Source organism: Coregonus clupeaformis, chromosome 12, assembly GCF_020615455.1.
Source record: "Coregonus clupeaformis isolate EN_2021a chromosome 12, ASM2061545v1, whole genome shotgun sequence".
NCBI classification, from domain to species: domain Eukaryota; kingdom Metazoa; phylum Chordata; class Actinopteri; order Salmoniformes; family Salmonidae; genus Coregonus; species Coregonus clupeaformis.
The window spans coordinates 47484523-47628701 of record NC_059203.1 but is presented as its reverse complement, the minus strand read 5'-3'; the positions used below and the strand labels follow the sequence as shown (position 1 = coordinate 47628701).

Below are 144179 nucleotides of genomic sequence, written 5' to 3'. Positions count from 1 at the left end.
GGGTAAACAGTGCCTCGGCAGTTTGCAGGGCCGTAGGGAAGACCCGGCATGGGGAGCAAACGACAGGCCCTTAGAGAACCGGTCCACAACGACCAGGATGGTAGTATTCCCCTTGGGAGAGAGGAAGGTCAGTTATAAAATCCACCGAGAGGTGGGACCATGGATCGTTGTGGAACGGGCAGGGGCAGTAACTTACCCCTAGGCAGATGTCTAGGCGCCTTACACTGGGCGCACACCGAGCAGGAGGAAACATAAACCCTCACATCCCTGGCCAACGTGGGCCACCAATATTTGGCACTAAGACAGTGCACTGTCCGGCCGATACCCGGGTGTCCAGAGGAGGGTGACGTGTGAGCCCAATAGATCAATCGATCCCGACACTCGAGCGGAACATACTTCCGACCCTCCGGGCATTGTGGTGGACTAGGGTCGGTGCGTAATGCCCGCCGAGCTCAGAATCGAGCTCCCACACCACCGGTGCCACTAGACACGACTCCGGCAGTATGGGAGTGGGCTCCACGAACCTCTCCTCCCCGTCATACAGCCGAGACAGCGCATCTGCCTTCCCGTTTTGTGACCCAGGGATGTAGGTGATCTTAAAAGAGAAACGGGTCAAAAACATACTCCATCTAGCCTGCCGAGGGTTCAGCCTCTCGCTGCCCGGATGTACTCCAGGTTACGGTGGTCCGTCAAAATGAGGAAAGGGTGTTGGAGCCCCCTCAAGCCAGTGCCTCCACACCTTAAGGGCCTGTACCACAGCTAACAGCTCCCTGTCCCCTATGTCATAATTTCGCTCCGCCGGGCTGAGCTTCTTGGAATAGAAGGCACAGGGGCGGAGTTTAGGTGGCGCGCCTGACCGTTGGAAAGCACGGCGCCACTACCGGCCTCAGACGCGTCCACCTCTACCTGAAATGGTAAAGAGGGATCCGGATGCGCCAGCACCGGGGCCGAGGTAAACAGGTCCTTCAGCCTCCCAAACGCCCTGTCCGCCTCGACTGACCACTGCAGACGCACCGACCCCCCTTCAAGAGAGACGTGATGGGAGCTGCCACTTGCCCAAAACCCCCGGATAAACCTCCGGTAGTAATTCGCAAACCCCAAAAACTGCTGCACCTCTTTCACAGTGGTTGGTGTTTGCCAATTACGCACTGGCCGACGCCTCGGTCTACCTCCATCTTCACCCCTGACGCTGACAACTGATACCCCAAAAGGAGATCGACTCCTGGAAAAACAGACACTTCTCTGCCTTCACATACAGGTCGTGCTCCACCAGCCTCCGCAACACTCTGCGCACCAGGGCCACATGCTCGACACGGGTAGGTGAGTACACGAGAATGTCATCTATGTACACAACGACTCCCAGTCCCTGCATGTCCCTGAAGATCTCATCCACAAATGATTGGAAAACCGATGGAGCATTCATCAACCCGTATGGCATGACTAGATACTCGTAATGGCCCGAGGTGGTACTAAAGGCTGTTTTCCATTCATCATCCTTCTTGATGCGCACCAAGTTGTACGCGCTCCTGAGATCTAATTTCGTGAAGAAACGCGCCCCATGCAACGACTCAGTCATGGTCGCAATCAGCGGGAGTGGATAACTCATACTTCACCGTAATCTGATTGAGACCACGGTAATCGATGCACGGACGCAAACCACCATCCTTCTTCTTCACGAAAAAGAAACTCGAGGACGCGGGGGAAGTGGACGGCCGTATGTATCCTTGTCTCAGCGATTCGTCTATGTAAATCTCCATAGCTTTCTTCTCCTCCTGAGACAGAGGATACACATGACTCCGTGGGACGCAGCTCCCTGCCTGAAGGTTTATCGCACAATCCCCCTGCCTATGGGGTGGCAACCGCGTCGCCCTCGCCTTACTAAACGCGATAGCCAAATCCCCATACTCAGGTGGAATGTGCAATGCGGGCACCTGGTTTGGACTCTCCACCGAGTAGCCCCTACGGAAACACCCAAACATCTACCCACACACTGAGCAGACCACTCCATCAGAGCCCTCTCCTGCCACGAAATCACTGGGTTATGGGTACTCAACCAGGGCATGCCCAGCACCACCGGATACGCAGGAGAGTCAATCAGGAACAGCTGAATCATCTCCTGATGATCCCCCCTGCGCACACATCCTAAGTGGCGCCGTGACCTCCCTGATCAAGCCCGTACCCAACGGACGACTATCTAGGGCGTGAACGGGAAAAGGAACATCAACAGGAATGAGGGGAATCCCTAACGCTAAACAAAACCTTTTATCAATAAAATTCCCAGCTGCGCCTGAATCTACCAGCGCCTTATGCTGGGCATGAGGTGCTACCTGTGGAAAACATACAGGCATACAGAAATGGGCAACAGAGAGCTCTGGGTGAGTGGGGCGCCTACTCACCTGGAAGGAATCCCCAGTGCGGGGCCTGTCGTCATCTCCCCTAGGAGGCCATCCCCAGCACCTAGCGCGGTGTGTCCTCCCCGACCACAGTTGGTGCAGTGGATGGACCCCCTAGCCTGCCGACCCCTCCTCTCTCTAGCGCCAGCGCCCCGAGCTCCATGGGACAAGGCTCGGAGGCGCTGGAGGGTGGAATGGACGGACCCTCCGCAAGACGTCCGCGGGTAGCCAGCAGGTTATCCAGCCTGATGGGCATATCCACCAGCTGGTCGAAAGTGAGACTGGTGTCCCTGCACGCCAGCTCCCGACGGACGTCCTCACGTAGGCTGCATCGGTATAGATCGATGAGGGCCCGATCATTCCACCCTGCATCTGCCGCAGAGTCACGGAATTCGAGCGCGAATTCCTGGGCACTTCTCTTCCCCTGTCGGAGGAAGACCAGACGCTCCCCGCGCTTTCCCCTCGGGGATGGTCAAACACCGCCCTAAAGCGGCGGGAGAACTTCGGTGTACGTGATGGTCGTGGCGTCGATCTTCCTCCACTCGCGTTGGCCCACTCCAACGCTTTTCCCGGCCAGGCAGGAGATCAGGCGGACACGCTCTCATGCCCTGAAGGTGCCGGGTGCACGGTGGCCAGGTATAGCTCTACCTGGAGCAGGAATCCTTGACACCCAGCCGCTGTCCCGTCGTAAGCCCTCGGGAGAGATAGTCGGACTCCTCGAGGTTCCGGCGCTGGAATGGCCGGGCTGGCCGATGGTGCTGGCAGGGCGGGCGGTGGTGGAGGCGAACCCCAGCCTCGGAGTGTGGTAATCACCTCCTGCAGGGCGTTCCCCATCTGCAGGAGTTGCTCTTGCTGGTCCCGAACCTGGGCTTCCAGTCTTGTCTGGGCTGCTTCGGCTCCTGCTGATTCCATGACTGGTGTATGATTCTGTCAGGGCGTGTGTAGGTGTAGTGTAGGAAATCAAATGCAGGACGCCGACTGTAGGTTCCAAAATGCTGTATTTCTGGCCCAACACAGGCAACAGGACAACTAAGCCCAACAGCTAAATTACGCACAAGGCGAAAAGGGCAAATGCGCACAAACAGGTGCGACAAACCGAAGTGGTGCACGAACAAGTGCAACTATGCTCCAGCGCAGTGGAGAAACTATGCTCAACCGAGCAAACACAACACTGACGAAAAACAATCATACACAACACATGACAAACACAACGAGAAACTTATAGGACACTAATTACGTAAAACAGAAACAGGTGTGACACAAACAGACAAAAGCAAACGAACATGAAACATCTATCGGTGGCAGCTAGAATTCGGAGACGACGAGCGCCGAAGCCTGCCCGAACAAGGAGGAGAGGCAGCCTCGGCCGAAACCGTGACACATACATCTCTGAATCCCTGAACCAGGGGTTTATACGTCCCTCCACTTCGCCCGCCTCCTCAAGTTTCTTTTTTGTAAAGAAGAAAGACGGAGGTCTGCGCCCTTGCAATGATTACCGATCACTGAACAAAGGGACGATACGATTTAGTTCTCCTCTACCCCTCATTCCATCTGTGATCGAGTCAATGCATGGGGCACGCTTCTTCACAAAATTAGATCTCCGGAGTGCGTACAACCTGGTGCGTGTCCGAGAGGGGGACGAGTGGAAGACAGCATTCAGCACAACAACGGGCATTACTGAATACCTGGTGATGCCTTACGGTTTGATGAATGCTCCATCCGTCTTCCAGTCCTTTGTGAACGAGGTGTTTCGGGACATGCTTGGTCGCGGTGTAGTGGTCTACATCGATGATATTCTGGTGTATTCTGCTACGCGCGCCAAGCATGTGTCCCTGGTTCGCAAAGTGCTGGCCCGTCACGCAGAAAAGTGTCTATTTTTCCAACAGTCCATCTCCTTCCTCGGATACCGCATTACCACCTCAGGTGTGGAGATGGAGGGAGATCGCATTTCAGCCGTGCGTAATTGGCCGACTCCTACCACGCTAAAGGAGGTTAAAGCGTAACTCTGTATTCCAGAATAAATCCTGTTATTCTGTGATTTACCCTCGTGCGCCTGACTACTTCAAATCACCCATCACACACACCCTGATCTTTCACCTGTTTTGTGCTTGTCTCCACCCCCCTCCAGGTGTCACTCATTTCCCCCATTATCCCCTGTGTATTTATACCTGTGTTTTCTGTTCTATCTGTTGCCAGTTCGTCTTGTCTCGTCAAGCCTACCAGCGTGTTTTTTCCCGTACTCCGTTTCTCTCTAGTCCCTGTTTTCTAGTTCTCCCAGTTCCGACCCATTCTGCCTGCCCTGACCCCGAGCCTGCCTGCCGTCCTGTACCTATCTGACTCTGACCTGGTTACAAACCTCTGCCTGTCCTCGACCTGCCCTTTGCCTGCCTCCTGTGGTTTCAATAAACTACTCTGTATATTGAAACTCCGTCTCCTGTGTCTGCATCTGGGTAATACCCTTTGTTGTGTTAAACATAAGGACAACTCAGAGTATGCTATTCTGTTCTTCTGAATTAGACTAAATTTTCTTCATATCATGTTTCTTTAGACCTGTCTAAAATAAATAATGAATTTATTGTGATGGTGTAGACTATATTAAATTGATTTATTCAACTTTTTCAAATGTAGATGTTCCAAAGGTCTGCATCAGTGGCTTGTAGGCTATGTGTGGACGCCAGGAGATGCTAAATGTGCTCATGTTAATTAACGGTCAATTACCGTGAGACCGGCAGTTATTTGCTTTACAATCACCGGCTGACAAAATGTCATGACCGCCACAGCCCTAGTCATGCGTGGTTTAGCACATTCTGCTTTTCACTGTACCCACACACACACACACAGAGACAGAAACAGAGAGAGAGAGAGAGAGAGAGAGAGAGCGAGAGAGATACTTGACGTCACTGTGTAATGTCACTGTGCACAGTACATAAAACCCTTGTGGGAGAAAGGAGAGGATACTTAACATTATGGACACTCAATACATCCAGATGACAGTCATATGTCTTCTGTGTTTTTGGACTATGGGTTTAGCAATGGATCTTCGATGCAATGATATGTATGAGAAAGATGGCAGATGTTGTGGACTTTGTCCACCAGGTTTGTTTTTAGCCTCTAACAACAACTCAGTAGACTAGTGACCATGGGATTAAACAACTGAACATATGATATAAAATAATTATACCAATTTAAATCATTTTTAAAATTATTATTATTATGAAAAAGTATGTATGTAAATGTTAGTTGGACCCTGCGTGACGATTACTTGATGTATAAGATGATATCTAAAGTAATATTGAATGAGTGTTTCTGTAAATGGTAGTGATTATGATATCCAATCCTGTCTTGGTTCATAGGCACGTTTTTGAAGAAGCACTGCACCGCTCAGGCTGAAACCGACTGTGGTGACTGCCCAGCGGGCTCCTACTCTAAGTTCAGTGACCGCCTAGAGAACTGTCAACCATGCCTCAAATGCCAACAGGGTAAGGGTTAAGATGAGAGGTGACATAAACAAAACATTATATTGTTCTAGCTCTGAAAAACATTTAGATTGTTGATGGACCCTCAATGGTCAAAACAAGTAATTATCCTATAGGAAAGAAAGAATGACAGGAAAGTGGTGGCTTCTGGGGCTCACACTGTTCATGTCATAGTTTGGAAATCCCTCTACTGATTTCTTGGACTCTCATCTATTTGTCTCCTTTCTCTCTTTGCTTTTCTGGGCAGTCTATACAAGAGCATGCAACTTAACCGCTAATGCAAACTGTTTGTGTGGCTCTGGTTTCCTGTGCTCAGACTATGTCTGTTCAAAATGTGAAAAAGAAAAGAAATGCCACAAGGGAGAGGAAATGAAGAGGACAGGTAAGACGGTCATATATTTTCCTTCCTCATTACTTGTCACTGACTATTTACAAATGCAGCGAAATGATCAACAGGCATGTCCATACCACTGCTAACCTGAAGTCTGTTTTCCAATGGCAGGTTCCAGGGAATACACTTGGAAATGTGTCCCATGTCCTAATAACACATACTCTGACACTGAACAGGGTCACTGCAAACCATTGACACAGTAAGAACACCGTTTTGAAAAATATCCAAATATCACTTCATCTATCGTGTGAATTTTTTTTAGAGGATCCTAAATAACTTATAATACCTTGTCACCAACAGGTGTGGTACACATGGACTTGTTGTGATCTTCGCTGGGAACAAGACCCATAACTCAAAATGTGGTATACATGGTATGTTGGTGATTACAGTCAAACAATCCATAGGTATTAGAAATGTATTTGGGTTATAATCATTTTTACTGTTTATCAGCGCTAGGAAACAAAGAGGACGGGGCTTCCATTTGGAACATTGGCTTCTTCTTCTTTGCTATCACCTTCCTGGTGTTCAACACTCTTGCCTGCATCAGGAAAATCAGGCACAAGCCTAAAGCTAGTGAGTACCACAGTTGGTTAAGTCATTGATACTGTGTGCCGGTCTATTTGGAATACTTTGGAACACATAGCATAGGATACAATTTATTCTCAAATGAATTACAGTATTCAGATGTAAAGTTCAAGTTCAAGTACTGATGTGTTAAAAAACAGCCTTCAGTGAACTGCCCTGCTACAAGAATTTCCATCACTTCTCCAGATATACATGGTTGCCCGCTGTCAAAGGAGGAGAGTGGAGGCCAACTCATCCAGCAGGCTGAAACCAAGGACAATGCCAGCAAGAATCTGCTGTCCATGGCGAGCATCTCCACTGTGTGATGTCTTACATCTGCTTGCAGGAGTGCTTTTATTTCAGGGTAGCATGGCAGCTAGTCCCGAGTGAACAAATGCTACTTCTACAATTGGTTTTGCAGTTGGCCTGCTATAATCTTTCATCAATACTAAATATTATGTTCTATAGCTTTTCCTACTTTTTTGCACAATTAATATGGTTTTTACTCTTTCTAAAGAATCCCAACATGAACTTAAAATCAATGTAAAATTGCAAGTTCCATTAAAGGGATAGTTCACCCAAATTACAAAATGACACATTGGTTAGAATTTTTCGCACAACATGTTCTAAACATCTATAAATTACTTTGTTGAGTTTCACAATCAATTTTTGATATTTTCAAATTATTTGGACATGATGTGCGAAAAATGCTAATATCGGTCCCATGACTTGAATGGGATTTGTGCCACAAATGCTAAAACGTTAGCATGTGAAAACAGTGCCAGGGAAACTAAAACCAAGCATGGATTGCTGTCATACCTTGTCCATAGACTGCTTACAGGGTAAGGAAACCAATTTGTAATTTTGTAATTTGGGTGAACTATCCCTTTAACAATGTGTAGGCTATTGTGTCAAATAACTGTATAAGTGACCTTTTAAAAAGGCTTATAGCCTACATGTCAAGATTATTAAAAGGCTTATACCTGTATTTTCTTTGGGTTTCAGAATTTAAAAAAACAATATTGTAAGACTATCTGACTCTTTCTGTGATTAGTTTTGTCAAGCAGTGAACTATAGACTGCTGAATATCCTGACAGTGTTGCAAATCTATAAAAAATTGGATGGGTAAAAAGAAACCATCAGAATTGAGCATAGGAAAGGGGGCAAAGGAAGGAAGGGTGGACAGAAGAAAGGAAGAGAGGATGCATTTATTGAAGTGTCCATGCGGGTCATGTGTAGAAGGGATACAGCTTCAAAAGTAGATTTGTTTTGCATTTAAGCTAACCCTAACTCTTTTCCTAACTTTAACCTAATTCTCCTAACCTGCTATGTTAATTATCCTAACCTGCTGCATAAAGTTATCTTAACCTGCTGCGAATAGTATATTTTTTATCCCATCTAGACAAAACCGTCACCCCCCAGTGAAGTGTGATTAGTCCTCTGTTGTTCTCCATTATGATTGATGACGTATTCTCTCAGATGAGATCAGATATTGGGAGGTCATTGTTTGCGGATGACAGGGTGCTGTGGAAGAGAGAGAGAAATATTCCTCATACAGCTGGGAGAGTTTAAGAAGCAATCAGAGAAGTTGAGCAGTGGTCCCTCAGGTGGGGCTTCAAGACAGTTTTTTATTTTGTACTTTTACCCCTTTTTTGTGATATCCAATTGGTAGTTACATTCTTGTCCCATCGCTGCAACTCCCCTACGGACTCAGAAGAGGCGAAGGTCGAGTGCCATGCGTCCTCTGAAACACGACCCTGCCAAGCCGTACTGCTTCTTGACACACTTAACCCGGAAGCCAGCCGACCGAAGTCAGCTTGCAGGCGCCCGGCACGCCACAAGGAGTCACTAGGGACAAGGAAATCCCGGCCGGCCAAACCCTCCCCTAACCCGGACGACGCTGGGCCAAATGGAAGTGTTTAGGTTCCTGGGGGTCTGGTTTGACGCTCGGATGACATGGGCGGAACATATTAACAGAGTAGTTATGAAAGTAAAGAAAATATTGAATGTTATGTGTTGCCTGTCAGGAATGGAGTGGGGGCGGATAGAAAGGTGTTGAAAATGTTATATATAGCGCTATCAAGGTCATCACTGGACTATGATAGTGTAGCATATGGATCAGCAGCTCCGACATAAAAAATATTTTGCTAGATATAGCAAGGCTCAAGCTCTAAGAATATGTTTTGGAGCAGTCAGGACCTCTTCAGTGGCAGCGCTGCAGGTCGATTTGGGAGAGATGCCGTTAAAGTTGACAAGACAACTAACCATGATATATTAGGTAAATCTTCAAGGACATAAGGTTAAACATCCTACAAAAAAATGTACTGCTAGAGTGCTGGGAGCATGAACGAGATCTGGATACAAGTTTTGGGTTTATAGGTAATGGCATGGCGAGAGATGGGACTGTTTGGGAAGGAGTTCATCCCCTCTGTGGTTCTTCCTGCTACCCCACCTTGGTTGCTCTGTCAGCCAATGATAGACCTAGGGTTGCTTGAGAGGGTAAGAGCTCGTGAGGAAGGAGTATTTTTAATTATTTTTTAAATGTATTTATTTAACCTTTATTTAACCAGGAAGGGCTCATTGAGATTTGAAATCTATTTTTCAAGGGCGTCCTGGCCAAGATAGGCAGCACCAAGTCATTACACAATTACAGACAGACAACATGAAAAACTACAAGTAATCTAGTAAACATCCATAGAAATCACAGGAGCATAACAAAATCATAAAACAGCTATTTAAAAACATTGACAGGTCAAGGAATCAGCCTCAAAATCCTTCACCAATGATTTAAAGACACCAATCGGGACAGGTTCTTCCAGTTTAAATGTATTTTGTAAGGCGTTCCAAGCCGATGGCGCAGAGTACATAAAAGCCCTTTTACCAAATTCAGTTTGGACATTTGGAATAGTTAGCAGGATAAAGTCCTGCGAACGAAGGGAGTACCCACCATATTTATGAAGAATAAAAATGACCAGATAAAATGGTAGTAAACCCAAAATGGCTTTGTAAAGCCTCTCGCCAAGCAGGCTCTCAAACATCCTAATGTTGACATGGAAATGAAGCCAATGGGTTAATATGAACAGTGGTTAAAAACAAATGGCAAGAGTTGTGGAACCGGGAGGGAAAGGGAAGTAAAACAAAAATCCAGAAAATCACATTGTATGATTTTTAAGTAATTATTTTGCATTTTATTGCATGACATAAGTATTTGATCACCTACCAACCAGTAAGAATTCCGGCTCTCACAGACCTGTTAGTTTTTCTTTGAGAAGCCCTCCTGTTCTCCACTCATTACCTGTATTAACTGCACCTGTTTGAACTCGTTACCTGTATAAAAGACACCTGTCCACACACTCAATCAAACAGTCTCCAACCTCTCCACAATGGCCAAGACCAGAGAGCTGTGTAAGGACATCAGGGATACAATTGTAGACCTGCACTGGGATGGGCTACAGGACAATAGGCAAGCAGCTTGGTGAGAAGCCAACAACTGTTGGCGCAATTATTAGAAAATGGAAGAAGTTCAAGATGATGGTCAATCACCCTCGGTCTGGGGCTCCATGCAAGATCTCACCTCATGGGGCATCAATGATCATGAGGAAGGTGAGGGATCAGCCCAGAACTACACAGCAGGACCTGGTCAATGACCTGAAGAGAGCTGGGACCAGAGTCTCAAAGAAAACCATTAGTAACACACTACACCGTCATGGATTAAAATCCTGCAGCGCACGCAAGGTCCCCCTGCTCAAGCCAGCGCATGTCCAGGCCCGTCTGAAGTTTGCCAATGACCATCTGGATGATCCAGAGGAGGAATGGGAGAAGGTCATGTGGTCTGATGAGACAAAAATAGAGCTTTTTGGTCTAAACTCCACTCGTCGTGTTTGGAGGAAGAAGAAGGATGAGAACAACCCCAAGAACACCATCCCAACCGTGAAGCATGGAGGTGGAAACATCATTCTTTGGGGATGCTTTTCTGCAAAGGGGACAGGACGACTGCACCGTATTGAGGGGAGGATGGATGGGGCCATGTATCGCGAGATCTTGGCCAACAACCTCCTTCCCTCAGTAAGAGCATTGAAGATGAGTCGTGGCTGGGTCTTCCAGCATGACAACGACCCGAAACACACAGCCAGTGCAACTAAGGAGTGGCTCCGTAAGAAGCATCTCAAGGTCCTGGAGTGGCCTAGCCAGTCTCCAGACCTGAACCCAATAGAAAATCTTTGGAGGGAGCTGAAAGTCCGTATTGCCCAGCGACAGCCCCAAAACCTGAAGGATCTGGAGAAGGTCTGTATGGAGGAGTGGGCCAAAATCCCTGCTGCAGTGTGTGCAAACCTGGTCAAGACCTACAGGAAATGTATGATCTCTGTAATTGCAAACAAAGGTTTCTGTACCAAATATTAAGTTCTGCTTTTCTGATGTATCAAATACTTATGTCATGCAATAAAATGCAAATTAATTACTTACAAATCATACAATGTGATTTTCCGGATTTTTGTTTTAGATTCCGTCTCTCACAGTTGAAGTGTACCTATGATAAAAATTACAGACCTCTACATGCTTTGTAAGTAGGAAAACCTGCAAAATTGTCAGTGTATCAAATACTTGTTCTCCCCACTGTACGTGTTCATTGACTACAGCTCAGTGTTCAACACCATAGTGCCCTCAAAGCTCATCAGTAAGCTAAGGACCCTGGGACTTAACACCTCCCTCTGCAACTGGATCTTGTACTTCCTGACGGTCTGCCCCCAGGTGGTAAGGATAGGCAACAATACATCTGCCATGCTGATCCTCAACACAGGGGCCCCTCAGGGGTGCATGCTTAGTCCCCTCCTGTACTCCATGTTCACCCACGACTGCGTGGCCAAGCACGACTCCAACACCATCATTCATTTTGCAGATGACCGAACGGTGGTAGGCCTGATCACCGACAACGATGAGGCAGCCTATAGGGTGGAAGTCAGTGACCTGGAAGTGTGGTGCCAGTACAACAACCCCTCCCTCAACATGATCAAGACAAAGGAGATGATTGTGGACTACGGGAAAAGGAAGGCCGAGCACGGCCCCATTCACATCGACGGGGCTGTAGTGGATCAAGTCGAGAGCTTCAAGTTCCTTGGTGTCCACATCACCAACAAACTATCATGGTCCAAACACACGAAGACAGTCGTGAAGAGGGCACGACAATGCCTATTCCCCCTCAGGAGACTGAAACGATTTGGCATGGGTCCTCAGATCCTCAAAAAGTTATACAGCTGCACAATCGAGAGCATCCTGACTGGTTGCATCACTGCCTGGTATGGCAACTGCTCGGCTTCCGACTGCAAGGTGCTACAGAGGGTAGTGCGTTCGTCCCAGTACATCACTGGGGCCAAGCTTCCTGCCATCCATGACCTCTATACCAGGTGGTGTCAGGAAGGACCTACAAATTGTCAAAGACTCCAGCCACCCTAGTCATAGACTGTTCTCTCTGTTACCGCATGGCAAGCGGTACCAGAGCGCCAAGTCTAGGTCCAAAAGGCTCCTTAACAGCTTCTACCGCCAAGTCATATGGTCCTCTGTAGCTCAGCTGGTAGAGCACGGTGCTTGTAACGCCAGGGTAGTGGGTTCGATCCCCGTGACCACCCATACACAAAAAAAAAAGTATGCACGCATGACTGTAAGTCGCTTTGGATAAAAGCGTCTGCTAAATGGCATATTATTATTATTATTATTATAAGACTGCTGAACAGTTAACCAAATGACTACCCGGACTATTTGCATTGACCCCACCTTTCTTTTACGCTGCTGCTACTCGCTGTTTATTATCTATGCATAGTCACTTTACGCCTACCTACATGTGCATATTACTTCAATTACCTCGACTAACCTGTACCCCCGCACATTGACTCGGTACCCCCTGTATATAGCCTCGTTATTGTTATTTTATTGTTTTACTTTTAGTTTTACTTTAATTTATTTAGTAAATATTTAGTAAACTCTTATTTTTCTTAAAACTGCATTGTTAGTTAAGGGCTTGTAAGTAAGCATTTCACGGTAAGGTCTACACCTGTTGTATTCGGTGCATGTGACAAATGCAATTTGTGACCAACCGGCTTGATTCGGTCTTACGTAGCAAAATTTGAAATTGTGTTTTTTACATTGGATAAAAGTATAGACTCAGAGCTAGAATATGGTATATCATACACTACAGTTGAGGAACAATGTGAAAGTAATTCTGCTTTGAAAGTTGATAAACTTTTGAGAAAATGGCCTTTGAATATTTTGGTACACCTACTGGAGAGCTCTTCTTTGTCTACACCCATTCAGCATCGTTCACACCCTCTTAAGCCCCACCCATCTCATTAAGGGTTGATCCTAGCGTTCTGTCCTAACAACAACAGTCAAGCACCCAAGCTAACTGGCTAACGTTGGCTAGCTACTTCCAGACACAAATGAGAGAACAGCTCACTGACCATTTCACTCGCCCTAGCAGGTTATCCAGAGCGTTGGTGACTGCAACTGTGCTGCTGGCAACAATTAACACTTTATTGCCAACGTTTACTGACACCGGCCATATTCAACGGGTGTTGAGCGTTAGTAAATTTGTCAGTTATTCTGCGCTCTGGCACACTCAGATGAGAGTGCTCTGAAATCGGAGTAGATAGCTAGAGCGAATTTACCAGCTACATCTATCAACAGTAGTCGCAGTGACATTATATTGAAATGGTTACTTGCATAGTGGCTAGTTAGCTAGGTAAACAATGAATCATAATCCCAACTCATGAATCTGCAGGTAGCTAACGAACCAGGTTCAATGTTAGCTAGCTAACATTAGGCTATAACTAGCAAAGCAAATGGCTCTGAGATACAAATAATATTACTACACAGATCATACACATTACATTAGCTAGCTGACCTAACAACAGCAGTCAAGCACCCAAGCTAACTGGCTAACGTTGGCTAGCTTGCTAGCTACTTCCAGACACAAATGAGAGAACAGCTCACTGACCATTTTGCTCGCCCTATTGAAATGGATACTTGCATAGTGGAGTCTTTTGTTAAGACATGTAGCTAGCTAGCTAAACAATTAACCATAATCCAAACTCATGACGTTACTACTCTGCATGAATCTGCAGGTAGCTAACCAACCTTGTTCAATGTTAGCTATCTAACATTAGGCTATAACTAGCAAAGCAACTGGTTCTGAGATACGAATAATATTTCTACACAGATCATACACGTAACGTAGCTAGCGAGCCAGCTAACGTTAGCTAGCTAGCTAACAGTACACTTTAACTTCAAATGAAAACGACTTTCTGTCAAAATATATCTGAAAATGTAGCTAGCTAGACTATCTTACCCCTATACATCATGGATGGAAGCTTCTCCCTGTCACCGATGCCATGGTTGCCCTTAGTTTGAAGATGTAATCCGGAGACAGGTATTTTCTCCATCTCCTTAGCTATCATACTCTAATTCAACTGATTTCAAAACTCGGTCCTCCAGAAAGTGGAGAGCAACACTTATGCAGTTCTACTATGCAATATATATATATATATATTTTAAAGCTGTGTTAGACAGGATTACCTACACATACTGACCAGCTCAAATAGACAGAAGTGTTGCTACATGGCAGACCAATCCGAACTCATCTCTCGGCATGTCCAGCCCACTCATTATCTCAGCCAATCATGGCTAGCGGGAAGGTTGCTGTCTTTTTCTGTGGCTAAACCAACTAGGCTCGTAATTTAACAATTTGATTCATATTTACAGATGGCATACAAGTTTGTTATTAAGGCACATGAAAGTTCACATGTTCCAGAAGGCATTTCTGCCAAAAAAACGAAATTTTGATTTAAAAAAAAAAGTTTATGTTCAAATGGCTCTCCTGTGAAGTAGTGACCCGCGACATATGCCTAGTTTCCTGAAACGAGTCACATTTTATTTGACTTCCTGCAATGACTGAAACAGACCAAAGTAGGAGAATAGTGTTCCAGGTTGAAACAGCTTATCTAGTTGAGAGGTAGTAAGACTCAGGCACACCCATTGATTTGGAATAGAGAAGGTACAAATAAGGTTTGCAATTTGGCATCAATAACATGACAGTAATTGTACCTCAAAAACAAACGTGTGAATACCAATTAATTTAAAACCCACCATAGCAGGTAAGACTAAATAACCTTGCCTACTAGCTATACTAATAATCTGCTGTCCAGAGGGTAACAGCAAACAGATCAATGTCTTCCTGCAGTAAAGTAAGCAAACTGTTGACTCAAGAGAGGATGCCATTCAGTCCACCTCTGACACCTCTCAAAAAGCCAGACCAAAATAATACAGCTAGCTAGGGTAGCTACAAGTCACCCCTCACCCCTCACCCACAGAGACAAACAAACATTATCAAGAATGCCTAGCTTCACTATCTAAGTTAGCTAGCTAGTTAATTGGAGGCTAAGCTGTTGTTTAATAAAAGCTAAACAAATTTTTATGATTTTCTCATGCTAGACAATGGTTAGACAAATAGACTGCTAATGTTGCTAACTAGTTAACCATGAGCTAGCTAGATAGATAACAGGTATTGTGTCAATTTAAAACTTGCCCAAGACAGTTCACAGAATTGTCAATATAAACAAATTTAGCCAATTTATTAATTACTAAATTTAGCTATCATAGTTCATCCAGAAATGTGTACCTTTGCCTTGATTCGGTGGTCTCATACAGATCATCATGGCCCTGGTGAGTGAAGTGAAGCTTGAGACAGGCATTTGTTGTTCTGTTTAGCAGCTAATTAGCATTTCATTTTGGGGGAAATACAGGCAAATATATTTATAAAAGTCACCTTGTCCGAGAAAAATTTACACAGTTATCAGATCGCCACGCCAGGGTAAGCCTACACGAAACACAGCTCTTATTTGAAGTGCTTCTAAAATAAATGGTAGGAAAATGATTGGAACCATTTCTGTGTTTGACCAGTAGGTTTTACCCGGTATTATGACTTTTACTGTGGTACTCTATTGGTAGGATTAAACCTTCCCTGTCTCTGGTCCACACTCCAGTCCAGTTGGTGGCAGAAATGCACCTTAAAGTTGGTTGCCAATTGCCATTAAAAAACCACAGAAAAAGAAGAAGAAGCAAAGGAATAATAAGAAGAAACCGTCCATGAGGGGCATCGTGAGCTATAGCATAGTGGTGGAAGCTACGAGACATTGTTGCATGGGGGAAGTGCGAAGGCGTAAGAATGGTGCGAAATTCAGACCTTCGTCTCCTGAGTACAAGCCTTGAGAACCTTGAGGATCCCTGTATATATAGCCTCCTTACTGTTATTTTATTTTACTTCTGCTCTTTTTTTCTCAACACTTTTTTGTTGTTGTTTTATTTTACTTTTTTATTTAAAATAAATGCACTGTTGGTTAAGGGCTGTAACTAAGCATTTCACTGTAATGTCTGCACCTGTTGTATTCGGCGCATGTGGCCAATAACATTTGATTTGATTTGATTTGATCAAAAAATTGAGTTGGTCGGCAGTAGTGAGCGCTCTGAAGTTGAGCCGGACCAGGGGGAAGTGGGCCTGCCTGCCACCCACTATTTGGGTGTGAGATTTTAGTGCAGAAGATCTACAGGAAGTTTTGAGAGAAGCGTTTCCGTCCTCCCAGGCCGACGACCTGGTGTAGGATCGTTTAGGGCCAAAGTAGTGGGATGGGGTGGTGTGTTTTTTGGGATAGTGTATAGGTGCAGGGTTAGATGTTGGTGCAATTTTCCCATTCCCCTTTTCCCTTAATTTTGTTGGGTGACTAAAATGTGTAATCCACACTCTGACCTGCGAAAGGCAGCAATATGCAACACAGGAAGAAAAAGGTCATTGGTCGTGAGCAGTCGCAAGTCATATGACAGGGCACACTTGTGCAAACCAGTGGTGCACGCCACAACCAATGATTTGCTGCTGGCCTGCTCTCCAGGCGCCATCGCATGAGCCTGAAGCCACAGACTCTGGCCAAACTGGTGTTTCTAAAAATGAATTCAAAGACACTGTGGACTGAGTCTAATAAGGCATTTTTTGTTTAATTTGTATTTAATTCTAAGTGACAGCCTATATACACAATTTATAGACTATAGTGATTTAATACAATGAAATGTTGTTTAAATGCTGAGCGCTTAACGTCCTTGACTCCCTACCAGCCTAGTGTGTCGCACTCGCAAATGCTTCACAATGTATTTCTTTGTAGGCTATAGTCTCGAAATAATATAAATAATATAGCCTAAATAATTTTGTTCCTTCTTAGGCTCCATGTCTGGCTCCTGACCTATTAAGAGTGTTTATATGCTGTTTAATATGACATTTAGCCTATAGATTTAGAGTCAGATAAACTTTGATTTTTTCGCAAGGACATATACAGGATTCTACGCTCCACAACATAACCTTCACTCCAAATCAGAACTCCAAATCTACAACCTGATTTTGGACATAATTACCTGGAAGGATTCCAAGGTCTATACACCAAATGCTCTGGCAAACCAACAACCAGCAAAAGAAGCACAAAAAACCTGAAAACACCATCCGATCTGGAACTGAGTGAGTAATGTTTAGTCTGGAGCTACTTTTAAAGCCAAGAAGAAAAATAAATTACAATGATATGTTTTACTTTATAAGGACTGAATGCTAAGTTAAGGCTACCAACCTTGGTAGCACGGAACAGGTCAGATCAATTAGCACTGAGGTGTGAAGTGAGTGGTGTCAAAGCCCTTGAGCCCAACAATGGTAGGAGAGTTTCACAGCCTCCCCCACCCAAATGCAGAGGCCTTTGAAGCCCCCTCCATCTGTGCAGAGGTCATTACAATACAGTATCCACTGGATTCATCTCTATTTTGAACTGATATGCAGCCAGGACACTTCAATTGTAAATGACCTCAAAAAGAAACAATATTGTTGCTTTGATCACATCAGAAGATATCCTCCTCGCAATCTCCAAAATACAACAGCCACAGGACAACTTTGTTTGGACGTCGTAAAGGACCATTCACCGAAACTGAAGAGATAAAGCTAGCTAACGACCTCCTTTTCCACGTGAAAAAAAAACAGTGGACAGAGACTTGCTAGCTACATTAGCTAGTGTAGTGTATTGGGATTATGTCTTTGTTAAATGTTTTTTAAGTGGAACTGAAAGAATGTTGATTTTAGTATCAAGAGGGAATGTTTTAGTGTAACGTCACATACAACAGACAGGAAGTGTGTTGTGGACAGGGGAGACTGGTGATTGGCCAGAAGAGGGAGCCCATCTTTTTGCATTGTTTATAAGTAGGGGTTAAACGATGAAAGGGCAGAGCAGCCATTAGAATTGGAGGACACTGCTCTCCAGACCTCGCGAGTCTGTAAACTTATGCTGTAAGCTTGTGATAATGAATAAACTTATGATCAAGGATTCAGTATGAGCGGACTCCTTTGTTTATCAGCAATGATTGCCACCACTCACTCGATACGACACTAGCTAGCTGGGATTTTCTACAAGCTTCTCCCAAGTGGGCGTGACACCTACTCCCGTTGCCTGCTGCGCTGCTGCTTGGATTCCACCTGGCGATCTGTTCACAGTCTGCCCTGCCTTGTCTCCCCGTCTGGTACAGGTACCCTCGCCACACTCCCCCCTCTCTCCCGAGCTTTCACTCGCCTCCAGCACACACACAATGTTGGGGCGAGTGACTCTGAACGTACAATGGCTAGCCCCAAGTCATTATATATTTTTCTTGTGCTTTATGCTATTTGCCTCATGACTCCTGCATGCTTTGTTGAATATGAACTTGCTTGTTTACCCAACCGTGGGACAGACTGAAAAAACCTGTGAAAGATGGCGCCGACAAAGAGGGCTGCCTCGCTTACTAGTCCTTTTATGTATTATTTCTTAAATTGCTAGCCCAGAAAATCTTATGTGTTATTACATACAGCCGGGAAGAACTACTGGATATCAGAGCGGCGTCAACTTACCAGCACTACGACCAGGAATACAACTTTCCAGAAGCGGATCCTTTGTTCGCACCACCCAGGGCATTTGAACTAATTCCAGAGGCCGACCCAAAACAATACCGCCGGTGCGGTCTCCCAGTCAGACTTAGGAGGCGCGCACACCACCCATCGCTTCTGAGTATATTACTTGCTAATGTCCAGTCCCTAGACAACAAAGTGGATGAGATCAGGGTAAGGGTTATGTCGTATCGAGTAAATGCTGGCAATTATTGCTGATAAACAAAGGAGTCTGCTCATACTGAACTTGGATCATAAGGTTTATTCATATCACAAGCTTCAGCATAAGTTACAGGAGTCAAGATCCCCCGGAGAGCAGTGTCCTCGAATTGTGATGGCTGCTCTAACCCCCTATCCCTCCAGCATATACTTATAAACAATGTGAAAATATGGGTTGCTCCCCCTGCTGTCCAATCACCAGTCTCCCCTGGGGCGTCACCCTACAACTGGCTACTTTTGACCTAACATAAACAACATTCTTTCAGTTCCACTTAAAACCATTAACAAAGACATAATCCTAATACACGACAGTTACTTTCCAGAGAGACATCAGGGATTGTAACATACTCTGTTTCACAGAAACATGGCTCTCTCGGGATATACTGTCCCCGTCCATACAGCCATCTGGGTTCTCAGTACATCGCACTGACAGGAATAAACATCTCTCCGGGAAGAAGGGTGGGGGGGTATGTTTCATGACTAACGACATACAGGAACTCAAGTCATTTTGTTCACCTGGCCTAGAATTCCTCACAATCAAATGCCGACCGTATTATCTCCCAAGAGAATTCTCTTCGGTTATTGTTACAGCCGTGTATATCCCCCCTCAAGCCGATACCACGACGGCCCTCAAGGAACTTCACTGGACTTTATGCAAACTGGAGACCATATATCCTGAGGCTGCATTTATTGTAGCTGGGGATTTTAACAAAGCAAATTTGAGAAAAAGGCTACCTAAATTCTATCAGCATATTGACTGTAGCACTTGCGCTGGAAAAACGCTGGACCATTGTTATACTAATTCCCGCTATGCATACAAGACCCTCCCCCGCCCTCCTTTCGGCAAATCTGACCACGACTCCATTTTGCTCCTCCCTTCCTATAGGCAGAAACTCAAATAGGAAGAACCCGTGCTTATGACTATTCAACGCTGGTCTGACCAATCGGAATCCACGCTTAAAGATTGTTTTGATCATGCAAACTGGGATATGTTCCGGGTAGCCTCTGAGAATAATATAGACGTATATGTTGATTCGGTGAGTGGGTTTACAAGGAAGTGTATAGGCGATGTCATTGGGGTTCACACTGAGAGATGACAGTGGGTCAGCTATCCACCAAGTTACCTGCACATGGCAACAGAACTGGCCAACTCTGTTTGATGGACTGGGCTGCCTCACAGCCTTTACTCACAGGCCCCTAGGGAACCCGAACGTGACTCAAGTCATGCAGCCCCTGCGGCGCATTCCTTTTGCAGTGCGTGATGACATCACAAAAGATCTCCAGTCACAGTTGGAGGCAGGCATCATTGAGCCAGTCAACGCTGCCCCCTAGATTTCAAACTTGGTCATTGCAACCAAAAAGTCAGGTGGAATCTGGACCTGTGTGGATCTCTGTGCTGTGAACAATGTTGTTGTCCCGGATAAGTACCCCTTGCCTACAACTGAGGAGCTGGCTCCACGATCTTCACGAAGCTCGACCTGCGTCAGGGTTATCTTCAGGTACCCTTACATGCAGCCAGCAGAGACCTCACGGCCTTTGTCACACATGCTGGCGTGTTCAGAAATACATGCATGCCTTTTGGACTTAGCTCCGCCCCCAGCTGCTTCCAGAAGGTGATGAGCACCATCCTCGCTGGAATACCTGGGGTGGCAGTCTATCTAGACGACAACGTGGTCCACGGCCCTGATCTCCACATCCATGATTATCGACTCCACAGAGTATTCAGCACTCATGCGGAACAACCTGACCCTGAACGGTGGAAAGTGCACCTTTGCAGCTCCAGCCGTCGAGTTTGTGGGGTTCCACCTGTCGGCCAAAGGCATTGCCCCACTCATGTCAAACATTGAAGCTGTCCACCGGATCCCGGAACCGACCTCAGCCTCTCAGGTGGCCTCATTCTTGGGCATGACAGCCTACTACCTCCGGTTTCTGCCCCACTACTCTCAGACCACAGCGCCCCTTCGCCAGCTCCTCAAGAAGGACGAGCAATGGGCCTGGACGGCAGCCTGCTCAGACGCGGTCCACTAACTGAAGAGCCAGCTCACCACAGCCCCAGTCTTGGCTCACTTTGACCCCGTCTGCCCCACCATTGTCACATGTGACGCCTCAGCTGGAACACTAGGAGCTGTCCTCTCACAGCTGCAGAATGGCGTTGAGAGGCCCGTTGAGAGGCCTGTACTCTGTGGGCGAAATGAGAAGCACTGGCCTGTGTCTGGGTGTGCGAAAGGTGGTACCTCTACCTATATGGCCGGCTGTTCACGCTCCGAACCGACCACCAGTCCCTCACGATTATACTGTCGGCATCAGGAACTGGCCACAAGCCACTTCGGCTGCACAGATGGGCCGACTGCCTCAGACAGTATGGCTATCAGCTGAAGTTCACTCCGGGGAGGGATAACGTGGTGGAAAACCTCCTCTTAATAATGTTTACATATCTTGCATTACCCATCTCATATGTATGTACTGTATTCTATACTATCTATTACATCTTAGCCTATGCCACTCTGATAATGACATTGCTCATCCATATATTTATATATTTTTATTCCATTCCTTTACTTAGATTTGTGTGTATTAGGTTTTTGTTGTGTAACGGTTAGATATTACTTTCTAGATATTGCTGCACTGTCTGAACTAGAAGCACAAGCATTTCGCTACACTCGCAATAACATCTGCTAACCATGTGTATGTGACCAATACATTTGATTTGATTTGATTTGACTGTTTGTTCCCACACTCAGTACTCTGACTCTCTATTGGTTACACGGACTCTTGGCCTCCCATCCTGTTCTAACCACCTCCTGCCGGCATTGTATTCATGTTACCTGATGAAATTGCAGTACAATATGATCTTGTTGCCATCTAATGCACATTCAAATGTCATAACTCAACACTGCAGAGCGCTCACTGTCCTCTGCTGTGCCCTGATTGTATTACTGCTGATGATATCTGGAAATGTGCATGTACACCCTGGCCCATCTACTGTTTCTAGCCCCAATTCTGACTTCTGCTCTGATATCTGCTTCACTGATTTCTGCTCTCGTAAAAGCCTGGGTTTTCTGCACGTTAACACTAGAAGCTTATTACCTCAAATTTATCAATTGAAAGTGTGGGTTCACAGCTCCAATCCAGATGTGTTGGTCATTACTGAGACGTGGTTAAGAAAGAGTGTTTTGAACACTGATGTTAGCCTTTCTGGTTCTAACCTTTTTCGGCAAGACAGATCTTCCGAAGGTGGTGGAGTGGCAATTTACCAAGGAACACCTTCAGTACTCGGTTGTCTCCACCAAGTCTGTCCCCAAACAATTTGATTTGCTGGTTTTAAGCATTACATTTTCAAATAACTCTTTGTTGACTGTTGCTGGGTGTTATCATCCACCATCAGCACCGGCCTGTACCCTACCTGCCCTAAGCTCTCTCCTGGCCCCTTACACTAAGTCTGAATTTGTCCTGCTAGGTGACCTAAACTGGGACAATGGGACTCCCTAAATCTTTCTCAGATTATTACCAATTGCACAAGGTATGACTCCAAACACCCAGAAAAGGCTACTCTCCTTGATGTTATCCTCACAAATAATCCTGACAGGTATCAGTCTGGTGTTTTCTGTAATGACCTTAGTGATCACTGTTTTACAGCCTGTGTTCGTAATGGCTGCTCAGTGAAACAACCTGTCCTGATTTGTCATAGACGCTTGCTAAAAAACTTGAATGAGCAAGCCTTCATTCATGACCTGTCCTCTGTAAATTGGTATAGAATCAGCTTGATCCCCTCTGTCGAAGACTCTTGGACCTTCTTTTTAGAAATGATCAGTGGTATTATTAACAAACACGCCCCCATGAAGAAAATTAGAATTAAAAACAGGTTCAGCCCCTGGTTCGACCGTGATCTGGCAGAGTTACTCCACCTCAAGAATTCCATTTGGTGAAAGGCTCGGCACACGCATACTCAGGCTGACTGGCTCTCGTTCAGGCAAATGAGAAACAAGTGCACTCAGGCTATCCAGAAGGCCAAAGTTAGTTACAGTGGGGGAAAAAAGTATTTAGTCAGCTACCAATTGTGCAAGTTCTCCCACTTAAAAAGATGAGAGAGGCCTGTAATTTTCATCATAGGAACACGTCAACTATGACAGACAAAATGAGAAGAAAAAAATCCAGAAAATCACATTGTAGGATTTTTTATGAATTTATTTGCAAATTATGGTGGAAAATAAGTATTTGGTCAACAACAAAAGTTTCTCAATACTTTGTTAAATACCCTTTGTTGGCAATGACACAGGTCAAACGTTTTCTGTAAGTCTTCACAAGGTTTTCATACACTGTTGCTGGTATTTTGGCCCTTTCCTCCATGCAGATCTCCTCTAGAGCAGTGATGTTTTGGGGCTGTCGCTGGGCAACACGGACTTTCAACTCCCTCCAAAGATTTTCTATGGGGTTGAGATCTGGAGACTGGCTAAGCCACTCCAGGACCTTGAAATGCTTCTTACGAAGCCACTCCTTCGTTGCTCGGGCGGTGTGTTTGGGATCATTGTCATGCTGAAAGACCCAGCCACGTTTCATCTTCAATGCCCTTGCTGATGGAAGGAGGTTTTCACTCAAAATCTCACGATATATGGCCCCATTCATTCTTTCCTTTACACGGATCAGTCGTCCTGATCCCTTTGCAGAAAAAACAGCCCCAAAAGCATGATGTTTCCACCCCCATGCTTCACAGTAGGTATGGCGTTCTTTGGATGCAACTCAGCATTCTTTGTCCTCCAAACACGACTGAGTTGAGTTTTTACCAAAAAGTTCTATTTTGGTTTCATCTGACCATATGACATTCTCCCAATCCTCTTCTGGATCATCCAAATGCACTCTAGCAAACTTCAGACGGGCCTGGACATGTACTGGCTTAAGCAGTGGGACACGTCTGGCACTGCAGGATTTGAGTCCCTGGCGGCGTAGTGTGTTACTGATGGTAGGCTTTGTTACTTTGGTCCCAGCTCTCTGCAGGTCATTCACTAGGTTCCCCGTGTGGTTCTGGGATTTTTGCTCACCGTTCTTGTGATCATTTTGACCCCACGGGGTGAGATCTTGCGTGGAGCCCCAGATCGAGGGAGATTATCAGTGGTCTTGTAAGTCTTCCATTTCCTAATAATTGCTCCCACAGTTGATTTCTTCAAACCAAGCTGCTTACCTATTGCAGATTCAGTCTTCCCAGCCTGGTGCAGGTCTACAATTTTGTTTCTGGTGTCCTTTGACAGCTCTTTGGTCTTGGCCATAGTGGAGTTTGGAGTGTGACTGTTTGAGGTTGTGGACAGGTGTCTTTTATACTGATAACAAGTTCAAACAGGTGCCATTAATACAGTTAACGAGTGGAGGACAGAGGAGCCTCTTAAAGAAGAAGTTACAGGTCTGTGAGAGCCAGAAATCTTGCTTGTTTGTAGGTGACCAAATACTTATTTTCCACCATAATTTGCAAATAAATTCATTAAAAATCCTACAATGTGATTTTCTGGATTTTTTTTCCTCAATTTGTCTGTCATAGTTGACGTGTACCTATGATTAAAATTACAGGCCTCTCTCATCTTTTTAAGTGGGAGAACTTGCACAATTGGTGGCTGACTAAATACTTTTTTCCCCACTGTACCCTGTGTGTTAAAAAGGTCTGTTTTATTTCTTTTTAACAGAAAAGTTGTTTTTGGTAGTTCCGTTTTTGGGGGGAATCCTGTTTCCATCCCACATAGCAGGTGGTGGGAGGCACATTAAATTGTGTGATCACCAATATACTGTAACGACCCTGGATTTATTAGCGCGGATATCGACCTTGCCACGGGACCATGCTTTTGGGGAACAGTCGATGGCGCGCTGGACTTCGGGCTAGAAGGTTGAGGGTTCAAGACCTGCTCCCTGCCTGTTTCATTACAATACCTTAGAAGAAGAAGTAATTAGTAGGATTCTGTGTTTTCCCACGAAAAGTGATTGCTTTCGATAAAAACGATTTAACTGCTTCCCAATTTAAAATAGTTAGAAAATTCTAACATTTACTTTCTGGAAAAGAGCTGTATGTTTCTGGACAGCGCACCATGCTGCCTTGTTGACAAAATGAAATTGGCGCTCCTCTCTCCCCGCAGCTCAGTATAATCGAATCCGCCCACTGCCAGCTTTCTGTCAAAGTTGAGGGGGAACATCAAATTCAAGATGCTGGCACTCATAAACCGGCTTTTGGACTGGTTTAAGTCCCTCTTTTGGAAAGAGGAGATGGAGTTGACCCTGGTTGGACTTCAATACTCGGGGAAAACCACATTTGTTAATGTGATAGCTGTAAGTTTTTATTGTGCTAGCGCGCTAACGTTAGCTTGCTAGCTACGTTAGCACTAGCTAGCGATATCAGCAATATCGATGTAGCTACTAGTATCTTAAAGTTAGCCACCGTTAACGTACAATTAAACATAGCTAGCTAATTAGCATACCTTACTTAAAGTGTACTAGTTTGTTAGGTCAGCTAGCTATAGCCGGTAACTAGCTAGTTAGCTAACGTTATATACATGTTATGTTGATATTTGTGTGGTTTGATGGCAATTAGAAGCAGAAGACTACGTTAGTCAGTTAACCATTATATTGGAATTTGGCTACAGTACAGATCATATTTTGCTCCCTAGACTAGGTTTCTTTCTAAAACATCTGGATTAGCTAGCTAGCCACGTTAGCTGTCAACTTTCATTTTTGCAACTTGGCTAGCTAGTTGGCTAGCCGGTATCTTCCCAGATAGTAGGCCCAATTATTGGTCATCAATCAACTCGCTGGCAATCACAGACTGTCAAGTGTTATGCCGCGTTCAAAACAACTGAGAACTTGGAAAAATAAGAGGTGAAATCATAACGTCAGTGATCTTCAGGTCGGAACTCCAGAAAGTGGCCCGAGTTTCCGAGATGAATGACCGTTCAAATTTATTTTCCCCAGTCGGAGCTCTTTTTTTCCTGAGTCCCAGTTGTTTTGAACTACAGTAGATTTCAGATTATTGATGGTTATAGTTGTGGCATCATTGAACAGAGCTCGATTTTACATTGATGTGATGTACATCGTGGAGTTGAGAAACTCGGCTACATTGAACATGTAGTGCACACCACAGGGCTCTGGCTATATTGGTTTGATGTCACACGCCTCTGAGGCTGTATCTTTTTAGTTTATCATCTGATGTAGCTATTAAAAATGTCACAGTCAGACCATTATTACTGTTCCAGCTGGCTGATATGCGTTATTAGGTAGGTTATCTTAAACGTAGCACAGATAATTTTTGTCCAACCATTACTTGGCGATAATTCCGACTTGGAATTCCACATTAGGCTTGGGCGGTATCCAGATTGTCATACCGACCTTGTGCCATCCTTGGATATATACCAGCACTGAGCCTCTGTAATCCGAAATTTAAAATCCCATAGTGAATGCTAGGTAACGAGCTCATTGCGAATTTTATAAAGTCTTTGACAAACTATTTGCAGGACAGACATGCCAGCTCATAAAGTTGTACAAGTAACAAAAAAATACTACTCCGTTTGCTGCACGCACAAAACAAACATTAGACAGCAAGGCTCTTGATCCAGGATGGGATTCTCTGCTGTTACCAAAATAAACTTGATTTTGCAAGAAGCTAACCAGTTAGCTAGATAATTAGCTACTAAATTAGCAAACCAACTTTTTAGACGGTTAACTTAATAGTTATGATATCTAGGTGGGAAATATTTAGTTGTGAATTCCATACTGTAACTAGATCACCTGGTGCGTGCTGTCTCTCGTCGTTGTGCTTGTAAACAAACACCATGTAACTGGGGATTACCGGTAAATTTAATAATAAAAAATGTGACTGGTGAAATAAAGAACGCAATCTGCTTTATATCCTAACGTATTGCACAAGTTCACTACAGGTATTTACTTAAAAAGTAGCTTCAAATGTATAATTTTTTTCTTCTCAAATAAATAGTTAACATTATTGAAAAAAACGGATGCTCTGTTATTAAATAAAACATGTTACTCTATGAAGTAGTCCAACTGTGTACGCTGCCATCTTGTCTATTTAAAATGTTCTCATTGATCGAGACAGTTGAGCGTCATCATGACATGCAGCACTTTGGGGTGGACACCAACCTGTCTCAATCAATGAGAATATTTGAAATAGAACATTCTCTGTGCTACGCTTAACATTACCTACCTATTTTATGTATTTATAAAAGCCTATTCCTTCAAGGTATTGTGTGTAGATTGATTAGGGGATTATTATTATTTTTAAATACATTTTAGAATAAGACTGTAATGTAACAACATTTTGAAAAAGTCAAGGGGTCTGAATGCACTGTATCTTATTTATCACATGCACACCGATACCGAGCCTTAGAGCAGAAAATCTGTCAGACAGCGCTTTTATAAGACCAATCATTGAGCAACAATTCTAAATGCAATCGTGTGTTAAAAATAGTTTTTTTGGCCACGATTAAAATAGCTGATATTTTTTTTCTAAACTTTACCTTAGTAAATATAATTAAATTGCCAAAATTATATAGCCTAATTAGCCTACTCCTGTCTATACATAAATAAATAAATAAATAAATTCAAAATAGGCATAATTTAGCTTCCCATAGCCTTAAAAAATATAAAAAAATAAAAAAAATAGATGTGGAATGTTTTAAATCGCATTGCCTACAGTCAGAAGGAAAGGCAGCGTGAGCAATTTGGGAAGCACATGTTGCAAATAACAAATAGATGATTTTTGAGTTGCAACTGTCAGTGAAAAGTAGAGGCCCAGCCAGGCATATCGTAATATTTCAAAATTAAATCGCGGGAAAACAGTTTGGAAAGCAAATGGCTATTGCTGTAAAAAGAAGACAAAAAGGCAGATTAGTCTTTTCATTATCAAAATTCTCAACTTAATTGAGCGAACAACAAGTAGGCTTGTAGCCTATCAATTTTGGCACTAGCGGAGAGCATTGGCCATATCCCTGGTGAATGCGCACTGCACATATTCACTCTTTATCATTGTTGGGCAGGGCCTAAAATGAACACCTGCCAAATGCGGGTAGATTTTGGCATTGACGGATAAAGGCATCCGCATACTTCCCAGCCGAAACAGTTCGGAAGAGGTTGTGCATATAGTATGACATCATTTTGAGACGTTTTTGTTCATTTTGGACTTCGGTAAGGGTTTTTCCGGCTGTTCCGGCACACCATTTTATTTTTCTGGAGGCAAGCTGAAGTCTACGCCCCTTCAACGGTGATTGGTCAACAGTAGGGATTCTTCAATAAGTCTTTGTCATTCAATGAGAGACAACTGGTTTTCATGCAATTTTTTTCATTGAGAAATACTGCACCAAACATCATTGTTAGATGTAAGACTATGGTCTCCTCAGCAAAAACAAATGAAAGACAGATTTGTTGAGTTATCTTATATTAATTCAGACTATTTTGAGGAAGCGTATACTGGCTACGGCGTCTCAAAATGGACAAACGGTACTATTGTTTTTTCTCATTTCAAGCGAAGGTCTTTTAAGGAAGTATGCGAGCACCAGCCGAACTGAAGCATGTTGACGCCTTAAGATGTCTATTTCACCAGCCACATTGGCAGGTGGTCAGAGCTCGAAAGTGCGAGCATTTCACTTGCATTTGTCAATTAAAATAGTCAAGTATGATCACATTTATAGTAAAGTAAATGCTGCAGTAGCTGTTTTCAAAGTATTTCTGCCGCTTTGTTTCATAGCTTGTAAATTAAATCGCACAATGTCAAAGAACTACGAATCCTATATAGCCTATTCCACCTCGCGCTGCAACACTGCCTGGCTGGAGGCTGTGCGCACGTGAAGTGCTGAGTGAAATATTCATTTTTAGAAGCGCTGTGCACAGGTATAAAAGTTGGTCTAATTTACTTGATACGAAAGTCTACTGAAGTGAGACTTTGTCCTTGTGTTTCTTGGCTGTTTACATTTTGTTCACAAGCTAGGTTTTTTGGGGGTATTTTATTAGGATCCACATTAGCTGTTGCAAAAGCAGCAGCTACTCTTCCTGGGGTCCACACAAGGTTGTTTTTCTATGTTTGAGTTTCAACTGCTAGGGAAGAGAAGACAATGCTTCTACTAGTCATACTCAATCTCACAGGCAGAAACATTACAAAGGATGCTGATCTGTTCTTTTGTGTGTTGGTGTAATTGTAGCAGAAAAAATATATTGGCTGGTAAGAAATCCGAGTGATTGGTAGATTTTTAAAATCTTCCTGCCACAGGGGCTGGTGGACCAAAAAGTAAATTGTGTGCCCTGTTGTTGGGTCCGTGCCACTTAAAAGTTTGTTTTTGGGCAACTTCTTACACTATACACACTCAGCCATGCATTGAACAGTCTTTTTTGCCAACAGTGATTGAGTTTTATATTAGCCAAACTGTACAATCTACTCATCACATTATGAATAGTAGGCTATCTTACATAAGTCTGCAAATGCATGATGGATGGAATGCTTTATTATAAAGGTGCATTTTTATGGTGAAAATGTGCTTCCCCAAACATGAAACTCACGCTCCGCCTATGCATAGGCTAGTGATTTTGCTGTTCATTACTCGTCTTGTTGGCTGAGGAAAAGTAAATGTGGACAGTTATTCTAACATCTTCAAAGTGCGCGTTAAGGACAGAAGTCATTGCATCCTCGATTTACATGTTCTGTTAAGATTAATGACCATAATCTATATGTGATTTCTGTCATTCTGAGCACCGTGGGTGGACGCCCTAATCAGGTTACGTACCCAATGCATATGGGTCCGGTACATTTCTCAAATGTCTGGTAAATTAAAATGCTGCCGGTCAAATGTCTGGCGCCACATTTTCATAACGGAAACCCTGCTACACACAATACCCCATAATGACAGTGAAAACATATTTTGACATTTTTGCAAATGTATTGAACATGAAGTACAGAAATCTCTATGACACTCCAAATTGAGCTCAGGTGTATCCAATTTCCTTTGACCCTTTGTAGAACGCTTGTGGAAAGCCAGCATCGTTTTCACCAACATGTTGACCATGCAGACTGCAGCGTAAATGGCAAGAAAGTGTTTGTGACTCCATCATCGAGCAACAGCTCTCTTCTTGAGTGACGGTGCAGGGCTTAGTGTGGGAAGCGGCATGCAGCAGGAGGAGAGGGAGAAAGACGACTGAAGTAGCAAACAAAGTGAACTATAAAAACGAACATTACACCCGCCTGAGTTGCGTATCACATTTAATAAACCAAACATTCAAATACCGTTATAGAAGGTAAAGTAACCGGTCCATGCATCAATACCGGTATATAGTAAAAAAACAGTATACCGCCCAGCCCTATGTGAAAGTCCTTGAGTGGCCCAGCCAAAGCCCAGACTTAAATCCCATTGAACATTTGTGGAAAGACTTGAAGATTGCTGTTCACCGCCACTCCCCATCTAACTTAACAGAGCTTGAGAAAATCTACAAGGAAGATTGGGAGAAAATCCCCAAATCCAGATGTGCAAAGCTGATACAGACATACCCAAGATGACTCAAAGCTGTAATCGCCGCCAAAGGTGCGTCTACAAAGTATTGGCACAGGGGTGTGAAGACTTACGTAAATGAGATTTCTGATTTCTATTTAATCCATTTTGAATTCAGGCTGTAACACAACAAATGTAGAATAAGTCAAGGGGTATGAATACTTTCTGAACATGGACAGGTATAACTGGGTTCAGGAAGCAAGGCTATGGTCCAGAGTTGGCGGGCTCCCCCTACTGCCACATTGTCATTGTCTTTGCTCCCTTTGACTCAACTGTCTTTTCACCAGTTGTGTTGGTAAAACAAGCAGGCCAGGGTCTCTTACGCAATCACTAGTGTTACAACTAGGATTTCTCAAAAGCAGAAAATTGTGATCCTTTGTCCTGATTCTTTGGAAATCGTGATCCTTTCTTCTTGTCAAAGCAGAAGTTTGGATGTGCAAGATCAAAGACCGAAAGAAGCTAGCTGATCAAAAGATTGTGAAAGGCAGTTGTAGGTCCAATAGAACAGTTCCAACAGAACAGAATGAACTTGATGACCTATGCCATGCTCTGACTCCCTTCAGCAGCATGCTTGCCTCAACACCAAGGCAGTCTGCTTTTTACTGTCATAGCTAACAATAAAGATGTATGAGAAATTGATCACGATTTGATACTTAAAGCTTCCATGTAGCCTATAATTCCAGGTATTTCTTTATAGGATGTAGAAAGAGTAGGGTAAGTGTACATATTAAGCACACCAACATCAAAGTTTAGACATTTCTAACATATGCAGCCCTAATTTTCATTTAAAAAAGTGGAGATACAATGAAAGATTAATATGACTTTACTTACACCATTTCTTTAGGTGAGATAAAAATAATTGAGTTAATGGGTACCGAATGTATCCTTTAAGCCCATGGGGGTTCCAAATAAGCCCACCTCTTAAATAAGCAATTTTAATGTATTTCCACATTTTAAATGAAAAACAGACAGTTCTTATGTAAGCTTAAATTATAATTATATCCCCTAAAGTTATTAAAATCAGTTGATCATTACTATTCATCATGGAAGTAGCATTTATAACAGGGGGTGTCCAATCGTATCCGCAGAGATCAATTTGGGGCCAGGATTTTGTTCTGGCCAACCAGTACATACCTTATTAAACTAATCATAGACTTCAATAAAGAGTTGATTAGTTGAATCAGGTTTGTTACTGCTTGGTTAGAACAAAAACCTACACCCGCAACGGCCCTCTGTGGATAAGACGCCATGCACAAAGACCATAACACAAACAACTTTTAATGAATTATCTGAAAGCTGGTTCACATTTGCTGTACTCCTATTCTTGTTAATTATACTGAACAAAAATATAAACGCAACAATTTACGATTTTACTGAGTTACAGTTCATATAAGGAAATCAGTCAATTGAAATAAATCATTAGGACCTAATCTATTGATTTCACATGACTGGCCAGGGGCGCAGCCATGAGTGGGCCTGGGAGGGCATAGGCCCACCCACTTGGGAGCAAGGCCCAGCCGATCAGAATTTTTCCCCAAAAAAGGGCTTTATTACAGACAGAAATAATCCTTAGTTTCATCAGCTGTCCAGGTGGCTGGTCTCAGATGATCCCGCAGGAGAAGAAGCCTGATGTGGAGGTCCTGGGCTGGTGTGGTTACACAGGGCCTGCGGTTGTGAGGCCGGTTGGACATAATACCAAATTCTCAAAAATTACGTTGGAGGTGGCATATGGTAGAGAAATGAACATTCAATTCTTTGGCAACAGCTCTGGTGGACATTCCTGCAGTCAGCATGCCAAATGCACGCTCCCTCAACTTGAGACATCTGTGGCATTGTCCTGTTTGACAAAACTGCACATTTTAGAGTGGCCTTTTATTGTCACCAGCATAAGGTGCACCTGTGTAATAACCATGCTGTTTAATCAGCTTCTTGAAATGCCACACCTGTCAGGTGGATGGATTACTTGGCAAAGGAGAAATTCTCACTAATAGGGACGTAAACAAATTTCGTGCGCAAAATTTGAGAGAAATAAGCTTGTGATCTTATTTCAGCTCATGAAACATGGGACCAACACTTTACATGTTGCGTTTATATTTTGGTTCAGTATAGTTCAACTTGTCTTCCTAAAGCCTGTCTGAAGACGGTTTTAAATGTCCCTTTCTACTGTTGTATTACAAAGGTACATGTGGTGGACCAAAAATGTGAAACACCTGGATGAATGAGGGACAACAATATGACAATGTCCTGGCCTTAACTGCATGATTAGTCATTTTCTTGTCTCTCATTTGTAAAAACAAAAATGGACCACTACTCGTAGGTCTTCTATCCCAGATATCCTTCAACCCTGATCATGTTCTTCTCTCTCTGCATCAACGACTACCTGTCCACTCCAAACATCTTGGAGAGAGTACAGAGGCTTTTCATTCTTAATTGTTTTTAATCTTTGTAAAGGAACCATGGATAGATGCATGATATGCATAACTGTAGTTTTTGAGTATTTTAATCAACTTAAATCTGAAGAAATGCTCAGATTTATTGAATATTACAGATATCAACACACAATCCCCATGTTTCAATGCATACTGGGCTTAATTGGAACAGCAATGATTTATGGTTAAAAAAAATAGAGTAAAAAAGTTTCCTCAATATTTGGAAACCAATGGTCTGGGGTGTAAATATACACTATATAGTAATTTACAATATTATGCAAAGTTACTGTTGATAATATTGAACAATATTAATTTATTTACATTCTGTATAGAGGGTGCTTTTTGTGCTACTGTTCCTTTTAAGCCCACCTGAGAGAAATGTAACATTTACAAAAAAGGCATCTATGTATAACAAAGCAAGGTTCATTTAACAGTAAAATAAGACAAATTGCATTAAATGTTAGCTGTGAGTGCTTGAGATCTATTATATTGTTGTGGTTCACCAAGTTATACTGCCACTGTATTGACTGACGTGGTGCAACTGTAGCATGAATAACCCATATTTTCAGATGGCAAGAAATAGCACACTACATGGGTATTAACTACTATCATGTGCATATCAACACATGAATCTCTTAATTTTACATTAAGTATGATCACTTATCTGAGAAGGTACTACAAATATCTGAAAAATTAGTTTCTGAGTCGCCCCCATACAAGTATTTTTTGCAGCTTTGAAATTGGCCACTAGTAGGAACTTACACAACTGTCAATAACTTAATAATAAAACATCTGATTGGCTTAGAATAAAAACTAGTATGGATACAACAACTACATGAACTGGTTAAAACATGAAATAGCAGAAAAGGTTTATTTTTGTCTTTTTTCTTTGAATCCCAAAATGGAAGTAGGTTTAATGGGTACATGGGCTTAATAGGTACACCTAACTCTTCTGTCAGTACTGTAGTGAAAGAGGTACTTGCCATTGATGGGGAAGTGCACATGTGGTTGGTTGTAATCTGTTTGAGTGAGTAAAAAGGAGTAGGATGTGGGTGGTGTTTCCAGCCAGGCTTCAGTCATGAGACTTTGCACTCACTTCCACTTAGCCCTGGTCTAGTGACTTAGTCATGTGCTGTTACATACTGTATATGCGCCAGACAAAGCAAAGGTCTTTGTCTTGCTAAAATACTGTTTGGATTACACAAAAGGGTAAGAGAGCAGACATCAGAATGACATTTTTTTTCTTCTGTCTGATCGCCAAGAGTGTAGCCTATTATTTAGGGTTGACTAAAAATACACTATTTTCAAAACATTTCAGTGATCTTAGAATATAGAAGATTGGGTCCTCTGAAACTTGTCTGCATGCCAAACATATTTCCTCTAGAGCCCTCAAAGTCAACTCTGGACCTTCGAAGCCAGTTCCACTGCTTTTTTTGGGTGCAATTAATTTTCAGGTAGAACAGCAGGCTCCGGACCTCGTAGGGTAGAGTTAAATACCCCTGCTGTAGAGCAGGGTTCCCCAAATTCAGTCCTGCCCCCCCAAAACGTGCACCCAGGGTGGGCCCCAGGACTGAGTTAGGGAAACCCTGATCTAGTCTGTGACCTTCACACGCCTTTAGGCTTAATGACACTTGTGAAACTACCATAAACCTTTTGCACATGAATATCTTTTTTAAACGGAAATAACAGGAAATGTGCAAAACTAGTAAACCACAATGAGGCCTAGGTTTATGTCTGACATTATTAGTTAGTATAGTGGCAATTCCAGATGACATCACAAACAATTTGACCTTCTATGTTTGTTTATGCCAGCTCAGCTTGTACAACTCAAAATTGATCAATGGCCTGCTGTCTTCTTTTTCAGTCTGGGCAATTTAGTGAAGACATGATCCCAACAGTCGGATTCAACATGAGGAAGGTCACAAAAGGCAACGTTACCATCAAGGTAGGTCTTCAGTCACTACAGTGTATAGGTTACTGTAATGTTCCACAGTGACAATCTATACCGACTGCATGAGAAAATGAAATGAAAATAGCTAGGCTAATTTTTGTTCCTCTGGTTTTCCAGATCTGGGATATAGGAGGACAGCCGAGGTTCAGGAGCATGTGGGAACGCTACTGTCGTGGAGTTAACGCAATTGTGTGAGTATCTGAGTTTGGCCATTCCTGTCAGTCTGCATTGGTACAATTGAAATGCAGGAAGAGGACAGAAATGCTGAAGATTGATTGTTCTGTTAGGGTTAGTTCAGTGGATACCGGTCAGTGTTCGAACATTGTGATGGGCATGTTTTGAACACTTCCATTCCTTTACAGTATGCACACCACTTGCTCTTTTAGATTTTTGATGCGATTTGTAAACTTGTTGTGACCTGTTAATTTTTTTTTTTTTTTTAGATATATGGTGGACGCAGCAGACCATGAGAAGGTGGAAGCTTCCAGAAATGAGCTGCACAATTTGTTAGACAAGCCTCCGTTGCAAGGAATTCCTGTAAGTAGGTCTACACTTACGGAACTGCTAGGAACACATGTAAATGAGGGAGTTTCTTTATATAATCCGTCAGCAGACATTTCTGCCACACAATATCTAAACTGTTGTGCTTTTTAGGTTTTGGTGCTTGGCAACAAAAGAGATCTCCCCAGTGCTCTAGACGAGAAGCAGCTCATTGAAAAACTGTGAGTATGAAGAGAAGTTATTAGGCAGTGTTATAGTACTCAAGTCGAGTCCCGATTTTCATGACTTGTGACTCGACTTAGACTCTACCATTGGTGACTCGGACTCGCCTTCTCGTGACTTGTATTTGCACTTGGACTGGATGGGCTACTATGTTACGCAGAATATTAGCAGCACTGGGTTACGCAGAGCAGCGAGTGTTCGGTTCTCTGGCAGTGGGAAGACGCCAAATCCGGCATACACAGCCTACATCAGCTGGTGAGTTGCTGGGGAAGCAAGGAATGATTGTGGGCAGGCAGGCTCCGCTCCACCTCCGATCAAAGGCTACACAAACGACTGTTTTGCTTCCCCGTCACCAGCCTACTGCTTTACGAAGTTGAAAACGGTAATCGTATTGAGTTTAACCATTTACATTTACATCATTTAGCAGACGCTCTTATCCAGAGCGACTTACAAATTGGTGCATTCAACTTATGATAGCCAGTGGGACAACCACTTTTTATTTAATTTTTTATGGTGGGGTGGGGGAGGGGGGGTAGAAGGATTACTTTATACTATCCCAGGTATTCCTTAAAGAGGTAGGGTTTCAAGTGTCTCCGGAAGGTGGTCAGTGACTCCGCTGCCCTGGCGTCATGGGGGAGCTTGTTCCACCATTGGGGTGCCAGAGCAGCAAATAGCTTTGACTGGGCTGAGCGGGAACTGTGCTTCCGTAGAGGTAGGGGAGCTAGCAGGCCAGAGGTGGATGAACGCAGTGCCCTTGTTTGGGTGTAGGGTCTGATCAGAGCCTGAAGGTAAGGAGGTGCCGTTCCCCTCACAGCTCCGTAGTTACATGTAACTAAATGTAATCGAAAATGTAATCTACGTCATCCCCAAAAGTTATTATTTATCATGAGAGAGCCATAAACAATAACTAGTAATGCTGCATACTCAAAGAACGGTTAAACTCTCACCTTTCTGGTAAAAATAGTTATAAATTGCTGAGGTGCAGTCACTTTTGAGGACACAGCTCAAGTATACAGTACAAATACGATAAAAATGAAATATTTCATGATGTATTTCCTATTCAACAAAGCTGTTTAAGGCTCGAAATGACTTTCTAAATATAGCATAATCAAATTATAAAATGACTATATATAGGATGTCACCTTCCTTATAACTGTAAAATATGTACATATTTGTATGTTTAGTGTTCGAGAGAATTTGCATATTTTCTAAAGGTCTCTCTTGATCAAACGTCTGTCCCCATCACTGTGAACATCTCACAGAGCTCTAGCTTGGCTTCCTGAACTCGTTAGGAACTCACCTTTCATCTCCTACTAATCTCACCCATCTATGACAGTGTTTTATGTTTCAAATGTATGAATTATTTTAGATTAATGGCTATACATTGATCTCAGAATGTGCTACCGTGATGAAAGAACTCTTTCCTGCTGCACTACGATGTAACGATTGCAGGCATGTGCTTTGTCCTTGGTTGTGATGTAGGGTTCAGCCAGGAGTTGATGGACAGTCGGAAGAGCGAATTAAATGGTAGGAGGGACATCCCAGCTTCAAGTGGTTTCAGATTTTACATCCTACGTCACACAGGTTCAGCAATAATACTGTGTCTGTGGGAACCAGGACTATTGCTCAATGCAAGCATTTTCGATCTACGGTATCCACAGATCGATTTATAATTGAAAATGGCAGTCGGAACTGGTACCAGAACCATGCAGGTCCCCTAAAAAGGGGACCATACATCTGAGGTTTTAATAGTAAAACAACAGTCTAGCTATTTCTCTCTCTCTCCCCTTGAGTATAGAAAAGTAGGCTGTCTTTGAATTTGTCGTCTCGCTCTACCCTCCCACACTTCCCCCTGCATCCCATAGCCAGGTTCGGACAAGTCTCCCTTTAGTTTTCACTCTACAATAAAAAAAACTACACAAATATCAGGGGGCGATTTTACAAAAAAGTAGCTGAGAGCCTGACTTACCATTAATTTATGTAATAAATAAGTAGTGAAACACAGGTATTGAGTGTAGAACTTGTGAGGTAGTGATGAATAGTAAATTAGTTGGGGTTTTTCATGAGGGAGTGGCGATATACTGCCAGCTAGTGGCGACTAGAAACGATTGCATAATAAGACCTATTATAAATTGATGGACTCGTGAGTCGCCCATTGGTGACTCGGACTTCAACCATAGTGACTTGACTTGGACTCGAGTACAGGTGACTTGGGACTCGACTACGACACTGGTATGAGGTGTTCCCTACCATCAAACCTACAGCAGTAATCACACAGCATTTGACGCATCTGAGCTGAAGTAGTTTAACAACTCTAAATCCCACTTTTAAAGTTCAATAAACTAATTCTAACTGAACAAGTCCCTCTATCATTGTGCCTTGCCATTGTGAGTTAGGGCCTGTAGTGGCTAGGTTCTAACATTTCAAAAGGCCACATTAGACGCTTTTACAAGGACTGGTTCCAACGCGTTTTCCCCATTGAGAGACTTGAGAGTTTTGTTCTTGTTGCAATTAAAATGTAATTTATTACTAACAAAAAAAGAAAGTCCAGGTTTGTCACACAGATTCCAGTTGATGAATGGTAAGACAAAGCAATATATTCTGGGTGTTCTAAACCAATTCCAAGTGATATTGATGAATTAAAATGAATATGAATGATAAAGTAAATGGTTAAAACGGCTGGAAACTGTTTCTTTCCACAAGAGATTATGGCAATAACTCGATTTAGGCATACATTGTGCCTCCTAACTTTTAAACAAAATAGCTTTTCAGTTTTCTTCCATGCTGTGATCTTGGATGTGCTTATTCACTTTAAGATGAATACCCTAATATGGTAGCAGGAGAAAGATGTTCATATCACACACAATTCCTTATTAAAGTCACATTTTCTATTGTTATTTTTTCTAATCTATATACTTATGACTTTAACGATCTTGGAAGATAACAGTTACCATTCTTGAACATTACATTTGCTTTTATAAAGGGCTACTTTGCTGGAGTTTGGCTATCTTAATCTCACATCAGAAAAGAGCTAATGGTTTTATTTTAGAGGAGGAGCAGTTATGATTTGATGTTTTAGGCCTTTTTTTTTATAAGCGTCATTCTTACTGAACCATTGCCCTCGTTTTCCATTGAGAAACACAGCATTCTCTTTTCTTGTTCACTAGTACTGTACTGCTATTAGAAATGATACAGGTTTTCAAAAGGAACCAGCTCCCTCTGCTAGCCAGTTCAACAGTTTCTAGCAGGTTATATCAGTTTTCTTTACTATAATAATAATAATAATAATGCCATTTAGCAGACACTTTTATCCAAAGCGATTTACGGTCATGTGTGCATACATTTTTACGTATGGGTGGTCCCGGGGATCGAACCCACTACCCTGGCATTACAAGCGCCGTGCTCTACCAATTGAGCTACAATTACTGCTTTCTTTCTGCAGGAACTTGGCAGCTATTCAAGACAGAGAGATTTGCTGCTACTCTGTTTCCTGCAAAGAGAAAGACAACATAGGTGAGTAAGATGGTGACAAAGGAGGATGGCAGGTTTTGTTTGTGTCAGAGTGGAAGGCTGGATGAGAGAGAACTATAACATAGTGCACTCAAAGTGGCTATATAAAAACCTTTGTGTCCCCTTTGTATCACCATCCATGCTGAGCCACTACTGTAGGTGTCCGTTGTTTCACCCATTCATCTACTGTCTCTCACACTGACCCCCCCATGCCTCTCCTGCCTTCCAGTTATCACACTGCAGTGGCTCATCCAACACTCAAAATCTCGGAGAAGCTGAAAGTACAGGAACTGTGCCCTCCCAGCTCCATCTGCCATGTTACCCTCATGCCACATCCTGCTCACTCTGATGTATAGTTGTCCTTCCAACTCAGTTGCTGCACTGTGCCGCTTGTGCCCCCCTGTTGTTATTATCTCCCACAACCCCTCGTACTACTGCACTACTAAAATATGGTACCCTCTGATCTATACCATATTCCACGTCCCATGAGTCACAGAATCGGCATTACACCTCCGCCACGGGGGGCTACTTCAGTCTCCTGAACAGAGAGAGATTCAGTCTGCCTTCTGCATTCTACGGGCTACATGACAGACGTTTCCCAGGTCTGTAAGCCCAATAGCCCAACCCTATAAAACTAGTGCAGGGTATGCTATTGGGTCATCCTAGACTCACAGGATGGGTTGTTCAGCAACTCACTGTGGCCTCTAATCATGATACATGTTCTCCAGACAGTCATGTATGAAGCTAGAAGAAAGTACATAGACATATGTTTATATACATCATTAGGACTTCCAGGTTCCCCTCATGTTTCTGTCATGTTCTACTGTAAGATTGTAACTGTTTTATGGCTATTGCCAAATCAAAATGTTTGTTTTGAGGACATTTCTAATATTATATATAAGATTTTTACTGACGTGAGCGTATATGATTATATTTGAAAAGTTTGAATGTACTGAAGGTAAAGCTATAGTGGGTTGGTTGTGTGGTTATCAGCCTTGTTTTGAATTTGCCTCAGTGGAACGATGTCCTCTGTGCTCTCAATGAGCTGAGAGAGAGTGGCGGAATTGAAAGTGCCTTGTGCAATATCTCTCATCTCTGAAGCAAAGCAGCATGCAAAGTGTGCCTATCTTAGCAATAAAAAAAAGGCATGCTTATTAATTTAGACATTGTACTGTTTTGTGTTCGCACTCAAATTGGGATATTTGCCGTGGCACACTTTTGAAAATGATAAATATTAATGGCGTCAATTATTATTATTTTGTAAATATGTTTAATCTGGGTGGATAAGAAGGGTGAGCTGTGCTTAAAGAGTAAGTTTGTAATAAAAATTAAGGAAAACATTTGATTTAGTCTACACTCATCATTGGACTAATAATTGTACCAAGAATCTCAATTTGAGACTACTGGTAGGCTATGATTGTAACTCAAACAGATGCACAAACAAATATCAGATAGTAAAAACTAAAAATATATTTTTATTTGATGTCATTTGTTCTGACTGTAAATAATGCAAAGTATGCTTTATGGGATTTTCTGGTCGAATGTTATTTTATGACACCTTCTCCTGTCTCTGCCCCCACTACTTTTTCATGCTTGTGGCTATTTTCTATTGGCTCTAAAGTTATATTTCTTGACACACAGCAAAACTGACATGCATGGTAGCCAATTGCTGAAACGCGTCTGCCCCCTCTTTCTTGATGACGATATGACTGGAGCTCCAATCACACCTTAGAACCGGGGAGGGGCTGGTTTTGTTGACAGGAAGAGTGTGGTGCGCTATCGACTTTGTCAGCCAGGCTGCCTTGTAAGCAATAAACAGAAGACAATTCAGCCATCTGTTCATCAAAGGATTGTCAAATTGAACTATGGTTTTTAAGACCGATCCAGGGCAAATATGCAATGGAGGTCAATAGTGGTTGCTCTCGTCGTGCTCAGACTCGCTGTAAGTTGTCTGCTATGGCTAGCGTTTGGACTGGGACCAAGCTGGGGATTCAACTTCCCCCTTAATTTCAATTTCCACAAAATAGAACTGTTTAAGCAAGATGATGGGGCATCCGCAAAGGCCAATTCCTGGTCACAACGAATACACGGCCATAGAGACGCACAAAGCAGGACATCTTGTGCCAGTAAAGAGGACTCACCTAAGAAGTCTTACCTTAGCCTCTTTGAGGGGGACAGGGACGAGTATGACAGGAGATATAGTTCCTTCCCGGACACACTCAAGTTAAAGATGAAAGGCATGGCCAAAGACATGTTCTACTTTGGATATGACAACTACATGAAATATGCCTTTCCTGAGGATGAGCTGAATCCCATTGACTGTCAAGGGAGAGGGCCTGACGTTCTCAACCCGTGAGTCATATATTGCCCGATATAGCTAGGCCTAGAACCAGTCTGGTAACACGCTCGTGCAATTGATTATTAGGCTGCGGGTATGTGTGTGCACGATAACTTGCTGGATTGAATGATTGATGTAAAAGGTTGGTAGACTACCCTGTTTTACTAGCTGAAAGGTGTGTCAACTGTCAATTCAACATTTCCATTCTGACTGATGTCTGGGTGTAATTTGCATCGATCTGTCATGCAGGACTTGTTAACAGATCTGGTTAAATATCTAAATAAATACAGTTACAGTAAGGCTTCTATTTGCCTGGAGACCAGGCAAGGGTTCTATTTGCCTTTATATACCGGGTAGTTTGGATACTGTGTGCTGATTTGGCTAAAACAGCATTCAGGTGTGTGTATGTGGGACCATATACCATTGACTTTTAGCCTTTTCACCTTGACATTCTTTCAAATCTGATAACAAAAGGCACAAAGAAAAGGCTCAACTGGGCGAAACTTCATCTCTCTCTAGCTGAAACGGTCAATCCATTTAACTTGTTCAACTTGTGATCAAGTTGAATGTGTCCCATTATTAATAACTTGGTGCTTGCAATATAGCCTACATATACATGCCCTCGGTTATTGTCAAGCCTGTTATCTTTTTCATTGCTGTTTTTTCAGGTCAAACATCAACATCAATGATGTTTTGGGAAACTATTCCCTGACACTCATTGACACCCTTGACACATTACTGGTAAGCAGTCTTATTCTGTATTCCTGTTTTATTTCTGTGGGCTTTTAGCGGAATGGTAGTGCTAAAACGGTTTACTGTCAAGGGTCTTTTCAATGATCCTGATAATGTTTCTCGTTCCAGGTACTGGGGAATGTGTCAGAGTTTCACAGAGCTGTGAAGTTGGTGATAGACACAGTGTCTTTCGACAAGGACTCCACTGTGCAAGTGTTTGAGGCTAACATCAGGTATACATGTAATTCCTTTCTAATATTGAGTTGCCGCTAGCGTTTCAGTAAACCACAAAGAACATTTTGTCGTCTTTCCAAGTGCCAAAAAAAAGCTATGCAAGTGTTGTGATTGTAGATTAGGTATTGGTTAAGTGTTGTATTGTTTAAAGTAGTACAAGGGTAGCTCTTACCTAGTGGTAGGAGCAGAGTTCAATGCATTTCTCTGAACCATATCTAAATGCATAACCAAGGACTACCTTCTAACATCGCTTGATGGTTGTCTCATTCATTCATTCTTTGTCCATCAAGGATCCTGGGTAGCTTGATCTCTGCTCACATCCTCCTGACTGACCCTAAGCATCCCTTCGGCAACGTGGGTCTGGAGGACTATGACAATGAGCTACTGCACCTGGCCCACGACCTGGCGGTACGCCTGCTGCCAGCCTTCGAGAACACCAGCACAGGCATTCCCTACCCCAGGGTAAGAGGAGAGGAGAGTTGCATAGTTAATGGCCTGGGTTCTAAGCGATTTGACAGTCCTGGTTTCGTAGACGGGGGAAATACTAAACAAGGGTGGAGGGAGATCTAAGACCATTAAACAACAACAGCGGTCCACTATGTCTCATTGACATTTACTTCACCTGTTGTTTACAATATATTACGAGTACAACTATGCCCTTTTGAAATGACTGTAATGTTCTTCAGTGACTGATCGCCCTGTCACTTAATTTCCTCAGGTGAATCTGAAGAGTGGTGTCCCTCCAGACAGCATCAATGAGACTTGCACAGCAGGCGCTGGCTCCCTGCTGGTGGAGTTTGGCATTCTCAGCCGTCTGATTGGAGACTCCACGTTTGAGTGGGTGGCCAGACGGGCTGTCCGAGCCCTGTGGAAACTGAGGAGCAATGAGACGGGCTTGCTAGGTGAGTAGATATATTTTTTGTAGTCTGTTTGTACGTAGATGTTTGCTCATGTGTAGCAGCATCCTTCCCTCTTGTTGTATATCAAATGGTTACCTCTTCTCTTTAACTCTCAGGGAACGTGGTGAACATCCAAACGGGACAGTGGGTTGGCAAGCAGAGTGGCCTGGGAGCAGGGATGGACTCCTTCTACGAGTACCTGCTCAAGTCTTACATCCTGTTTGGAGAGAAAGAGGACTACCGGATGTTCCAAGCTTCTTATGAGAGCATCCAGATCCACCTGAGAAGAGGGTTAGTCCTATGTTTGAATTGACTTGATAGTATGTATGTATGTATGTATGTATGTATGTGTGTGTGTGTGTGTGTGTGTGTGTGTGCACAATGTTCTAATGAGTGTGTGTTGGTATAATGGTAATGTGGTGGCATGTTGTTTACTGTTGATCTATGCTCTGTAAAAGTAATGTGTGTGTGATGATGTCGACTGAGAACCTTCTCCCCTGTTGACCTGCAGGAGGGAGTCATGTAACGAGGGAGAAGGGGACCCTCCACTCTACGTAAATGTGAACATGTTCAACGGCCAAATCATGAACACCTGGATCGACTCCCTGCAGGCCTTCTTCCCTGGCCTCCTGGTAGACTCCTCTCTCTCTGGGAATGGGGAGCCGCACAACCCTGCATATGTCCTCAGTCAACATTGTCCCAATAAATGTTGTATGTTCATCCTGACAGTGTTATTACTGTTTGTGATGATGATGTTTTCCCTGTTTTGATCTCTGACCTTGTGTTGTACACCTCAGGTATTGAATGGTGACGTGGAGGAGGCCATTTGCCTGCATGCATTCTACTACGCCATCTGGAAGCGCTTCGGGGCCCTGCCGGAGAGGTACAACTGGCAGCTACAGGCACCTGACGTGCTCTTCTACCCCCTGAGGCCAGAACTGGTGGAGTCCACCTATCTCCTGTACCAGGTACCAGTGCTTAACATTCATTTGAGACCGTATTTGAAACACAATGCTTGTCTGTTTTATGTTATGAGCTGCTTTGAGTGAGCTATTTCATTTCCCCCCACAGGCAACCAAGAATCCTTTCTATTTGCATGTTGGAATGGATATCCTAGAGAGCCTGGAAAAAAATGCCAAAGTCAGGTATGAGTCGGATCTTGGAAAAACACAACTTTAGGGTGTTTTTAGGATGTCTGGTTCTACTGATGTTACGCCACACCTGGGTTCCCTAAACTGATGTGTGTATTTGACAGGTGTGGGTATGCCACTCTCCACCACGTGGTGGAGAAGTCCAAAGAGGATCGCATGGAGAGCTTCTTCCTCAGCGAGACCTGCAAATACCTTTACCTGGTATGTACATGTACTGTCTGAAAGTACCTTTACCTGGTATGTTCATGTACTGTCTGAAAGTACCTTTACCTGGTATGTTCATGTACTGTCTGAAATTACCTTTACCTGGTATGTACCTGCACTGTCTGAAAATACCTTTACCTGGTATGTACATGTACTGTCTGAAAATACCTTTACCTGGTATGTACTGTCTGAAAATACCTTTACCTGGTATGTACTGTCTGAAAATACCTTTACCTGGTATGTACCTGTACTGTCTGAAAATACCTTTACCTGGTATGTACCTGTACTGTCTGAAAATACCTTTACCTGGTATGTACCTGTACTGTCTGAAAATACCTTTACCTGGTATGTACCTGTACTGTCTGAAAATACATTTACCTGGTATGTACATGTACTGTCTGAAAATACCTTTACCTGGTATGTACCTGTACTGTCTGAAAATACATTTACCTGGTATGTACATGTACTGTACTGCCTGGAAAATACCTTTACCTGGTACAGTGCCTTGCAAAAGTATTCATCCCCCTTGGCGTTTTTCCTATTTTGTTGCATTACAACCTGTAATTTAAATGGATTTTTATTTGGATTTCATGTAATGGACATGCACAAAATAGTCAAAATTGGTGAAGTGAAATGAAAAAAATAACTTTTTTCAAAAAATTATAAAAAATAAATAACAGAAAAGTGGTGCGTGCATATGTATTCACCCCCTTTGCTATGAAGTCCCTAAATAAGATCTGGTGCAACCAATTACCTTCAGAAGTCACATAATTAGTTAGATTGCACACAGGTGGACTTTATTTAAGTGTCACATGATCTCAGTATATATACACCTGTTCTGAAAGGCCCCAGAGTCTGCAACATCACTAAGCAAGCGGCACCATGAAGACCAAGGAGCTCTCCAAACAGGTCAGGGACAAAGTTGTGGAGAAGTACAGATCAGGGTTGGGTTATAAAAACATATCTGAAACTTTGAACATCCCACAGAGCACCATTTAAATCCGTTATTAAAAAATTGAATGAATATGGCACCACAACAAACCTGCCAAGAGAGGGCCGCCCACCAAAACTCACGGACCAGGCAAGGAGGGCATTAATCAGAGCGGCAACAAAGAGACTAATGATAACCCTGAAGGAGTTGCAAAGTTCCACAGCAGAGATTGGAGTATCTGTCTATAGGACCACTTTAAGCCATACACTCCACAGAGCTGGGCTTTATGGAAGAGTGGCCAGAAAAAAGCCATTGCATAACACCATCCCCACAGTGAAGCGTGGTGGCAGCATGATGCTGTGGGGATGTTTTTCATCGGCAGGGACTGGGAAACAGGTCAGAATTGAAGGAATGATGGATGGCGCTAAATACAGGGAAATTCTTGAGGGAAACCTGTTTGTCTTCCAGAGGACAATGACCCTAAGCATACTGCTAAAGCAACACTCGAGTGGTTTAAGGGGAAACATTTAAATGTCTTAGAATGGCCTAGTCTAAGCCCAGACCTCAATCAAATTGAGAATCTGTGGTATGACTTAAAGATTGCTGTACACCAGCGGAACCCATCCAACTTGAAGGAGCTGGAGCAGTTTTGCCTTGAAGAATGGGCAAAAAATTGTTATGCATGCTCAAGTTTTCAGTTTTTTTCTTTTTTTTCTTCTTTGTTTCACAATAAAAACTATTTTGCATCTTCAAAGTGGTAGGCATGTTGTGTAAATCAAATGATACAAACACCCCAAAAATCAATTTTAATTCCAGGTTGAAGGCAACAAAATAGGAAAAATGCCAAGGGGGGTGAATACTTTCGCAAGCCACTGTACTGCCTGGAAAATACCTGTACTGTATGCCTGCAAATACCTTTACCTGGTATGTACCTGTACTGTACTGCCTGGAAAATACCTTTACCTGGTATGTACCTGTACTGTACTGTACTGTCTGAAAATACCTTTACCTGGTATGTACATGTACTGTCTGAAAATACCTTTACCTGGTATTTACCTCTACTGCCTCTTGTCCTGTTGGTCAGAAACCAGAATGGGCTTTTCTGAGCTAATAGAACCTGATTTTCTTCTAGTTAATCCTATGACCCTCTCCTTCCAGCTGTTTGATGACGACAACCCCTTGCACAAATCCGAGAACAAGTACATCTTCACCACGGAGGGCCATGTAGTGCCTATCGACGAGCGTTTTCGGGAGAAGCAGTGTAACGACCTGTCCCCCTGTGAGAAGGTGGTGACAGACCAGGAAACTTCCAATGGGCCTTTCTCTAACACTAGCAATGTAATGACCTCTGATATATGAATACATATTACAACGACACTGCCTGCATTATCAAATAGAGCAGCTTAAAATATACAGTAATGAATTACGTACATTTCTTAATGCTAAATAAGCTAAAATATGTGAAATATGTCGTTAGATTGCTGATAGATGACTTGTGTATTATTCTCTGTACAAATGTTCCACTCTCTGCTTCCTCTCTTCAGTGTGACCGGATCTCTGAGGAGCGGAGGTATTCTCTGCCTCTGAAGAGTGTGTACATGAGACAGATCGATCACATGGTGGGACTGTTTTGAGCTCTCGGAGGAGAGGAGGACACGGGTGTGAACGGGTCTTCAGTCAGTGGACTCACTCAGGCACAGCTTGTTGTGTGAAGAGGACAGAGGGGAATAGACCCTTACCGTCTCACCTCACCCCCACTCCCAACTGCTCTGCTGCTCAGGACCAAGGTGGACAATACCAACTCTCTAGGACACCTTTTGAAATATCATTAAAAAAAATGGCAGTATTGTTTTATAATATGCATCACTTAGCGTTCAGAGGGAGATGTACATTTTTTAAAGGATACTTCATTTTAATTTTTTGGGAGGTTTGGTGGAAACCTGCTCCACCACATTTTGAGTGTGACTCGTTGGGGTTGGTGCCAGTACGACCGGGATTTTTGGGTTCAGGAATAAATGAGGGATTTAGTGTTCAGGCGTTGGTTTGGGTGTGTAGCTAGGTGTTCTGAACATACAGCTGATCTGTCAACTATTTTTTGGTTGGGGGAACAGTGCCATCCAGATACAGGTTTGTAGTCCACAGCATAATTTAAGTGCATTACACAAAAATAGATCTCACTACACAGGGTGACTAGTGCCTCACTGCTTGGGATTTCCAGAGGCCTCTTTGAATGTCACAGTTCTTATGTTTTCAACTGAGAATTCTTCAGAGGCCTCAGCTTCTGAGTCATCCACCTTTTTTTATCTTTTTTCATTCAATAATATTAAGGTTCTGAGGTGAATGTGTGATATGTATCTCTGACTATCATGCAATGGCCTTGTAATAGGCAGATGTATGTATGTTATTTTATGTGCCAATGACAGTGAGATAGATTTACACAATCACATGGAAAATAGTGCCTTAGGCTTTTTGGTTCTTTATTAATACAGACTTGATATAAAAGCCAAGATGGCTGTGATGAAGTGAAATAGGTTATCGCATTCTGAGATCGTTCTGTAAGGTGGAAATCATTCCTCTTCAGTACAGTATTATTGACACAGATCACGGCACGTAGCCAGGTCAGTCTGTCATACCTGTATGTTTGAACAAAGCCATAAAAGTGTAATGTTTTTAAGGTTGATGTGTAAGAGTGTCATGTCTCTATTGAAGAATAATGATTAATTTCTATTCATAGTATTCATATTCAAGAAAGGGCTATACCATGTCAGACATTCATGCGGATATATGTTGTGTTGAGTATGCAGATTGTACTGCTTTGTTTGTTCACATTCCTGTTAAGTTAGCTGTATATCCAACGTTTTAGTACACTGTACAGTATGTGGAGGCAAATGGTCCTCCCCATAGGCAACCATCCCTTAATGCTGCTAGCAGAATATTTCAAGTAAAGGTATGTGGAGAGGAAACTCAGGGATTGACAAATGTCATGTTTCTTTTCTGGGAGTGAACTCTTGATGGTTTTTGTTAAAGATGGTCTTCTAGACATCTTGTTTTTCCTCCCATTGTCTTGGGACCTTCTCAGTTATTTTGGTTTGAGATATTCTAATCAGGACTTAACCATTTTTCTCTTAGGTCATCTTGAGTTTTAGCTAAAGATGTTCTCCTCTACAATAGTGTTCAGAGAATGTTGGAAGAATGGTTCTCTTCATGTCAGAAATCGCTTTAAAAAATAGTCTGAAATAAATGCAAGTACAGAACATGACAATATCGAGGTGAATTTATTTAGTAATTAATTCAGAGGTTAGTTTTCTACAGAAGCTTTAACTTAATTTCTGAGTTAACATTTCATGTTTTATTTCTGTACAGAATGTGGCCCAAAGACCTACAAGGTATTCAAATTAGTTTGTGACCAAGCTACATCCATAAAAATACTGCATCTTTACTACAGTTGCTCATCAGATAAATAGTTATAGATACAAGTTACCCTCACCTTTACAATTCTGTGATGTTTGACATATAAGAATGAACTGGTCTGATTTAATGTCATTGATCCTCCAGTAGCTGGAGGTCTTTCATATTGTGCCCGCTATACGTACAGCTCAATATCTGTTCTACACATACAACCCATTTTTGCTGATGAATGGGTTTTGTAACTTATTGTAACACAAGTTGAAGTGCGTCTGCAGGTGTTGAGGTCATCTCGTTGCCATCTCTTATGGCTTTATATGCCAGTTACTGGAGCATAGAGATGATACATTGCCTTACACCTATTCAAATGTACTGTCTGGGGGAAGAAGAAGCACTTTATGCTGACAAGCGTCAATGTTTCAACTACAGTTTGCATAGCACTGCAATGAAAAGGAGTTCCTATTCCAGACTTTTAACAAAGGTTGATAGACTGACTATGATCAACTTATAACATAAATCTGTACAGTATAGATCCTCTTACTTTGACAGTACACCTATTTTAGGTCTCTTCCAGGTCTCAAATGAACTGAATTGTCTTTGGTTATGATGCTGCGTTGGACTGTATGAATTAATATCAGTGTGTGTGTGTGTAGTATCATATTTGTGAATGGCAGCTCGCAGAGACGGTTGCTGTGTTGGTCCCCTTCTTCCGGTCTTCTTGAGGAGATTGTTGTCCGCAGTTTGAAAGGGGGAGGGGATAGGAGTTAGGGGGTAAATCAACACCCTGAAACAGAGGAGTGTTTAGTGGAAATGACAGACGGTGTGTGTGCCATTGGGTGAGTGACAGAGAAATGATGTGCTAATTCATAGTGAGTTATCTTCCAGGTAAACTATAGTTAACTATGGAGCTATGTGATTCAATGGGCAGAGTACCATCCCAGAGGCAGACAATCTCTCAGTATCATAGTCTAGGCCAGAAGAGTTCCACTCACCTATATGGCGTGGCTCTTAGAAGAGACCACAACTCTTTAGGTTTTCTTTGATGATGATGTCAGTTACAGCGTCAAACACAAACTTGACGTTCTCTGTGTCTGTGGCACAGGTCATGTGTGAGTAGACCTCCTTGATATCTCGCCGCAAGTTCAAGTCCAGGAACTGGAGTTTGATGTAGTTACCAGCATCTTCGTAGGTGTTGGGGCCTACAGGGAATCAAACAACATTTAGGGAAATAATACTTACAATAAAAGACTCAACAGAACTGAAATCAAAGCTGTCTTAGGCTATGGATGACAAACACAGTATGCAATAGTTAAGCTCTGACATTCCTCTAACATCAAAAGAACATTGAGAAGAATGTGCACTTTTGTTGCACTTTTGGAGTGTTCCAAAGAGAACAGGCCAGGGTGACAGATCTGCTGTTGTGAGCCCACCGTCGTAGTCGGGGAAGCACATGCTGAGATGAGCCTTCTTGATCTTCTCGGTGAAGACGTCTTTCTTGTTGAGGAAGAGTACGATGGAGGTCGCAATAAAGTAACGGTGGTTACAGATACTGTTGAACAAGTGGAGACTCTCATGCATTCGGTTCTTCATGTGGAGAGAATCATATTAAAAAAGAGGGACAAATGGATTACATGCATAAAAGAAGCTAATGAAACACATTTCTCTACAAGTCATCTCTCCATGAGCTCCCAAAGCTAATTTGACCTCTGTCCATACTACAGTGCCACAGTGACTACCTCAATCTACCGTCTTTGATCGTGATATCTCATCACTTTGTCCAACAGTGACTCCTTCAATCTAGTGTCTATAATGTGATGATAATGTATCTTACCACTTCGTCATCCTCCACCAGCACCATGTCGTAGGCGCTCAGAGCAGCAATGAAGATAATACAGGTCACACCCTCAAAGCAGTGGATCCATTTCTTCCTCTCTGAGCGCTGGCCACCCACGTCAAACATCCTGCAGGAGAGCGAGAGGGAGTGCTTGCAGATGTCATTGTGTTGATCGCCAATGTTATACTATGTTATTACAATGTTATTGTCATCTGAGCTCATTGGATTACTTAAAGAGAGATAGTGTTTTTGTGATTCTGATCAATGGCACACTTCGTTGTATTTTTAGCCTCACCTGAAGTTGAGGTCTTTTAAGCCGAACTGGGACTCTATGATACCAGTGGTCTTTACTCTGGATCGCAACATGTCCTGCTCGGTGGGGATGTATCCAGGCTGGACCAGCCTCTCCAAGTCATTCAGATAGCTAGGTGGGACACAGAGAGATGAACAACCTCCTTCCTTCGTCTGGTTCGTCAACACACTAATATAGGATTAACAATTTCTCTATATAAATGTCTACCAAGAGGTCCAAAGCGCTTAGGGCTAGTTTCCCAGATACAGAGCCTGGCCCTGGACTAAAAAGCATTCTCAATGGAGATTCTCCATTTTAAAGCGCTGTTTAGTCCAGGACTAGGCCTAATATGTGTCTGGGAAACCAGCCCTTTGTTTACTATGTGGATATGATGATGGTGGTTTCATAGGGATGGGGATGGTCCAGTCCAGGAGAGTAAACCTACTATCCAGCGGAGTCGTTAAGCTGGTACTCAGAGGCCCTGTCGTAGCATGCCTGGATACCAGTGTCCTTCCACAGCCGCATGATGATGTCAGACAGCTCCTTGGGCATGGAGCCCTCCTCAATGGTGTCTGCCAGGTGCATGAGCTTCCTGGAATCATCCTACAGACACACACAAGCACAAAAGTACACATCCACACATCATGCCTACTATACTCAGTTTGTCCAAGGATTTTATATCATATCCCAAATAAAATGATGCCTGGCTTGGGTATGTTGTATAATCCACCTGTCTGAATAGTGTACTGTAGACAGTCAGTGTACAGTATCTACCTGCTGAGCGGTGTCACCATAGCCAATGTTGAGTTGAGTCATGCCCTTTACAATGGCCATGATGGACTGAACGGTGTTGCTGTAAATGATGGTAACAAACTCCATAGACTCTTCAAGAGAGTAACCATCTTGATGGATAATTCTGTTGCGAGAACACAAGCAGCCACAAATGAAGTTGACATTTGATCTTTGAGACACATATGTTTTATAATATTGCACTTGGTACAATAGTGTTGCCAGACTCACTTCATCTGTTTGACAATTGTGCTCTTTCCTGATTCTCCAGCACCTATACACAAGTGGGGAAAAAAGGTTTAGTGACACGCAGTACAATTATTTAGCTCTCAGGTGCTGTATATACAAATGACGGCCTGTGGTAGGAGACCGTGATGTACTGCATGGTGAGAGGTTTGGGGAGCGTGTAGCTCTGTCTCTATGTAGGAAGCAGGATTCACATTTACAGTACTAAAAAATGACCACTGGGCTGCAGTGTTAAACTATTTTAGACCTGGATTCCAGACCTGGAGTGACAGGTCCCAAAATGTACTCCCTTCTTCCATTTCACTTGACCCCTTAATTTTCCTCTCCTACTATTCCCTCTATTTTCTTTCCTGCCCTGTTATGGTCCTCCCCGTTGAATCGGTGTGTGGCCTGACCCACAGATGATCCACACAAGGGCACCAAGCTCATTACTCCTCTCCTAAACCCCTCCAAATCTGATGCCAGGAAGAACTTTATTGTCACTGAGATACAGTATGACTCACTCTCCTGCTGCGCCCTCTATAGCCATCATGGTTATTATTTGTCCCTGCCGGTCATCTATGAACGTTTGAACGTCTTGAAAAATGATCAGGCCTATATGGCCACACACTTAAATCTCCACTCGGTACAGCCAGAAGAGGAGTGGCCACCCCTCATGGCCTGATTCCTCTCTAGTTTTCTTCCTATGTTCCTGCCTTCTAGGGAGTTTTTCCTAGCCACTGTGCTTCTGCATCTGCATTGCTTGCTCTTTTGGGTTTAAGGCCGGGTCTCTGTAAAGCACGTTATGACAACTGCTTCCATAAAAAGGAATTGATAAAATATATTTGATTGATTGCAGGGCCAGTGAGAAACACACACTACTTTACTTTCTAGTAGAGTTTCTATGAGGTGTGGAGGCCCCTCAGGGACAGTGTCAATGTGATAAATGGGCGCAGAGTGCTATACATGCTGAATGTTCTTATGTCAGCAGCACCACCTGAATCTGCATGTGTTCCACTTGCTCATTACATGGCTACTACACCTCAGGGATTTACAATCCATGTTGTGGTCCTAATCAAGTTTCTGATGACATGAAAGTGCTCCCTCCCACTGCCTCGCTCATCCTTTAGGTCCTTCAATAGAAATCCTCATTATTTCGTTGAACGATTTTTCAAGTTGAGCATCATTATTTCTATATAGTCTACACTTTCTCCTTCTGAACTTCTAACGAGAGTGGGGCTGGTGTGGCTTCGTGTCAATGATCGCAAGAGCAGCTGCTCACCGATTTGACGGCTCCAATGCAGTTCCACCTCCGACACTGCCAAAATATCCACTACGAGGGTGTCTGCTATTGCAGGTTAACGCTTGATCTGATTGAATCTAGGCCTTAGTTCATGAAGAATTGATGCAGGGTGTTAGGTTGAGGGTGGATGTTGGGGTCAGTAGAGCTATAATAGGTTTGCCTTGGGGTAATTAGGCTGTAGGACGTGTGTATGTGTGTGCAGTATTGTGAGGATAAGCCTTCTGTAATGCAACAGTTGTTGTTTTAGGATTACCAGGAGATTGATGTGATTAATTACCAAAGTGTTCAGAACAATAGTGTGACAGCCAGGGGTGGATAAGCTACAGCCTCGGGCCTTTACATAGTGACCAAGGCTTAGTCTCACCAATGTTGCTGATGCAAAATGTAGTGCCTCTGAATATCATCAGTTTCAGTCAATTCTTTTAGCAAATGTCGACAAGAGGGTGATGTATTTGGCATAGTAATCCCATTGTCTTTGACATTTCCCTTGTTTCATCCCCAATAAAGACAAAATAATGAAAAATAATTAGTGTAATGATCTCTTCAATGAAAATAGTGTTTGCAAGGCTGGTAAAGTCTCAATTATAATCCAACTTGGTTTAAGGCTCAGACCATTCTTAGAACCAACCTGGTCTCAGAGCATTTCTTATTATTCTGTGTGTAAATCCGAGACATTCCATTTCATATGATATGTTATGTTTCATATTGTATTTATTAATTTGTGGATGTCCATCACCCATTTAGTATGATATATTAAGAATTACAATTCATATTGTATGTTACGAATTTGGAAAACATACAATATTGTATGAATTTGCAAAACGTATAATATGTTACAAATTTGCTAAACATATGATATGTTATGAATTCTAGCTAGGTGGCTAATGTTAGCTAGCTTGCTAACGTTAGCTAGGCTAGGGGTTAGGGTTAAGGTTAGGGTTAAGTTTAGGAGTTAGGTTAAAGGGTTAGGGTTAGGGGAAGATTTAGCTAAAAGGGTTAAGGTTAGGGCAATGGTTAGCTAAAAGGGTTAAGGTTAGGGTTAAGTTTAGGAGTTAGGTTAAAGGGTTAGGGTTAGGGGAAGAGTTAGCTAAAAGGGTGAAGGTTAGGGGAATGTTAGCTAAAAGGGTTAAGGTTAGGGTTAAGGTTAGGGAAAGAGTTAGCTAACAGTTGCAAAGTAACTAAAACGTAGTAAGTAGTTGAAAGGTTGCTAAATAGCTAAAGTTGTATGTGATTAGATTGCTAGACGTTCGCATTATACGCCCACCCATCCATCCCGACCAACCAGCTCACTTTTGTTTTTGCCTTAAGTAACCATCTGTCTTATGTAATCATACCAAACGTAGCATATCATTCTCATTTGAGTGTTCCGGATTTGCATTTACTATTTTATGTCTAGTCTATGAGACCAGGCTGTTAGAACTGTAAATGGGTGATTAACGATTAATTATATAATACCAAGAGCCAAGATAACATTGTCTCTGTCTACACATCTGCATTATTCAACACCACAAGAGATTACTATGGACATTATCTTCACATCTCTGTCAAAGCTAAACGACAGAGGAAAAAACTCTCTCTACCCCCATCCATAGTATAGTCTACTCCTCAATATAAACATGGGATTATACACTTAGGGTCAAATGGTTGCTTTTCACAAAATGTTCACATTTCTATTACATACACTATGGAAGCAATAGACTTTTGACCACATAAAATACAAGCCAATCACTGGACAGTCATATAGGGCCTTAGAGTCTATATGTCATTTTGTATGTGGTCTGGAGGATACCAGGTTATGATGAGACACCCCATAGAACACCCTCAACCCAGGCCATTCCCCAGATCAGAGGGCCAGATGACCAGACATGCAGACGTTACCCAGCAGAAGAAGCTTGACTGTCCTGGCGTCCTTCTCTGCATCCTCCTTGAGTTTCTTCTCCAGCTCTTTGGAGTGCTTGTCCTCTGCACTCGCTCCGGCCCCCATCCTCACACCCTGGCTTCTGCCCTGTAGTGCTCAAAACCAAATGATGGGGTAAAAAACGTGAATAAGGTCCTAGCTGATTGCCTAGAGGGCCGACTGGTGTCAACCACGCAGCTGGCTCGTCAACTGCTTCTAAGGAACACCGGAGAGGTGAATGATGGAGTGTTTTCGGGTCTTAGGGAAGATTTTGGGCATCCTCTGTCCACCTGATCAGGGGCGGCCAATGGGGCACAAGGACAGGAGACTCCTGGGGCAGGGGGAAAGGGAGAGGGAGGCCGGGTGTACATGGGCATATGAGTGACCTAACCTTTTTTAGGTTGAGGTTTAGGGGGACTTTGCTGTGCTCAGCGGAAGATGCACATCGGCTCAAGTGCTTATCTGTCTACACTGTCCTCAGCTGCCTTGATAAGAGTGAGGGAGATAAAAATACATATATTTATCCACTGGCCTATGTTCCAGGAGGAGTAAAAGGCCTTAGTAAGTAGTAAAGTAGGTAGAAAGAGGAAACCATGTGTACAGTTGATCAGTGTGGCTCATGAAGCATGTTCAATGATGCATGTTATCTCTTGTTTATGAGAAGCTCACCTATAGCTCCTATCGTTCTACAGAAACACCAGTCTGGTCTATAGCAGGGCAGGGTTAGTTACTGCTGTGGAGTTCACTGTCCTACGCTTAGAGGCTCACATTATTTGAGATGTGCCTTTCATGACAGGGCTGACATCACCTTATAGTAAAAGACTACACGGACTACAACATAAAGTAGTCAGCTCACACTTGTGGAACACATTGAGGATACTGTATCTTCTACATTGAGGGGTGTGATCTCTAAGGTACTTACAGGGCTTTACAGTCTCACCTGACAGATCTCATTGACCTCAATCTGAAGACGGCAACAGATCCTAATCCACACTGTGTCCTCTGAGAGGCGGAGGGAGGGAGAGCGAGCGACAGAGAGAGGGAGAGAGAGAAAGAGGGACATTACTCATCCATTCTCACTCAACTCCACCACTCAGTTTTCGTAATTGTAAGAACCACTACTGTCAAAGCACAAACAAATTGGGATCAGTTGACGCAATAAAGGGTTGAGGCCAGTGCACGAGACACAAAACCTGTCTATGTTATCTTACTGTATATAGGTATCCATGCACCACATGAATATAAAAAAGGATCTGTTTATATAAAATATAGAGCTTTAATTTATTAGTCAGCAACATCAATGAGAAAGGAGAAAGGATAGAGTAATTTACACAAGTCATTACAATAACATCAAGTGTGCTTTATGTTATACTAACTGATTTTTCCTCATTAACGCATACCAAAAAATAACCAAAGATGCAAATAATTTGTACCTTTTGAAGAGAGAGAGATAAAGAGAGAGCAAAGGAGAGAGGGAAAGAGAGCGAGAAAGAGAGAAAAGGAGAGAGGGAGCGAGAAAGAGAGAAGGAGAGCGAAAGAGACATAGGGGCCTACATTGAGTTTACAAAACATTAAGAACACCTGCTCTTTCCATGACATAGACTGACCAGGTAAATCCAGGTGAAAGCTATGATCCCTTATTGATGTCAACTTCAAATCAGTGTAGATGAAGGGGAGGAGACAGGTTAAAGAATGATTTTTAAGCCTTGATACAATTGACATGGATTGTGAATGTGTGCCATTCAGAGGGTGAATGGGCATGACAAAAGTACCTTTGAACGGGGTATGGTAGTAGGTGCCAGGCGCACAGGTTTGTGTCAAGAACTGCAACACTGCTGGGTTTTTCCACGCTCAACAGTTTCCTGTGTGTATCACAAATAGTCCACCACCCAAAGGACATCTAGCCAACTTGACACAACTGGGGGACGCATTGGAGTCAACATGGGCCAGCATCCCTGTGGAACGCCTTCTACACCTTGTAGAGTCCATGCCCCGACGAATTGAAGCTGTTCTGAGGGCAAAAGGGGGTGGGGTGCAACTCAATATTAGGAAGGTGTTCTTAATGATTTGTACACTCAGTGTATATCTCCTGTGTTTTGAGTATTCCACCACTATGGTATGAGTCCATCTACCTTTCCTTGCACTGACATTATTCCCACGTTCCCGCAACAAGAGAGACATCCACTGACATTATTCCCACGTTCCCGCAACAAGAGAGACATCCACTGACATCCACAGCAACATACTGTAGCTTTTTGGACTAGTTTCATATACAGTACATAATACATTTCATGCACACAATGAAAAGCCACCGTCCCGAAGAGTTTGGTATGTATTTTCAAGAGCTGATCATTCTAGTGGCTGTAGCTATATACATGGAGTTGCACATGGAGACTTTCTGCTATACACATATGTGGCATGTGACACCTTTCCAGGCAGAATGCCATCAACACCGGCTGATCAGAGAAGTTGCTTAAATTCTTTAGTGAGAGTTATGTAACATTCACCTTCTGTAGGAGCTGGATAACAGCTCAGAGAAACCTACGGCATCCCTCTCCAACCTGTGAAACTAGAACTCTGAAAACAGTCTTTATGCACTTTCGCTTTAGTGACTTCCATGGACTAACCATTGTCTTACATCAGGGGGCGTCACTCCTACGCAATGCTAGTCCCTCAACTGACAATCAGTGCAGGCGGAATTGTTGCGCAAGTTTACTTAAGACAATGTGGACTAACGGTATATTACTAGGAGATCTGTGATATTGAAAACTACATGGGAGGATTGGAGGAGTTGAAAAATGTTAAGTACATTTCATTTGAAACAACTGAACCCATAAGGATAATGGGAATTGGCTGGAATGCAAACCAGTATATTTATGGCTTAGTTTGGAAACTAAGAGAATGGGACCAACTTCAACAATAAGTGAAAGAGTTCTCTGTCTCTTGTCATAATTGTGCATAATCAAATTGGCACAAATGATTTAGCTGCCTGCTTGAAATTTTAATCTCAATTGAACAACGGTGTACAAAGAGAAGGCAATGTTATTTAAATCCCATGACAACAAACAAAGTCCCCCCCCCAAAACAGCTTATTCTAACCATCACGGCCTCAAGGGTACAACATTGAGTGTTATAGTTACACATATTCTACACAAACAGCCCACATCAACTAGTTCTGGAAGAGACTGGGAATATGAATGTAAATGTAACACATGGGGTTGAATGAAAGCCAGATTGGACCACATGGCCCAAGAAGAGTGGAACACAGGGGATTTGGGGTTAAGTCTTGTTTCACCCTAGTGTCAGTTCAGCGGGCGAAGGAAGAGGAGGATGTTATTTCCCACAAGACCTTTCACTCTAGTGTCTCTCTGTGGCCGTGGGACAAACTTAAAGCTGCAGTCTCCTATGGGCATTTCCTCTGCGTGTCCAATGAAATGCTATGAAGTGCCATCCTTATAGTCCATTGGCTGTGGGAATTAACTGTCCATCATGGCTTTGGGGGAGGTTCTGAGTCATCACTCCATCCGTGATCTGACTCCTCCCACCTCAAAGACTACATACTGCCAGCAGTCAAATGACCCAACATGGAGCCAACATACTAAAACCTTTCTGAAGGCATTCTTATCAGTCCATACAGCTGGAGATATTTACACTTTCAAATGTCCTTTCAATGTTTTGCTGCGCTTCCTCCAAAAGACAGAACATAAAGATCTTTGCAATATAATAACACAATTTGTAATAAACAATGACACTAACAACAATAATAGCATTATAATAACAATAATATTTGCACAGATCTACCTATTCACAAAAAAAGCCTTGTTTTCTATTTAAGTACAAAGAAATCCACAGAATCTTACTATGTACAACCTACAATAAATACTGTGTATCTTTTTTTAACAGTTAAGAATAATCTGTTTGTTGCTTGCTATTGTTGCTTTTTGTAGTGGTTTCTCTTTCTTGTTGCTTTTGATCATTCAGTTTTTGAATCCTTTAAATTGAAGTCTTTCCCATTTTTGGAGGGGTGTGCAGAGAGGGAGAGAGTGGAGGGGACAAGGGGTTGTGTGTCAGGGTGTAGGGGGTAGTGTGTGGCCTGTGGTGTAAGTCCAGGGATTCATGTCTCGGCTGGGTTGGTGTGCTCATCTTCGTCATCCTCATCATTGTGATGCCGGCGGTTGCGGGGCTTCTTCTGCTCTTTCAGCTCCTTGAGTCCCCTGGCCTTGCTGATGGCCAGTATGGGGTCCCCCGGACTGCCCTCTCCCAGCTGCCAGTAGTCCTGACAGTATTGGTTGATCAGGCCCATCTCCGGCTGGCTCAGGATGGTCAGCAGGTCCTTGTACTGACCCGCGCTGGGGGTCCATGCGCTGGACTGGAGGGGTGGTTGGGCCGGGCTGCCCGTCTCCACCAGGACGTTGTTGACCGTGCGGCTGGACAGGACCACCAGCTGCAGCTTGACCAACGTGTGTTTGAAGTTCTTCTCTGTGGACGTGCACTGGTAGACTCCGCTGTCGGACGACTGGAGGGAACGCAGCAGGAGACCTTGCTCTGTTTTCACTGTCCGGCCCTCAGAGCGGATCTAAGAGCAGGGAGAGAGTGAGACGCCATTCATTTATCATTGCACTCATTTAGCAACCATTTTTCACAAACAGCAGGCCATATTGTTCAATGACTAATTAGTCATCCCTCTGATTGTCAGCCTATCCTTTAGATGTCAGGCAGTAGAAGACCCAATACAGTACATTGCTGCAGTGGGATGAGAGTTCCTGACTCACCTCTTTCCTCCTGTCGCTGTTCTCCCTCTGCAGGTGCCATTTTAGAGACACATGAGGGGACCTGGCCTGACATTCCAGGAACGTAGTGCTGCCCTCCACCCCATACTGCACCATCTCCAGCGTGTTCTTATTGGCTGCAGGAAAGCATCATCACAAACATATTCAAACACGTTTGAGGCATAATTTCTCAATTTCTCTTACTGTAACTGACCACATCAGTCAATTATTCCTCAGCAGAAATGTCAACCACATTCACATTCCATGATTCACATATGACACTATTGGGCACTACTGCTGTCACGGTGAACAATTCAGCACTTTTTGAGTGTCTATTTGGGGTACATTAGAGTGTTCTTGTCAGCTCACCGTTAGAGTTATAGCCTCTGCACTGGTGGATTGGGTTACCATACTTTACATCCTGTCGACGGCTGCGCCTAGAGGGGTCAGATCAACATTCCCAAATAAAAAGAGGTTAACTACACTACGTTCTACAAACTGAAAATGAGCAGTAAATAAAAAAGGGTTGTCATTCACACAGATTTGCAACACAAACACAAAGACACACACACACTCTCTCTTGGTACTCACCTCTTTTGCGAGACAGAGTAGCGGGTACAGGACTTGCCGTCCCAGGCGCAGTAAGGGTCCCGGGCCAGGCAGCAGTCAGCACACGCCTCCCCGTACACGTCACAGCGATGGAGGGCAAGGTGGGTCACACCCAACACTGAACCCACGTACAGCTGTTGCTGTAGGGAGAAAGAGATGGAGACAGAGAATGAGAGAGGAATAGAGACTGTTGGCATCATCCAGACTTTGGCATTCACTTTTTACACTCTGCATTGATTTATGTGATATTTTATGGGAAGACACAATTCTGAAATTGTGTGCACTGAACCATCAGACTGTGGACATGTTCAGCTTACCCTTTTGGATGAAATCTTCATGGTGGTTATGGGAGTTGGCACCTGAAACGTAAGGGATAGCAGCAGATCTTTATAAGAGAAGAATGGAAGTTGGAAAGATGTTCTGCACAATAAATGTTTCTCACCCGAGGAATACACCAGAGACTACAGATGAAAATAGCTAAATCTGGTGCAATGGCATGTCAAATATACAAATAAATAGACAAAAATAGAAAGATACTACTGAGAGAAAAGGAGAGGGAGAGAGAAATAAAGAGAATGAGAAAGACAACAGAGAAGAAAGAAAGAGACTAACCCTGAACACCTCCACCTCCTCCAGAACCAGCTCCTCTGTCTGCAGGTCATCTCTGGGTAGGACAATCACCTTCTGAACCGTCCCCCTGTCTGCAGACCCAGAGGCAGGGATGGGCAAAATACAGATACAAAATACCATAAAGATCAATGTTTCAACATAAACAACAAAATACTTGTATTTTGTAATGTATTTGCAAGTTGCCGGCCCGAGCAACAACATTCTCAGTAACGGTTACAAAACAGTTTTACTTGCTATAACTGTGATATGTTGTTGTTTATCTACCTTAGTTGAGCAACTGGATAAGAGTGTCTGCTAAATCAGGGTCTGCTAAACTCGGTTCTGTCCCCCCGGGTGCATGTTTTGGTTTTTGCCCTAGCACTACACAGCTAATTCAAATAATCTAAACTGGGGGGCCTAGAACTGAGTTTGGGAAACCCTTTGCTAAATGACCAAAAAGTAAATGTATATGTGAAAATTAACATACCAAAATTAACTGCAAAGCACACTGGGTATTATTATTGGCCTTGTTTCAGGGCGGAACTCATTAGAATAATACTCAGCATGCTTTTGAATTGTTCATTTTTACATATACATTTATATTTAGTTAATTTAGCAGACGCTCTTATCACACCATAGTCCTATCATATTTCTAATACTAATGCAGGGTGAAAGGGAGGCCACCAAAATGTAAACCCCTATAAAAATGGTGTATAAAAGTATTTTATATTTTGAAAATACAAATTCCAGTATTTTGAAAATACCAAATACCAAAATACACTGGAGTGTAGTTCAGCCCAATGTAATTCAAATGACAAAGTAATTAAAATACATATTTCAAATACATGTAACAGAAATACTGCCCATCTCTGCCAAGAGGAGTGATCAGGTTAACCTCTAATCTAGTCCTCTCTGGCCTGCTCCCTCCCTCACACATCCTCCACTCATATCCACATCCCTCCAAAACATTTGTCCATATAAGGTCAAATGCCCTGAGGAAAATAGGAGGACAGGAGGATCCCCCCTCGTCTTTTACAGTGTTCTACTACAGGAGCCATTCATCACCAGGCTGAGCACTTTAAAGTCAGCAGCCCCAGCAGCCCTAGCCCTTTTTTTAAATCTCTGAATCTATCACAGATGTGAAAACACACATACAATAACAAGTCTATCAAATCAACCAACAGGCGGGCACTCAGAGCACTGACCTGTCCCCAGGAATAGGACCTCGTAGCTCCCATCGGCAGCGGCCACCTGGTCCACAGTGATGGTGGTGAACTCATAGTCCACATTGTTCCGGACCACCAGGGGGCGCTTGTGTATTGGGTACACAGCGTTGTACATGGTGGGGTGGTTCCGCATGAAGTTAATCACCTCGTCTGGGTAATCCTTAGTGGACTTCATGTTGGGGGTGAACGTACCTCCGGGACACTGGGTTTAGAAAGAGGGTAGAACCAGCCATGTTTAATGTATTAATTAATTAATTAACAAATATATATATAAATATGTGTGTGTGTGTGTGTGTGTGTGTGTGTGTGTGTGTGTGTGTGTGTGTGTGTGTGTGTGTGTGTGTCGTCACCCTCTGTATGTCACTCACCGTCCCAGGCCGAGGGTAGGGGATCTTCCCAGTGTAGGCCACCCACTGGTAGTTGGGCCCCTCCTTGTGAGCATAGGGTCCATTGAAGACCTGACGGATGTCAGCCATGGAGTAGACACACACTGCTGAGCCCTTGAACACTGACCTGGTGGGTAAAGGGATAAGGAGGGTCAGAAACACTAAAGGGGACAGCTTTAGGAGACATGGGATTACTACTCACTCTGCGAGCAATTAGCTACATTCTCCCGCTCATAGAATCAACTCACATCACAACTCATAGACATGAAGCATGCGTACTCCAACATTAAGAAGCCGCACAAACACTCTCCACCACAGACAAGCTGTCTGACACACTGACATACAAACACCCACACATAGCCAAGCTAATCATCAGAGGGAGCCCAACATCTCTGCCATGCTGTGCTGTGGTGGGTGAACAGTACAGTATTATATGAGTATCTTCTGTTGAGGTGCCTATCATTAGCACTACAGTAGTTCTTATCAACTGGGCTTTAAGGGGGGTGGTGATTGTAGCGAGTTAGTATGGAGGCCTTGGGTGAGACAGGGAAACATATACAGTACAGTATCTCACAGACGCCAACACACACACACATACAGCCGTGTGTATTATGACTGGGCGTGAGTGTGAGAGTGAACTCTCCATGTGTGCATCCTCCACTCAAAATCTCCCGCTGCATATGCTGGGGCAGGAGCCGCGAGCCATTTCTTTGACTCTTAATGTTGTGCTGCTGACTGATGACTTGTTATCAAAGCCCAGCCATGTGGGAACACAGGTCAAGTCTCTCACTGGAGACCCCTTCCTCTCCGTGCTACAGACTGACTCCCTCCTCTGCCTTTGTAGTGTGCAGAGCAGACTGTGTGGAATAGGTTTTTTCAATAACAGAGCGTGTTACAGAGGTACCTTTGGGCACAATGAATATGGATGGGAGACGGGAAACCACGGGAGGAAACTAAATATCAGCACTGACTACATCTATTCTACAGGTCTGCTGAGGAGATCTGATTGAGTGAAAGCTGAAAAAGGATGTACAGTACTGTCCTTTAATGAGACAGATACTTGTGGAAATACTGTGATTGAATGAAGGGGAGACACAGAGGAACACAGTCAGTGACTCACCCTGAAACTGAGAACACGCCATAGATGACAGGATTCTTGATGTCCTGAGTTGGCTGGATGAACACGTCTCCTGTTAGACAAAGCGAGAATTACACATTACCAAAAGTGGTACTGCAAAATGTCTTACACAATCACTATACAATAACAGTATGGACTATGCTAAAACAGGGTAATCGGAGATAAACATTGAAGGATGGAGTCTATTTTCTCTCTCTCTTAGCTAACCGGAGCCGCTATTATTCCACCTGGGATTCCTGAGCAGCCAGAGCTAATTCAAAGCGTGACATATGGACAGTTTCTACTTGCTGGATTGACACGGGACAGGAGGCGGGTACAAGGGAAGCCCTTTTGGATTGGGCAGCACAGCAGTGGTTAGTTTAGTTAGCAGGGTTTCCGGCCACAGTGGGGTCCTGAATCAGAACACTTCCAGAGCAGACCCCAATTCCTGGGTCTCAGAGGGGGAAGGTATGAAATGGAGATCTGTGGGGTAACAAGGCTTTAATGGAAGCCATATGCTTCCCATGATCCTTGGAGCTATGGTAATTGGACCCTGTATCCTCCAATGAGTGAGAAGTGAAAGGAAAAACAATTAAGGGGAAGATTTCAATCCATTTAGAGTCGACTACCTCAGCTGAGAAGTGTAACACTCCAGCCACTTGTTGGAAACACAATTCCAGGGTAAATGTTTTTCATCAAGAGGAAAAGAGTGAGTGGAGGAGGGGGGCATCGGCTGACTCTTTCAAGGACAGGGAGAGTAGATAGGACAAGTGTTAACCCACAGCCACAAGTCATTGGAAATGCCAATCACTAAGAATATCTAATGATTAGATGAAGCATGAAACATTATACCCTCCATTTATAACTCTGGACCTCTGTCGTGGGCATTTATGAAGCCAAACATTACTAAGATATTGAGCCTCGTTGATATCAAGCAGCTCCACACTCTGAACCTTTCAAATAAATCTCTCGGCAAAGATCAAGTTGAAATGGAAAATACTCAAAGAACAAAACAGCAGCTCTCTCCAAGCACACACTCTTCAAACACTTTTGGATTAAAGTTTAAGAACAAAATGTTCCTTGGAGTTTCTACCCAAGGCCTTATCAAGCCTTAAGAGTGTCTCCCAAAGAATAAACTTTATGAGCTTTAAACCACCAAGAGAGATTGTTGGCCTCTTATAAAGCTGTAGCTACGACTGAGTTTCATTAACATTCAGGAGTATGTAATCATCATGAAAAAAAGAATCCCTTTTTATTGCCAAGGTAGGAGAATGACAGCTAAGGGCCGTAAACAAGAACGGGAATTAACTTTTGACAAACGGGAGAGAAATTCCTAACACATCTGACGCCAGTTTGACAACCCTCCTGGCTACAGACAGAGGGAGGGGTGAGAGAACTTCAAGAACATTTGGAACAAGTTTGCGCCATTGACTTTTATGCTGGATCTTGTGTCATAGCAGACAAAGACTCCTTGAGGCTCATTGAGTATCTAAAGTCAGCACAGTGTGCCTGCAGAAATACCATATCTATGAGAGAAACGGCATTTGCAATGTGTATGTACGGTGTTATTAAAGATAACCAATAAACATACTGCACCTTTAATTTTCCCTCTGTATGCCCAAAATACAATTCCCATTCATTTCAGGAGGAAATCTAGTGCAGTATAATATACAGGTAACTGCCAAAATAAAGGAAACACAAGTGTTTTAATAGGGCGTTGGACCGCCAGAACAGCTTCAATATGCCTTGGCATAGATTCTACAAGTGTCTGGAACTCTATTGGAGGGATGCGACACCATTCTTCAAAGAGAAATTCCATCAATTGGTGTTTTGTTGATGGTGGTGGAAAACTCTGTCTCAGGCGCCACTCAAGAATCTCCCATAAGTGTTCACACACACACACACACACACACACACACACACACACACACACACACACACAGTCTGTCTGTCTGTCTGATGGTACTGTATATGGTCTCTACCCTAGGGACCTGTCTGACCGCACAGCGTTACAAAAGCAAACACAAATAAAAACCACATGGCTCCCTTGGTGACACAGAAAAAGATGTAGTCAAAATGTCCACACATTGCTCAAGAATGATGACTATGAGAAAAGTAACGGCAGATGATAAAAAACTTTGACTGGCGAGGGAAGGAAAAGAGGTGGCTTCTGAGGTTTGGTGCTTGTAATATTATAAGGAACTATGAAATGAACCAGAAACCAAATGTTCCTTTCCCCCGTCACACTTTTGAAAAGGCAATAAAAATCCAAATACCCACACATCCATTTTCATGTTCACTGACAGATACACGTTATTCTGTCTGGAATCCTGCCAACTCTCTTTCTTCCTCTCTCCCTCTCTACCCCCCTCCCCCAGTCCCTCTTTCTTTTCAGACTCTACTGTACATAGCTCCGATGCTGGCCTGGGAAGACAAGAAGACTTCCTCAACATCTGACTTTACTCCCATCTCTGCCCTGACCCCTCACCACCCCCTCTCAGCCCCCCTCTCACCACCCCCCTCTCAACCACCCTCTCAGCCCCCCCTCTCACCACCCCTCTCAACGTGTCCCTCTCAGCCCCACTCTCAACCCCCTGCTATAGGCTGCCTGATGGTAGTGGTTGTGGGAAACCAGACAGACGTGTGGTGGGTAACTTTACGTTCAGGGGTGACAAGCCTAGTATGACCCTCACTGAGAGTGACCTGGACTGCTATTGACCTGCAGAGGGGACATTTACATTGACAAAGAAATGAGTAAGAATTGCTCAATATAAGTGTGTGGTTTGAGTAGACATGTGGTTTCAAAACTGGTCATTCACAGCCCTCAGGCTAAGGCTGAAATGAGCTTCCACTTGGCTATAGGCCTAGTATAAAACAAACATAATCTAGTCATGATTGATGGCAGCAGTAAAAACAAATGACCTGCAATAAAACAAAATCACATCAGTTATTGTGATTGCGTTTGACTGCTAATGAAACATGTCCTACTAATAACTAATTTCAAGGAGAGCGCTCAAGCCTCCTCAGAGTCAGACCTCCACATTACGGTGCATCACACTGATGTTTTCCTGAGACAGTGAGCCATCAGTCATGTGAGAGGAGAGATGTGATTGACAGGCAGGGATGATCCCTGTAACCCTGCAGGGCGCCCCCCTGGCTGATCCAGAGACAGACCCTAAAGCCCTGCGCCTCATTACCAGTCCTCCCCAGACACCCACACACACACATCTACCCTCAGCACTTCCACTGCTGTCTTATTGAGCCATCCTGAACCCAGACATGCTTATCATACAGGAGTGATGCTGATGTCTAAAGCAAAACAGGCTGTAAGCTGGGTGGGATATCTTCATCACTGCAGTACCTTCTTCAGAATTCCCCTTTCCTTTGATTTTCAAGGGCAGAGAAGAACAGTACAATACTTTTACAGACCCATTGGTACAACATAGGAGAAGTCATAAACTCTTTGTCGATTTCCTTTTTGCCCTAAACCAAACTATACCAGAGAGCAGAGCTGAAGACATGGTATATATTAAAACAAAATGGAAGAGTTACTGTCTGCGAGAAATCCCTGTTTGGCTATGGTAAAGGTGGTGCATATGGAATCTGTCAGCAGTAACCCTACATACAGATTCTTGTTTTTGACTAGCCCGGTCATGGAGTCACATAGGAGCTTTCACTCTCCAGCTAGTCTCTCATGTAAGACCTGGTCCCTTGGTCACAATGATGAAATATCGGACAGCAGAACCCCAGACACCACAATGTTACAGAACTCTAGAATCTAGATACATGATTCCTGTTTGTCTGATGTTTGTCCAACCAGAACAGTCACTTTAACGAAGCACAAACGAAACAGGAGTGCAATCTGGAACGGTTGAAAATAACTCAGATGTTACAGAGATATTACAGAAAGACTACAGAGAGTGGGGTCTGAATGGATGGTTGGTCATTTTACATGCTGTGGCTTTTAGATGGGGCTGACTATTTTTAGTGTCTACCAGATGAGGGAACAGAGGAGTATTGGGAAGTTAGTGCAAGAGCTCGGACACACCAATAGTGTTTGCTGGCCGAGAGTACTTAGCACCTCTGAACAGAGTGCCGGTTGTAATTTGCTAACCAAGTGCGCACCGATTTTACATGTAGAATTGCGTGAAAATGTCGGCAGTCAGCAGGTGGTCCCTAAAACACAGCCTGTTGAATGATCGGCAGACGAACGCTAGATCCACATTCGGTGCAAGCCTTAAGAACATAAGTTAACAACTGGGCTATACCACTGTTGGAAAATTCTGCCTACTTACGGAGCTCATCAAAGTGGGTCTCTATGCCGTCCACTCCAGGTACAGAGCAGATGAGTCTGGCCTTCAGGAAAGTGCTCCACTTGTTGACCAGACAGCAGTGTCCACCATCATCATTCTGCAGGGGGGGACAAAAGGCAGTATCACTCACACCTGACCCCTACACAAACACCACAAGTGGACCGGTCCAAATATCCAAACCAACAGCTGTTTTAGACACCTAGCAGCCAACACTAGCTTAGAGAGAAGATGAGAGTAAAACCATCAGCTATGTGTCAGTCTGTCTGCCCCATCTGATGTGGACAGACGCACGCCAACCCCTACAGAGAATAGAGGGAGTGAGGTGAAGCGCGGTGACAATTATTCACAATCCAGAACTCCTTGCACATTACAAAACTTATTCTAGACTTGTTGAACAGAGAAAATAGGAGTTTGAGAGACAAATGCAACATGGAATGTTCAAGTGGAAAAATCATAGAATGGTATTTGTGCCACAATTTACATTGGAGTAATATAACGAACATCATCCAAATCCAAAGTTATATTCCATTGTTTTGTAGCTCTTACACTAAAATTAGATGTAGTCAAAATGGTATCAACATGTGTGCTTTTTCTACCATGTACTTGTATGTGTATCTATGCCAGTAGTACTATTTCCAGTGGGAGTCATCGAAGGACAGTGGCTTTGGATCCAGACACAGGCAGGACCAGCGTCCCTAGGGTCCAATACGAGGCATGCAGCGAGAGGGGGAAGGCTTGCACACAGCCCAGGGTCCCCCTCTAAGGATAAACAACATTCTGAGTCATGGCAGCCACTGGGACATACATACATCATTAGAACAACATTACCCTGAGTGTGTATGTGTATGTTTGCTTATGTGTAAATACTGGAGGCCAAAGGCAAACTCTCCCACTCCAAAAGTTTATCACAGGGGACAACAGCATTCCCTTTAGTTTGTGTTTCTTAGACTGCTCACTGGCTGTTGAGGAAGTGGGGGGCAGGGCTGTGTTGTTTTATGTCTGACTGTGTTGAATGGTGAGATACATTGATGGTTTATGCTGAGTTTCCAAGGAGACCCCCCTCTCTTCTGGGGATGTCTCAGTATCATTAGTGGCAGGGTACTTGAGTTCGCAGGGTCAAAGTTCACAATATGAGGCAAGGGTCAAAATATGACCTCTTTCACATTCTTATTGACTGCATTTTTGCAGATAATGAGTTACAGTATGTGGTTATGATGGCCAATTACCAGACAGATCCTGCCTATCCTGGACTGGGCCATGGGACTCTGGCCCATCTCTGAAGCCTTCTCCCGGAAGAAGAAGTAGAGCTTGTCATCGTTCTTCTCAGCACTGTCTGGGATGAGGTGCGCCTTGATGAATGTGGGATCTGAAAGACAGAGATAGTGAGAGAGAGAGAGAGAGAGAGAGAGAGAGAGAGAGAGAGAGAGAGAGAGAGAGAGAGAGAGAGAGAGAGAGAGAGAGAGAGAGAGAGAGAGAGAGAGAGAGAGAGAGAGAGAGAGAGAGAGAGATGTTGATAATGAGACAGATGCTAGTGAGAGTCAGTTGAGGCCTACATTTGAGCTCATGTCACTACTGTACATTCCAAATATCCCTCATTATTCTCACTCAATGAGCACAATATGGCGTAGCCCTCTCTTCTCATGCTGGCTCACTGATTGGGGCACTGCTGGACACATTAAATCAACCCGGACCTCCCTGCTGCTACAGAGACACTACCCAAATGGGGGCAGACCCTGTGGGGGGTAGAGAGCATTAAGCCACATTGGGAGAGCAGGATGTCCTAGTGTAGCCCTGGGGCTGATGAACAGGACTCAGGTGGGGATGGGGGATGCCTACTGCTGGGAGAAGGTTGGGGGGCAACCGGGTCACTGTGGAGAGCTGCCTGGGACCCAGCCCTACTCTGAAATAATCAATGGTGGCAACACTGACCTCCCAAACCCACCCAGCCAGCAGAACTTACGTGTACAATCTCGTGACTTTAGACTATGGAGAATAAGAGACCAGGGTCCAACAAAGGGCAGCCCATACATTGTGAAATGCTAGCATTAGAACACACCATAGAAGACTTGGCTACAGCACATACAGTATGTCCCGAGGCTAATGCATGACAGTGAGAAGAAACGTTTCCTTAACATTTCCTAGAAAGGCACTCGGTGAGTTGAGTACAGGCATTACTGTATTGATGTGATAGGCATTGTTTACTTTCTAATGGCTGGAACAGCTAGAGGCTTGGACCAAAGCCATATATACAGTATGACATGTGAAGATGCAGTAAGACAGCACAGGCATGTAGAGACTGAGGAATAAATTGATACACGATGAAAATATAAAGACAAGTGCCATAGAGAGCTGATGTTTGTAAGGATGAGGCGTTAGACATTACCATTTAACCATATGGAGTTGTATTGGTCCGTCCTCATGGCTGTCTGTTTCCCCAGAGTACGGAAGATGGACGCGTCTGTCCCCATGAAGTCAATGTAGACCCCTGCGTAGAGCTCCCCATCTGTCAATCACAGAGAAAGAGAGAGAGAGAGAGAGAGAGAGAGAGAGAGAGAGAGAGAGAGAGAGAGAGAGAGAGAGAGAGAGAGAGAGAGAGAGAGAGAGAGAGAGAGAGAGAGAGAGAGAAAGAGAGAAGGAGTGAGAGAGAGAAAGAGAGAGAGAGAAAGAGAGAGAGAGAGAGAGAGAGAGAGAGAGAGAGAGAGAGAGAGAGAGAGAGAGAGAGAGAGAGAGAGAGAGAGAAAGAGAGAAAGAGAGAAAGAGAGAGAGAAATCAATGGAAGATCATAGAAAGACAATAACAAAGAGGTTGACAGGAAGGAAACCATGGGTGATTAGTGACTACAGTCCTTTGTTATGGAGATATACTGTATCCCCCCGTTCCAAGTAACCAACAGTAGGCCCCAGCTGGTGGCCAGGATCAGACTGGACAGAGAAGAGGGTGATCCCAGGGCAGACACTGGGGACCTGGGGCAGGATGTGAGGATGTGGTCATTGGGCCTAGTCATGCTAACAGTGTGGGGTGGAGGCCTGGGAAATGCCCATCCCCAATTGCTTGTGGCTGAGTGTGTGTGAGCAGGTGCTGCCCCAGTATAGGACCTGTTTAGAGAGTTGACAGATCTCCCTAAAGACAAGACAGCCTTTTCCTTCTACAATCACATCAGATTGAACCCCTTCACCATGGGGTGGGTTGGCAAGGTGTCCAAACACCACAGAAACACTGGGATCAAGAGAGGTACATAGAAATCCCCCCTATAACAGAGGAAGTCCTTGTTTTGTGTTGTACAGTATGACTCTGGCCGTATTGTAGGTCGGTTATGTAGCAGCTGAGTTGCTACAGTAAGTGGATGCTTTGTAGTTTCACCCAGGTCAGCTCTAGGTGTGGCTGACTAGTGGTGTAAATTACTTAAGTAAAAACACTTTAAAGTACTACTTAAGTGGGTTTTTGGGTATCTGTACTTTACTTTACTATTTATATTTTTAATAACTGTTACTTTTACTTCACTACATTCCAAAATAAAATATTGTACTTTTTACTCCATACATTTTCCCTGACACCCAAAAGTGCTCGTTACATTTTAGCAGGATAGGATTCCGCACTTACAGTATCAAGAGAACATCCCTGGTCATCCCTACTGCCTCTGATTTGGTAGACTCACTAAACACAAATGCTTCGTTTGTAAATCATGTCTGAGTATTGGAGTATGCCCCTGGCTATCCATAAATAAAATCAAAACTAGAAGATTGTGCTTTTACTCAAGTATGACAAATGGGTACTTTTTCCACCACTGGGGCTGACATAAGAAGTCACAGAGGGGGGTAATGGGTAGTGTCAAACAACCCTGGGTGGCTGGGAGGTCAGTGGAGTCAAGCCAGAGAGGAGGAGGTCAACTGCCAAGTCTGACCACCTGCCTTTAAGCTGCTGACAACACCAGACCACCTACTGATATGAGAACTTACATACCAATTCCTGCTTTTCCCATTAAGAATTTTCAATACAGCAAATAACTTTTCAGTATACTCTTTTTGATTATGAGAATAATGTGACAATGGGACAGTTAACGTCACCACAGGGTGGCTACAAATGAAGAGGAAACAGTTTTAAAAGAGGCAGAAGTATTTGAATTAACCAGATCTAGAGTGTGACTAGCCAATGGTGCAGTATTAGCTTCCACAAGGGTTGGACTGACCACAAACACTCCTTGGGGAAGATAGGAATAAAGCTTGACGGGAAACAACCCTTTTGTTTCCATAGAGAGACACTCAATTATTTCAATAATGGAAGAAGTGACCTGAGAGAAAGGAGGTAAACGGGTACTTACTGATCAAAGCTGAGACGCTGTTGAGTTTAGGGTCGTAAGGACATTTGCCTTTCCCCGAATCCACTTTGCCTGGCTCCAAACGGAAGATATATTCCTGTAATAGGACAGTGCAGAAACAATTAAATATGTAAACTAACATCAATTATTCTGTTGTTTCCATTGAGGACACAGAGCAGAGTGGATTCCGGCCTTATAGTATTTATGTATTACAAGTTTTCACATACTGTAGTCCTGTAGAGGGAGATAATGACAGAGGGAGGAGGATACATAGGGAGATCAGTTGGGGCAACACCATGAGGTGATGGGCAGTCTAGAGGTTGGTACTTGGTACACAAATGGTTTCTGAGCACGTCTCTCAAATCCTATGTTAGTGTACTGAACCAGACATTCTCTCTGCTTCTGCACGACAATCGGTACCGGAGCAACAAGTCTGACACCAACAGGCTCCTGAAGAGCTTCTATCCCCAAGCAATAAGACACAGACTATCTGCATTGACCCTTTTATTTCCTTTATATTTTTGCACTGAATCTATGCACACTCACACTCACTCACACTCACTCACACACACTCACTCACTCACACACACTCACTCACTCACATTCACTCACATTCACTCACACACACTCACACTGACACTCCAACACACACTTCATTGGCTGACACACATAACACCCACACACATTCATACTGACTCCACACACACACACACACACACACACACACACACACACACACACAATCAGCATATACTGTATGCTGCTGCTACTCTGTTTATCATATATCCTGATGCCTAGTCACCTTACCCCTATACATACAGTGGGGAAAAAAAGTATTTAGTCAGCCACCAATTGTGCAAGTTCTCCCACTTAAAAAGATGAGAGAGGCCTATAATTTTCATCATAGGTACACGTCAACTATGACAGACAAATTGAGAAAAAGATATCCAGAAAATCACATTGTAGGATTTTTAATGAATTTATTTGCAAATTATGGTGGAAAATAAGTATTTGGTCACCTACAAACAAGCAAGATTTCTGGCTCTCACAGACCTGTAACTTCTTCTTTACGAGGCTCCTCTGTCCTCCGCTCGTTACCTGTATTAATGGCACCTGTTTGAACTTGTTATCAGTATAAAAGACACCTGTCCACAACCTCAAACAGTCACACTCCAAACTCCACTATGGCCAAGACCAAAGAGCTGTCAAAGGACACCAGAAACAAAATTGTAGACCTGCACCAGGCTAGGAAGACTGAATCTGCAATAGGTAAGCAGCTTGGTTTGAAGAAATCAACTGTGGGAGCAATTATTAGGTAATGGAAGACATACAAGACCACTGATAATCTCCCTCGATCTGGGGCTCCACGCAAGATCTCACCCCGTGGGGTCAAAATGATCACAAGAACGGTGAGCAAAAATCCCAGAACCACACGGGGGACCTAGTGAATGACCTGCAGAGAGCTGGGACCAAAGTAACAAAGCCTACCATCAGTAACACACTACGCCGCCAGGGACTCAAATCCAGCAGTGCCAGACGTGTCCCCCTGCTTAAGCCAGTACATGTCCAGGCCCGTCTGAAGTTTGCTAGAGTGCATTTGGATGATCCAGAAGAGGATTGGGAGAATGTCATATGGTCAGATGAAACCAAAATATAACTTTTTGGTAAAAACTCAACTCGTCGTGTTTGGAGGACAAAGAATGCTGAGTTGCATCCAAAGAACACCATACCTACTGTGAAGCATGGGGGTGGAAACATCATGCTTTGGGGCTGTTTTTCTGCAAAGGGACCAGGACGACTGATCCGTGTAAAGGAAAGAATGAATGGGGCCATGTATCGTGAGATTTTGAGTGAAAGCCTCCTTCCATCAGCAAGGGCATTGAAGATGAAACGTGGCTGGGTCTTTCAGCATGACAATGATCCCAAACACACCGCCCGGGCAACGAAGGAGTGGCTTCGTAGAAGAAGCATTTCAAGGTCCTGGAGTGGCCTAGCCAGTCTCCAGATCTCAACCCCATAGAAAATCTTTGGAGGGAGATGAAAGTCTGTGTTGCCCAGCGACAGCCCCAAAACATCACTGCTCTAGAGGAGATCTGCATGGAGGAATGGGCCAAAATACCAGCAACAGTGTGTGAAAACCTTGTGAAGACTGACAGAAAACATTTGACCTGTGTCATTGCCAACAAAGGGTATATAACAAAGTATTGAGAAACTTTTGTTATTGACCAAATACTTATTTTTCACCATAATTTGCAAATAAATTCATTAAAAATCCTACAATGTGATTTTCTGGAATTCTTTTCCTCATTTTGTCTGTCATAGTTGACGTGTACCTATGATGAAAATTACAGGCCTCTCTCATCATTTTAAGTGGGAGAACTTGCACAATTGGTGGCTGACTAAATACTTTTTTCCCCCACTGTATCTACCCCTACCACTCCAGTATTGTCAATATGGTATTGGCACTGACCCTGGAACTGACCCTGCATATAGATTACTTACTTTCTCGTGTTCTTCTTATTTCTATTTCTCATGTGTTTTTGTTCTACTTTACTTTATTTTATAGTACTACTGATAGTGATTACTGCATTGTTGGGAAAGAGCTTGCAAGAAAGGCATTTCACTGTACTTGTGACAATAAAAACATGAATCTATGCAAAACACACACTCACACACCTTTATTAGGTCTGAGCAAGAGAGTATGACGCGTACAAGGCCACTTATCAGCATGATGGAGTGCTTGAGCTAAAATGCAGAGAGCGATCCAAAATTCATCCACCATGCTCCTAGTGTTAGTGATGTGGAGGATAGCTCAGGTCCACGAGCCAGGAGGACATTTTTAGCATCTGTCTCAACATTTTGTCAAGTAGCTTACTGTACTACTGAGGGTTGGTAGGAATATTAATGTTGGATTAGTTAAACTTTTGTGATAGAATATGTGATTTAGGCACAGTAATGGAACATCTAAACAGATTGCCTTTCTAAGAAACATAAAACATATTGTATTCTGCTTGTGCCTAAGAAAAAACTATCCTTTCACTTAGTTGACAATTAATTATTACATGCCAAAAAATGATTATTATACACGTCAGGAATACATATTTGACTAAAAGGCGAGTTGGACAAACTTCCCCCTGCCAAAAAAAAGAAAGTTTGGCAGACTGTTTCAATCTGAAGCTAGGCTGCTATAGTTGGACTGCGTTCTTATATCCTGGTGTCTATGGCTCCACTCATTGAAGCTAGGCACCATCCCAGAATGGCTCCCAAGACACATGAAGGCAGTACATTTACAAAGCATTCGTTTGTTATCCAAGCTACTGGGGTCTCTACATTTGTAAGGAATGCATTTATTGCAAACTTATTTTATAGCGGCGGGGGGCTGCGTTGTAGTTCAGAAGTAGTGTATTTTTTATGACTTTTTGTGGTACTCATTGGAATGGATCTTGCCATTGTCCTCCACCACACATGTTTTTCTTGCATGACTTTGAATTATTTGGCTGATATTAATATGTAGCCTAATTTTCAACATTCTAGTAGCCAAGAAGAATTATAGGCCAAGTACAGTGAAATCCCTTTTTTAAAGTAGGCCTTTGAGGTCACAAAAATCAAGCCATATTGGATGCTAGTGATTGTAAAGGACAGGACTCTGTTTTACTAACAAACTTAACTTATGAATAAAACCGTTCTATTATTTAACTGTGACCATAAACACATTAATCAAAATCTCTATCTCTAACACCTCATTTCCTCCACACCCTAGTCAGCTGCGTCCATTTTGAATCTCAGCAGGAGGTACATGATAAGACAGGGCCTCTCAGACCCCAGATGGGCACCTGACCCAGGACCAGGTCCCAGACCCAAGCCTCTTTCTACAGTAGCCTCCCCTCGGCCCACGGCCCACCTTTGGCTCCACAGGCCCTGCTGTAGTGCTGAAATCTGCCGCCCGGTTGGTCCTCCCTCCGGACTGGGCCACCTGCAGGTAGTGGGCCTAAAAAAGAGGACACGTGCCACGCGATTACCACGAGGGTCCCATCGGCTGCACCCAAATTCAACCGATGAGTTGACCAGGAGGAGAACAGAAAAAGCTAAAAGAAAGACCCATGACCGTAAAACAACCGTGACCACAACAGAAGAAATTAGTGTGGACTCCATGAGAAATGTAAAGACTGACAGAGATGAGAATAGAACCCCAAAAGTAACAAATCATAACTCTGTCAAGTAAACCACGCTAGAGAGTTCTACAGAGAGTTCAGTGATGTTACAGTGAGGGAAAAAAGTATTTGATCCCCTGCTGATTTTGTAAGTTTGCCCACTGACAAAGAAATGATCGGTCTATAATTTTAATGGTAGGTTTATTTGAACAGTGAGAGACAGAATACAGAAAAATGCATGTCAAAAATGTTATAAATTGATTTGCATTTTAATGAGGGAAATAAGTATTTGACCCCTCTGCAAAACATGACTTAGTACTTGGTGGCAAAACCCTTGTTGGCAATCACAGAGGTCAGACGTTTCTTGTAGTTGGCCACCAGGTTTGCACACATCTCAGGAGGGATTTTGTCCCACTTCTCTTTGCAGATCTTCTCCAAGTAATTAAGGTTTCGAGGCTGACGTTTGGCAACTCGAACCTTCAGCTCCCTCGGAGCCAGAAATCTTTCTGATTGAGAGGGGGTCAAATACTTATTTCCCTCATTAAAATGCAAATCACTTTATAACATTTTTTACATGCGTTTTTCTGGATATTTTTGTTGTTATTCTGTCTCTCACTGTTCAAATAAATGTACCATTAAAATTATAGACGGATCATTTCTTTGTCAGTGGGCAAACGTACAAAATCAGCAGGGGATCAAATACTTTTTTCCCTCACTGTATGTGCATAAATCAATCTGGATGAGTTGCAGTATCAGCCTCTATCTAGGTTGCCAAATACATGCAGAAAACATGCTATGCCATGCAAGTGCACACATAGCCATGGTTCAGCGACATAAAAACGGCAAATGAGACAAAAGGGGACCCATTTAGGTGAAAAGGAGCTCAGAGAAACAGTGGTGGGAGTGAACTCAGTGAAGGCGATGTCAGGTAATATCGGGAAAACCTTGGGAGCTGTCTAAGGACTCAACACGTGTGAGGCCTTTGGAATGACAACTGGGAGTACTTCCAAACAAATGGTTTCTGTTTACGCCTCTAATTTTACCCAAGGAAAACCTTTACAGTTGAAGTGATGTAGCTAGCAGGGCCATGGGGGAGAGGATGAATGATAAGAGGATGACTGGCCTGTATATTGAAACCCAAGCCCTCCAATTAAACGTTGAGACTAAACAGGCGGGATAGTAACAGTAAGTGTGCACTGGGGACGGCAGCTGCTGAAGCTCTGATGTCTGCTGGTCTATGAGGGAGAGGGGGAGGAATGGAGGGATGGGGTGAGTTACAAGGCTGGTGATGGATGAGAGGCTCCATCAGTAATGACAGGCCAGAACACTACACATAAACAGGTGAGAGGGGAGAGGAGACAGCCGATAGGGAGGAAATAGTAGCAGTTGTTTTAGACACACTTTCAACATGCTCTTCCCAGCGGTACTATAGCTGTCAGTTAGCTGCCTCACCAACAGGAGCCACTATAACAGTGTGACACAAACTGCCAGGATAAAGGAGAGTTATCCATCTGTGGAGAGCTCACTATAAGCCTTTCTCTGGGTTCACATGACCATGGATAGAGCAAATCAATGTGAACAGGGGAGCAGAAAATTAGTGGAGAAAAGGAACAGACCGTGACAATGACAGACAAGGTGGGTTGATTGACAGATCTGAAAGAGGGGAGTTCAGGGGTCAGTGTCATCTTGTCTCTGGTTACCTGGGACCTGCGTCCGCGGTCCACATAGGTGCAGATGGGGTTGTAGGCCCCTGTTCCACACACGTATAGGTGGGTCCGGTTCCACGGCTCGATCAAACGGATGAAGTTCCCACATTCCCCCTGAAAGAGAAAAGAAAGAATGCTGTCAATAGGAGACAAGGATAATCATGACATTTTCAAAAAGAAAAGCACATTCCGCTCTCGACAACTAACATCTCCTTTAAGCCTTCTGAGAAAAACTAAATGTCAAATTGATAATGAATAACCTTCAGCTAACCCCCTCAAACACCCTCAGCTACCATTTCTGATTGATCTGAGTCTGGTGTTTGGCTGCAGTACTACTCCCTGCTGGCTTTCTTTATTGGACACACACATGCACACACTCGTACACGCACGCTGAAAACAAACACACACAGAGTTCGGCTTTAGAATAGGATAGGTCAGCGGCCCAGTCTTGGAGGTGCTGGTAATGAGAACAGATCTGTGCCTCTACGATCTGAGGCCCCTAATCTCTCCTACCAGCTGTCTGGAAACCCAGGCCCCTTGCCTTAACCCCAGCCAATCCCCCTGCCTTAACCCCAGCCAATCCCCCTGCCTTAACCCCAGCCAGTCCCCCTGCCTTAACCCCAGCCAGTCCCCCTGCCTTAACCCCAGCCAGTCCCCCTGCCTTAACCTCAGCCTGGCCTCCTTGCTGGCCACAGTAATACAGGGTTATACAGCTAGCGCCAGGCAGGGCATACTGCATGCTGTCCATCGTTTTGCAGTAGAAAAGGATGTACCAACCAACCACAATGAGGTGTGTGTAGAATAGGGGATAAGCCATTTTAGCATAGCTAACCCAAACAACATGACAGATGCAGTCAATTAATTTCATTGTGTGTGTGTGTTTGTGTGTGCGCACATGTGTGTGTGTGCACAGGTGTGTGCATTATTCATTGCACAGTTGTGCTCCCCCCCAAGAGTGCGGTGTGCATGATTGCCTTTGACCTCCTGCCTGAACTGACATCCCCTTTGAATTGCTTTTGAATTGTCATCATCTGTCATTCCCTAAAGAGGGGCCAGTTTTGCCAAGATGTCTATAGCCAATTGAATATTTTATTATTACAGTGTTGGATTTCCACCCCTCTCTCACATATGCCTGCACAACACACACACACACACACGCACACAAGCTCATACATGCACACGCACACACAGGGGCCCATACTATGTAGCCAGAGGCGGTGAGATGTGCGGGTTAGCGAGCGAGTCTAAATGAACATTCCAGTAGGATAAAAAGAGGCCTGCTCTCTCAATACCAGCAGGGGAGCACAGTTATTATCCATACCCCCGTCACCTCTCCACCATACCCCATCCTGCATGCCACTGCCCAAATAGACCCCTTAGGGCTTTGTGTGGGGGTGTGTGAACAAATCAAAAGATAAATCAGAGGAGGATTAGACCTTGATATGGATTTAAATGGTGCTCTTAGGTCCACGGGGGGCTTGTGTGTGTGTGTGTGTGTGTGTGTGTGTAAAGGATCCTTTGAAACAGATGTGGTAAAACAGGAGCTCTAGCCTCCAGCTACAGTCCTTCTCACCCTAACGGATCATGATTCAAAGGGGTAATGGGAGGGTATGTTGGATAATGACTGAATGATGTCAACAGCACAACTAACCCAAATCTCAAGATGGTTGAGAGAGTATGGTACTTACGTTGGTATCCTTCCCCGACAAAACACACTCTGTCTTCCTCTGAGGAGCCACAGGCCAGTGAATCTGAGAGAGAAAGGAAAGAGCTGGTTAGTTTTAATGCCTCACTATACAGCAGGTCTAGGATCAGTGGTGGCTTTGGGCGTCTCTTACTATGAGCGGCTCCTTGTTGATGTCATGCAGGTCCAGGGACAGGATGTAGTCCTTGCTGCCGACGTACATGCGGTCGTGGTCCTCGTCCATACGCAGGATACGGTAGTCAGTTGAGTTGAGCAGGAAGGAGAAGTGGTGGGCAGTGCCAGTAGACCTCAGCTCTAGAGAGAGAGAGAGAGAGAGAGAGGGAGGGTGGGGGGAGGGGAGGGGAGGGGAGAGAGAGAGAGAGAGAGAGAGAGAGAGAGAGAGAGAGAGGGAGGGAGGGGAGAGAGAGAGAGAGAGAGAGAGAGAGAGAGAGAGAGAGAGAGAGAGAGAGAGAGAGAGGTTTAATCACTGTAGTCATGAACACTGTGGCCGTAAAGTGCAGCATATATACACATTGAGAAACACATGTAACCCACAGAGTGATCCACCCACAGAGTGATCCACCCACAGACTGATCCACCCACAGAGTGATCCACCCACAGAGTGATCCACCCACAGAGTGATTCACCCACAGAGTGATTAGCCTTTATTGGGAGTCAGTTCAGGGCAACACGATCCTAGAACTGGCACAGGAACTTTACAGTAACAGTCTTTTGCTTGCCAAAACTATGAAAATACTCTGTTTTCTTTCTGGAAATGATGTTTCCTTCACATAAAGTCATGACAACCACATCCAAGCACACACACAAAAACAAATCTTGTGACGCTTAGAGTAACTTTAACCACTCATAAACACATGCTCCAAATCTAGACCTCCGACACCCCCACTTCCCAGTAACATCTATAGTAGCCTGCTACTTCAATCTGTTGTTTGGATTCAGTTGTTCTGTATGCAATACGAACCTTCACAGCCTGTTATTATGATTTTGGTTTGACTTATGGTATAGAAATGTAATATACACATCCTAAACGTGACACACAAAGAGTATTTCCATAGACGTTTTCATTCTGTGTAAAAGTCTAATTTAAAGGTGCCCGTCAGACTGTGGGTGATGCAAGACTAGCAGGGAATGGACGCTATCTGTTCTGCTGTAATGTGGGAGCTAAGGGAACGCACACTCAGAAAGAAAACGCAACCTGAGTTTACAAGAAGAGTGTTTCGATGTAAATTGTCATGCTGCACAATATCATCATCATAAAACCCTGTAGCCTGTCTGAGAGGTGGGGGCGGGGAGGGGAGAGAGACAGAGGAGGCCAAAACATGGGAGTGTGCCAGATATCTGCGTGCCAGATACTGGCTATCATCTCTGATCTGGCCCTGGTAATGGAAGACTTCTAACGTGACTCCACTCGTTGTGTTCTAGCGTTGTAGGGCCACCTGTAGAGAACAGCCCAGCTGGATCAGGTTACCAACACACAGACAAACTAACCATACTGGTCATACCACAGTCCAATATTATACGTAGCTTTAAATTTCATGTGAACTCATCGTAGTTTGGAAATAAAACCTGTCGCAAATTACTAATCTCTGTCATTAATGGTAGATTGCTGCCGTGGATTAGCGTGTGTCCGCTTCTGTGTGAGTTCAAATGGATGGGAGTTCTGGGACACAGAGTAGAGCTTTGTCCCTCTCCTCTTACCATTAGTTTCAACTAATCTGGTGTGAAAATGGCTCCATTAGAGGTTGAGCGAGAACACCTTAGCTGGGCGGGAATCTGACAGACAATCTATCTCTCTCCCTCAAGGTGGGCCTTCTCTCTCTGTGCAGCTTGGGAAAGTTAATCCAGCATTTTGATCCCAATTGTCCCAGAGGACACCACGATGGAGGTCCTGTTCATTTTCTACTCCAATGGGTGCAGACAAATGACTCCCTGTCTTCTGTAACTTCTACTACTTTTCCAGAGCCCTCTCCATTACCCTGCACCTAATGGTACGCTGCATTGAATCGAAATGAGAAATCTGGAGACAGATTACTCTCAATAAAAAAGTCCTCCCCACAACAGCTTTAGTGAACATCTGTCCATGTGGAAATAAAAGTGTATAATATTGTGTTTACCCAGATGGAAGAAGTGATTGAGTGAGCTGGGGAGCTCTCCACTGCACACAGAGACACAGGCGATGGTGTAACTGTAATCCTGACATGGATCCGCTGGCAGAAGGCTCCTCAGCTGTTAATGTGGTGGGCGCTAGCTTCTGTCTTTCGGAAACTGTGTAACGGTATTGTCATGGTTTAGCAGGTGTGATCTAGCCACACACAGAGGAAATGGTGATATATAGTGCAAGATGTCTTCCCTTTCTCCTTCTGTTAACGTGAACGCACTTCCAAACACATGCACTTACCCTCACTAACCCTAACTCAGACAGACAGACAAGAGCACCCCTTCTATACAGCCCACCCAGAACAGATACAGAACAGCTACAGTAGTACACACACACACACACACACACACACACACACACACACACACAAACAAACAAACAAACACACACACTAAAAGGTCATCTCCCTTCATAAACACCCCAGTCTGAGCAGCCCTGTGTTGTTGTCAGCTCTGGTCATCAGCAGGCTGGACGCCAGCCCTTCCTTGCCGTGCCCAGACATCACTCCCGTCCCATCCCGTGGTGCTGCTGGCTGGAGCACCGGGCCGAGGGGATACTGGAGACGCTGGGTTCAGAGGACACGGCGTCACCAGCTGACATGTGGCATTCATCACCTCTGCGCTGAGATTAGCACTCAGGGTCATTTGAATGGAACCGCTGCCGCCTGCTTGCTCAGTTTCTAACGCTTGGCTGCATGGGGGGAAGTTAGGCAGTGCCAAAGTCCCTAGCAAGTCCAAGGTCATAGGAGAGACACATACACAGACAGACACAGACAGAGACAGACAGACACAGGAATATTACATGTGACAGGCAGACATCCATCAAAAACCTTATCAGTCACACCAGCCTCTAGTGTCAGTCTGTCAAGACATCTCTCAACTGCCTCTCTATACTCCAATAACCTCAAAATCTTTTTATCAATTTCTATCATTTCTGATGTAGAGCATAGAAATCGTTTAACCCTTAGTGAAATAGCTCGAGTGTAGCGCCCAGACAGAGATAACTTAAGACCAACAACCTACAGATCTAGAATTCTGAATTTGGCTGATAAGAACACTTGTATTCTCCAGCTGGCAACAAATAAGAAAATAAATGACAGTAATTGTAACAGATATTGAGAAACCTACAGAGAATGTTGAAATAGCATGACACTTAATATCTGCTTCAGACTATCCCCTACATAGTGCACTACCTTCATAGCTCTCTGGTCAAAAGTAGTGAACTATTTAGAGAATAGGGTACCATTTGGGATACAGTGTAGCTACTCAGTGGAGCCTCTAATTCAAATCACTAATCAGGGCAAGGATAGTTAAAAAAATATACAGCTGAGGTGCATGCTCCCTGCCTGGAAATGATATCAAAACATTAAATTAAATGAATCACTTTTAAAATAGAAAAATTATAGTCTTAAGTTACATTAAATATTGCTTGTGCGCTGTGGTTTGTTTTGCAAGATGGACATTTCATGTAATTGTGTTTTGGAACGATCACTGCATCCAACAATCATCTTAAAAATACATCACCCCTTTCTGCATTTTCTTTCTCAGAGCAAATTCCCATTGTAAGTAAAGAGCATTATGGGATAATGGAAACATTCTCTGACTATGTTTAACATAAAACAAAACAGAGAAAAAATTATTGGCTTGGGACTCCGCGATGCACATTCCTTGTGGCTAAACTGACTGTACTGTTAAACATGGGTGGTGTCTCTAGTTTCAAATTGGCTGAATGAGAAGCATCAGGAGTGCCAAACATACAGTAAAGCATGCCCTTGCATGAAATATGACTGGAGATCTGGAGACTGGGAGGGAGGGGGGAGGGGGGAGAGGGACTCTAAGGGAGTGATTGAACAGGATCCACACTGAGGCGAGATGTCTGCTACTCTACCGCCTGCCTGTCCTCTTCCGCTGTATCTGTCCAGGATTACTGAGCACAACAGGTATACTGTAGGACATGACATGGACGAAGGAATGAACACAGGATTGAACCCAAGCCAAAGCCTGGATGGAGCTACTGGCTATCTGGCTACTTAGCGCTCTCAACCCCGAATCAGATTAGCAATCCTTTTGTGACACCTACAGCACATTGGACTGAAAGACTGACTGGCACCCAGTACTCCTGGTGAACGGCCTATCTTTCTCATTCAGCATATCCTTTCTCGTCACCATGCATGCTCTCCTCAATCAGGGCACATTGAAGTGCAATCTGGCATAGCTGAGAAGTATGTATTTCCCTTGCCATAAGCAGGTTACAGCATGTCTCCACTGTAACTAAGCTACTGGTAGATGTATGGTGAAATCCCAGTTATGGTATGAGGATGGCTCTCAACCCCACATCATCCTACAAAGATGGGATGGGAAAGCTATCATCTACACTGAATAGTGAATTGAAGTCATTCGGTAATAATTTAATACTATATGCCTTTAAGCACACGTTTTTATCCAAAGCAACTTAAATTACAGTGAGTACACATTTAGTCGTATGTGATCCTTGTGAGATAAATGCTCTTCTCAGTTGCGACTCAGATCGTTTTATCTACATATCGACATATTGAAAGTGAGAGGAAGCATATAGAGGAAAAACGTTCCCTTCACATAAATTGTACATTCAGTGCCAACTGGTGATACAAATCCACCAGTGATAGGATACAAGTGTTCCACCCAGAGCAGAAGGATCTGGTATATACCACTGGAGCTCTCCCAAAGCCTCTACAACCAAAACCACTCACAGCCAGACAGGGCTCAACTCCACTGGTGTGTGTGTGTGTGTGTACATGTTTCCCAGGACCTTATGGTTATGATGAGATAAGGTTAAGGAGGAAAGAGGCCTTTGAATTTAAGCACCTGTCCCATTTACTGCAGTTTAGGGGAGATTGACAGGCGAGTTGAGGGAGAACGAAAAAAGGTATTGCAAGCGATTATGGCATGACTTCGGCCTTGGTGAAGAAGACCTTATGGAACATCCCATCATAATGTAAATGTAATAGGTAGGCCTGAGAATGTAACTAGTGAAGAGCTCTGTCTACCACAGACCCAGGCCAGCATGTCAGTAACATCTGGTGGTAAAATGATATGGTCTGTCTGTCCACCTGTTGATTTGATCCCTCTGCTCCCTCACTGCTCTGTTCTACCGGGTGGGTGGAAGGGCGGCTTGGCTGGGGCTGGGGGCTGGGACTGGGGGCTGGGGGCTGGGACTGGGGGCTGGGGGCTGGGACTGGAGGCTGGGGGCTGGGACTGGAGCTGGGGTTGGGGATGAGGGTTGGGCTGGGGCTTGGCCTGGGTGCAGCTGGGCAGGGTCACACTGTGGACAGAGAGAGAGCCCATTGTGTACCTGTGCTCTGTGTGAGGATCTGCTGGGGAGTGAACTGCGCTGTGAGAGTCTGTGGAGCGGAAAGAAAGGTACAGCCCTTGCCCCTCAGCCCGACATGAATCCACCTGTGTGAAGAGCCGCTATCAGACCTGGAGATCTCCCCCTGACCTGCCTGCAGCACTAAGGTGGGGAGGGGAGGAGGAAGGAAGGTGGGGGAGGTAGAAGGTGCAGACAGCAGAAAATCCCACATACCTGCCCAGGCTTCCCCGGCATGTTGTCTGAATTCCCCGTCTCCACTCAGAGTCCCATAATGGGAAGGTGTGGCTCACCTTGCTTTGGCTTGTCTCCAGTCATGCGTATGTGTGTGGGTGGTGTGTGTGTGCATGTGTGTGTGGTGTGTGTGTCGTCTTGCATGTATGATACAGAGCATGCAATGCCTTTTGAGCATACTGACGAGCTGCTACATATAAGAAAATAATGCTTTCACAATAGTCAATACTGTTATTTTTTCTTCCAGTCTGTTACATATTCCCACTCATCTATCTCCACCTTTCAGACACCAAGGGACACAAAGATGGCTTCACTTATCTTGTGCGTACATGAATCCTTATCAGAAGGCTTGCATCATTGGGTGTGAGTGTATAAGGGCAATTCCATGGTGACAGAGTAATGCTGGGACTTTTCACTTTAAAATGCATGTCAAACAAAAGGCAATGCTTGCAAAGTTAAACAAACCATACAACTCTATGCACAAGGACTACTTTTAACATTTTCCTATTTTTTTTGGCAAAAACTTTACTTGAAGAACATTGCAGATGCAAAAGTTTGGTAAAAGAATGAGGGCACCAACAGCACATACCATAATTATTAATATGCCATTTAGCAGACGCTTTTATCCAAAGCGACTTACAGTCATGTGTGCATACATTTTTACGTATGGGTGGTCCCGGCGATCGAACCCACTACCCTGGCGTTACAAGCGCCATGCTCTACCAATTGAGCTACAGAGGACCACAAACTTTGCATCTGCACAGTTTTTCACGTAAAATTTTCTGTGGTAATTGTTAGAAGTCATCCTTGTGTATAGAGGTGTATTGTTTGTTTAACTTTGCGATCACTGGTTTTTGTTTGGCACACATTTTAAAGTGAAAAATCTTAACATCACTCTGTTACCATAGAATTGCCCATAATTATGTGTTACAAAGCAAGCGTGAGAAAAAGAGGCCATTCATTGAGCTTCACAGAGGCAGGGACACAGAGAGGACCAGGGGTTGGAACTGGTTCAGGGAACAGAACTGAAAATTGGAAAAGGTCATTTTTCGAGGAACAGAACCAGAACCAGAACTGAGAACGGAAGTGACCTATACTGTTCCGGAAGAGAACTGTGATTTTAAAAGCATGGGAACCGGTTAATAACGTTATTTTACATTCTGGGCATTTTTTTCCCAGTCCCACAAAAAAGCAACATACGCAAAGCCCTCACTGTCACTCAGAAACGTATTCCAGTGTCTGCCTGCCTGCCAGCTGAACATCTCTGCCAGTGTGTGTGTAGGCTACCTGCCCCCCTCCCTCCGAAGCATGCATAGTCTACTGAAGCTACTGATGTTACAGGCGTGATTCAGAAATTAGGGAGAGAGAGTTTTAATTAGAGAACAATGGATTCACTTTTTTAATGCTAGTTAAGGAGACTATAGCTATCACCTTTCACATTCGATTTATTAACTACAAAATGGTAAGACGTGTTTTTATTTAAATTCTGGTGCTACTCTGCAAACTAGCTAGCTAGCTCTGGTCTAGTGCTCAAAAACTCTAGGCAGCATTATGTGTAATGTAATGGAACTGAGAGTCATGATCAAGGGCTAGCTTTGGTCCAACGTTAGTTAAACCAACTCTGAAGTTCAAAGACATTCAAAGTTCTTTCCTAGAAGCCGCTCCTCCGTAGGTATAATTCTGTGGGCCTAATTCAGATAATGTCATAACAACAAGATGACCAGCGCTTCATGCCCAGCGCTCTCCTCACCCGCAAAATTTCAGTCGTATGTCGCACTGTACACTATACTTGTCTGTCCAATGCATGTACATAGCTTGCTTTCTCCATAGCAAGCTGCTCTATCCATTGCTGAAGTAATTTAACGTCAAGCTTAATGTACAAAAACATTTGATTTCAGAGGTTTAAAAAGGAACAGAAAGGAACGATATCATCTATTACTTTCTTTTGGTTAGAACTGGTTCAGAACTTTATTTTGCTGGTCGGAACAGTGGAACGTAACGAAAAAAATAATGGTTCTGTTCAGAACTAAACGATTTGAAAATATTTCTGTTCCAACCCCTGGAGATGACATCCAGGACATCAGAGTAACCGGAGAGCCAGGTTGATCAGAAAGAAAGGCCTTATCACAGGGAACTGTGATCTGACAGCTTGGTGTTTGTCTCCCATTGACACCTCATAATCAGCCCCCTACCACCACCACCCACCGGGCTGGGACTATTGACTCAGAACACAAGTCACAAGAGCTGATTGGTGTTTACCTTCACCTGTCAAGGAGAAATAATTGCCACCAGATTAAGTCTTATCTCCAAGCTTCTGGAGGTTGTCACTCCGATGCTCTCATGCTCCTCCACAGCTGTGACTGACAGTGTGTGTATTGGAGTGTCAGTGTTTGCGTGTGTGTTTGCGTGTGTGTGTGTGTGTGTGTGTGTGTGTGTGTGTGTATGCACACACGTCTGTGTGTGACAGTGCAGCAACGAGCAAAGATCTCTGATCCCTACATCAAATCAGGGACATCTGTCTCCCAGTGCAGAGATCAGGAAGTGGAAACATTGATTTGAGCAGCGCTGCTCCTTCAGCTGAGCTCTTGGATGGAAACAGGAGATTATACAAATCTATCTGGGCTTGTTTCAGATGACAGGACTTTTCTCTCTCTCTGTCCCTCTAGTCAGTGCACCTGATCTTGACTTCTCTTCGTTAAAGGAGAACGACTGAGAGAAAAGAGATGTGCATCAACTGCAGATGTGAGTGGAAGAAGGAGAGGAGTTGTCATTGCCTCAGGAGTTGCCTCAGATGAGTGAATACATACGGCATCAGTCAATTTAAAAGGCAGTTGCAAAGGTGCTATCCCATTATCAACCTTTGTCCTTGCCAGGACCCAGCCAGGGATGTTACAGAATGAGAAAACAAAAAGTGACATGTTTTCCAGAGTGATGCCAATGGCTTTTTTAAGCATAATTCAACCAAACAGTCCAAGCAAGCTCAACTCATGAATCATCACTCAGAAAATACCTGTAATCTCTCAGTTTTGCAAGCACAAAGTTGTCTAACCAAATTAGCAGAAAGATGCTTTGAGTTGTTGCACACAGCACTTGGGGAAAAGTAGTAGAGGAGAATAACTGAGTTTAGATTACACTAATACACAGCGAGCTCTGAGAGGTTGTTTGGCTGGGACAGTATTATTCTGAGGTAAATAGTTGAGACTGTCACACACACCCTTCGCTCTCCCTCGCCACACAAGGCCATGGACAGATGCCCAACCCACAGCAGCCCAGGGTCAGGGGTTAAAGGTGAAAGGTCACCAGGGGGCTGGTGAGAGGGCTCATCCTGGTCCCGTACACGCTTCAGCATAATCTGGGATTATCTCAGGGGTCAGGGTGGCTCGCCCCTCGCCTCTGCCTAATCACAATCAGGGGCCAGGGAGAGGCACTTCTTTCAGCCTCCATCAGAATAATCTTGTTCCCAGAAACTTCCGCCCAAAAGCGAAAAGAGTTTGGCTGGACCAACGTGTCAAACTTGGCCTTCGTTATCAAATAGAAAGACTGGGAGAAACTTCCCGCGCATAGGCATTGGCGTAATCATCTCAATCTACCAACTAATTATCTCCTACAACACCTTCCCCCTAACCCTCCCCCGTATGTGTCTTGTGCACCTCAAGTTCCTGCCTGGGTCCTGCCTCCATTTGGAGCCATGCCTCACAGTCGTGTGATTCGCTAAAATTAAATGATGACAAATACTTTACTCAGTATGGTTACTCCCATATAACTCTATGGTCACTCCCACTAAGGCCAATTTTGAATCGTTGATATCCCAGGCTTATACAGTATGCGCAATAGCCTAGGGGCGGGGTTACCATCAGAAAAACTATACTGGAGGAGGGTGAGATGGTCAGACACTGGAAAGGTGTTGTTGACAGTCAAGGGAGGAGGGGTTCAGTTGTCCCTGAATTGAACATTGACAGTGAACTGAACCTTGACATAATACAGTCATTTTCATATAATTTGTTATTGTCTCTCTCAACAATGCATTCAATGGCATCCTTCCAACAAAACAATAGGCTGTAAAAAAACAGAATATTGCACCAAATTATTCTAACATGTCTCCAAGAATCTTCAAGAATAGTTTCCATATTCAACAGCAAAAACTAGCCTTGGAGATGCCAAAAATATGATAAATTTATGCAGAGCTGCTAATACCGTAAACCCTGTTGCCCTGCAGCGCGTCAGTCTATTGGCTCCCCCGTTTCTCAGAACACTAATCCCTGGGTTCTGGTGAACGTGGAGAATGATGCTTCCTCTCATTGTTTGTTTACCATGGGGCCTGTATCCCAGCGGCGCTGTCTGGGCTCCTGGCTAGTGAGCTAGCGTGTGGGTGTGGGGGGGTTCAGAGTAGACTAGAGGCTGCAGTGGGGTATACGTAGCAGCTAAGCTAGCCTCTGTAATGATGATGAAGCTGTGTTTATTGTTGTAACTGTGCTGTAGGCTAGCCGGTGGTGTGGTGGGGTAGGGTGGTTGTGTCTGTGTATAGCTGTCCCGGTGCTGAGACTAGAGGGCAGAGGTCAGAGGGAGCAGGAAGGGGCTGAATAATGAGACAGAGACGTTGTGGTGGTGTGGATGAATAGAGCACCCATCTATCTCTCCATCTCTATTCCTCTCAAAGAAGTGGAGGCCTCGCTAAGCCTCCAAATCCTCATCATAGCCTTATGTGGAAAAAGACAGGGGAGTCCTATTTTTTCTCACTTTCTCTTTCTCTGTCTCTCTCCATCTCCACCAGACCTCTGACCTGGCACTTAGAGCAAACACTCTCACCATCAGCTGCACTAACACAACCATGATGGATTCACACTGGAGAATCACTTTATGCTCAGTTAAGGATCAAAAATATCTCCCCACTCTACATCAACTATCTGTTTTTCCTCATAGGATCATATAAAAAAAAACACACATAGCCCCACAGGTTAAGTAAAGGGGGTGCATTAGGTTGATTACTTAGCCTGATCTCTGCTCCTCCCACATATCTTTACACATACAATGGAGTGCTGGGCTTGATTTGAGGAGTAGTGTCTCCGTCTCCCCCTTCCCCTCTCCTGTAACAGGGTCATGGCCAGCATGGTGAGAGGAAGGTAGGGGTAGTTAGGGGTAGGTGAGGAGAGGTAGATGGGGAAATGAATGGGGGTAATTAGGAGGTATATTTAGAGAGACAACTAGGACTGAGTGTTGACTCAGGGTCTACTGCTCTCTCTCTCCCCACTCAGGGTGTTCCACTCCAGGGCAGCGAGTAGAGCCTAGGATGCCGGGTCATTTTTCAACAGGACAGGAGTGATGGTGGTGGGGTAGAGGGGTGAGAATGGAGGGAGGAGTCCCCAGGGTGGAGGAGTCTGACAGCATGGCCTAAGAGCTGTCATTTATCAACGCTAGCCTGGCAGGAGGAGTGCCTTGGCAACTCAGCGTTTGCTCTCTCTGACACTGAGCCTGAATGACTGTACAGAAGCTATAGAGAGAGATGCTACAGGCTGACTGAGGGGGCAGAAAACACTCCATTCTGTTTTTATTTTCATTTCAAAGCAGCTCACTCACAGTCACAGGCGTAGCTTTGGGAGGCGTTCCGTGGTCTAACCATGACAATCACTTGGGGACAAAAACCTTGAGTGGCTTGACACTCAGAGAAACGCTGACAGACATGGGTGGGGAAAAAAGAGACCTGGTCTGAGCTGAGTGAACGTTTTCTTGAGGACTACACCGGTTTAGGAAGTACTGGACCTGTAGGGTCCCTCCCAGGTGGCCAAAGTTGTCTGGCCTTAAATAGAAATACAAGGCCAGCAGCACAGAACCAAGGAGATAAGAGGCTGCATCATCATTCACACTGACTTACATTAACACTCTGTACAACCTGGCAACTATTTTCTTTCCTTCTAACGCTTTCCCCTTGATCTATGTCTAAATCCTCCATTCTCTCTTAATTTTCTTGTCTTTCTATGCTTTCATCTCTTTACGTCAGTAACAAACAGAAGAAATGTCACTCTACCTCCCTCTATGTACCTCAACATGTCCAGACTGCAGCCTCAGCTGTCCAATTATGTCGTGGGGAGGGAAAGGGCTGCTAAATAGAGAGAGAGAGGGGCTTATACAGTACTGTAGTAGAGCATTTAAACAAGCTATAATTATAGTCATATTCACTGTTCATTCTCTAGTCACTCTGGCTCAGGGTTGAACAGTGAAAAATTACATTTTACTGCAAGGTTGTAAAATGAGTGTACAATCATTCTTCAGCTACCTGTATAATTTAGGTTTGGTTTACAGAAAGTCAGCTGGAAGTTTACAAATGAATCCTATGATGTATGGGAGGCTGGCAGTACTATGGGCTTGGTTGCATTACTTCGCTGTCTGCCCAACCCTTATTTTCAGTACAAAAAGAGAAACACTGTGACTGAAAGGTGAACGTAAGAAGTCACTTTTAGGACAGAGAAATTAATAAGGTTTGCCAGAGGTTGTTTTCACAGGATCAGGTATGATTACATTCATAGGTGAGGTATGTTTGGATTCTGCTGAGTTCCTTCACTTCTCCTTCTCTGCCATGTTTTCTTGGTTAACCTTTCTACTCTGTCTGAGATGGATTTAGCATTACGATTCACCTGACCTCATTACTCAGAGCTAATTGTAAAGAAGCAGGCAAACACTGTATTGTTTAGAATAAGCTGGAGGAATAACAACAGTCAAACTATTAATTATATCAGATGTAGAAGCAAATTGTCTTGCCATGCTGCAGTACGGCTATCCATTCTGATACACATAAAATGTGCAGCATGCAGTGACTTTTTCTGAGGCATCTGTAAATATGGTCCTTTGAACTTTAATGATCACCTGATTTTCTAGGAGAACATTGAAGGCTGAAAATGTGTAGAAAAATAATGAGAAAATGTCTTAAAAAGATACTCTGCATCCCACAGCGTGCCCCTTTACAGTCATTTTAAGCTAGAACACAGGTTATCCCGAAGCTCAGACTCTGGACCAGCTAGCCAAGGATACAATAGTTTGGCCAAGACTCAACATGACATTTTCCCACTGTTAAGGCCCAGGTACTAATTTGGTCACTATAATAAACCCTGCCAGAGACACACTTGAATGAAATGCATAGAACCACCACCTTAACAACGCAGTTTACAGTGTCACAAAACATTCTGCAGTGTGATTATACTGTAGATCTGAACTCATTTCCAAACCACGGATCTCATGTATTACTTGAGTGAAAGTGTTTTCGCTAAATCGTTGCAATCAACCCATTAATCAGTATCAGGATGCTCCATTGAAATAAAGGTGACGAGCAGTGGAAGATAACCAAAACGTTTCCTATTTCACAATCAAACTCACCCATCTCTCAGTGGCAAGGAATGATGGGGAAACTGGGCCAAAATCTCTCAGACACTATTTCCATGTTTGTTCTTATCAACCTCCTCAGTTTGATTTAATATTCTCCTCCTCCTCCATTCTCCATCCATAACACTGGGGATTCTTTGAAGGTGTTGTCATGGCAGTTCTGGAGAGGAATCTGCCACCACCATCTCTCAGGCTGTGCGTGGTGCGTTAATGTTGCGTTCAGATTCATCCCCTAGCTACCTTGGACACCTTCACTCCCCACCACCACCACCGCCTTGTCTGATCCTGCCAGCAGCCTCTAGACTAACCCCCTGCCTACACTCTGCATACCAGCTCATTGAGATAACACAAGCCTACATTTTGTTGATTCCTCCTCTCCTTTCTCTGGCAGCCAGCGTGTCGCAGGTAGAGAGAGCGGGGTGATGAAGGCAGTGCATGCGTGATGCGTGCAATAAGGGCCTGCTAGTTCACTCTGACTCATGAGGCTTATGGTTCACTCCTAAATAGTATTCCACTGTATCATAATAAATGGTCCCTTAAATGGTTCCTTATATGGTCCCTTAAATGGTCTGTTAAATGGTCACTTAAATGGTCCTTTGTAGCTCAGCTGGTAGAGCATGGGACCACCCATATGTAAAATGTATGCACACGACTGTAAGTCGCTTTGGATAAAAGCACCTGCTAAATGGCATATATTAATTATTCTATTATAATAATTCTCATTCTTATTATATATTTATATTATATTATAAATTATGGATGATAATAGATGGGTGAAATAAGACTCAAACTGTTCGCATGGGGCCTTAGCAAATGTGATGCGCTCATAGAGAATGTGTTAACTCTTCTTGTTGCATGATGTGGTACCTCATAAAAGCCCCTATCTCTGTTGGGAATGAAGAGAGCCAGTGGGGGGAGGGGACAGGTCTATATTATGAAAACAAATGATACAATGTGACTGGGTGGAAGTGACTACAACCCTCAACCCTACAGATCCCCCTCTCAGAGTCATCAGCATGTTGGGGCTAGCTGCCCTACAGAACAGGGGTCAGGGGGGTTATCACACTACAAGCCATTAGTAACACGGCCGGCGCCTCAGACCCCTCTACCTCCTCCAGGCCAGGGGGCGTCCAGGGCTTTGCCTGCCCTGCATACACCCACTTGACCCCTCCGTCTGTGGGACACAAAGGCCAGGGTCACCCCCGACCAGGTAGGTGTCAACAGAGACCCCACGCCCAACCTTCTGCAGCTAATGCCATGTGACAGGCAGAAGACACTGGGATAAAGAGGGCGAGGTGGCTGGTTGTTGTGCTGTGTGGCGTGGAGTCGTGGAGGCGTGGGTCTGTGACGGGGTGTCAGTGTTGGGCCCTTCCTGCAGAGAGGCTGGCTCATTCAGCTGACAGGCTTTGTGCTCACTGAGCAGCAGATGGAGGCCCTGCCACTGAGATGATGTGACAGGCATGGAGACCATGATGGGGGAGACATCAACCCCCCACCGAAATGAAACACTCCCCCAATTCAGCTCCACCATGAGAAATATGAAATCACCTCTTAAAACAACATCAATCATCTTGAACTGTGTTTGTACAGTATAGTATCTGAAGTCCTATTCTTTTTTTTCATATCCCTCCTCCACCCTTACTGTATGGCCTCCCTTTCAACCTGTGGGTGGAATGGTCGGAGAAATAAATAGCTATTAAGATACTAAAATACATAGTAGCAAAGAATAAAATAAGCCATCAAATAAAATATAAAACATTTTGTTTGTGTCTGTATTTGCTTGATTGACTAGTTCAGTCAAATGATTGATTGACAAAGTGCTACTACACTATTCCAATCAATTTCATTGATGCTGCTGAAGGTCAAATTCCCTTAAGAGAAGTATTGAGAAAAAGGATTAAACATACCATTCCTTGACTAATCTATTCCATTACTGGCAGCCAGGCTGCACACAGGTAAGGTATAACAAATCAATACTGCATTGACCCAGCGCAAGGATTCTGTGGATAATTACACTCAAAAAGCAAACTCTTTCCCTTGGGTTTGTTAAACACTCTAACAACGACCTTGGCTTTAAAATAACATATTAACCGACAGGTTACTCAGAGAATTCCAGAGTAAATTCTTAAACAATCCGAAACCTCTGACAAGTTATCCCAGTTAACTCCTGTGCTGTTTTTGTTACAGGGAAGAGCCAGGCTCAACATTGTGCTTCAATTCAACTGCCCAAGATGGTGCCGCTCTAGAGAGGGAGAGATTGGGAAAAGGATCCTCAGAAATGTGAACTCTGTTTGCCCATCTCTCTCCTGTGCCTCGGCTTTTGGGTTCTCTATGTCTCTGAACCAGGTCTTTGAGGGCTAAACACCCCACTGGAATCTGGTTCCCACAAGAACAAACCACCGTCATTTACAGGCCATTGATACAGCCAGCCTACTCCCTGGCGGCGTGACCGCTCTGATCGGAGCGGCCCAGAGGATCTCAAGCGCCACACAAAGTGCACTTTGGAATCAGTGGCGGAGACGCAGAGGAGCGATAGAGTAACTAGTGTGCATGGATCACATCCCACCACCATCTCTGTCTCCCAACCAGGAGCATCTTTTCATTCTCTCACTTTCTCTCTCTTTTACATCATCACAATGGAACCATTCTGAATATGACCGGACTGTGTGAATACAGCAGACTTGGTTTGACCTCGTTCATGGGAAGCATAAAAGACTACATACACACACTCACCCTCTGGTACGCTCACACGCATCATAAATGCGATCCAGGCTTTGAGTAGGTCGCAGCAGGAGTGGTGGGTGGGGGTTAGGGGGAGCGAAGAAAGAGGAGCTCCTCATGGCTGACTCCTCCCCTCTGTCCCGTTCTTTTGCCTGTTAATTAATGAAGGACGAGCGAAATCCCGTGTGTCTCAGTTGGTAGAGCACGGCACTTGCAACGCCAGGGTTGTGGGTTCGATTCCCACGGGGGACCAGTACTAACAAATATGAAAATGTATGCACTCACTACTGTAACTCGCTCTGGATAAGAGCATCTGCTAAATGACAAAACATTGAATAAAATTGAGGTGGATGATGAGGTGGAGAGCTGTCAGTCAAGGCCATTCCTCTGGCTCTGCTCTGGGATGGAGGTAATGATAGTTGGAACGGAGGGAGTGGAGGCTGGGGGAGGGGGTGTCGTAGGGAGAGGGGAGTGTTATAGAAGTTTATTTTGATGTAAATAGTGGGGAGGGGCTGATGGAAGTGATTGTTAAGGCAGTAAACGGTTGACAAAACATCTCATAGTCTAACCTATTTTTCTGCCCAACCCGTTTCACCATTGAAACCTCAGTCAGTACAAACACTCCCGTCTTAGCAGCATCTGTCTCTTTAGGTTGTTGTGATATGAACAGGGTCTCAATGGAGGCCAGTTTGACAGGGTGAGAACTGAGAACGTATCCTATCAGAGGTGTGAAGAGAGATCTACCCCACACTGGCCTACCTCTGCTGTCCAACATTAAGTATTGAATGAACTTGAATTATATATCTCGCATAGGAGAGGTAACCTGGGGTCCAAACTAATACACACCCTGTCCCTTGTCCTATCGGACATGTGGACGTCTGTTTGTCTGGTCTGTCTGGGTCTCTACAGCCAAACAGGAGAGTGAATAGTAAAGGAAAAATGAAAGCCAACACTCTTCAAACCTAATGGGCCGAATACCTTTCAAACAAGGAACGTTCAATTGCAGGCTAAAACTACCATTTTACATTCCAATAGTGCAAATTCATGTGCTGTGAAAGAAAGATTTGTCATTCAAGATTAAACATGTCGGCAGCCATTACATCCACGATGGATAATGTGAATAGTCTGGAATGGGCAGGCCCTTCTTGCTCATCCTCCTCTGTAATTTAGTGAGATGCTGCCCAAGGCTGGTCTGACGGACAGGCTGACAGGCCTATAGATTACTGTCTGTCTGGGTAATCCAGAGCCTTTTAACTCCCCATGCTGACTGACACACTAACCCAGCCCATTAAAACACCATCGCCCAGCCAGTCGCTTCAGCCCTTTCATGTTTGACAGACAGATGGGACATCCTACCCTGTGACCCTGCAACCTTTTCCTCACCCGTGACGACTAGGGTCAGTGTGCAGTGTAGGGTTTTGTGGGGGAGTTGGAGGAGACTTTGCATTGCTTCAGTTACTCCCCAAAATAGTAAAAAGTCCTGTGACTGTCCGTATCGCTATGGATCACGTCACAGATCTATACAGAGCCATCTATAGATCAAGATAAAGCCTAGAGACTAGAGAGATGGAGATATAAAGAGAGAGAGGGAGACACTCAGGTTGCTTCATTCTACAAAACTTTCAGAGGAAAAATTAAGTGAGAAAAAGGCGAAAGGGAGGGAATAGTTCCTCTTGTCTTTCACACTCTCTAACCAAGAGCCCCAGCAGAGCCCCAGCAGAGCCCTACCAGAACCCCAGCAGAGCCCCAGCAGAGCCCCACCAGAGACCCAGCAGAGACCCAGCAGAGCCCCAGCAGAGCCCCAGCAGAGCCCCACCAGAGCCCCAGCAGAGCCCCACCAGAGCCCCAGCAGAGACCCACCAGAGCCCCACCAGAGCCCCACCAGAGCCCCACCAGAGCCCCACCAGAGCCCCAGCAGAGCCCCACCAGAGCCCCACCAGAGCCCCACCAGAGCCCCACCAGAGCCCCAGCTTCAGTGCTGCTCCCTCTACGAACCTTCCGTCTCAATAGTGGTCTACATTCTCTTCTATTTTTTTCCATTGTTACAGTAATTAACCATAAACCAGCCATGAAATCGACTAATAAGATTGCCCATTGTTCAGATTAAGAGATTAATTCAATGTATGCACCAGATGGAACAAAACTCTTAACAACAAATGGCTATGAAACCGCAGATCATAAAATGTTGCCAATTTCTATGGCATGTTACATTTTTTTTACATTTTTAGTAATTTAGCAGACACTCTTATCCAGAGCGACTTACAGTTAGTGAGTGCATACATTTTCATACTGGCCCCCCGTGGGAAACGAACCCACAACCCTGGCGTTGCAAGCGCCATGCTCTACCAACTGAGCTACAGGGGACTATTGTTGGCTACTGCATAGTGTGAGATGTGAAAAGCAAATACATACAAGAACCATTATAGTGACCTTTTCAACCCCAACCACAGCCAAGAAAGAGCTCTCTACAGTTAGAAAACAGCACCGCAACAGCTATTTCTCTGCGGGCACTGATGTCCTCGATCGATCTCCTTCGTCAGGATAGATTGCAGGACGAGACACTTTCTGACTGCATATTAGCTCCTCGTATAGGCCAATTGGTTTCTCCCTCCAAAATTTCGATAACATTCCTAGCATTTTCACTTGGGCTCAAAAACACCAACACACTCCAATGGGAGATGCTCAGACAGGTTTGAGGAGAGGAAATATTGGTTGGAAGCACCTGTTTTTCTGTGGCCTGTAAATGTAGGAAAATAGAGAGAGTTTTATCTGCTGGGAGAAGCAGCGTGCGTGACAGTGGGAAGTGGTGGTCCTGGTTCCTGCTCCACCCTCTCACTCTCTCTGTGGAGCGAGTGTTTGGGGAAGGCCAGGGATTCCAGTCAGGGACACATGGAGGGGCTTACAACTCTTATCACACACTGTCATACCTGCTCATAAATCAATGCTCACGCCATCCGCTCTGGACTGATAAGAAACCCAAACATAGACCATTCCACACTCTCTTCCTTTACCTCATATCTCTGCTATCTGTTTTTCACCAATCTCATTCCAACAGTAGATGTGTTATTTTTCCGCTTAAGGTTTTGTTTGTTTGCAGCCTGCCAGGTTTTTTCTCACAGCCTCTCGCTCCTGAATTTGGTTTAACATCGGCAAATGACTGCTCTGACCGTTCACACAGGATAAAGCTGGATGATTTTTCAAAAATAATGGTATATCGGGGCTTGTGATCTTGGGCAAAATATTAAGGGACAAAACATTTTCATTTAAATATAATTTCCTGGGTAACTGTAGCCGCAACAGTATCGCTATGATAACATGAGCATGTCAGTCAAGGTTTAGCATGGAAACTTCCTCTGAGAGTTCAGAAACTCAACCTGCATGGACGTTTGGACACCTCTTAAAGCATTTCATCAGACCATGTAGGATTAATGATGATTTAAAAAAAAAGATGTCTCTTGACTATCTTGTTGAATTATAACAGTGATGCGTATGTTGTAAATAAAATAATTTAGGCTACTTAAAATAAATGCAGATATTTGTCCTGGGCAGTGTTATTACAGACCATCTATATTATTCCATCACTTAGCAGAGGCAGACTTCCCAAATCCTTCCCTGGCCCAGGTCAAAAGCACAACGCCAATTCTTCATCTCTGAAGCTTTTACTACTGTTGCAAAACACAAGGATTTAACACTACATTTAAACAGTTTCATGTTAGCTTGGTGATTTCTCACAGCATTGAGAAACCCAGTCCTTAAACTTAATTAATCAAAATGTTCTCTACCACGATCTTCTTGGAACATTGCCCTGGGTATCCAGTACTGCACAGCAATGATAAAAGCCAGATTTTTATTTATTTTTTTACAACAGTTTAACCTTTCCACTTCTACCAGAAGCAAGGAGAGAACAAGATTCATAGAGATAATCTTTCCTATGCCAACAGTAGGGCGGTTGTAAATTGTCAAGCTATCAAGTAAGCCTTGCCATCATTGGGATGTGTTCTGGTCTAAATGAATGTCTTAATTTCAGTGTTCATTATGAATTAACCATGCAATGACGGTTTAATTAAGCACAAACATTCTCAATAATTGGAACAACATAATCTGGTCATGGGGTGTTAGTATTTAAATCTTGCTGTGCGTAACCATTCCCTAGTGACGTTGGATTAATCAACAGTCAGGCTAATATATTCCAGGCTAGCTGAGAGTCAATAGAGGAGGTGATGTTTGGTGTAAACTGCCTGTTTCCTCCCCATCGTCTTCATGCCAAAAGAGGTTGGTTTTGTTTCCTCTCTCTGTGTAGCTCAACTGTGTAGACACCATTAAAAATGACTCAGTCAGAATAAGGCTATACAGAGAAGGTATGTCATGAGAAGAAATGCCATGCACGCAATGCCCCCCAATTCACATGTGCCCAATGTACATTACCCCATTTGAAACCGTAGAGAGCCACTTTATCTTAATGTGTGTCATGGAGGCCAAAGCCAGCATAAGGGATACCAGTGAAGCTGTTAGGTGTATTGTGGGTTGGTTCCAATAGAACAATAGCATTGGAATGGGTAGAACTATTACCTGCTCTAACTGTTCCTGGGATTTTTAGAAATACTGTGTCTCTGCAGTAGAATGTCATTGGCTAACTGATCATGACATTAATGTTCACCATAAGGTTCTTAGAGGACAGTAGATTCACTGTTTGGAAGGTTTAACACAGGGTACAGCAGAAAACCAGTTCATGTAACGTGAAATTCTCAAGAACATGAAAGCTTTGGATCATTTCCAATTTCTGAGTTAAGATCATCCGAGCATGGGCGCCAAGAGGGGGGAGTAAGAGAGAAAGAATGGAGAAAGAGAGAGCAAGAAAGAGAGAGAGAGATTAATTTAACATGAAATCATTGCCAATGTTGTCTGCCACTACTCCTGGCTTCCATTGAGACATGAATGAAGTACGTGAATGATGGACCCAGCCCACACAAATGCCCCTCTGCTATTGAGACGTAGCATTCCTTTCACTGGGATGAGTGAGGAGGCGACACCACCACCAACAACAGCAACACATTGGGAACGGAGCTGTTCTTCTTTCTCATTCTCTCTCTCACACGCACACACACACACACACACACACACACACACGACTGTATATGAATGGACAAAGCCATCGATCATCACGTGACACCATTCATTCCTATGTGAAGACTCAATAGCGCATTGAAGCCAAATTAAGGTAGTTAAGATGGCGTTTCATGGAGACATAACATGCACAGTTTGAGCTACTCCAGGAAGTGACGTTGCAGGCTAGCTCAGTGCTGCCCCCTCTCAATGAGTAACTCAAGTTGGAGGCTGACCGAGGTACTGCAGGCTGCCATTAGCAACTAAATTATCCTTATAACTTCTCTGTGTCGATATTACAATAATCAGTTCAAGGACATATATCTGGTGTAATAGAAGCAATTATTGTTACCATGACTGTCTTCAAAAAGCATTTTTTATTTACACGAAGATTGCAGTTTTTCATTTACTATAATGGGGGATCATGTTCTCTGCAAACAATGCCTGTAGGTTGGCCTTGCACTTCTGTGGTTTCAAGGAGAGGGGGCAGTCATTCTCCCCTGACACACACACATACAGAGACTTTTCCACGCAGGCCCACATTGCCAACATACCATTTGAGACACCGACAGAGTGTGCCTGAGAACAGGGGCATCTGACAAAGCAGGAGGGTTAGAGGGGGTGAAGGGGGGTGAAGGAGGCAGGACATGGGGAGAATCTTGGCATCATGTCAATGCAACCGCCACAATGACTGGGGATGAGAGGCCATCTCCTCCTCCAACAATCAGCACATTATCCATGCAACAGAAACCCCATCAGTGCATGAACCCAGAAAACAAGGTCCGGAACCTCATGTCCCACCACACAGAGCCTACACTCCCCCAGTTCCTTCATTCTAAAATCAGGGCATTTTCCCTCTCTGTTCATCTTCCAGGAAGAGGTCCGTTGGAGGGATCCAAGCCTCCAAGCCTTAGCCCACCCAAGGATGCCCTGAGGAGGTGTCACTGCTCCTCAATGTTCTGACACGCACACTGACTGACTCTCACATGCACTCTGCCTTCCCTAGACTGAAAGCCACAATGACTATAGAAAAGAGGTGTGAAAATAAATCCAGTTGGATGGAGTCTTGGCCATGTACATTATACTATGCCTGAAGGTGGGCCTGTAAAGAGTTCAGCATTCGACTCAGCGACACTACATCTGTGAAACCACACTTGTTGAATTAATGTTCAGTTTCCTACATTATGCATGCTGTATGAAAGGTGAGAGCGAGAGATAACACTGGTTACAGGATGTGAGTGGTCTCAAATATAGTAGCCTACACATTTCTATGGTGTGTGACTAAACCATTGTGTATTTTAAACGCACAGCGTGCCAGACAAAACACTTGCTCTCTTTTTTTTGTATTTAATAAGGGTGAACTTTGATACCCTCCAAGTGCACCTGATGGGTTAGTGGAGGGGGGTGCGGTGGGGTCTGTAGGCTATGACCTCATTGTTGGTTAGCGAAGGGAACTGGGGTGAAATAGTGCTGTCACTGAGGGAGGAGGAGGAATGTTGCTGAAGCTGTTTTAAATCCAGCAGTGAAGCACAGCTACAAGCCTCCCTCCCACGAGATCAGCGGTCTCTCCCAACCACACGCTCCATCCCTGATCCCTCTCATACTGCCATAGACAGACAGCTCGTTGGTCCCTATCCCACCACATGCATTGAGCAAATGGGTTTCAGTGTGTTCCAATGGGCAAGTCCTTTCTCTCTGGTGAGAGCTTTGCAGCTGGGAGTGCTCCTGGGTAATATATTTAAGCGATAAGGCATGAGAACCCAGAGATTATCAGTCCCAGGGTTCGAGGGCCTTATTGCTTTTATAAAACTATTGACAACATAAAACAATTTTTTAATTACATGTTTTCATTAAAAACGTAATTTTAATGAGTACATTTGTTTTGTTTCATCCTTCCACCAGACGATATAGTCTGGAAAAAAGCCAGTTGTTAGTTCCTGAGGTTCAGAAATTGTTAACCAAACAGGCTGGTTGTTATGTCTTTTGGGATGTTATGACCCAGTCGGACATTCTATTTATTCTGGGTTGCTAAGCTAAACAAATCATTGACATATAGCTAGCTGGAAAGCTAGCAGAGGTTCAATGATGACGAGAGATGAACTTCAATAAATAATGACTTAATAAATCATTTATAAATAGGCAAATATCTGCTGATTGTCAAGTCAATAATATAGTTATGGGGGATAGCTTGGACAGGGCTCTCTAACCCTGTTCCTGGAGAGCTACACGTCCTGTAGGTTTTCACTCCAACCCTAATCTAGCGCAACTGATTCTAATAATTAGCTGGTTGATAAGCTGAATCAGGTTAGTTATATCTGGGGTTGGAGCGAAAACCTACAGGAGGGTAGCTAGCCAACTAAAGGCAAGCTAACGCACAATCACATTAAGCAGCTGAAATGACAGCATACTATGTGCATTTTTGTTAGTTTTACCTTTGTTTCTATATTGTCATTTCTTTGATATACAGTGTCCATGATAATGATCCTGATAAATGAATTCTCCTGGCTTAGAGAAGCTGTCAGTCTCTTCACAGTCATACGCATGGCACGGTGGAGATCGCAAAAATAAAATACATTTTTTTCCATAGGTCACATAGGCTTATATTAAGCCCCACTGTACAAAACCAAATGCTAGGCACACACACACACACACACACACACACACACACACACACACACACACACACACACCCTTCACCCCATCACCTCCTCTCTCCCCGCCCCTCCATCCATTAGCAGTAGCTCAGCACTCTCCATCTCACCCTCCAGGTTTTCCCATCTTCAACCCATCACCTCCTCTCTCCCTCACTCCTCTTTTTAGTCTCCCATGCCAAAGCCCTCTTTCGCTCCATCTTTTTCCCATCCATGTCACTCTCTCTCTCTCACTCCCTCTATCCACCACCATCTCCCCTCCTCCCCTCTCTCTCTCCCAGATCAATTATCTCTCTCTCCCAGACAAGTCTATCAGTTCATCATGCACCTCTAACTGTCACCACAGGAGGAAAGCCAGGCCAGCCCAGTCTGGTGATTCGTCGCTCCACATCTCTAACACATCACTGGGATGGGATGAGACAAGCTCTCCCTCCTCACCACCAACAATAGCTCCATAGCTAACTATCTTTGTACCTTTCATCAGCCTCCTCCCACTACTCCCCAGAGATAACCAGTAGCTCTAATAAGATAGCCCGTCAGCTGTCCTCCCTATGTCAGGTACACTATATCTACCATGCACCCTAGAGGCTTCTGCCCTATGTACTGTACATAGTCACAGAATGCTGGTCACTTTAATAATGCAATATTTGTCACTTCAAATAATGTTTACTTACTGTTTTACCCACTTCATACACTATATGACCAAAAGTATGTGGTCACCTGATTGTCGAACATCTCATTCCAAAATCATGGGAATTAATATGGAGTTGGTCCCCCCTTTGCTGCTATAACAGCCTCCAATGTTGAAACATCGCTGCGGGGACTTGCTTCCATTCAGCCACAAGATCATTAGTGAGGTTGGGCACTGATGTTGGGCGATTAGGGCTGCTCGGCCATGGAAACCCATTTCATGAAGCCCCCGACGAACAGTTATTGGGCTGACGTTCCTTCCAGAGGCAGTTTGGAACTCGGTATTGAGTGTTGCAACCGAGGACAGACGATTTTTACTCGCTATGCACTTCAGCACTCTGCGGTCCCGTTCTGTGAGCTGGAGTGGCCTACCACTTCACGGCTGAGCCGTTGTTGCTCCTAAATGTTTCCACTTCACAATAACAACACTTACAGTTGACCAGAGCAGCTTTAGCTGGGCAGAAATTCGACAAATTGACTTGTTGGAAAGCTCTTCAGTACTGGCCATTCTACTGCCAATGTTTGTCTATGGAGACTGCATGGCTGTGTGCTCAAATTATACACCTGTCAGCAACGGGTGTGGCTGAAATAGCCGAATCCACTAATACTTTTGGCCATGTAGTGTATATACACTACTGTTCAAAAGTTTGGGGTCCCTTAAACATTTCCTTGTTTTCCATGAATACATACATGAAATAAGTTTGAATAGGAAATATAGCAAAATGCATAGGAAATGTAATCATTGACAAGGTTAGAAATAATGATTTTTAATAGAAATCATAATTGTGTCCTTCAAACTTTGCTTTCATCAAAGAATCCTCCATTTGCAGCAATTACAGCCTTGCAGACCTTTGGCATTCTAGTTGTCAATTTGTTGAGGTAATTTGAAGAGATTTCACCCCATGTTTCCTGAAGCACCTCCCAGAAGTTGGATTGGCTTGATGGGCACTTCTTACGTACTATACGGTCAAGCTGCTCCCACAACAGCTCAATAGGGTTGAGATCCGGTGACTGTGCTGGCCTATGCCAACTTTGATAAATCATTTCTCAATTATGTTTTTTTTAGTGTTACCAACTTTTTATTATTTATTTTTTTTGTGTGAGGGGTTCGGATCAAAGACAGGCAATAATATTCAAAAAGTATATAGATAAAGTAACAAAAAACAGCAGAGAAATAAATAAACATTATTTGTCCTGTCTGTCCCATCTCCCCCTCCCCCTTCTCAATAGGTGCGACACATTCCTATTTCCCCCTCCCTCCCTCCCATCTCTCTTCCTCCTCCCCATCTCTCTTCCTCCTCCCCACCTCACTCCCTCCCTCCCCCCAGGGGCTCATGTTGCATAAAACAAAACATTATGGGTAACCCATCTTATGTTTGTAAAATTGTGGGACCAAGGCACACATGAATAGAATCATACAGATATTCAAAATACAATTGATAAATTCAAACATGATTACATTACATTCTCATAATAAGCTTTTGACCTTTTCGACTGCACTATTGAATGTTTCTAATGTTGTTTCCTTGGTGCTGTTCACATGAGCTATGGAGCGCTCTAGTGAAATAATGTCAAGGAAGTTTTGAATCCATTGAGTTATGCTGAGTTTATGTGGAGGCTTCCATCTGGTCACTAACATTATTTTTGCCGCAGTCAGTCCAGAGAACCATACTAGTTTCTGGGCTACTTTGAGAGTTAGTGAAGAGTCATCGTTCAACAATAATATATCAGGGAGATAGGGAATGGCAGTCCCAACTATGCTCGACACAGACCTGGCAAACTATGACCAAAAGGTCTTCACACTGGGGCAGTCCCACATCATATGCATGAGAATCCAATATTTATTTGAGAATACAACAGACAATTTGAAATATGAGCAAGTTTTAATTGGCAGCATTTCCACTGAGAAAAACCCCCATCTGTGAATGAATTTGTAGTGTATTAGTTGATGATTTTAATTTCGGGAGGACATTGGGATATTGTTCCAGACTCTTTTCCAGTCTGTATTTTGTTGGTAGTCTTTAAGATCTGTGTTCCATACCGTAACTATTCCCATTGGTTTATGGAGGGCTTCTAGTATTTTTTTATTAATATAGATTGGATACAAAACTTCCACTTTTGTTCTGGCTACCTAACAACACCGTGAGTGGATGGAATGGGAGTGGTTGACTCCATGCGATTCCATAAGTGCGCATAGCAGTTCTTAACTACAAATAAAATAAAATGATGAACAAGGTAAATTATAGATATTTTTAGGTCATGAAAGGATAATAAACCATCATTCATTATGTCCGAAAGTTTATGAATTAATTGTTCAGACCATTGTTTAAAAATAATAGGTTGTCTGGGTTTCTTGAGGATTCATTCATGTTTGGCTGGATAAACAGGGCCAGCAGGGCGAGAGTGAGGTGCCCTTGACCCCCCATCACCCCCCGTCCCCTTAATTTTAGCCCTGGGGTCAGGGCCTGACCGCTAACCCCCAGAGAACTCCCACACACACAGGGGCCACATCTGGAGGCCCCACAGGGTGTATGTGACCTTGATGAATCGACTTTTCCACTTTCTCCTTCTCTCTGTCTCTCTCTCTTTCTCTTTCTCATTCACTTTCTCTCACACACACAGACACACAAAGCCTACACACACACCAACCTCAACCTCAATCGCATTCCTAATAGTGAATTTGTATGAATCCGTATGAGGGTTAAATTGTCTCTGTAAATCCACACTTATCTTAAGTAGCAGACCTCTATCCTTGTTTATTTCAGACTCCATCTGTGTGCAGACACGACAACAAAAACCAGGGGAAATGAGACAAATCCAGAGATTGCATTCCTTTTCCCTCTGAAGAGAGAGTCATTTGAACACAGTTTGGTTTGTTTGAGAGGAGAAGTGACAGGTAGTAACAGCAACGCTGCTATGGCAACCAAACCAAAGTACTGTCACACTCCACCTCCAAACATGGGCTCTGTTCCTGTTTCCAGACACATGTGGCTCCATTTTTCTTTGGCCTCCTGAAAACAAGAGCTGAGTGAAGACACACACACACACACACACACACACACACACACACACACACACACACACACACACACACACACACACACACACACACACACACACACACACACACACACACACACACACACACACACACACACACACACACACACACACACACACACACACACACACACACAGTACACAGTACACAGTACACAGTACACACAGTACACACACACAAACACACACACACACACAGTACACACACATGCTTGAGGAGATGAATATTCAAACACTCATCCTCCTCCATCTCCTCCTCCTTCTCTGTCACTTTGAATCTTAAGAGAAACACTTCTTGAAATATCCATTATCATCTATGTCTTTCAACTGCAAGTGCTCCCCTTATCCTCCATCTCTCGCCTTCCCCGCTCCGCTGCTGTCAAACAGCATCTTAATATCAGGGGCTGTGGTTTACTCTATAGCCTCTGCCTCCATACTCTTTCATTAGAAGCAAAGGATTTGCAAGGGTTCACCAAGGAGTTTGTTACATTCATGAGGAACAATGGCCAGAAGACCATTGACGCCTATAGTCAATGGTCAACCGCATGTGAAAACAAAACAAAAATCTAAACTAGGCCTAACACATTGCTCATGGGCAGTGTGGATGTCTGAATGTTCAGCACTCTGTGATTCTGTTTTGAAGGGGCTAGAAAAATGAAATTAGACGACAACATCGTTGCATCTACTACTGCGCCTATTTTTATCCTGTCTGTCACATTTCAATTGGGATAAAAAAGGCTGCAGCAGACACCAAGAGACATGAACACACACACATTTAGACAAATCCATCAGAATGTGGCAGTCTCTCACCCCTGCTGAGTGTTGCCCCCCTTTGCACAGCAGAGGGAGCGAAACAGAAGGACCATTTATCAAGCATGCCAAAGTGGCCCCCATGTGAAGAAAATTATGATCTACATGTGATTTTGCATTCTGAAAAAGCATTTCACGTGTTGGGAAAACTGAAACCCACACTATAGGAAAACCATAAAAGCTGTATCTGATCTGGTTGGTCAGAATTCGAATCAAAACATAATTCCACAGACGCACACATGCATAGATAAACATGACGTTTTAAAACATCAGGCTACATTGTAGAATAATAGTGAAGACATCAAAACTATGAAATAACACATATGGAATCAAGTAGTAACCAAAAAAGTGTTAAACAAATTACAATATATTTTATATTTGAGATTCTTCAAAGTAGCCACCCTTTGCCTTGAGGACAGCTTTGCACACTCTTGGCATTCTCTCAACCAGCTTCATGAGGTACTCACCTGTAATGCATTTCAATTAACAGGTGTACCTTCTTAAAAAGTTAATTTGTGGAATTTCTTTCCTCCTTAATGTGTTTAATCCAATCAGTTGTGTTGTGACAAGGTAGGGTTGGTATACAGAAGATAGCCCTATTTGGTAAAAGACCAAGTCCATATTATGGCAAGAACAGCTCAAATAAACAAAGAGAAACGACAGTCCATTATTACTTTAAGACATAAAGGTCAGTCAATCAGGAAAATGTCAAGAACATTGAAAGTTTCTTCAAGTGCAGTCGCAAAAACCATCAAGCGCTATGATGAAACTGGCTCTCATGAGAACTGCCACAGGAAAGGAAGACCCAGAGTTACCTCAGCTGCAGAGGATAAGTTCAGTAGAGTTACCAGCCTCAGAAATTGCAGCCCAAATAAATGCTTCACGGAGTTCAAGTAACAGACACATCTCAACATCAACTGTTCAGAGGAGACTGCACAAATCAGGCCTTCATGGTCGAATTACTGCAAAGAAACCACTACTAAAGGACACCAATAAGAAGAAGATACTTGCTTGGGCCAAGAAACACAAGCAATGGACATTAGACCGGTGGAAATCTGTCCTTTGGTCTGATGAGTCCAAATTTGAGATTTTTGGTTCCAACCGCCGTGTCTTTGTGAGACGCAGAGTAGGTGAACGGATGATCTCCGCATGTGTAGTTCCCACAATGAAGCATGGAGGAGGAGGTGTGATGATGTGGGGGTGCTTTGCTGGTGACACTGTCTGTGATTTATTTAGAATTCAAGGCACACTTAACCAGCATGGCTACTACAGCATTCTGCAGCGATCCACCATCCCATCTGGTTAGGGCTTAGTGAGACTATCATTTGTTTTTCAACAGGACAATGACCCAACACACCTCCAGGCTGTGTAAGGGCTATTTGACCAAGAAGGAGAGTGATGGAGTGCTGCATCAGATGGCCTGGCCTCCACAATCACCCGACCTCAACCCAATTGAGATGGTTTGGGATGAGTTGGACCACAGAGTGAATGAAAAGCAGCCAACAAGTGCTCAGCATATGTAGGAAATCCTTCAGGACTGTTGGAAAAGCATTCCTCATGAAGCTGGTTGAGAGAATGCCAAGAGTGTGCAAAGCTGTCATGAAGTCAAAGGGTGGATACTTTGAAAAATCTAAAATCTAAAATATATTTAGATTTGTTTAACACCTTTTTGGTTACTACATGATTCCATATGTGTTATTTCATAGTTTTGATGTCTTCACTATTATTCTACAATGTAGAAAATAGTAAAAATAAAGAAAAACCCTTGAATGAGTAGGTATGTCCAAACTTTTGACTGGTACTGTATATGAGTGAAATAAAGAGAAACAGAGTAAACAAAGATGAAGTGTGAGAACGAGGAGAATATGTACGAGTATAGTGTGTGTATGTGAGTACTGTAAGTGACTGGCAAGCAGACTCTGGTCCTGACAACTCTTGCATCTTCTCAACCTCACTCCACACCCCATTGTCTGTCTGTCTGTCTGTCTGTCTGTCTGTCTGTCTGTCTGTCTGTCTGTCTGTCTGTGTCTGTCTGTCTGTCTGTCTGTGTCTGTCTGTCTGTGTCTGTCTGTGTCTGTCTGTGTCTGTCTGTGTCTGTCTGTCTGTGTCTGTCTGTGTCTGTCTGTGTCTGTCTGTCTGTCTGTCTGTCTGTCTGTCTGTGTCTGTGTGTCTGTGTCTGTGTCTCTGTCTGTCTGTCTGAGTCCCGTCTGACCGGCTGTATGAACAGTGCCCTCTCCATATCTTGCCACCTCAGTGCCCATTCCTCTCTGCAGCCTTTCCATAGACCGGCCAACGTTAGACAGGCTGCCTACGTTAGACAGGCTGACAAGCAGATCCTGGAGATGAGGGAATCCGTCCTTTCCCTGTTCAGATGATGATTTCATTTGGATGGTGTGCCTTTATAACTCCATGTGATTAAGTACTTGGTTATGGGCTCTGTCTCGTCACTGTTGCCTGTTAACATGAAATACTCTGCTCACACTGGTATAAACTGCATCAGCCTGCTTGCTTTCATTTGCTGTCCCTTCCTGTTGATTGAAGAATAGTCTTGAAGTGCTTCAAGTCTTTATTTTAAATCCATGACATCATTTGGAGGGGGGAGAGTCAGGGATTAATAGCTTTATGGTTGGAATGTGCCAGCCATTTTACAACAGGGCTGACATAAGACGACACAGAAAAGAACAGAGGAGATTAGTTGGAAACAAACATCATTATGTTGTCAACCAGAATCACATTTATTTATTTTCCGAGCTATAGCACACAATATTGTGCGTACAGCAGGTCTTTAAAGTAGAGTTTGGTCTGCTTCGTGTTAAAGATTTTGGCATGAAAAAAAGATACTACCCTCCCCCAGTGAAAGTCTGGTCACTTCAGAGACCTTGCGGCAGTCTCCCCTTTCCCCTTTGGAGCGTGCTAAAACAGGGTGCCCCCGCTGTGGGAAGCATGCTAGTTACCCCCCTCCCTCCCTCCCTCCGCCTCCCCTGCCAACCCCTTATCAACAAGCAACAAGAGAGAAGGGAGGAAAGGAGGAGGAGGAGGAGGAGGAGGAGGAGGAGGATACATACAGAGAAACAGAGACAGGAAGGACACTATATTTAGAGCTTGAGTTGTCACCTTCTGTTTTTCTTCCTTGAATAATCACAGTTTGACAGCACGAATCCTGCAGAGCAGAGGTTGCTGGGATGCAGTATACCACCCCATCATCTCTGGAGAGAAACACAGCCAGCGAGATAATAATATTTTCTTCCGGCTTGCGTGCCACAGCCAAATCATATAATTCTGTTGAAGCAATTTTTCAAAGACCTGAGCGATAAAAAGGCAGACAAGGAGTGAAGTGGAGCTATTAGTCTGCTGACCATGAAATGCTGGTACACATTTCATGCATGGAAGTAGAAAAAAGACAACCTAGAGAACTCCATTCACCACCCCCAATCTATAGATCAGTGGACAAGCACCGACCCACTAGACCTAAACTATCAGACCACCCAAGTGACACATGGGAACTGCACTGACTTGGCTTCTCAGAGCCCATTCAGTAAACATGTAGCAAAGGCATGAATGCAGGTGCTTACATGTATTAAAAATCTTGTATCCTCGACAGTGCTGTGCATCTTTTATAAAAGTTGTATACATGCACAGCTGGCAGAGAGGAGCGAGGGAGAGGGAGGGAGGGAGGGGGCGGGATGCAGATTAAACATGACATGGCAGACGGCAGATGTGCAGAGTACGGGGGTGGAATAGCTCAGTCACAGTAGCGAGAGGTGAGGAGAGCAGGCAGGCAGGGGCTTTGACATGTGTGGACTGATGACTGAAGATCTCGTACAACACTGTGTACTACTCCCTTCACAGAACAGCGCAAACTGGCTCTAACCAGAATAGAAAGAGGATCTTTATTAAATAGTACCCGCAAAACACCAGTCTCAACGTCAACAGTGAAGAGGCGACTCCGGGATGCTGACCTTCTAGGCAGAGTTGCAAAGAAAAAGCCATATCTCAGACTGGCCAATAAAAGAAAAGGATTAAGATGGGCAGTCTGAGATATGGCTTTTTCTTTGCAACTCTGCCTAGAAGGTCCAGCATCCCAGTCCCTCTTCACTGTTTATGTTGAGACTGGTGTTTTGCGGGTACTATTTAATGAAGCTGCCAGTTGAGGACCTGTGAGGCGTCTGTTTCTCAAACTAGTCACTCTAATGTATTTGTCCTCTTGCTCAGTTGTGCACCGGGGCCTCCCACTCCTCTTTCTATTCTGGTTAGAGCCAGTTTGCGCTGTTCTGTGAAGGGAGTAGTACACAGCATTGCACGAGATCTTCAGTTTCTTGGCAATTTCTCGCATGGAATAGCCTTCATTTCTCAGAACAAGAATAGACTGACGAGGTTCAGAAGAAAGTTATTTGTTTCTGGCCATTTTGAGCCTGTAAGAGAACCCACAATTGCTGATGCTCCAGATACTCAACTAGTCTCAAGACGGCCAGTTGTATTGCTTCTTTAATCAGCACAACAGTTTTCAGCTGTGCTAACATAATTGCAAAAGGGTTTTCTAATGATCAATTAGCCTTTTAAAATGATAAACTTGGATTAGCAAACACAACGTGCCATTGGAACACAGGACTGATGGTTGCTGATAATGGGCCTCTGTACGCCAATGTAGATATTCCATTAAAAATCAGCCGTTTCCAGCTACAATAGCCATTTACAATATTAACAATGTCTACACTGTATTTCTGATCAATTTTATGTTATTTTAATGGACAAAAAATGTGCTTTTCTTTCGAAAACAAGGACATTTCTAAGTGACCCCAAACTTTTGAAAGGTAGTGTATATTTATAGCCTGGACTCCGACATTGCTCCTCATAATATTTCTATAATTCTTAATTCCATTCTTGTACTTTTTAGCTTTGTGTGTATTGTTATGTAGCGTTAGATATTTAAATTTTTTAAATTTTAGTCATTTAGCAGACACTCTTATCCAGAGCGACTTACAGTTAGTGAGTGCATACATTATTTTTTATTGATTTTTATTTTTCATACTGCCACTGTTGGAGCTAGGAACACAAGCATTTTGCTACACCCGCAATAACATCTGCTAAGTATGTGTGACCCCAAACTTTTGAACGGTAGTGTAAATAGTCAGGAAATTAAGCAAATCATCAAGATATTTGCAGTCTCTTTTGATGTATTCTACTGGGTCTATGTGATGACATTCTGTCAGGTGTTGCCTGTACCTGTTCATGTGGTCTGATGTCATGGAACCTTAATCAACTTTAAGATAAGTTAATCAATGACCTCTTAGGCAAAAAGCAGCCACCTCTACCTGCTTGCTATGAAAATGAAACGTGAGTAAATCGCAAGTAGCAGACATAACTGGAGACCCAGACACTGTTTCCCCAGTGATCATTATACCTTTACAAAGCTTAATGACTTCTAAGTGAACCTTTGTTTAAAAATGGAGAGGTAACGGTTATTGAAGCAGTCAGTGGATAAATCATAACGGATTGGCAGTGGCAAGCAAGAAGCCTGGTACTGTACTGGTGGTTTTGGTTCTGCTCTTATTGGCAGTGTTGCACCCTGAAACCGTGTCCGCGTCAGTATGTCTGTCTGGAGCCCAGGGCAGGTTTTGTTCTGCCTGGAAATACTTGGGAAGGCTTGGCAAAGTCACCTTGGGTCTGTGCACTTGCTGTCTCTTGGCAGGTTAGCTGTGGATAAGCTTTCAGCGGCTCATTGATTGCTGAGGGCCTCTGTTCTGGTAAGGCCTGCTGGGGCACTTAGCTCTGGCTCCAGTGTCACACTTACAATTGACCCAAATAAATAGGAACCTTGGAGCATGGGAGAGAGATGGAGGGAGATAAACTCTGCCAGTACGTGCATGGGCATCTAACTCTCTCTGTTTCACTCTCACACACACAGACACCCACCTACCCACCGACCAACTTACCCACACAAACACACACACACTCCCACCTCGTGTCCATTACATGGAGACCTGACTGCAGCCTTTTCTCCTCTCACTCTCTTGCCTTTCTTTCTTGGCTGGCCGTCTGTCTCTCTTATAGACACTGACTGTGGGGTGGAAAGCTCAGCCCAAGGCTCTCAGACAGACAGAGCACAAATGCCATAATGCTCTCCCTTTCAGCAGACACGTCAGCAAGGGTATCAGACAACCCATACAGTGGAGAAACTAAACACAGGCAGGCGGAAAGCTTAGGAAGCACCTCCAGCAGGGCATTTAATCATGAATAGGCTTTACTCTCTTACCAGCCACAGTAGGCATGACTCTATGTCCGCCCACGGTTCTTTTTTCTAATCTAAGAAATCTGGGCTATTGTAATCGCAGAGCCAGAGAGAGACACTGAATTTATTTTATTTTATTTTATTTCACCTTTATTTAACCAGGTAAGCCAGTTGAGAACAAGTTCTCATTTACAACTGCGACCTGGCCAAGATAAAGCAAAGCAGTGCGATAAAAACAACAACAACACAGAGTTACATATGGAATAAACAAAACGTACAGTCAATAACACAATAGAAAATCTATTGTGTCATTCGCAGGAGAAAGAGACGGAGATATCGTGGACGTAGGTCAGGGTGCCTCGTAAGGATCCGACGGCGAGCGAGTAAACTGCCTCTTCCATCAATCCTATTAGCCAATCTTCATTCATTGGAAAATAAACTAGACGACCTAAGAGTACGGTTATCCTACCAACGGGACATTAAAAACTGTAATATCTTATGTTTCACCGAGTCGTGGCTGAACGACGACATGGACAACATACAGCTAGCGGGCTATACGCTACATCGGCAGGATAGAATGGCTGACTCCGGTAAGACAAGGGGTGGCGGTCTGTGTATATTTGTAAACAACAGCTGGTGCACAAAATCAAATACTAAGGAAGTCTTGAGGTTTTGCTCGCCTGAGGTAGAGTATCTTATGATAAGCTGTAGACCACACTATTTACCAAGAGAGTTTTCATCTATATTTTTAATAGCTGTCTATTTACCACCACAAACCAATGCTGGAATTAAGATTGCACTCAATGAGCTGTATAAGGCCATAACTAAACAGGAAAATGCTCATCCAGAGGCAGCGCTCCTAGTGGCCGGGGACTTTAATGCAGGGAAACTCAAATCCGTTCTACCTAATTTCTACTAGCATGTTAAATGTGCAACCAGAGGAAAAAAAACTCTATACGACCTTTACTCCACACACAGAGACGCATACAAAGCTCTCCCTCATCCTCCATTTGGCAAATCTGACCATAACTCTATCCTCCTGATTCCTGCTTATAAGCAAAAACTAAAGCAGGAAGCACCAGTGACTCGGTTAATAAAAAAGTGGTCAGATGACACAGATGCTAAGCTACAGGACTGTTTTGCTAGCACAGACTGGAACATGTTCCGGGATTCTTCAGATTGAATTGAGGAGTACACCACATCAGTCACTGGCTTCATCAATAAGTGTACCGACGACGTCGTCCCCACAGTGACCGTACGTACATACCCCAACCAGAAGCCATGGATTACAGGCAACATCCGCACTGAGCTAAAGGGTAGAGCTGCCGCTTTCAAGGAGCGGGACTCTAACCCGGACGCTTATAAGAAATCTCGCTATGCACTCCGATGAACCATCAAACAGGCAAAGTATCAATACAGGACTAAGATTGAATCGTACTACACCGGCTCTGACGCTCGTCGGATGTGGCAGGGCTTGAAAACTATTACAGACTACAAAGGGAAGCACAGCCGCGAGCTGCCCAGTGACACAAGCCTACCAGACGAGCTAAACCACTTCTATGCTCGCTTCGAGGCAAGCAACACTGAAGCATGCATGAGAGCACCAGCTGTTCCAGATGACTATGTGATCACACTCTCCGTAGCCGATGTGAGTAAGACTTTTAAGCAGGTTAACATTCACAAGGCCGCAGGGCCAGACGGATTACCAGGACGTGTACTCCGAGCATGTGCTGACCAACTGGCAAGTGTCTTCACTGACATTTTCAACATGTCCCTGACTGAGTCTGTAATACCAACATGTTTCAAACAGACCATCATAATCCCCGTGCCCAAGGACACTAAGATAACCTGCCTAAATGACTACCGACCCGTAGCACTGACGTCTGTAGCCATGAAGTGCTTTGAAAGGCTGGTCATGGCTCACATCAACACCATTATCCCAGAAACCCTAGACCCACTCCAATTTGCATACCGCCCCAACAGATCCACAGATGATGCAATCTCTATTGCACACCACACTGCCCTTTCCCACCTGGACAAGAGGAACACCTACGTGAGAATGCTATTCATTGACTACAGCTCAGCATTCAACACCATAGTGCCCTCAAAGCTCATCACTAAGCTAAGGATCCTGGGACTAAACACCTCCCTATGCAACTGGATCCTGGACTTCCTGACGGGCCGCTCCCAGGTGGTAAGGGTAGGTAACAACACATCTGCACGCTGATACGCAACACGGGGGACCCTCAGGGCTGCGTGCTCAGTCCCCTCCTGTACTCCCTGTTCACCCATGACTGCATGGCCAGGCACGACTCCAACACCATCATTAAGTTTGCCTATGACACAACAGTTGTAGGCCTGATCACCGACAACGATGAGACAGCCTATAGGGAGGAGGTCAGAGACTTGGCCGTGTGGTGCCAGGATAACAACCTCCCACTCAACGTGACCAAGACAAAGGAGATGATTGTGGACTACAGGAAAAAAAAAGAGGACTGAGCACGCCCCCATTCTCATCGACGTGGCTGTAATGGAACAGGTTGAGAGCTTCATGTTCCTTGGTGTCCACATCACCAACTAACTATCATGGTCCAAACACACCAAGACAGTCGTGAAGAGGGCACGACAAAGCCTATTCCCCCTCAGGAGACTGAAAAGATTTGGCATGGGTCCTCAGATCCTCAAAAAGTTCTACAGCTGCACCATCGAGAGCATCCTGACTGGTTGCATCACCGCCTGGTATGGCAACTGCTCGGCCTCCGACCGCAAGGCACTACAGAGGGTAGGGCGTACGGCCCAGTACATCACTGGGGCCAAGCTTCCTGCCATCCAGGACCTCTATACCAGGCAGTGTCAGAGGAAGGCCCTCAAAATTGTCAAAGACTCCAGCCACCCTAGTCATAGACTGTTCTCTCTGCTATCGCACGGCAAGCGGTACCGGAGTGCCAAGTCTAGGTCCAAAAGGCTTCTCAACAGCTTCTACCCCCAAGCCATAATACTCCTGAAAAGCTAATCATGGCTACCTGGACTATTTGCACTGCCCCCCCCCCCCACCCCCCCACCCCCACCCCATCTTTTTATGCTGCTGCTACTCTGTTAATGATTTATGCATAGTCACTTTAACTCTACCCACATGTACATATTACCTCAACTAGCCGGTGCCCCCACACATTTACTCTGCACCGGTACCCCCCTGTATATAGCCTCCCTACTGTTATTTTATTTTAATTCTGCTCTTTTTTTCTCAACACTTTTTTGTTGTTGTTGTTTTATTTTTGATTTTTTTTAAATAAATGCATAGTTGGTTAAGGGCTGTAAGTAAGCATTACACGGTAATGTATACACCTGTTGTATTCGGCGCATGTGGCAAATACGATTTGATTTGATTTGATTTGATACAGTGTGTGCAAATGTAGTAAGTTATGGAGGTAAGGCAATAAATAGGCCATAGTGCAAAATAATTACAATTTAGTATTAACACTGGATTGATAGATGTGCAGAAGATGATGTGCAAATAGAGATACTGGGGTGCAAATGAGCAAAATAAATAACAATGTAAATAACAATATGGGGATGGGTCGGCTAATTACAGATGGGCTGTGTACAGGTGCAGTGATCGGTAAGCTGCTCTGACAACTGATGCTTAAAGTTAGTGAGCGAGATAAGTGTCTCCAGCTTCAGAGATTTTTGCAGTTCGTTCCAGTCATTTGCAGCAGAGAACTGGAAGGAATGGCGGCCAAAGGAGGTGTTGGCTTTGGGGATGACCAGTGAGATATACCTGCTGGAACGCATACTACGGGTGGGTGCTATGGTGACCAATTATCTAAGATAAGGCGGGGATTTGCCTAGAAGGGATTTATAGATAACCTGGAGCCAGTGGGTTTGGCAACGAATATGTAGTGAGGGCCAGCCAACGAGAGCATACAGGTCACAATGGTGGGTAGTATATGGGGCTTTGGTGACAAAACGGATGGCACTGTGATAGACTATATCCAATTTGCTGAGTAGAGTGTTGGAAGCTATTTTGTAAATGACATCGGCGAAGTCAAGGATTGGTAGGATAGTCAGTTTTACGAGGGCATGTTTGGCAGCATGAGTGAAGGAGGCTTTGTTGCAAAATAGGAAGCTGATTCTAGATTTAACTTTGGATTGGAGATGCTTAATGTGAGTCTGGAAGGAAAGTTTACGGTCTAACCAGACACCTAGGTATTTGTAGTTATTCTAAGTCAGACCCCAGACTAGTGATTCTAGTCGGGCGGGCGGGTGCAAGCAGCGTTCGATTGAAGAGCATGCATTTAGTTTTACTAGCATTTAAGAGCAGTTGGGGGCCACGGAAGGAGTGTTGTATGGCATTGAAGCTTGTTTGGAGGTTTGTTAACACAGTGTCCAATGAAGGGCCAGATGTATACAAAATGGTGTCGTCTGCGTAGAGGTGGATATGAGAATCACCAGCAGCAAGAGCGACATCATTGATATACACAGAGAATAGAGTCGGCCCAATAATTGAACCCTGTGGCACCCCCATAGAGACTGCCAGAGGTCCAGACAACAGGCCCTCCGATTTGACACATTGAACTCTATCTGAGAAGTAGTTGGTGAACCAGGCGAGGCAGTCATTTGAAAAACCAAGGCTATTTAATCTGCCAATAAGAATGCAGTGAATGACAGAGTCAAAAGCCTTGGCCAGGTCGATGAAGACGGCTGCACAGTACTGTCTTTTATCGATCGCGGTTATTATATATTTTAGGACCTTGAGCGTGGCTGAGGTGCACCCATGACCAGCTCGGAAACCAGATTGCATAGCGGAGAAGGTACGGTGGGATTCGAAATGGTCGGTGATCTGTTTGTTAACTTTTCTTTCAAATACTTTCGAAAGGCAGGGCAGGATGGATATAGGTCTGTAACAGTTTGGATCTAGAGTGTCACCCCCTTTGAAGAGGGGGATGACCGCGGCAGCTTTCCAATCTCTGGGGATCTCAGACGATACGAAAGAGAGGTTGAACAGGCTAGTAATAGGGGTTGCGACAATTTTGGCGGCTAATTTTAGAAAGAAAGGGTCCAGATTGTCTCGCCCAGCTGATTTGTAGGGGTCCAGTTTTAGCAGCTCTTTCAGGACATCAGCTATCTGAATTTGGGTGAAGAAGAAGCGGGGGGGCATGGGCAAGTTGCAGCGGATGGTGCAGAGCTGGTGGCTGGGGTAGGGGTATACAGGTGGAAAGCATGGCCAGCTGTAGCAAAATGCTTATTGAAATTCTCGATTGTTGTAGATTTATCAGTGGTGACAGTGTTTCCTAGCCTCAGTGCAGTGGGTAGCTGGGAGGAGGTGCTCTTATTCTCCATGGACTTTACAATGTCCCAAAACCTTTTGGAGTTAGTGCTACAGGATGCACATTTCTGTTTGAAAAAGCTAGCCTTTGCTTTCCTAACTGATTGTGTAAATTGGTTCCTGACTTCCCTGAAAAGTTGCATATCACAGGGGCTGTTTGATGCTAATGCAGTACGCCACAGGATGCTTTTGTGCTGGACAAGGACAGTCAAGTCTGGGGTGAACCAGGGGCTATATCTGTTCTTAGTTCTGATTTTTTTGAATGGGGCATGCTTACAGTGGGGTAAAAAAGTATTTAGTCAGCCACCAATTGTGCAAGTTCTCCCACTTAAAAAGATGAGAGAGGCCTGTAAGTTTCATCATAGGTACACGTCAACTATGACAGACAAATTGAGAATTTTTTTTCCAGAAAATCACATTGTAGGATTTTTAATTAATTTATTTGCAAATTATGGTGGAAAATAAGTATTTGGTCACCTACAAACAAGCAAGATTTCTGGCTCTCACAGACCTGTAACTTCTTCTTTAAGAGGCTCCTCTGTCCTCCACTCGTTACCTGTATTAATGGCACCTGTTTGAACTTGTTATCAGTATAAAAGACACCTGTCCACAACCTCAAACAGTCACACTCCAAACTCCACTATGGCCAAGACCAAAGAGCTGTCTAAGGACACCAGAAACAAAATTGTAGACCTGCACCAGGCTGGGAAGACTGAATCTGCAATAGGTAAGCAGCTTGATTTGAAGAAATCAACTGTGGGAGCAATTATTAGGAAATGGAAGACATACAAGACCACTGATAATCTCCCTCGATTTGGGGCTCCACGCAAGATCTCACCCCGTGGGGTCAAAATGATCCCAAGAACGGTGAGCAAAAATCCCAGAACCACACGGGGGGACCTAGTGAATGACCTGCAGAGAGCTGGGACCAAAGTAACAAAGCCTACCATCAGTAACACACTACGCCGCCAGGGACTCAAATCATGCAGTGCCAGACGTGTCCAGGCCCGTCTGAAGTTGCTAGAGTGCATTTGGATGATCCAGAAGAGGATTGGGAGAATGTCATATGGTCAGATGAAACCAAAATATAACTTTTTGGTAAAAACTCAACTCGTCGTGTTTGGAGGACAAAGAATGCTGAGTTGCATCCAAAGAACACCATACCTACTGTGAAGCATGGGGGTGGAAACATCATGCTTTGGGGCTGTTTTTCTGCAAAGGGACCAGGTAGACTGATCCGTGTAAAGGAAAGAATGAATGGGGCCATGTATCGTGAGATTTTGAGTGAAAACCTCCTTCCATCAGCAAGGGCATTGAAGATGAAACGTGGCTGGGTCTTTCAGCATGACAATGATCCCAAACACACCGCCCGGGCAATGAAGGAGTGGCTTCGTAAGAAGCATTTCAAGGTCCTGGAGTGGCCTAGCCAGTCTCCAGATCTCAACCCCATAGAAAATCTTTGGAGGGAGTTGAAAGTCTGTGTTGCCCAGCGACAGCCCCAAAACATCACTGCTCTAGAGGAGATCTGCATGGAGGAATGGGCCAAAATACCAGCAACAGTGTGTGAAAACCTTGTGAAGACTTACAGAAAACGTTTGACCTGTGTCATTGCCAACAAAGGGTATACAACAAAGTATTGAGAAACTTTTGTTATTGACCAAATACTTATTTTCCACCATAATTTGCAAATAAATTCATTAAAAATCCTACAATGTGATTTTCTGGATATTTTTTTCTCATTTTGTCTGTCATAGTTGACGTGTACCTATGATGAAAATTACAGGCCTCTCTCATCTTTTTAAGTGGGAGAACTTGCACAATTGGTGGCTGACTAAATACTTTTTTCCCCCACTATATTTATGATGGAGAGGAAAGCACTTTTGAAGAACACTTTTGAATGAAGTCTAAGTGAAGGTCACTGTGAGTAGCAGCCTAATTCACAGAATAGGGAAGCAGACATATAGTCAGAGATGACATCTGTGTTAATATAGTCCACCCCGAGAGCACAGACAGGAGAGGTGCCTAACACTGAGCTCTTTGTGGTACCGTTACGTTATGTGATAGAAAAAGATAAAGAGAGGGGGGAAAGAGAAAAGCCAGGGGAAGTTGAAATAACCTTGAGATTCTGTATGAGAAATAGTCAAATTACATGACTGTCTGTGTCACGACTTCCGCCGAGGCTGCCTCCCCTCCTTGTTCGGGCAGGCATCGGCGTTCGTCGTCACCGGCTTACTAACCACTCCCGCCCCAATTATCATCATCACATTTGTCTTGTCTTGTCAATCACACACACCTGGTTCTAATCCCCTCATTAGTCCGTGTATAAGTGTTCTCTCTGCCCCCTTGTCCTTGTGGGTGATTGTTTGAATGTGAGAGTAGTGGAGCTCGGTGGAGCTACTCGTACCATTTTGTTGCCAGGGTAGATATTTCCCCTGGGCCTATGTATTGTATGGAGATACCGTTACAGTGTATTGCCAGGGTAGATAGTTTCCCCTGTGCCTGTTTCGTTTGTCGCTATTCCAGCGTATTTTGTGTAACGAAGGAATAAACTCTGTATTCGGTGATTACCCTCCTGCGCCTGACTCCTTCCATCACACTCATCACAGTCTGGCCATGCGTTTTCTCTCCAATTTCAAGTGTTCTTTTTCTCTCCCTCGCTCACTGGCAACTCTGTTTCCAGGTGTTTCACCCTGAACCAAAGGCAAAAGGAAAACAACGTTAAACACTTTAGAATGTAACTGAAGATTAGCGTAACAAGCTATTACTAGCTAATACGCTCCCATTCTCCCAGGGTGTGGGGGCAGTTAGTTAAGCTCAAGTGTGACTGGATCCTGTTTTGGGGGTCATGACCCCTGAGGAGCCCCACACCCAAAATAGCATGTGATTACAGAGCTTGTTTGAGCATAAATATAGGAGTTCTTCCCTCAGAAGCTAAAACCAGTCAGTCCTATTCACTCTTTACAAATAAAGATGGCAGAAGGTACACTTAATAAGGAACACAGTGGTGGTGCTTTGTTTGTGTTGTAACATTGTATTACAACCTCTACCATCCACTTTGCCAGCAATTTCCACTGACCCCAAAAGAAAACACCCAACCAAAAGCCGGAAGAAAGTGAGGCAACATTTATATATCTACTATAGGTCTCAGCAATGTCTGTAAACACACTCTCTGTTCTTTGAAGACCTAAGTGCCCTCTTTATCTCATAACATTAAAATATGTTGGCTAACCAGCCTGTGATAAGCACTTCGAAAAGATGTTTAACGTGTATGTGAGCATGCATGTGTGTTTTTGTGTGTGTGACTGTATGAGGGAGCACTTCTATACTACGGTGCCGTAGTATATACAATAGTTGTAAAACGGTGTGCATGCCTGCCTGTTTGTACATGTGCCAATGTTTTTTCTTCCCCATTCAGCTTATTATACTGCTAAAGCAGTATGGGAGATGATCGATGCTTACGAGTCCTGAGTGGACATGCCTTTACTCTGAGCCGCTGTTTACCCTTCCCTTATCACAGGTGATAACTCCGAGCCCTGCACTGACTCTGACCCCCTCACTGGTTGCTTTTATAGACCTCACTATACTACAGACAACTGATAGGAACTTATATAGAAAGCTCAGGCCTGATGGGGACTTAAGCTATTTGAATTCAAGCATAGATTAGAAGATAAAGTAGACAGACTGATATTATTCAACAGAAACTATAGACGGATGTGGGATCTTTTCATCAAAAATTATTTCTGAATCAAGAAAACTGAAAATGAACTCAATACTCAGATGAGAATGTCAGTTGAATAAATATATTCAGCTCAGAATGACAGAAAACTACATTCTAAACAACATGTGCAACAATTACCTAGAGCATTTAGCTTTTCCTAACCACTGTGCTGGGAATGAATCAAAGTGAATCTGCTGTCATGTCACAATGGCGTTATGTGATGGCTAGCGTGTGACGTGTCTCTCCCCTCTCCCCTCCGGGCCATCGTTTAGCATGTAAATCCTTAAAGCTTTCACTCATTCAGCAGAAAGCTTTTCTCTCTCTCTCTCCGTTGAGGAAAAAACGTCAGAAGATAAAATAGATCTATAACATTTCTATGAAAATAGAACCTCAATTTTGAACTGTGACAAAGGTACATTAAATGGCAACATGAACAAACATGACTTGAATGTGGATTCAACCAGGGTAGTAGCATTAACTGAAAAAATGCCTCTTATATCTTAGATGCATCAGTATGGCAGACCAAGGTCTCTGTGAGATTGTCTGTAGCGCAGGTTCCCTGAGTGAGTTGACTGATGATGAACATGTTCTCCATGTAGCGGGAGCCTACAAGCCCTCGAGTCCTCATCCAAAGAAGGAAGTGCTTGTATTTTTATATATACACAAAGTTAATGGAAATCAGAAAGTGTCTGTGTTGCAAGGCACCAACTTGCAGCCTCAAAGCAATCAATAATGCCAGACATACCAAACGAACTCCCCAACTTGTTTTAGTTACTCTGTCTGACGGTCTGAGTTCTCCTCAGCAGATAGGACTGGCCAAAGTCTAACCACTCTAATGACCAGCACAAGGCCAACAGCAACTCAAACTCATCCAAGATTATGACATGACAACAACACAGAATTACATAAAAAAAACTGGTTTACAAAACTGTCCAAAACTGTCTACAAGTATGACATTGAAACTTGAGTTGAAGGTTTTAACCTTAGCGTTTGGCAACAGACCAACCAGATTAAAGAAGACATTTGGACCATCAGACCACACTAATGGTATTAGCCTGATGCCACACTAATGCCACAGGTTAGCATCTACATTTTGGCAACACAGTCCACAATGTATAACTGCTTCAATAGACAGAGATTGCCAGCATGAACCAGTGGGTGCAATAGGTTGTGTAAAGCTTGGAGCGTTGAAAACAAAAAGCTTGTTAAAAACAGTTGGATGGCTATAAGGAGATTAGAGTTGCATTTTCAAGAGGTTGTTAAAATTCAGCCAAGCCCCCCTGGAAAGCTCCAAGGAATCTTGCCCCCCATGTATATCCTTTGTAAAATGTGTAGCTAATTATTTGGCTCACCAAGGTCCATAAAGGAATCAATATGGGCACATTTAAAAACAATTCCCCTTAGTGTGAGCCAAAACAACACAATTAGAAAATGTGCAGCTCATGTTCAATTCTAGTCGACAACAAAGTGAAGTTGCTCTGTCAAGCATATAGGGTAGTTTCATTTGATTTCAAATATTTTTCTTTTGATTTGAACAAAACTTTCCATTCATATTTGCCCATGGTAGAAAAGGTCAGAAAGTGACTTTTTGGACCTAAATGACAAAACATTCAGGAGACATCGGCGCTCAAAGTTTACCTCATTTTGCATACCCAATGATACGATGAAACATCCAAGTATTCATTACTGGAAAGGATTAACGGTTGAGTTTGATATCATTTAAAATCTTACAAACAGGGTTATCAAATTATCTGATAATTTCTTGAATTTCTATTCATCTATATGTTTTGACATTCAGGTCCAAAAAGTCACTTTCTGACCACTTCTACAATGGGCAAATATGTATGGAAAGTTTTGTTCAAATCAAAAGGGAAGCAGTCAAAAAGTGATTGAATTCAAATGGAACGACCCTATAGGAAACCAATAAAAAAAACACAAAAGGAACTAATTTAAAGGAAATTGGAAAGAAATCCCCATTTTGGAGCAGTGCGATTGTAAACTTGAAACCAGTGGGTTGTGAAAACCAACTTAATTAGAGTGAAAACCGACAGGTAAGCAAAAAGAAAGAGAGAGAGAGAGAGAGAGCAAGAGAGAGAGAGAGAGAGAGAGAGAGAGAGAGAGAGAGAGAGAGAGCAAGAGAGAGAGAGAGAGAGAGAGAGAGGAGAGAGAGAGCGAGAGAGAGAGACACTCAGGTTGCCTAATTCCACATAACTTGCAGACAAAAACAAAAGAAAGTGCAGAATCTATTCTCATTCCCCACGTGAGGTGATGAGGATTTAAAGACATCTGGAGGCTTAGCGAGGCCTCCTCTCCTTTGAGCTCCACACCAGGGTTCACATCACAATTAGCCTTACAAGCACACAGTGATTAGGTCAACAAGAGGATTGATAAAGGATCAGAGATTATGGTCCACCATAAAGGTCCACTTTCAAGGTACAGTTCACTACACAGACAGGGCCTCATGTGGCAATGAAAAGTATTCATAATACGCTCGGCTCTCTGGATGTGTGCCCAGCCAAGTGTTAAATCCAACTTGATTTCAGAGGGGAGCCGAGGGCAGACAAAGCGCTGTTGGAGGACTGTGGTAGTCAGTCAGACACTGTTTAATGAACAGTAGGCACAAACAGCACTTCTTCTCTCCTCTGCTCATCTCTCTCATTACCCTCCTCTCTCAGCAGATAATCAAGAGAGAGGAGACTGGGTTCCCACTGACACCACGGTGTGCCAAGCCAGGCACGTAGCTGGCTGTAACGCCTTCCTAGCCAGAGAGAGGGGACTGGGTTCCCACTGACACCACGGTGTGCCAAGCCAGGCACGTAGCTGGCTGTAATGCCTTCCTAGCCAGAGAGAGGGGACTGGGCTTCCACTGACACCACGGTGTGCCAAGCCAGGCACGTAGCTGGCTGTAACGCCTTCATAGCCAGAGAGAGGAGACTGGGCTTCCACTGGCACCACGGTGTGCCAAGCCAGGCACGTAGCTGGCTGTAACGCCTTCCTAGTCCCCCTAAACTGTACACAAAGCTAGGATGAGCTGTGAAAATAAAAGCAACCACTAGAGCTCACATACAGGGAAATACTATCCACCTGTTTTCAGGCACAGAGAACCACACCAACAAGGTAAGATAACTAAATGTGTGATTGTGTCTTACCTTTGAAGGAGAGGAAAACCCGAGGGGCAGAGAGGGGCTCAATGGGCAGTGTGGGTAGTGCCTGGGCAGACAGGGCCAGCAAGGTGGACAGCCACCACAGTTTGTCCCACAGCATGGTCCCTCCGCTTCCAGACACAGAGGAGGAGAGAGAGTCCAGGTACCTGAGGAAAGAGAGGGAGAGGATGATCAGCTCTGTACCACACCCCCATACAAAAACCTGCAACACACACACCTGCCACCAGTTTTGGGGGTAATACGTTACAAAGTAACGTGTTACAGTAATAATATTACTCTTTGCGGTAATGAGTAATATAACGGAGTACTGTTCCAATGTAAGTCATATATTACAGTTACTGATCAAAGATAGGTCATCGTTACTTCGTTACTTTTGTTATCATTCCCATCCTATTACAGTTATTGATCCAAATAAATATTTGTGATAATTATTTTGATTCCCTCTCTGTTGGCACAATATTTAAAAGCCCCCCGCCCCAGATTCTAATTGTTTTCGTCCTGAGTTTGAGGTCCTCTCACCAAGTTCCTGTTTACGCATGCTTTAGTGAGGGAGATAAAAAATGCCAGAAGCGTCTAAAACATTGATTTTCCCCATTGCAGAGTTGGCACTCTCTGCACTCAACTGGGGGTAGAAAGCATCACTGACCGGGAGTATCAATTCCTGAGGCAATATTGTACAGTCATGAAGCAACTCACTGTGGCATTGGACATCTTGCAAGGGGAGGATAACTGTTCCTATGGCACTTTACTACCAACCCTGGAAATGCTGCCTTGCACACTCTTGCCTGTCTAGCTGATCTAGGGTGTAATCAATAATCCAACAGTTGCAAACGAGAGTTTCTATTGGACAAATTCAAGTATGTTTATCCCTGTTTCAGAAAAGGTTTTCAATAGAATCGGCGGACTGAATACACCCCTGATCACACGCAAATACAGTTCACTTTCATAGCAGCCATATTCAAACAGCATGATGATTTTGTTCGCTGTAGAATTCCTTCTTGTATTTACGCACTCTCCTTCTCGCACCTTTTCCCAATGCTTGTGGACTTCAGTGCACTCGTTACCTGTATAAAAGACACCTGTCCACACACTCAATCAAACAGACTCCAACCTCTCCACAATGGCCAAGATCAGAGAGCTGTGTAAGGACATCAGGGATAAAATTGTAGACCTGCACAAGGCTGGGATGGGCTACAGGACAATAGGCAAGCAGCTTGGTGAGAAGGCAACAACTGTTGGCACAATTATTAGAAAATGGAAGAAGTTCAGATGACGGTCAATCACCCTCGGTCTGGGGCTCCATGCAAGATCTCACCTCGTGGGGCATCAATGATCATGAGGAAGGTGAGAGATCAGCCCAGAACTACACGACAGGACCTGGTCAATGACCTGAAGAGAGCTGGGACCACAGTCTCAAAGAAAACCATTAGTAACACACTACGCCGTCATGGATTAAAATCCTGCAGCGCACGCAAGGTCCCCCTGCTCAAGCCAGCGCATGTCTAGGCCCGTCTGAAGTTTGCCAATGACCATCTGGATGATCCAGAGGAGGAATGGGAGAAGGTCATGTGGTCTGATGAGACAAAAATAGAGCTTTTGGTCTAAACTCCACTCGCCGTGTTTGGAGGAAGAAGAAGGATGAGTACAACCCCAAGAACACCATCCCAACCGTGAAGCATGGAGATGGAAACATCATTCTTTGGGGATACTTTTCTGCAAAGGGGACAGGACGACTGCACCGTATTGAGGGGAGGATGGATGGGGCCATGTATCGCGAGATCTTGGCCAACAACCTCCTTCCCTCAGTAAGAGTATTGAAGATGGGTCGTGGCTGGGTCTTCCAGCATGACAACGACCCGAAACACATAGCCAGGGCAACTAAGGAGTTGCTCCGTAAGAAGCATCTCAAGGTCCTGGAGTGGCCTAGCCCGTCTCCAGACCTGAACCCAATAGAACATATTTGGAGGGAGCTGAAAGTCCGTATTGCCCAGCGACAGCCCCGAAACCTGAAGGATCTGGAGAAGGTCTGTATGGAGGAGTGGGCCAAAATCCCTGCTGCAGTGTGTGCAAACCTGGTCAAGACCTACAGGAAACATATGATCTCTGTAATTGCAAACAAAGGTTTCTGTAGCAAATATTAAGTTCTGCTTTTCTGATGTATCAAATACTTATGTCATGCAATAAAATGCAAATTAATTACTTAAAAATCATACAATGTGATTTTCTGGATTTTTGTTTTGGATTCCGTCTCTCACAGTTGAAGTGTACCTATGATAAAAAGTACAGACCTCTACATGCTTTGTAAGTAGGAAAACCTGCAAAATCGGCAGTGTATCAAATACTTGTTCTCCCCACTGTATATATATATATATATGTATATATATATATATATATATGTATATATATATATATAATATGATGCTTTAGCTATTGTCTCAAATTCCCCCTTCATAATGACCAACCGTCCTCCCCACCAGCACAAGTTGAAATGAAATTGTATTTAATTTCTGGCATTGCAAGGACTGTTTTTGTGCAACCCAATACAATTGAAAGCACTGCTAGTGTATGTAAATACATCCGCAACGCTAAAAGCACCTAGGATAGGCCTATTTAACAAAGCACCTCATTAGTAAAGATCATTTAAATATTGTGCTTGATTTATGGGGTTTGGAGCCCATAAAGGCTATTGAAATACTTTATTTAGCCATCTATCACTGTTCTGTTCGTAAACGTGGGTCAACAGGGTATGGGGTCAAAGGCTGCCTCCGGATCAAGTTCCGAATGAGAGCGACTTTCCATTTAAAAGCGCGTGTCTCGGCATATATATATATATATATATATATATAAATTATTTTGCTTTCTGTTTTTACGCAGAGGCTTTTTGCAGCGATGACAACAGCGATGGGCCACCGCTGCTTAATGAATATAAAGAAAACACTACACATTCCTTATTTATTCGGGAATGGGATTTAGGCTATAATGAACTAGAATAACATTAAAAGTCTGTGCAATAGAAAATGAATTAGGCTACTCTTAAAAGACATAGACTGGATATAAGTTGGATAAAGCTCCTGTTATAAGCGAACAACGAACAGTCTATTGACTGTTTGAAACCACACACACAGGAGCGCAGAGCGCAGGCTTCTACAGCCTGTTGTTGGCTAAAGAAACTTGAACGCTATAAAATGCTGGCTTCTTCACTCTCGTGAGAAGTAGCTGAAAAGACCATGCAAGAACTCCCATAGCAGTTTGAAATGCAGAGGAATTATGGCTAATATCAAGCCATAGCCTACAGGATCTGAACGCTTATATTGTTCCTCATGCAGCCATACAGAAAAAAGTGTAGGCCTAATAAAAATAAAAATAAAAATAAACAGAGACCTAACAAAAATGGATTGGTTTACAGAAAGCATCATTACCTTCTTATCTGGCTAAGTGGACTGAAACACAATAGACAATAGGCCTAAATCACCAATTGTAGTTCGACTCAATTACTGGAGGCATTGTTTTGATAATAATCTCTTAGGAGAATAAATAATTCAACACGGACATATGAGTCATGATTTGAATGAAAAACCTTATGCATGAAAACATTAGATCAATAAAGTACCCTACAGTTGTGCCTACCTGGTTATTATTGCCCGTTGGAAATTATGTCGATTCCAGTCATAACAGTCATTTAGAAGGCAGTTAACAAAATCCTACTAAATTCGCCTTCTCCGTCCCCAATGTACGAATGAAGCCGCGGAGATCCTGCACGATTTCCCGGCAACAAAGCTATGGCTCCAAATGAACTTGGCAATCTCCTAAACTTGCAATATTTGTCTCCTATTCTCTACTCTTGTCTCGAGCATACACACAATCCCACTTTGTTGTTCTCGTTAATATCTGTTATTCCTTGAAATTGAGCAGTTGCTAAAGTTGAAACGCGGCATACAAACCACAGCTCTGTAGGCTACTGGAGGCGAGACGCAATGGCAGGTGGATACAGTGCGCTCGCCCGTAGCCTACATAGACACACACCCATGGGGCGGGAACTTACCTTAGCCGCAGACGCATCTGTACCGCCCCCTTGAAAATGATGTGCCTGTAACACAATGGCAAGATTGCACATCAGCATCCATAGTCCACAGGTAGAGTAGGTCTAACTTCAAAACTGGACATTTCAGAATACACATTTTACTTATACATATCCCTAAGCTTAGGCTATTTGTGTTGGTGATTTACATCAGATCACATAAGACATTAATCCATCCAGAGTATTTCAGTGATGTCTAGAGATACCTATTTCCACTGCACTCGCAGCTTCCATGTGTTTGAAAATGTCTGCAACTGCCAGAGTCGGTCCTTGTGTCATTTTATTGGCACTCGAAATATGCAAACATCTGTGAAGTTGAGGAAGCATGCAGCTAAAGTGTACTGAGATGGGTGATGCAGAAAATGTAAGTCACATCCTGGAAAAAAAACTAAGCTGATGGGGAGAGCAGGAAAAAACCTCCATTCTGTTTCAGAGGAAAGGGTTGCTGAGTTAATACACAGCACAAAGGATTATCTAAGATTTGCTTAGGCTTTTGAGTAAAACCTCTTGAAATCCCAACTAGAGCATAGATTTTTCATAGATTTTGAGTTGTTTTCATGGTGTCCTGCACACTGTTCTTTTGCATCAGTGAAGCAGATCCCACAATGTGTGTGTGTGTGTGTGTGTGTGTTAGTGAGAGCAAGAGAGAGCATGCATGTGTGTGAAGGGGGAAGGGTTCTGATGACAGCAGTGGGATGCTTGGCCAAATTTGAGTAAACACGCCTGATGCCAGATTAGCCCATTGTATACTTCCACCAGTCCAGCTGCCTAAGCAGAAAATGGAGTGAGTTTGTGAACCCTAACCTGACTGAGGATGGACTGTTCTTATGTAGAACGCAATGCGGAGTGCCTGGACACAGCCCTTAGATGTGGTATTGGCAATATATCACAAACCCCTGAGGTGCCTCATTGCTATTATATACTGATTACCAATGTAATCAGAGCAGTGAAAATAAATGTTTTGTCATACCCGTGGTATACGGTCTGATATACCATGTCTGTCAGCCAATCAGCATTCAGGGCTCGAACAACCCAGTTTATAATGAGTGTTTGGTGGGAGCAGACAGCAGAGCCATATACAGTGCATTCGGAAAGTTTTCAGACCCCTTGACTTTTTCCACATTTTGTTACGTTACAGCCTTATTCTAAAATTGATTAAATAAAACATGTTCCTCATCAATCCTTCATGACAAAGCAAAAACAGGTTTTTAGAAATGTTTGCAAATGTATTAAAAATAAAAAACTGAAATACCTTATTTACATAGTATTCAGACCCTTTGCTATGAGACTCGAAATTGAGCTCAGGTGCATCCTGTTTCCGTTGATCAACCTTGAGATGTTTCTACAACTTGATTGGAGTCCACCTGTGGTAAATTCAATTGATTGGACATGATTTGGAAAGGAACACACCTGTCTATATAAGGTCCCACAGTTGACAGTGCATGTCAGAGCAGAAACAACACCATGAGGTTGAAGGAATTGTCCCTAGGCACAGATCTGGGGAAGGGTACCAAAAAATGTCTGTACCATTGAAGGTCCCCAAAAACACAGTGGCCTCCATCATTCTTAAATGGAAGAAGTTTGGAAACACCAAGACTCTTCCTAGAGCTGGCCACCAGGCCAACCTGAGCCATCGGGGGAGAAGGGCATTGGAGGTGACCAAGAACCCGATGGTCGCTCTGACAGAGCTCCAGAGTTTCTCTGTGGAGATGGGAGAACCTTCCAGAAGGACAACCATCTCTGCAGCACTCCACCAATCAGGCCTTTATTGTAGAGTGGCCAGACGGAAGCCACATGACAGCCCGCTTGGAGTTTGCCAAAAGACACCTAAAGGTCTCTCAGACCATGAGAAACAAGATTCTCTTGTCTGATGAAACCAAGATTGAACTCTTTGGCCTGAATGCCATGCATCATGTCTGGAGGAAACCTAGTGGTGGCAGCATCATGCTGTGGGGATATTTTTCAGTGGCAGGAACTGGGAGACTAGTCAGGATCGAGGGAAAGATGAATGGAGCAAAGTACAGAGAGATCCATGATGAAAATCTGGGGAAGAAGGTTCACCTTCCAACAGGGCGACAACCCTAAGCACACAGCCAAGACAATGCAGGAGTGGCTTTTGGACAAGTCTCTGAATGTCCTCGAGTGGCCCAGCCAGAGCCCGGACTTGAACCCGATCGAACATCTCTGGAGAGACCTGAAAATAGCTGTGCAGCGACGCTCCCCATCCAACCTGAAAGAGCTTGAGAGGATCTGCAGAGAAAAATGGGAGAAACCCCCCAAATACAGGTGTGCCAAGATTGTAGCATCATAAACAAGAAGGCTCGAGGCTCTAATCGGTGCCAAAGGTGCTTCAACAATGTACTGAGTAAAGGGTCTGAATACTTAAGTAAATGTGATATTTCAGTTCTTTTACTTTTTATAAATGTGCTAAAAATGTCTAAAAACCTGTTTTTGATTTGTCATTATGGGGTATTGTGTGTAGATTAATGAGTTTAATTTTTTTTAATCACTTTTAGAGTAAGGCTGTAACGTTACAAAATGTGGAAAAAGTCAAGGGGTCTGAATACTTTCCGAATGCACTCTATACACAGTGCACAAAACATTATAAAACTAGTTGTTTGGATCCTGGATGCTGATTGGACAAGCAGCGTTCTAAGCCATGCTGTATTGGCCGTCATAGACACATGTATGCCTGCTAACAGTTTAATCTGAAAATTATCACTGCACCTCCATAAGAATATCATGTTGCTGTCTGAATCATCTCTTGTATTTATCTAAACTCGTACATTATTTCCACTTGCTTCCAGCCTAGCATTTAGTTTGGTACAGCGGGGTTAATATAAGCCTAGAGGTCTGCCTGTCCGACCTCGGAAACAGTGTTTCACTTTTTAAATTTTGATCTTTGTAGTACCATACAGTGGCGACCTATCATTCAAGGCAGGTGGGGCTCAAAACAGGCGGGACTCTCTTTAGCTGTTTTTTTGGGCCTATTTGCATGTTATTTTGGCATTAATACATGTCACATATCAGTTTGCAAACAATATAAATAATAATAATAATTTAGTTAATAAAGCCGCATACAAACATGGTCTCTTCTTTGCTTTCTTGAGTAACGTAGCTCCAAAATGCAGGTGTTTCAACCTAGCTCAGTGCTTTCTGTGGTGGTGGGCAATGGTGGAAAAAGTACCCAATTGTCATATATCAAACATATAATTCCTAAAATATACTTAAGCATCAAAAGTAAAAGTAAAAGTATAAATCATTTAAAATTCCTTACATTAAGCCAACCAGACGGCATTATTATTATAAAAATTTACGGATAGCCAGGGGCACACTCCAACACTTAGACATAATTTACAAACAAAGCATTTGTGTTTAGTGAGTCCGCCAGATCAGATGCAGTAGGGATGACCAGGGATTTTCTCTTTAAGTGCGTGAATTAGACAATTTTCCTGTCCTGCTAAGCATTTTTTATTTCACCTTTATTTAACCAGGTAAGCCAGTTGAGAACAAGTTCTCATTTACAACTGCGACCTGGCCAAGATAAAGCAAAGCAGTGCGTTTAAAACAACAACAACACAGGGTTACATATGGGGTAAACAAAACATAAAGTCAAAAATACAATAGAAAATATATATACAGTGTATGCGAATGTAGTAAGTTATGGAGGTAAGGCAATAAATAAATAGGCCATAGTGCAAAAATAGTTACAAATTCATAATTAACACTGGAATGATAGATGTGCAAAAGGGATGTGCAAATAGAGATACTGGGGTGCAAATTAGCAAAATAAATAACAATATGGGGATGAGGTAGTTGGGTGGGCTAATTTCAGAAAGGCTGTGTACAGGTGCAGTGATCGGTAAGCTGCTCTGACAACTGACGCTTAAAGTTAGTGAGGGAGATAAGAGTCTCCAGCTTCAGAGATTTTTGCAGTTCGTTCCAGTCATTGGCAGCAGAGAACTGGAAGGAATGGCGGCCAAAGGAGGTGTTGGCTTTGGGGATGACCAGTGAGATATACCTGCTGGAGCGCAGAGTACGGGTGGGTGTTGCTATGGTGACCAGTGAGCTAAGATAAGACAGGGATTTGCCTAGCAGTGATTTATAGATGACCTGGAGCCAGTTGGTTTGGCGACGAATATGTAGTGAGGGCCAGCCAACAAGAGCATACAGGTCACAATGGTGGGTAGTATATGGGGCTTTGGTGACAAAACGGATGGCACTGTGATAGACTACATCCAATTTGCTGAGTAGAGTGTTGGAGGCTATTTTGTAAATGACATCGCCGAAGTCAAGGATCGGTAGGATAGTCCGTTTTACAAGGGCATGTTTGGCAGCATGAGTGAAGGAGGCTTTGTTGCGAAATAGGAAGGCGATTCTAGATCTAACTTTTGATTGGAGATGCTTAATGTGAGTCTAGAAGGAGAGTTTAAAGTCTAACCAGACACCTAGGTATTTGTAGTCCACATACTCTAAGTCAGACCCGCCGAGAGTAGTGATTCTAGTCGGGTGGGCGGGTGCAAGCAGCGTTCGGTTGAAGAGCATGCATTTAGTTTTACTAGTGTTTAAGAGCAGTTGGAGGCTACGGAAGGAGTGTTGTATGGCGTTGATGCTCGTTTGGATGTCTGTTAACACAGTGTCCAATGAAGGGCCAGATGTATACAAAATGGTGTTGTCCGCATAGAGGTGGATCCGAGCGTCACCAGCAGCAAGAGCGACATCATTGATATACACAGAGAATAGAGTCGGCCCGAGAATTGAACCCTGTGGCACCCCCATAGAGACAGCCAGAGGTCCAGACAACAGGCCCTCCGATTTGACACATTGATCTCTATCTGAGAAGTAGTTGGTGAACCAGGCGAGGCAGTCATTTGAAAAACCAAGGCTATTTAGTCTGCCAATAAGAATGCGGTGGTTGACAGAGTCGAAAGCCTTGGCCAGGTCGATGAAGACGGCTGCGCAGTACTGTCTTTTATCGATCGCGGTTATAATATCGTTTAGGACCTTGAGCATGGCTGAGGTGCACCCATGACCAGCTATGAAACCGGATTGCATAGCGGAGAAGGTATGGTGGGATTCGAAATGGTCGGTGATCTGTTTGTTAACTTGGCTTTCAAATACTTTCAAAAGGCAGAGTAGGATGGATATAGGTCTGTAACAGTTTGGATCTAGAGTGTCACCCCCTTTGAAGAGGGGGATGACCACGGCAGCTTTCCAATCTCTGGGGATCTCAGACGTTACGAAAGAGAGGTTGAACAGGCTAGTAATAGGGGTTGCGACAGTTTCGGCGGCTAATTTTAGAAAGAAAGAGTCCAGATTGTCTAGCCCAGGTGATTTGTAGGGGACCAGATTTTTCAGCTCTTTCAGGACATCAGCTGTCTGAATTTGTGTGAAGGAAAAGCGGGGGGGGGATGGGCAAGTTGCAGCGGAGGGTGCAGAGCTGGTGGCCGGGGTAGTGGTAGCCAGATGGAAAGCATGGCCAGCCGTAGCAAAATGCTTCTTGAAATTCTCGATTATTGTAGATTTATCAGTGGTGACAATGTTGCCTAGCCTCAGTGCAGTGGGCAGTTGGGAGGAGGTGCTCTTATTTTCCATGGATTTACAGTGTTCCAAAACCTTTTGGAGTTAGTGCTACAGGATGCAAATTTCTGTTTGAAAAAGCTAGCCTTTGCTTTCCTAACTGATTGTGTATATTGGTTCCTGACTTCCCTGAAAAGTTGCATATCGCGGGGGCTGTTCGATGCTAATGCAGTACGCCACATTCAAAATGTAACGAGTACTTTTGGGTGTCAGGGAAATTGTATGGAGTAGAAAGTACATTATTTTCTTTAGGAATGTAGAGGAGTAAATGTAAAAGTTGTCAAAAATATAAATAGTAAAGTAAAATACAGATACCCCAAAAAACTACTTAGGTAGCACTTTCCAGTATTTTAACTTAAGTACTTTACACCACTGGTAGAGGGGCAGCCAGCGGAAAATACGTAGCGTAGGGGTTGGGAATCGTTCTCTAGTTGCGCCGTGATTGACTCAGTGTTCTGTCACTCATGGGATCACTACGTCACCACAAAATCTACGGGGAGAGCTCGGAAATTCAAGCCCCTTGGGTGCTGCCATGGAGTTACATTAGAAGTGCCCATCCAATAAGGTTCAAGGTGATTGGCCACAGATAAAATGACATCAAGTCACGTTATATCTACCGAAGCTTTGATTGGACTGATCATGTCAACATCATACTTTCAAAATCTTAGCTAGCAAGCTAGCAGTCATCATCATGAATCAAGTTGACGATCTACTGGCAAATCCTTTTCAATCCTTGTCATATGAAGAGAAATTCTGAAGAGAAATTATAGATAAAACGTATCGGTCCTCATCGGCCATTGGACATAAACATTACACAACAAGTTGGAAATCACAAATTCATCAGTGAGTGGTTTGGAAGGAATGAGTGGCTAACTGCAATCGTTGCAAAGCAATCACTAGCCTGATATTCAGTGGACTGGGTGTGTGGTACAAGTCTGGGTTTAAGGGTCTCTTTTCCAAGCTCAATATTCAACACGATGGGCCAGAAAAGGTTAAATACATTGGCCATGCTGTCAATCCAGCATGACTTCTGCCGTGTTCGAAACAACTGGAAACTCGGAACTGGAAAATCTCAGACTTTAGTGAGTTCAAGACAACTAAGAACTCGGAAGAAAAACAAGCTCCAATTGGGAAAATACGTTTTGAACGGTCATCCAACTCAGAATTCCAAGTCGGGAACTCGGGTCTCTTTCTAGAGCTCCGACCTGAAAATCACTTTCAGAGTTCACAGTTATCTTGAAAGCACCATAAATCCAGAGAATGCCAGAATTTGATGACAAAGTTTGATGACAAAATTTGCCCATGAAGGACCGCCGCGCCGCCTTCCTGTTCAAGTGAGTACAGCACAACAAGGTGAGTCCAAAACATCTTGTATGCTGCTGCATAAATGATGTAATGTATACTGTAGCTAAGAAAGTAATACCAAGTGTATGCTGTGTAGTAAGCTGTTAGTAACCCATGTGCCTCACCCTAATGATTTGGTCCATTTCCACTCCTTACTTTGTCTACTGTTTTGACTTGGTGGTGCACATGTAGCCTATTGTCTGTTTTAGAGAAATGTCATCATCGAATATTGTGAGAGCTTTCATTGTCTGCTTATATTGTCCCCTTTATTTATCCTATGGGTCTGACTTGGTATACAGGGAGAATACTGTAAGAATGGCCCATGTTCTGAATTCTGTCGCTGTACATTTCAAAAGTGCTGAACAAATAGTTATATTGACTATGTCCGTCCTAGCTCGCTCATTAATGTTTTAATCGAAATTACGGATTGCCTCTTATCCGCTCGTCGTCCCCTTATGCCATAGTTTGTACATCTCAATTGTCAGTAGAAACCACATTTGTTTAAGCAAGTCAGCCATATCAGCTATGTTTTTTTAAAAGGCAGTAAATGAGGCTGAATGAAGTGTTTCGCTGCCAGACAAGGCTCCGCTGATAGACAGGTGTAGTGGGGGTAAGGATTCACTTCATGGTGCTGAAAAGATGGCGTAGTAGTGCGGTCATGTATTGTGTATTGTGTTGTGTCCTCGTGTAAATAGCCTGTGTTTTTGTTTTTTGTCTTTTATTCGTATATATTTCTCTATCTCACTTTCCATCCTTTAACTAAATATACTTTCCTTGAACCCGCCTCACCCAATGTGGAACGGATTCTATTATTACATTTTTAAAATCAAGAACCTATGGCTGAAACTAGCCAGCTAGCCAGCTAACTAGCTACTTGCTATTAGCCACCGTTAGCGGTCTTCACCACTGTCCGTGGCCTGCACTACCTACCACCCAGCTCTAGCCTGGACAATTATCGGCCAGTCTGCACAGCGTGCTATTGACCCAGAGCATATCGGATTTTCTGCCGGAATCACTGAATCACAGGACCTTAACATCGGACCATCGCAACTAGCTAGCTGCAACCGAATGGCTGTTGTTGGCTAATCACCACTTCCCTACGTACCAGTTAGCCTTGAGCTAGCCTCGAGCCAGGCCCATCTCCTGGCTATCTACCTCTCTGTCAACCGGACGGGACCTCCTAGTGTCGACACGGAGCCCCGCCGATCCATCACGACTGGTCTGCTGATGTAATCGTCTGATGTGGTTTCAACAGGCTTCCCGTTGCGATGACCACAAAGATCCATCTGCTAGCCCCGGCCCGCTAGCACGCGCAATCAACAGCCGTGCCTCCTGCTCACCTGTGCTTTAGAAGCCTACGAACTGCTCCCGGGACTTACTTAGTGCTGTTCACTGGACCTTATGATCACTCAGCTACACAGCTAATGCCTGCTGGACTGTTCCTTTACACAGTACCCCATCCTGTTTATCTGTTTAGCCTCAGCCCAAACTTTCGTTGCCACTACCAGTTGTTGTCTTAGCCCTCTCGAATAACACCTGTGATTGCGTTATGCCTCTCTCCCATGTCAATATGCATAGCCTATTGCTGTTTGGGTTAGTTCTTATTATACAATTTCACTGTAGAGCCCCAAGTTCAGCTCAACCAGCCTCAGAGAGCTCCTTTGTCCCACCCCCCATACACGCGGAGACCGGCTCAATCAGTACCTCCAGTGATGTTATCTCTTTCATAGTTACCCAATGCTTAGGTGTACCTCCACTGTACTCATATCCTTCCATATCCTTGTCTGTACATAATGCCCTGAATCTATTCTGCAAAGCCTGGAAATCTGCCCCTTTTCTCTGTACCCAACGCACTAGAAGACCAGTTCTTAAAGCCTTTAGCCGTATCCTTATTCTATTCCTCCTCTGTTCCTCTGGTGATGTAGAGGTTAACACAGGCCCTGTAGCCCCCAGTATCACTCCTACCCCCCAGGCGCTATCATTTGTTGACTTCTGTAACCGTAAAAGCCTTGGTTTCTTGCATGTTAACATCAGAAGTCTCCTCTCCAAGTTTGAGTTATTCACTGCGATAGCACATTCTGCCAACCCTAATGTTCTAGCAGTGTCTAAATCTTGGGTAGGAAGGCCACCAAAAATTCAGAAATTTCCATTCCGAACTACAACATTTTCCATCTAGATAGAACTGCCAAAGGGGGTGGAGTTGCAATCTACTGTAGAGATAGCCTGCAGAGCTCTATCATACTATCCAGGTCTGTGCCTAAACAGTTTGAGCTTCTACTTCTAAAAATCCACCTTTCCAGAAATGTCTCTCACTATTGCCACTTGCTACAGACCCCCCTCAGCCCCCAGTTGTGCCCTGGACACCATATGTGAATTGCTTGCCCCCATCTATCCTCAGAGTTCATACTGCTTGGTGACCTAAACTGGGATATGCTTAACACCCCGGCCGTCCTACAATCTAAACTAGATGCCCTCAATCTCACACAAATGATCAAGGAACCTACCAGGTATAACCCTAAATCCGTAAACATGGGCACCCTCATAGATATCATCCTGACTAATTTACCCTCTAAATACACCTCCGCTGTCTTCAACCAGGATCTCAGCGATCACTGCCTCATTGCCTGCGTCCGTAATGTGTCCGCGGTCAAACGACCACCCCTCATCACTGTCAAACGCTCCCTAAAACACTTCAGCGAGCAAACCTTTCTAATTGGCCTGGCCCGGGTATACTGGATGGATATTGACCTCATTCCGTCAGTAGAGGATGCCTGGATGTTCTTCAAAAGTGCTTTCCTCTCCATCTTAAATAAGCATGCCCCATTCAAAAAATGCAGAACTAAGAACAAATATAGCTCCTGGTTCACCCCAGACTTGACTGCCCTTGACCAGCACAAAAACATCCTGTGGCGTACTGCATTAGCATCGAACAGCCCCCGCGATATGCAACTTTTCAGGGAAGTCAGGAACCAATATACACAATCAGTTAGGAAAGCAAAGGCTAGCTTTTTCAAACAGAAATGTGCATCCTGTAGCACTAACTCCAAAAAGTTTTGGGACACTGTAAAGTCCATGGAGAATAAGAGCACCTCCTCCCAGCTACCCACTGCACTGAGGCTAGGAAACACTGTCACCACCAATAAATCTACAATAATCAAGAATTTCAATAAGCATTGGCTGGCCATGCTTTCCACCTGGCTACCCCTACCACGGCCACCAGCTCTGCACCCACCGCTGCAACTTGCCCATGCCCCCCACCCCCCCCCGCTTCTCCTTCACCCAAATACAGATAGCTGATGTCCTGAAAGAGCTGCTAAATCTGGACCCATACAAATCAGCTGGCCTAGACAATCCGGACCCTTTCTTTCTAAAATTAGCTGCCGAAATTGTCGCAACCCCTATTACTAGCCTGTTCAACCTCTCTTTTGTATCATCTGAGATCCCCAGAGATTGGAAAGCTGCCGCGGTCATCCCCCTCTTCAAAGGGGGTGACACTCTAGATCCAAACTGTTACAGACCTATATCCATCCTGCCCTGCCTTTCGAAAGTATTTGAAAGCCAAGTTAACAAACAGATAACCGACCATTTCGAATCCCACCGTACCTTCTCCGCTATGAAATCTGGTTTCCGAGCTGGTCATGGGTGCACCTCAGCCACGCTCAAGGTCCTGAACAATATAATAACCGCGATCGATAAAAGACAGTACTGTGCAGCTGTCTACATCGACCTGGTCAAGGCTTTTGACTCTGTCAATCACCGCATTCTTATTGGCAGACTAAATAGCCTTGGTTTCTCAAATGACTGCCTTGCCTGGTTCACCAACTACTTCTCAGATAGAGTTCAATGGGTCAAATCGGAGGGCTTGTTGTCTGGATATCTGGCAGTCTCTATGGGGGTGCCACAGGGTTCAAATCTCGGGCCGACTCTATTCTCTGTGTAAATGTATATCAATGATGTCGCTCTTGCTGCTGGTGACTCTCAGATCCACCTCTACGCAGACGACACCATTTTTTATACATCTGGCCCTTCATTGGACACTGAGTTGACAAACCTACAAACGAGCTTCAATGCCATACAACACTCCTTCCGTGGCCTCCAACTGCTCTTAAACGCTAGTAAAACTAAATGTATGCTCTTCAATCGAATGCTGCTTGCACCCGCCCGCCCGACTAGAATCACTACTCTCGGCGGGTCTGACTTAGAATATGTGGACAACTACAAATACCTAGGTGTCTGGTTAGAGCGTAAACTCTCCTTCTAGACTCACATTAAGCATCTCCAATCCAAAGTTAAATCTAGAATCGGCTTCCTATTTCACAACAAAGCCTCCTTCACTCATGCTGCTAAACATGCCCTCGTAAAACTGACTATCCTACCGATCCTTGATTTCGTGGATGTCATTTACAAAATAGCTTCCAACACTCTACTCAGCAAATTGGATGTAGTCTATTACAGTGCCATCCGTTTTGTCACCAAAGCCCCATATACTACCTACCATTGTGACCTGTATGCTCTCGTTGGCTGGCCCTCACTACAAACCCACTGGCTCCAGGTCATCTATAAATCACTTCTAGGCAAATCACTGCCTTATCTTAGATAATTGGTTACCATAGCAACACCCAGCCGTAGTATGCGTTCCAGCAGGTATATCTCACTGGTCATCCCCAAAGCCAACACCTCCTTTGGCCGCCATTCCTTCCAGTTCTCTGCTGCAAATGACTGGAACAAACTGAAAAAGCTCTGAAGCTGGAGACACTTATCTCCCTCACTAACTTTAAGCATCAGTTGTCAGAGCAGCTTATCGATCACTGCACCTGTACACAGCCCATCTGTAATTAGCCCATCCAACTACCTCATCCCCATATTGTTATTTACATTGTTATTTATTTTGCTCATTTGCACCCCAGTTTCTCTATTTGCACATAATTTTCTGCACATCTATCACTCCAGTGTTAATACTAAATTGTAATTATTTTGCACTATGGCCTATTTATTGCCTTACCTCCATAACTTACTACATTTGCACACACTGTATATTTTCTATTGTGTTATTGACTGTACGTTTTGTTTATTCCATATGTAACTCTGTGTTGTTGTTGTTTTTATCGCACTGCTTTGCTTTATCTTGGCCAGGTCGCAGTTGTAAATGAGAACTTGTTCTCAACTGGCTTACCTGGTTAAATAAAGGTGAAATAAATAAATAAATAAATATAAATTGCTGGTTAAAGGGCAACCATATTTAATTTAATCATATTTTAAGAGCTAATTTTTTCTTAATGGAGTAAAACATTTATTGTAAAATATATTGGTTTGAATTAATTCAAGTTTTTAAATTAACGTTTTCTGAAGATTGAAGACATCCGACTGCAGTGGCTGCTTTTCATTTTGGGATGGCAGGCTGCACCATAAATTACAATCATGTCACGTGTGTGCAGTGCAGATTTTGAGCAAAGTTGCTTTCTCAATTGGGGAGAACATTCAATTGGTCTTGCCAGGAAGCTTATCCTGAAGACTGATGCTGTACCATCAGTAACAGTGGATCAGAGGATTTTGCAAGCGCAAACCATAATGTATGTCAGGGGTTTCCAAACTTTTTCACTCTGGGTCCCCCTTCCAGCATTGGGGAACATCCCGTGCCCCCCTTGCACACACACTCCACACCCCTCTTGTTGGTGGAGAGGATTTTGCAGGTTTAAAGATAAATTTCTTGCAATTCTATACATTTGGCCATTTCTAATATGTATTCATGTGATATTTGAGTGAAACATTTTTTTTACACAAATATCTATGGGCTAAAAAACCTCAATAATAAAACATTAGCTGACATGGGCTAGTTGATCTGGACATTTCTGACAAGTTATAAATTACTAAAATGACAAGAGTAACTGATGATGCACTACCCAATTTCAAAATGGCACCTTGTGCATTCTACTATTACAAATTTCACAAGTAAGTTTAAAGCCGGACTGAGTTCCTAAAAAAAACAAATAAACACTGATGTAAGTATTAAAGTTTGATGAGTCTGAAATGGTGGCAGTGGCTATAACTGTGGCTGCTTTGACTTGTGAATGGTATATTTTCTGTAACACACCTAACAGTCACTATATGGTTTTTGGTCTTCCATCCCTAAGCCCCCTACATTGAGTCTGAGCACACAGCTGACACGAAGGAATGTTGTCCACAAAAGGAGTTGCGGTGTGTATAGTATTTGTAATTTACTCTTGAAAATCATATCTTGCCATTCCATTGTGTGGGTTGTTGTCTTACAGTTGATGTAGCTTGTGTCATTGGGGCTAATC

At 43.8% G+C, this 144179-nt stretch overlaps 4 protein-coding genes across 8 annotated transcripts; 2 read left to right on the top strand and 2 right to left on the bottom strand.

The window, feature by feature from the left end:
* The first annotated feature begins 25158 nt into the window (after positions 1–25158).
* LOC121578395 (ADP-ribosylation factor-like protein 8B-A) lies at positions 25159–40503 on the top strand. 2 transcript variants are annotated; one of them, XM_041892754.1, is made up of 8 exons: positions 25159–25332; positions 34839–34919; positions 35043–35116; positions 35369–35462; positions 35580–35647; positions 37131–37175; positions 39091–39161; positions 39388–40503. In XM_041892754.1, exons 1-8 carry the CDS (start codon positions 25210–25212, stop codon positions 39435–39437), a joined length of 606 nt encoding a protein of 201 aa, XP_041748688.1. In that variant the 5' UTR covers positions 25159–25209; the 3' UTR covers positions 39438–40503. The 2 variants fall into 2 exon arrangements, with proteins under 2 accessions (XP_041748688.1, XP_041748689.1); XM_041892755.1 differs by lacking the exon at positions 37131–37175.
* Positions 40504–40899: 396 nt separating this feature from the next.
* On the top strand, positions 40900–48903 carry LOC121578393 (ER degradation-enhancing alpha-mannosidase-like protein 1). Its single transcript, XM_041892752.1, has 12 exons — positions 40900–41510; positions 42165–42237; positions 42358–42461; positions 42753–42924; positions 43181–43364; positions 43478–43652; positions 43873–43993; positions 44159–44329; positions 44433–44506; positions 44617–44713; positions 46806–46985; positions 47192–48903. The coding sequence occupies exons 1-12, from the start codon at positions 41053–41055 to the stop codon at positions 47279–47281; spliced, it is 1899 nt and encodes a 632-aa protein (XP_041748686.1). The 5' UTR covers positions 40900–41052; the 3' UTR covers positions 47282–48903.
* A 3-nt stretch (positions 48904–48906) lies between these two features.
* gnat1 (guanine nucleotide binding protein (G protein), alpha transducing activity polypeptide 1) lies at positions 48907–55724 on the bottom strand. The gene is made up of 9 exons (XM_041892753.2): positions 55374–55724; positions 52199–52241; positions 51953–52094; positions 51624–51781; positions 51182–51310; positions 50884–51013; positions 50483–50636; positions 50045–50251; positions 48907–49836 (listed from the first exon to the last, which is right to left on the bottom strand). The coding sequence occupies exons 1-8, from the start codon at positions 55477–55479 to the stop codon at positions 50061–50063; spliced, it is 1053 nt and encodes a 350-aa protein (XP_041748687.1). The 5' UTR covers positions 55480–55724; the 3' UTR covers positions 48907–49836; positions 50045–50060.
* A 2654-nt stretch (positions 55725–58378) lies between these two features.
* LOC121578392 (semaphorin-3F-like) lies at positions 58379–130844 on the bottom strand. Of its 4 annotated transcripts, none has more exons than XM_041892748.2 (19): positions 130506–130844; positions 126864–127024; positions 80432–80592; positions 80282–80344; positions 78588–78707; positions 76638–76724; positions 72740–72833; positions 70805–70924; positions 69648–69787; positions 68404–68518; positions 64112–64181; positions 62974–63118; positions 62585–62807; positions 61383–61471; positions 61088–61129; positions 60753–60910; positions 60531–60613; positions 60165–60298; positions 58379–59968 (listed from the first exon to the last, which is right to left on the bottom strand). In XM_041892748.2, the coding sequence occupies exons 2-19, from the start codon at positions 126976–126978 to the stop codon at positions 59507–59509; spliced, it is 2421 nt and encodes an 806-aa protein (XP_041748682.1). In that variant the 5' UTR covers positions 126979–127024; positions 130506–130844; the 3' UTR covers positions 58379–59506. The 4 variants fall into 4 exon arrangements, with proteins under 4 accessions (XP_041748682.1, XP_041748683.1, XP_041748684.1 ...); XM_041892749.2 differs by having other exon boundaries at positions 60531–60598; XM_041892750.2 differs by lacking the exon at positions 76638–76724.
* Positions 130845–144179: the final 13335 nt, after the last annotated feature.

Coding starts and splice junctions, on each gene's coding strand:
- LOC121578392 (XM_041892748.2), bottom strand. CDS start 126,978: ATGCTGTGGGACAAACTGTGGTGGCTGTCCACCTTGCTGGCCCTGTCT. Junction 76,725..78,587: donor ACCGCGGACGCAGGTCCCAG/GTAACCAGAGAC, acceptor CCTCTTTTTTAG/GCCCACTACCTGCAGGTGGC. Junction 62,808..62,973: donor CCTACCCTCGGCCTGGGACG/GTGAGTGACATA, acceptor TTCTAAACCCAG/TGTCCCGGAGGTACGTTCAC.
- LOC121578393 (XM_041892752.1), top strand. CDS start 41,053: ATGCAATGGAGGTCAATAGTGGTTGCTCTCGTCGTGCTCAGACTCGCT. Junction 41,511..42,164: donor GGGCCTGACGTTCTCAACCC/GTGAGTCATATA, acceptor CTGTTTTTTCAG/GTCAAACATCAACATCAATG. Junction 43,994..44,158: donor CCTTCTTCCCTGGCCTCCTG/GTAGACTCCTCT, acceptor TGTACACCTCAG/GTATTGAATGGTGACGTGGA.
- gnat1 (XM_041892753.2), bottom strand. CDS start 55,479: ATGGGGGCCGGAGCGAGTGCAGAGGACAAGCACTCCAAAGAGCTGGAG. Junction 50,637..50,883: donor TGGTGGAGGATGACGAAGTG/GTAAGATACATT, acceptor CTCCACATGAAG/AACCGAATGCATGAGAGTCT. Junction 50,252..50,482: donor GTGCTTCCCCGACTACGACG/GTGGGCTCACAA, acceptor GATTCCCTGTAG/GCCCCAACACCTACGAAGAT.
- LOC121578395 (XM_041892754.1), top strand. CDS start 25,210: ATGCTGGCACTCATAAACCGGCTTTTGGACTGGTTTAAGTCCCTCTTT. Junction 35,117..35,368: donor CGTGGAGTTAACGCAATTGT/GTGAGTATCTGA, acceptor TTTTTTTTTTAG/ATATATGGTGGACGCAGCAG. Junction 37,176..39,090: donor TCGGAAGAGCGAATTAAATG/GTAGGAGGGACA, acceptor TTCTTTCTGCAG/GAACTTGGCAGCTATTCAAG.